General features: G+C 34.1%; 6 protein-coding genes, 1 non-coding gene and 4 pseudogenes across 15 annotated transcripts; 5 read left to right on the forward strand and 6 right to left on the reverse strand.

Moving 5' to 3' along the window:
- Positions 1-15729: 15729 nt before the first annotated feature.
- LOC131607551 (kinesin-like protein KIN-14D) lies at positions 15730-21151 on the forward strand. Of its 3 annotated transcripts, none has more exons than XM_058879544.1 (17): positions 15730-15869; positions 16052-16106; positions 16199-16393; positions 16497-16620; positions 17012-17121; positions 17211-17387; positions 17724-17933; positions 18040-18114; positions 18287-18433; positions 18531-18666; positions 18769-18881; positions 19400-19561; positions 19639-19856; positions 20109-20190; positions 20269-20373; positions 20468-20572; positions 20703-21151. In XM_058879544.1, exons 2-17 carry the CDS (start codon positions 16062-16064, stop codon positions 20850-20852), a joined length of 2154 nt encoding a protein of 717 aa, XP_058735527.1. In that variant the 5' UTR covers positions 15730-15869; positions 16052-16061; the 3' UTR covers positions 20853-21151. The 3 variants fall into 3 exon arrangements, with proteins under 3 accessions (XP_058735527.1, XP_058735529.1, XP_058735528.1); XM_058879546.1 differs by having other exon boundaries at positions 18772-18881; XM_058879545.1 differs by having other exon boundaries at positions 15746-15869; positions 16062-16106.
- Positions 21152-23058: 1907 nt separating this feature from the next.
- Positions 23059-28787, reverse strand: LOC131602779 (F-box/LRR-repeat protein At4g14103-like). 4 transcript variants are annotated; one of them, XM_058874965.1, is made up of 5 exons: positions 28599-28787; positions 27574-28416; positions 27086-27324; positions 24132-24213; positions 23059-23849 (listed from the first exon to the last, which is right to left on the reverse strand). In XM_058874965.1, exons 2-5 carry the CDS (start codon positions 28396-28398, stop codon positions 23649-23651), a joined length of 1347 nt encoding a protein of 448 aa, XP_058730948.1. In that variant the 5' UTR covers positions 28399-28416; positions 28599-28787; the 3' UTR covers positions 23059-23648. The 4 variants fall into 4 exon arrangements, with proteins under 4 accessions (XP_058730948.1, XP_058730946.1, XP_058730950.1 ...); XM_058874963.1 differs by having other exon boundaries at positions 23064-23849; positions 27457-28416; XM_058874967.1 differs by having other exon boundaries at positions 23696-23880; positions 27457-28416.
- Positions 28788-34505: 5718 nt separating this feature from the next.
- Positions 34506-34576, reverse strand: TRNAG-GCC (transfer RNA glycine (anticodon GCC)). Its single transcript has one exon. It is a non-coding gene; the product is annotated as a tRNA-Gly (tRNA).
- Positions 34577-35367: 791 nt separating this feature from the next.
- LOC131605598 (F-box/LRR-repeat protein 13-like) lies at positions 35368-36926 on the forward strand. Its single transcript, XM_058877936.1, has 3 exons — positions 35368-36306; positions 36422-36724; positions 36843-36926. Exons 1-3 carry the CDS (start codon positions 35368-35370, stop codon positions 36924-36926), a joined length of 1326 nt encoding a protein of 441 aa, XP_058733919.1.
- Positions 36927-43530: 6604 nt separating this feature from the next.
- Positions 43531-47315, forward strand: LOC131607552 (uncharacterized; annotated as a pseudogene).
- Positions 47316-48081: 766 nt separating this feature from the next.
- LOC131602781 (uncharacterized) lies at positions 48082-50998 on the forward strand (annotated as a pseudogene).
- An 8678-nt stretch (positions 50999-59676) lies between these two features.
- Positions 59677-72009, reverse strand: LOC131605599 (F-box/LRR-repeat protein 13-like). The gene is made up of 4 exons (XM_058877937.1): positions 70996-72009; positions 60911-61210; positions 60656-60793; positions 59677-60034 (listed from the first exon to the last, which is right to left on the reverse strand). The coding sequence occupies exons 1-4, from the start codon at positions 72007-72009 to the stop codon at positions 59891-59893; spliced, it is 1596 nt and encodes a 531-aa protein (XP_058733920.1). The 3' UTR covers positions 59677-59890.
- Positions 72010-102173: 30164 nt separating this feature from the next.
- LOC131605600 (uncharacterized) lies at positions 102174-106791 on the reverse strand (annotated as a pseudogene).
- An 8938-nt stretch (positions 106792-115729) lies between these two features.
- On the reverse strand, positions 115730-121380 carry LOC131602780 (uncharacterized). 4 transcript variants are annotated; one of them, XM_058874968.1, is made up of 7 exons: positions 120131-121379; positions 119695-120000; positions 119440-119568; positions 117990-118049; positions 117583-117870; positions 116554-116877; positions 115731-116457 (listed from the first exon to the last, which is right to left on the reverse strand). In XM_058874968.1, the coding sequence occupies exons 1-7, from the start codon at positions 121112-121114 to the stop codon at positions 115951-115953; spliced, it is 2598 nt and encodes an 865-aa protein (XP_058730951.1). In that variant the 5' UTR covers positions 121115-121379; the 3' UTR covers positions 115731-115950. The 4 variants fall into 4 exon arrangements, with proteins under 4 accessions (XP_058730954.1, XP_058730951.1, XP_058730953.1 ...); XM_058874971.1 differs by lacking the exon at positions 116554-116877 and having other exon boundaries at positions 115730-116457; positions 120131-121380; XM_058874969.1 differs by lacking the exon at positions 117990-118049 and having other exon boundaries at positions 115732-116457.
- On the forward strand, positions 121170-129100 carry LOC131605601 (protein FAR1-RELATED SEQUENCE 11-like; annotated as a pseudogene).
- A 7106-nt stretch (positions 129101-136206) lies between these two features.
- On the reverse strand, positions 136207-138888 carry LOC131602782 (F-box/LRR-repeat protein At4g14103-like). The gene is made up of 5 exons (XM_058874972.1): positions 138707-138888; positions 137560-138576; positions 137136-137435; positions 136840-137016; positions 136207-136580 (listed from the first exon to the last, which is right to left on the reverse strand). Exons 2-5 carry the CDS (start codon positions 138559-138561, stop codon positions 136494-136496), a joined length of 1566 nt encoding a protein of 521 aa, XP_058730955.1. The 5' UTR covers positions 138562-138576; positions 138707-138888; the 3' UTR covers positions 136207-136493.
- Between the last annotated feature and the right edge of the window lie 5291 nt (positions 138889-144179).

Consider the following 144179-nt stretch of genomic DNA (forward strand, 5'->3'; position numbering starts at 1 on the left):
AACCCTGATTTTATCATGGTCACTAATCACTGTTGTTGGTAGGTATTATCCACTAACCATATTTTAGCCTTACAAACCCTGTAGGTCACAATAAGTTTTCTTTTTAGGGTTTGTAGATCTTTAATCAATTAAGGATTGTAGATCATTTATACACTAAAAACCTCTTCTTGGCGCAAATTTTCAGGGTTATTTCAAGTTCTTCATCCACGCGCTTCGCCCGACCAAAAGCTAAGTTTTTTCTAGTTTTTTTTATATATATTTACTTTTTATTTTTAATTACATAATCCCTCTTTTATTTATTATCAATGCCTTGTATTGGCCACAAAAAGTTTTCTACCTTTCTCTTCTTCATTTTTCAGGGTTAGCCAAAATCCTCCGACTACGCACCATCAGAGCTAAGTTTCCAATCCTTATTTTATATAAATATTATTTTACTTTTGTCTTTTGCCCAAAATAGGGTTTGCCTCGAATAGTCGATACACTCACCCTTGTTTATTTTCCTTTTAATTTTCAGAGTCGATTGAGAGTTTGAGGAAGATCAAGGCATTCAAGGGTTTATCTTAATTACTGTTCCCTCTTATTTTTTGTCCTTTAGTTCCCCTTCCCCGCAGGTGTTTATTGTAAAAGGACATTGTGTTTTTCTGCCTTTATTTATTTTTTAACTGCGTGGTTAGTAATCCTAGGGAGTGTAACCCTTGTTTAAAACAAATTAGCTCGCTAATTATAAGATAAATAACTGAATTGAACCACGTGATTGGTGCACACACTCACCTTTAGGGTAACCTCTTCTGTTGCCTTGTTGCCTTGTTGCCTGTTGCCTCTAATTGTACTAAATAGTCAAAGTCCCTCGATTCCGAGGATACTCAAAGCAAAGGTTGCCTTAATCATTGAAATCATCTATTTTGTCCCTCGAAGTTGCCTCGGTAAAACATGATGATTGTCCCAATTGCTAAGGTATCCTCGCATGATGCCTAAAAAGATTAATGACTATTATATCCTTCCCTTAGACTACCTGCCCCTCTATGGCTAGAGACAGTCTTATGGCGAACGATTACTCGATGACCCTTTCAACATCCAATTGAAGGACTTCCTGCCCTCTCATGGTATGGATAGACCCTTTCACCCTGAAAAGCTAAAAGAATGATTTTTCAAACTTAGGGTAGTTGCTATTAATTGCTTGCTCTAAAAATTCAAATTATTTTTCACACCTCTTTTCAAAATCAAATTCGAAAAGACTACGCTTATTTACAAGCTAAAGTTCTTATTCAAAATTTCTATTCACACTCTACTTTTCAAACAATTCAAACATTTTCAAAGTGAGCTAAGCAATTAAGAGCTCATGGATAACCATGGATGCAAAGGGTGCCTTACACCTTCCCTTTGTATAACTTACCCCCCGAACTCAAAATCTTTTCAAAAGGTCTTTCCTGTTCTTTTAGCCTTTCCTAATTGGATAAAATAAAAGTCGGTGGCGACTCATGCTTGACCGCACATTTCGATTATAAAAGTCAGTTCACCGTATTACAGAACTGGCGACTCTGCTGGGGATGCTTTCGATTAAAAGAGGGGTTACCTTAGAGTTTAGGATTCACTTGAATTGTTTGATTTGTTTGCTTTATATTTCAAAGGCTGTTTTGGGTATTTACTTGTGTGAAAGATCCTAACCCGGATCTGAGAACCTTAGGTAAATGGCATGAGACCAAGGAGACTGCACAACGTATACTGATGTGGTTGATCTGGTGGCCATCGTTAGTGTGACACATTTGTTTGTCCTGGTGTTCCTTGGGATCCGACTCGAGGAAACACTTGGCTGCTGCGTGGTGTCATTAAGCACTAATTTGCCCTTAGAACCCTAGTTGAACTTGACTTTGGCCTATTAGAAAGTAGCGAGGTGGCTGGCTTTGGTTCCGACTGAAGTTGGTTGATACTCGAAGCTACACTCATATGGACTGGACTTTCAGGACCTTCTTGGTTGGTTATTCGATTGCCGAACTGAGATAAGCGCCTTCGAGAAAGGTCAATGGTATGAGCTCCCTAGAACCCGATCTTTATATAGGACAGGTTGAACCAACTAAACTTCAGTGGGGAGGGTACTTACCTACGAACTTCACGCAAGCCTTTAAACCTAAGGACACTTGTGTGACTTGCTTGTTACTTGCATATACTACTAACCCATCTATTTCCTTGCAGGAATGGTTTGTAGGACTCATTCGTCCTTACAATCTTACGCTTTGCCTGATGCATTGCATTCGCATAACATCATGACATCATAAGCATAACATGATTTAACTAACCCTTTCAAGGATCTTAGAGATTTAGGGCGCACTATTTCAGGTGCTCTTATCAAAGACTGAATTCCTAATCAAGGGGCAAGAGGATTTATTTTCCTCTGGCCACACACCTTCCAATTCGAAGACTCAGTACCTAGCAAGGGGCAAGAGGATTTACTTTCCTCTGGCCATGCATCTTCAAATTCAGAAGTATCCCAAATCAGAGGCGATGACCCACTCGATATGGTGAGCTTGATTCTCAAAGAAGGATGTTCAAAGACGAGAGTCAGAATTCTTCAGACAAAGACGCGACCAAATCATTTTCTAATGTTGCTAACTAAATTCCTTAAAGATCCTTGAAAACATCTCATTTGCATTCATGACATTGCATATTTCTAACTTTGTTTTCAGGTTCCGCCTCGACAATCATTCCTCTCAGATATAATCGAGCTGGAGATTCATTCTGACAAGCCTTTTTACATTCCAAAACTTCGTCAAATAACTCATCGACTCTAACGAGCAAGCATTCTCTAGCAGATATGGTCTAATGTACGACTCGTTCTGCTATTCCTCTTCAGATATGGCCTAATGTATGGCTCGTTCTGATATCCTTCCTCAGATATAGTTCAATGTATGACTCGTTCTGACACCTTCCAACAGATATGGTCTAATGTACGACTCGTTCTGCTATTCCTCAACAGATATGGTCTAATGTACGACTCGTTCTGCTATGGCCTAATGTATGGCTCGTTCTGATATTCCTCCTCAGATATGGTCCAATGTATGACTCGTTCTGACATCCTTCAAAGGTCTAAATGTACGACTCGTTCTGATATCCCTCAATATATATGGTCTATTTGCTATGACCTCCTCTATCACATATGTTCTAAATGTATGACCCGTTTCTCTCATCACGAACAATGCTGTGCATAATCTGAAAGGTCACAATGGACACAGCCAATCTGTGGGGACAATTCTGATCTCTACACCAGTTCCACAACAAAGACGCAAGTCAGATGTACTTAAGCGTCAATTCACAAAGATCAATATGTCATTGGCTCAAGCATTACAACACCTACTGAAGTCGGAGTTGATCACTTTAAAGGATTCCGTTAAGAATCCTAGTACTTCTACTCGTAGCTATAATCCTAATTTGAGGTGTGCATATCACTCTGATAGTCTTGGTCATGATACAAATAGTTGCTGGTCATTGAAAAACAAGATTCAAGACATGATCGATGCTGGAGAAATTGAATTCAACCATCCGAGAACTCCTGTGGTGATCACCGATCCTATGCCTAGTCACGACAAGACTGATTAATGTCTAAGTGGACGAACTTTTAATCATTAGATTTACTTTCATGCGCAAATTTTATTCTGTTTGTTTAAACATTCGAATCATGATAGACATTATCTGTTTTAATAATTATCATCAGTGCATTGCATATGTTTGTCTTGAATACATTATTTCGTTATCACTCATTTTAAATTGTGTATTTACTTTGCATATGTTTTGTGTTTATTCAACTCCTGCTAAGCTGTAATCCTTTTGAGGGAGGATGACGAAAACGACACCGCAATCTTATACAGTATGATTTTGAACGGACTATGTTGACGATGTACAGGCATTGTTTCAATTCCTAAACAGTGGAGATATAAGGATGTTAATCCCTTGTTAGCCCCTTTGAGCCTAAGAAGTAGAAGTTTCTTTCTTGTACTAATCAAAATCCTTTGATCATAACCTGGGGCAGGGTAGTGCTCAGTTAATTTGGTTGTGCATTCTATTTTAAGAGAATCATTCAGTACACCTTTCAACAAAGGTTTCAATCACAAGCGTTCATCCGCACACATCAAATAAGCGTTGGAGATAACAGTCAAAAGACAATGATGGTTCATCAAGCAAGGCAGTCAATATCTTTCAAAAAGAAAAAAAAATGAAAAAACATATATACAAAGAAAAGCCTGCTAAGTCAAAAATCAAAAAGATGACTTGGGCAAAAATCAAGGCATCCCGCTGACTGTAAGCTCAAAATAGACAGTTCAGGCAAAAGTTAGGGATATCAAAAAGATGAAAGAAGAGAAGTCAATAAAATCCTGAACAACACAATGTTGTGACTACCAAAAGGAAGAAGTGACTGCCATCTCAAAAGTTCTCTTTGCTTGTGAACCATCATCATTATCAAAGGTGCAAATCCAAAAAAATCTCTTGGAACCCGAATGCATAAGTTGAGTAACTGAGTTTAGGACTGAAGATCATCACGAAGAAGGGTGGGTATAAATAAACTTTGAGCCTTTATCCTTTGTTTCTTAAACCGTGAACCAAGCCACGTTACAGCCCTTAAAAGTCCTAACTGAAGCATGGTTAGTTCGAAAGCATACTGTCACCAAAAAGGTATCCTGACTCCTTAAGGTTTACCAAAAATGTTGAGTTGATATTTCATGTTTTTACAAACATCACGTTGTTACAAATATCATGTTTTACAAATATCGCGCTTTTGCATCTCCTGCTTTAACGTTTTTCAAAAACTCAAGACAAACGTATGCATTGCATCTCATGAATTCATTATTAAACAAATTCTGCTACATAATTTCAAATGTTGGCAACAGAAAGAATTTGCACAGGGTACAACTAATGACTGAAAGTTATCCCGACAGACAATATTACTCCAAGAAGCAATGTCTCTTATGTATACAAGGGGCACAACACATTTTTCCCAATCAATCTGGGGCAATCAAGTCAAGAGCCCAAGAATCTCTCAAAAGCCAAACAATCAAAGTCACATCCCAAGTGAGTTTCAAACTATGTCCCGATCAATCTGGGGCAACCAAGTTAAGATTCCGAGAATCTCTCAAAGATGCCAAAAACAATCAGGGGCATGCATCCAAGTAAATCTGAATCTATTTCCAATCAACATGGGGCATTGTCCTGGGCTTACAATTACTAGGGGCATGTCGCCTACAATATACACTTCATAAAGTCCTCGCGAGGTGAATCTCTTCAAGTTTCTACTAGCAGGGGCAAATCTATGAAAGTCCAGTTTGACATCTTGATCAATACTCAGTGGTATGTCCTAATCAAATCCAGGAGTGGTAGTTACTATAGTACTAGGGGCAACTTTCAAGACACCCATGTCACCCCACAGAGCCGGGTTCACAAGATCATATCCCCACAGAGTAATCATTAAGAAGATATCTTCAAACGCTCTCGACAAAGACATGGCTCCCCAACAAAGTTTACATCTTCAACGCTGCTGGTTCTCCAACACTTTGCTCTTCTCCAACATGGATTACTAATACTTTTTGTCCCCAATCAGGGTACATCAAGTTACTGATCATCCCCAAGCAAAAATCATAAATCCCCAGCTGTACTTCTTCAAGACAAGATTAAACGACAAAATCACAATGATACAGAGATTTATTTTCTCAAGATACTCCAGACAACATAAATCATGTACACATATCATATGTCATAAACATATTCATACATTGCATAGATTACCTCATAATGAACTCATCCATAACATACAAAGTTTCTCATTTATTTTGAGGGATTCATTACATAATACATGCATCATGACATTGCATAAAGACTAACTATACCTATTGCAGGATACAGGTACAGACAAATGAACGAAATCTCCAACTTTTCAAGATCTAATTCAGCTACTACGAATGGTACTGACACGGTCAACGCTCGAAGATCTAATTCATTTACCACGAACGGCAATGACACGATCACTTTCAAAGATCTAATTCAGTTACTACGAACGGTACTGACACGGTCAACACTCGGAGATCTAATTCTATCATCACGAACGGTGTAGACACGATCAATGACCAACTAAGTCTAATTCAGCTACTACGAACGGTACTGACACGATAAAAGATCTAATTCGGTTACTACGAACGGTACTGACACGGTCAACTCCCAGAGATCTAATTCTATCATCACGAACGGTGTAGACACGATCACTGACTTTCCCAGTCTAATTCAGTTACTACGAACAGTGCTGACACGACAAGAGAATCTAATTCTATCATCACGAACGATATAGACACGATTATCTCCCCAAGATCTAATTCGGTTACTACGAACGGTGCTGACACGATCAAATCTCAGAGATATAATTCCATCATCACGAACGGTGTGGACACGATCGACTGCTTCTAAAGTCTAATTCAGTTACTACAAACGGTGCTGACACGACAAGAGAGCTAATTCTATCATCACGAACGATGTAGACACGATTAACTATCAAAGATCTAATTCATTTACTACGAACAGTAATGACCCGATCAACACTCAAACAACTACCTCTCAAAACACTCCAAACATGATCGAATGCATGATTTACTGGATGGCATCTTCAAGCCCATCCCCGTCATACACCTGGATGGAATCTTCAAGCCCATCCCTGACAAAGGTCCCTACTTCAGCTAGGGCAAATTTCTTGGTATTCTAGTGTTCAATCATCTTCCACCTTCAGATACCGACTGGCATGCAAACCACTCTACACCTTCAGGTTTAAGATAATTGAACAGGGGCAGCTGTCATACCCCAAAATTTGCCCATACAATTTCTCTTACACAAATACAAATCAAAGTACAAAGCTTCAAGACACACTCTCCTAAGCAAAGATCAGAGAATTAGGGTTTGGCTTATTCAAAGGAAAATCAATGAATCAATGGCTCCAAAGCATCTCATATGGCTCAATACATTTCACATTATCTCTATGACAAGTATCAAGGCTCAATTCAAAGGAATGGTCACTCAACTGTTCAGAAAATCAATAGTCGACTATCTTGACCTAAAAGTCAACTGTGGTCAAAACAAAGTCAAAACTCCTGATTTTTTGTCAAGATCCCCATATTGAAGTATCATTCACCATTTGATCAAGAATTGATCATGGTTCATCAAGGAAAGACCAGAAATCAACAAATCAAAAAGTTTCTAAATTAGGGTTTTGTACAGGAAAAGTCAACTAAACTTTGACCAGCCATAGCTTCCACATGGAACATCCAAAAATTTCCATCCAAAGCTCAATTTGAAGGAAATTGAATTCTCTACAACTTTGTCTCTCACATGCCAAGGCTAGAAATGCACCATTTGGGAGATATGAGCCAATACATTACAGGTCCTCCAAAAAGGTCAACGAAAACACCTTTTGGGTCAAAGCTCATAACTTGAGCATGGAATATTTAATTGAGATGAAACCAAAAGCATCATTTAGAGGACATCTTGAGCTTTCTAAAATGGCAAAGAACACCTTCATATGATAAAAATTGAAAGAGATACGAGGCTCAGAAGTTGGTCAACTTTCAAGGAAAATGCAAAACCCTAATTGTACAATGTGGTATTCTTGGACTAATGGGCTTAACATATGGATCCTAAAACGTGTCCATGGACTCTTTTGGTACTCCTAGACTAATTATTTTATTTTTATACTATTTATTTTATTTAATTGAATTTTAATTCATTTAAATATTATTAAATCATATAAATATGGAATAATTAAGTTTAATCAAAGATTTTATTTTTTCATCAAATCTAAGCATCCAAAACATCCTATTTTTTACTCAAATTCGTGGCAAGAGATTGGAAAAAGAAAGATGGAATTTAAATCAAAAATAAGAAAGATTTTGTGCAAATTTTAAGTAAAATCTTTTCCAATCAAAGCTTGATTCTTTCTCCAACGTTTTAACCTAAATCCGAGCCCTATATATACATGATACATTCAGCAAATAAGGGGAGGAAAAAAACACGTTCTTGCAGCCAAGAAAGGAGGGTTTGTAACAAAAAGAAAAGTTCAAGAATTAGGGCACAATCGTGAATCTTCCTCAGCGAGTTTCAGTCCCTTCCAGCCATCCCAATTCATTCCTGGGGTATTGAAAGGTAAGATTAGATCGAGAACCATGCTTGATAACCCCTGAAACGCATGTCTCATGTTCATCATTCATATTCACGTTTTGATTTTCAAACTTATCATGTTATTACGTTTTAATGAAAACTAACGTTCTATTTCAGTTACTGGGACTGTTTAAGGAAGGTTTGAATCATCATAGAGGAAATTTAACGTGTGGAACGAAATCCACCATTAACAAGACGTGGAAGGTTGCGTTTCTCGTGTTGGTCCTTGCAGCGCTTTTTAGCTAATATAAATGCCACCATTGCAATCGTGGGCATCAAATTAGTGGGAATAGGTCCTTTGGATGCATTCACGTGTGATTTTTTGCAGGTTTAAATTCTGGAATTACAGCTACCAAAAACGTTGTAGCAATTTTGTAGCAATTTCGTGGCTGGCAGTTTGTAGGTTTAATGAAGAAGATGATGACTTTTTGGGAATACGCGCGCGCATGTGATTGGGTAGTCAACAAGTTTGGAATCTCTCTCTACCTCTCATTCGTTCGCGCTTAGAACCAGGGGGCCCACTCTGACTGCCTTTGACTTTTCCTCCATTAGACATTGTTTTTTTATATATATTTTATTTCGTGTGTTTTGTTTACAGATTGCATAATCAGTACAGTTGGCTAGAGCAAGGAACTGATGTTTTAAGGGGAGCAGGTTCGAACCCCTTGCGTGACAATTTTGTTTTTACAAAGAATTCCCACAGGATCCAGCGCTCCTCACGCAAAGGCACACATGGTGCTCCCTCAGCGCTCCACCATCAGATCTTCGTCTGGACAGATCTAACAGCCAGGAAGCGTGACGTCCACCATAGATCATCAATGGACCACCACACCAGATCAGCGCCCCAGCCAGCTAAGTTTTCTAAACCTTATTTTCCTTTTTATTATTATTATTATTATTATTATTATTATTATTATTATTATTATTATATAACTACTATTATAATTCTTTTTTGTTCACTTATCTTTATTTATACAATAATTGAGTTTTTATAATACTTTTATATGTATTTATTTTAATCGAAAAAACGATTTTTTTTTTTTATAATATAAAAAAAATAATAATTATTATTTTTTAAGCTAATGATTATTTTAGGCTAATTAAACCCTACGCCTTAAAACCCTGATTTTATCATGGTCACTAATCACTGTTGTTGGTAGGTATTATCCACTAACCATATTTTAGCCTTACAAACCCTGTAGGTCACAATAAGTTTTCTTTTTAGGGTTTGTAGATCTTTAATCAATTAAGGATTGTAGATCATTTATACACTAAAAACCTCTTCTTGGCGCAAATTTTCAGGGTTATTTCAAGTTCTTCATCCACGCGCTTCGCCCGACCAAAAGCTAAGTTTTTTCTAGTTTTTTTTATATATATTTACTTTTTATTTTTAATTACATAATCCCTCTTTTATTTATTATCAATGCCTTGTATTGGCCACAAAAAGTTTTCTACCTTTCTCTTCTTCATTTTTCAGGGTTAGCCAAAATCCTCCGACTACGCACCATCAGAGCTAAGTTTCCAATCCTTATTTTATATAAATATTATTTTACTTTTGTCTTTTGCCCAAAATAGGGTTTGCCTCGAATAGTCGATACACTCACCCTTGTTTATTTTCCTTTTAATTTTCAGAGTCGATTGAGAGTTTGAGGAAGATCAAGGCATTCAAGGGTTTATCTTAATTACTGTTCCCTCTTATTTTTTGTCTTTTAGTTCCCCTTCCCCGCAGGTGTTTATTGTAAAAGGACATTGTGTTTTTCTGCCTTTATTTATTTTTTAACTGCGTGGTTAGTAATCCTAGGGAGTGTAACCCTTGTTTAAAACAAATTAGCTCGCTAATTATAAGATAAATAACTGAATTGAACCACGTGATTGGTGCACACACTCACCTTTAGGGTAACCTCTTCTGTTGCCTTGTTGCCTGTTGCCTCTAATTGTACTAAATAGTCAAAGTCCCTCGATTCCGAGGATACTCAAAGCAAAGGTTGCCTTAATCATTGAAATCATCTATTTTGTCCCTCGAAGTTGCCTCGGTAAAACATGATGATTGTCCCAATTGCTAAGGTATCCTCGCATGATGCCTAAAAAGATTAATGACTATTATATCCTTCCCTTAGACTACCTGCCCCTCTATGGCTAGAGACAGTCTTATGGCGAACGATTACTCGATGACCCTTTCAACATCCAATTGAAGGACTTCCTGCCCTCTCATGGTATGGATAGACCCTTTCACCCTGAAAAGCTAAAAGAATGATTTTTCAAACTTAGGGTAGTTGCTATTAATTGCTTGCTCTAAAAATTCAAATTATTTTTCACACCTCTTTTCAAAATCAAATTCGAAAAGACTACGCTTATTTACAAGCTAAAGTTCTTATTCAAAATTTCTATTCACACTCTACTTTTCAAACAATTCAAACATTTTCAAAGTGAGCTAAGCAATTAAGAGCTCATGGATAACCATGGATGCAAAGGGTGCCTTACACCTTCCCTTTGTATAACTTACCCCCCGAACTCAAAATCTTTTCAAAAGGTCTTTCCTGTTCTTTTAGCCTTTCCTAATTGGATAAAATAAAAGTCGGTGGCGACTCATGCTTGACCGCACATTTCGATTATAAAAGTCAGTTCACCGTATTACACCTCCTACTACCATTGCCGCTTTTGTGAATCAATCAATGCACTTTTAGAAGGTTTCCTTTTTTCTATGTGTGATCCCACTAAGTACAATCATGTCTTTCCCTTCATTGGGAATGGTATGTTGGTGAACGATGAGGACGATGAACCCATGGTGAGTATGACTACCACTCATTCTTTCATAATCGGGCGAATGAATCGTATGTCCTCGATATCGATTGCGAGCTGGTGATCTCAGGGCCTCTTCCTGTGGCGCATCAGTGCCATCAGAGAATGACTTTGGTGTGGTGGCATGGTTGCCCCGGGTGGGTGTGCCCCATAGAGTGTTGTTGTCCCTCGGTGGAGCGTATTATAGATTCTCTTCATTCCTTAGCATCATATCAGCAAAGAATCCTGAATTTTGTTAGTGTTCTAGGTTGAAAATGTTGTTTAGAAAGTCGGTGGCTCTCTATATTCTAAAATTTGCTCGTAGAATCTAAAGATTTAAGAACATTTTCTATCTGGATACAACTTGTGAAGTATGTCGAATTGTCATCCCTAAATATATTAAACTAAATTGAAACAAAAAAAATCAAAAATAAATAAAGATAACATATTAGTTTTAAGGGTCTTGCTAACCAATGCCCTCAAGGCCGAGGGCACTTTTTAAGCATATAAAGAAAAAAAAAATTATAAAAGTCAACATTTTAATTTCCAATAGATTTTTAATGTATTAAATACACGTAGTTTAATAAAAACTTACCACTTTAATTACTTAAAGAGTGGCTCAAGGACACTTTTTTCTAGTTTAAAAAATAATATTTAAAATTTCTGTCAAAAAAAAATATTTAAAATATTAATCACTTGTCTTGAACTCAGATGGTAAAAAAGATATAATAATATTTTAGTATAATTTTCCTAAGTTTAATTAATAATACAATTATTTGTCAAAAAAATTAATAATACAATAGAGTTAAAAGGTAGTGCACTGACAATGTAAAATAATTTTACACTGTCATCCAATAGAAAATGATAAATGTACCATGTCAATATGTCATTAAGTTTTTTTTAATAAAAGAATAGTTTAATTGGATACATGGGTGGTGATTGGTTGACAGTGTAAAAATATTTTACACTGTCAGTGCATCACCCCTTTTCTCTAATACAATTATTTGAAAGAAAGAAAAAAGCAAAAATAATAATAATAATAATAATAATAATATTAATAATAATAATAATAATAATAATAATACAACTATTTAGCGTCATTTTCATAAATAATGAAATTTTAAAACTTTTAATATAAAAAAAGACCGTTGGATTCAAAATCCCATTTTGAAAAACACTGCAGCATTATTGACGTCACAATCCCCAAATTCACACTCCCCGTCTCTTCTGATTCCACCTCCATTAACCCTAAGTGCTCGTCATCCTTAGTTCTTCAACGGCGGCCCCGTCGTTCCCCTCGCTCCGATAGAAGGTACGATACCGTTATTGCATCTCTTCATTCCTCATTTCGCTATGATTCTTCTGTAATTCTTTAAACTTAAACTTAAACTTATTGACCGAATATACTCAACTTGTAACCTATCAATATTATCACATGTCAACAACACAACCCACAATATTATCTAAGTGACGATCTCTCAGACACCTAAATAACACATGAGAAATCTGAGCTTCCCGTAAATGTCGATCTCTCAGACAAACACGACCACTCAGACGCATTAAGCACTGACACTAAGTGATTATCAACCTAATTCATCTCTGCAATTAAGTTAATAGAAAATCATCCTAGATAAGCATTAGAGCCCTACATCTCTATAGCAACTCAAACACATAGCAACAAAGCAACAATCTAAGACAATAATCCATAAAAATATGAAAGCAAGCTTTATATAACATAATAGTCAACAAATATACATGAGATCAAAGTATATACATAACAAAACTCACAAAAGAAACTACAAAGAGAAGAAATGGAGAAAAACCCAAAAATCTCCCGGTTTGTCGGCTCCGATTGATGAAGAATTCAACCCCGGATCATCCATTTGACAACTCCAATGTGTTTTCTAGCACCATTCCACTCAAAAAATGCTATTGGATGGATTGGAGCTCTAAAATATCCAACCATACTTGAAAAAATGATTTCCAACAGCTTCATTGCGTTTTTTGCCGACACTGATTCGCCCAGCGACTAAAATGGTTTGCCCGGCGACTCCAGGCAGTAGCAAATCACATTTTTGGGCCATCCGGGCTCGCCCGGCGAGCCTAATCCTTCGCCCGGCGAGTGACACCAGTAGCAGAAAAATTATGCACTGTTTCGGCCATAACTTGAGAACCGTAACTCCGATTTGCGCCCGGTTCGAAGCGTTAGAAAGCTTATCCAATGATCTATCTAATAATGAATGAATGGAGACCAAATTGATGATTTTTATCATCCTTATTTTGAGCCTTAACCGCCGAATGAATTGATTCCGCCGCTCAAAATTGCGCGTTTGAAGCCGTGTCTTCGACACTTTATTGCTCATGGCCCAAATACGCAAGAATACCTACAAAAAGAGTAGAAAACTATCAAAAAGTATAAAAGTGTATGAAAATATATCTATTCACAAAGTATACGTATTTATGCACAAAACGGGGAATTATTCAACGGTATTAACAAAAAGTATCGATAAGTGCCACTATTTACACACACAAAATAACGACTTTCTGGCACTCAACAAAACCTCGGGAGGAGTATGACTGCCACTCGTTCCTTCATAATCGGGCGAAAGAGTCATATGTCCTTGATATCGGTTGCGAGCTAGTGATCTCAGGGCCTCTCCCTGTGGCGCATCAGTGCCATCAGAGAATGACTTTGGTGTGGTGGTTTGGTTGCCCCGGGTGGGTGTGTCCCATAGAGTGCTGTCCCTCGGTGGAGCGTATTATGGATTCTCTTCATTTCTTAGCATCATATCAACCAAGAACTCTAAATTTTGCTGGTGTACTAGGTTAAAATCGTTGTTCAGAAAGTCGGTGACTCCCTATATTCTAAAATTTGCTTGTAGCATCTAAAGATTTGAGAATATTTTTTATCCAGAAACAACAAATTGTGAAGTAGGTCAAATCGTCATCCCTAAATGCAATGTTTTAAAAATCGGAACGAACCGGGCGATCAGACCGGTCAGACAAGGAACCGGAAGGGTCACCGGTCTGGTCTGATTGCTAGACCAGATATGTTATTGAACCGGTGAGAACCGCCCAAAACCGGAAAAATCCGGTGAACCTGCGGTTTTGAAAAACCGGTGGTTCAAATGCATACTTTTTTTTCCACACAAAACGACACCGTTTTCATGATTTTTTTATAAAAAGATATAATTAAAGTATAATTAGAATTTATTCAAACCTTATTTGGAACAACTTTTCTCTGTTTGCAATTAATCTTAGTTTAAAAATTATTTAAATTTATATTTTGTATTATTTTGTTGTGAGTGATGATTATAGGATTTAATGGAAATTCACTGACAATGTAAAAGAGTTTTACACTGTCAGTGAAATCCAAACCGTTAAATTTTATTAAATTTTGACTTTTTCTTTAAATTAAATATAAAGTATTTATTTTTAAGGGTTGTGATGCACTGACCGTGTAAAAAAATTTACAATGACAGTGCACTTCCTTTAATTATATTTAGAATTTGAATGTAAAAAATAAACATGTGAAATTATGATATTTTAAAATTGTAAAATTTTATAGGTGTTGTGATATTTTTTAGAGACTAAGTCATTCGGTTCGACCGATTTAATAAATATATAGTATTGCAATAGAGACCGGTTTATTCAACCAAGTTATCCGGTTTAATTCAATTTAATAATGTGGTTCGACTAATGACCCAATGGTTCAACCAATGAACCAGTGACCCAGTACCTTCACTGGTTTGATGATCGATCCGGTTTTTAAAACACTGCCTAAATGTATTAAACTAAATTGAAACAAAAATTCAAAAATAAATAAAGATAAAATATTAGTATCAAAGATAGTATTTAAATTTTTTTTATCAAGAGTAGGAATCTCTGTACCAGTATTAAATATAACTAGACGTTCACCCGTGCGATCCACGAATAAATTTAATTTAATTATTATTAATAAATATTTTAAAATATATTGGTATTAACTTTTTAGATTGAAAAATTAATTGTTAATATTTAATAAAATTGAAAACTGAAAATCAAAGATAAGACATATATTATTAAAGAAATAATGTATGAGGAAATAAACTCTAAAATCACATTAGTAAAATATAAAAATAAAAACAAAGGAAAGGATTAAGAAAAAAAAACTATAATACAAAAGGTAAAGTATAGAAAAATTTATTTTGAAAATGAGAAAAAAGGCAAGTATACTGAGAAAGAAGAGTGCAAGTCATGATAACCATGGAAATCAAAAAAAATGAAGAGCTAAACTAAATTGAAACAAAAATTAAAAAATAAATAAAGATAAAATATTAGTATTAAAGATAGTATTTAAATTTTTGGCAAAATATCATTTTTTGTCCTTAACTTTACTTCGGGGTCCATTTTGGTCCCTTAATTTTTAAAATGTTCGAATAGACTCCTTATCTATTAAAAAGGTGGCACATTAGTCATTTGCGTGAATTTGATGAAAATGAACGTTAAATAGTGTGTGTGGCGTCTGATGTGGCCATGTTTTACACGCATGGCAGGTTACGTGGCATATTTAATCACCAAAATCTATAAAATTATAAAACTCAAGACACGAAAAAAAAGGGTATTTTGATGAATAGTATCTATACCAATATTAAGTTTAATTAATAATACAATCATTTGAAAGAAAAAAAAAAAAAATTGATAATACAACTATTTAGCGTCATTTTCGTAAATAATGAAATTTTAAAACTTTTAATATAAAAAAAGACCGTTGGATTCAAAATCCCATTTCGAAAAACACTGCAGCATTATTGAAGTCACAATCCCCAAATTCACACTCCCGTCTCTTCTGATTCCACCTCTATTAACCCTAAGTGCTCGTCATCCTCAGTTCTCCAACGGCGGCCCCGTCGTTCCCCTCGCTCCGATAGAAGGTACGATACCGTTACTGCATCTCTTGATTCCTCATTTCGTTATGATTCTTCTGTAATTCTTTATGTAGATTATATAATTGATGAATCATATTCAATTTAAAGAATAATTGAACTTCTAAGAAATTCTCCCCAATTACAAATCCATAAGCTTAATTTTGATTTTTGAATATATACGCTTAAAGAATTTTACAGATGGCTCCTCGGAACCAGAATAGGCCTCCGCGGAATCACCCCGATGTAAGCCATTTCTCAATTTTTTATTTTCAACTCAAGCGCTGAATTATTCGGTTTGCGGATTGAAGAGTGTTTTTAACTGTTTCTGGTTTTAGAAAAAGGATAGTGCTGAAGAAATTGAAGGTGAAAAGATGGGAAGAGCCAGGGCGCCTTTAACTGCGGTGGTGAACAATGCCAGTACCAGTAACACAGAGGGAATGGAATCTAACACGATTGAGTTCACAAAAGAGGATGTAGAGGCATTGCTCAATGAGAAGATGAAAAAGGGGATGACTCCCCTTGATTACAAGGTTTTGTGATTTTACTTAACTTTTCTTATCTGATCTTTAATTTAAGAAAATTGTTTTTGTTTATGGAGCTTATTTGGGTTTTGAATGTTTTTTTTTTGTGCAGAAAAAAATGGATCAAATGGTGGATCTTATTAAGCGGCTTAAGCTTTGTGTTCGATGGTGCTTCAATGAAAATGAAAAACTTCATTCTGAAGTAGAGTCTGCTGTTAAAAAGTGCTGTGATACCGGTATTTCCTTGCTTCTGTCTTTTGCGGTTGATGAAATTGTGTTGAGATGTTTTCTTTCAAAATACCTAAATTATGATTGACGACTAGGTTGCTGCATTTTCTGTCTCTCCCTACTTATGTGGGTTAGGGGAAAAAAGGCTGATATTCATTATTGTATAATGTGTTACTAGAAATTGTGAATGGATTAAGATTGTGAATGAATTAAGATGAAGAGAGTTACTGATTAAAGTTATGTAGGGATTGTGTAAATAGTAAAGATTTGTAAATGATTAAGAAACCTTGTTTTATCTTGTTCATCATCCCTAAAAGTATTTATTATCTTTGGATTCAAACAAAAGAATTGAAGACAGGATAATGATTATCTAATCATTACACATTGCTATATTCTCAGAGATTGAGATGGAGAATAAGACTGAGGAGCTGAGTGATACTATATCCAATATGAGAAACATGATTTCTTCCTTAGAAGAGATAAATGCAAAGGAAAAGTCGGAAAAGTTGGTAAGTTTCTATGCTAGCATAGTGATATATCTCTCAAGTGATGTTTATATGTTACCTGATGGTGTGATTTTTGGTGGGTTGACAACTAGGTAGCAATTGATGATAAAATGAAACTACAACAGTGCAATAGTAATCTTCAATTAGATCTTAAATCAGCTAATGAGGCTTATAGACGACTTGACACGGAGAAAACAATCATTGTTGAGAGCCTTAATGCTACAAAAGATCTTAATAAGGAATTGCAGGATCGATTGAAATCTCTTAAAGTAAGTCGTTTCAAACTTCCAATTTGTTCTATGGCATCAACATTTTAAAACCCTCCAAATCAAGAAAATGTAGGTGGTAAACCTTTCGCTGCTTTGTTAAAGAATGAATAGACGGGAATAGCTGGAAAATGCTAGGCATTGCTAGTTTGTATATTCATTGCTAGTTCTCCTTTTCAAGCCCTGAATTCGATTTGTTTAATAATTCGCACAAGTAATATTATTACGGAGAGGAGATGACCAATATTGCTATCATTTTGTATTCAATCCCCTTTACCCATTTTTGTTGCAAGCCTCTTATTTTTATGTGTTGCATTGCTCCGTTTTTTTCTCTTTCAGGATTCACACAGTGAAGCTATAAAGAAGAAAGAAATGTTAGCAAACGAAGTTATATGTCTCCGTGAAGAACTTAAAAAAATAATGGATGATCGTGATCGCCTACAAGGACAACTAAATGCTATAATGTTAGAACGAGAAAAATACATAAAATTTAAATATGAAACATTTTCAAAATTGGATAAATTGGCAAGTAAAACAGAGGCACTAGAGGTTGGTTGTTTTATTTTGTCATCGTATTTGATAATATCATTTTTTTTTAATTATTTGTGCACTCTCGTGTTCATTAGATTTATACAATAATGTGTTTTCTTTACAGAATACTTGTTCCTCTCAAAAGGAGAAAATTACTTTACTGGAGAAAAAGTTATGCGATGAAAGGGAGAAACTAGAGGTAATCCAATTATGTTTTATTTTTAATACGGAATGCTTATTAACCATTATTAAAAATTTCTTGAAAATAAATGATTAAATGGTTTGTGATGATTTTTGCTTTTAAAGATTAGTGCATCTATGATAACTAGAAGTCCAAAACTGACACTAACTTATATTTTCTTTCTGGCTAGATGGCTGATTTATCTGCTTTGAAAACAAAAGAAATGTTTGAAGAGAAACAAAGTATCATTCGTGAACTACAAGATCAGTTGGCAGATAAAGAATTTCAAATAGTTGAAGGGGAAAAGTTAAGAAAAAAACTGCACAACACTATATTGGTAGTGTTCCTTTCTTTTTACTTTTTAGATTATCTAAATCTTCTTTTTAACGGTAAGACATTATTGAGCTAAGACATCAAGTTATTTCTATTTCTAGGAGCTGAAAGGAAATATTCGTGTGTTTTGTCGTGTGCGTCCTTTACTACGGGAGGATCGTTCCGAAACAGACATGGTTGTTTCTTATCCAACGTCAATAGAAATGCTTGGCCGGGGCATTGAGTTAGGTCAAAATGGTACAACACATATTTACCCCTACTCCAGTCCTATTGTTTTCTACATGTTTAATGTAATTTTATGCTTAGTCAAATATCACAATTTAGTCCTTCAACAATTAGCAGGACAGAAACACCTTTTTACATTTGACAAGGTGTTTAATCATGATGCCTCTCAGCATGATGTTTTCACTGAAATATCACAACTGGTGCAAAGTGCGCTTGATGGTTACAAGGTATTTCAATATTGCCTCCTTTTGATTCATAATGTCACGCATATTATATTTGAGATCCTACAAAAAACAGTTTGAGTGCTCTTGTCAGTTGTCACTTGTAGCACGTCTAAATTATATGATTATTGAATATGTAGTAGTAATTTATTGATTTAATGTATAACATGATTGTTGATATGATCATCAATTACTTTAATTTTATTATGTTAATGTGGCCTGCATTTCTATCTTCAAAAGCCTTACATTTATAAAAAGCTCTACCATCAACATTTAAAGTACACAGTCTTTAGATTTGTTTATATTTCCGATTTCCTATGAACCTTGGCATGATATTTTGTTTAAATAGTAGACTTTATTTGAATACCTCCAACTTTCTTGTGTTTGATATCTTAGACATGGCTTTGGACAGCAAGGAATTCAGTTTATTTCTTGAAAAAACATTTATCTGTCATTACGTTTTCCTGTTGTTTTGTGTTGGGTATAAATTATGATCTAAGAGAGATCACTGTTTGTTATTCTAGGTATGCATTTTTGCTTATGGACAGACGGGTTCAGGAAAAACCTACACAATGGTGGGTAGACCTGACGCTCCAGATCTGAAAGGAATGATTCCACTTTCTTTAGAACAAATATTCCAGACAAGTCAGTCTCTTAAAGACCAGGGCTGGAATTACAAAATGCAGGTTGGTATACTACATTCAGATTTTCATATTGTCACATAAATGTTAGCTTAACCCGGTTTCTGTATTCATATTTCTAGGTATCAGTATTGGAAATATATAACGAGACCATCAAAGATTTGTTATCAAATCGGTCAAGTGGGTTTGACCAAACACGAGCAGAAAATAGCGTTCACGGAAAACAATATTCTATTAGACATGACAAAAATGGAAACACGCATGTTTTGGACCTCACAATTGTCGATGTTTGTAGTCCTGCTGAAATTTCCTCCCTTTTGCAAAAGGCTGCCCAAATCAGGTATTATTGTGTTTGGTCTATATTAGGACCCTTCAACATTGTAGATGAATGAATGCATCTTTTCATCCTAAGGAATCAACATTTTCATGAATATTATTTCCTTTTAACAGATCACTTTTTGAAGTTATCGAGTTTATTTTTCTTATAAAACACAATATGCTCTTGTACTTGGTCACTACTAGAATATAAATATAGCTTGAGTTTATTTATGAAATATGAAAAGATGAAATTGTTACCCTCTTTGGTCATTAGGTCAATGGGAAGAACGCAAATGAATGAACAATCATCTAGAAGCCACTTTGTCGTTACTCTGCGAATATGTGGTATAAATGAGGTACATTTTTTCACAAATTTTTTGTAACAACTTAAGCCTAATTATTTATTTCATAATCCACTTATTTCAATTTTGAAGAACACTGAACAACAAGTACAAGGTGTCTTAAACCTTATTGATTTGGCGGGAAGTGAAAGACTTTCAAGGAGTGGAGCTACTGGGGACCGTTTGAAGGAAGCTCAGGTTTCTATTTGACTTGCATCATTATGATCTTTGAGCTCTTGGGGAGTGATTCAACCTTTAATAAACTAGTTAATTTCATTGTTATCATATTCAGGCTATTAACCAAAGTCTCTCCTCTTTGAGCAATGTTATATTTGCTTTGGCAAAGAAAGAAGATCATGTACCTTTTAGGGATTCAAAACTCACACACCTACTCCAGGTATAGCAGAACTCGTATAATTTTGCAGTATTAATGAATTGATCTGTCTACTCTTATTAATTTTATCACTTTTCAATATGGTTTTACTTGTTATTTAATGCTCACATAATCAATATTATATGGATGACAGCCATCTCTTGAAGGGGATTCCAAAACTTTGATGTTCGTCAACATCTCACCTGATCAATCTTCAATTGACGAGTCACTTTGCTCTCTTCGGTTTGCTGCTAGAGTGAATGCTGTGAAATTGGGGTCTCAAAGCTTAAGACCTAAGCATTAAACATACTCATGGTGTTTAGAATCTTGGTTGAGTTTAAGAATATTTATTGTGTAATGACAACAAAACAAGGGATGATAATGCTAGCAATATTGGCTAAAATCTTTTAAACAATGCTAGCAATACAATTTTTTTTAACATGGTTATAGATTTGTTTTAAACCATACGTATACAGAGTTTTGTATGGTGTGGAGGTATCAAACCACTTTCTATATTGAAAGAGAAAATTTGTAATTTGTAATTTTCGTTTACATCCCTTTAGAATTGTAATCTAATTAAGATATATTAAAGGTGTGAAAAAAATTTCGTAAGTATCATTCAAATGATAAAGAAAAATCTGCAAAGTTATTTGGATTAGCATGCACCTACAATTCTCCAGTTTTCATAGTTTAGAGCATGAGTTTTGCAGCTAAACTTTTTTATTAAAAAAAAAAGTGAAAATAGTCATTGAAGATCTTATAATATGAGCCAAATAAATTTTACACAAAGTTGGTCTGTCAAGGTCTCAATGGAATTTATTTAAAAGTTCTTATAATATTAGATATTATTTTACAACTGAGCCGATATTATTTAAACTAGTTAATTGGTTGACGAAATAATTATGACAATAACCAGTAAAAATGATTGAAGAATTTTTATATCTTTTTTGTTCCACGATTAATTTGTATTTAAGTTACCTGATCAACATTAAGAATAAAATATTATTAAAAAATAGCTAAATACCACCTATTTTTATACATTATTTTATATATTTATTGTGAATAAAAATTGTTGTATCAAATTGATTAATCATTTCTTATAAATATTTCTTTGGTTTATATTTTTTAAGAAGAAATTAAAATAATATATATGGAAATCATCAATAAAAATTCTAAAAAATATTTTCATATTCATGCTCTAAAAAAATTCTAAAATAGAGAAAGATAGTGTACATTTTGTAATAAAAAAATATAAATTCTTTCTCATAGTAAAACTTTGAAAATTCGGCGTAGCTGCCTTTATGGCAGTAAAGGCGTGGTAACTTTAGGGGTCTGTTTGGTTCAAATGAGGGGGAGGGGATGGGATTTAATGGAGGGAAGGGGAGGAGAGAGATTTTTTGTAATTATATATATGTTTGGTTCAAACGAGGGGAGGGGAGAGATTTTAAGAATAATTTACAATTTTATCCTTGTAATTTTATATAAGTGATATAATATTCAATTGTAAAAATTTCATAAATATTTTCTTGGAAATAATATTTGTATAACTGAGTGATTAAAAAGTCATAACTTATCGCATAATATTAAAAAAATTGAGTACACTTGATTCGTATTATAACTCTCAACACAAAATAAACAATGCATTGATAACAACTTTTGAATACATAAAATAAATTAAAATAAAAAACAAAAAATTATAATAGTTATAATTTTTATTAAATAAAAAAATAAAAAATAATTTGAAGGTGAAGAATAATTATAATAAGTTGATGAAAGCAATAAAGAAAAATCATAAAAAGAAAAGTAAAAACATGAAAGAAAATAACATTTTTAAAATAATAAAATAAAATTGAGGGTATTTTAGTAAATATATTAATTTAATTAATATTAAAACTCAGATCCCCTCCCGTTCCCTCCGAATCCCTCCGATTCGGGGGACCGCAAAAAATGTTATTTGGAGGGATTTTGCTCCTCTCCCCTCCTCTCCCCTCCTAAAAATTGAACCAAACACATTTCATTTTAAATATTTCCTCCCCTCCCCTCGCTCTACCTCGAACCAAACACACCCTTAGTTGATTTTAACCATTTTGTTGAAAGAGAAATTGCATAAAATATGAAAAATGGGATGAGAGAAAATGTTATGTAGAGATAGAAAGACTCAAAGGCAGCCAATCCTTACCCCCCAACAAATATGTTTCAATAAAATACCCCTTCCTATCAAGGACCACACTCTGCCCCTGCACTTGTCCCTATTTTGGGGGATAATATAATACATTAGGCGCCATATTTATTTAGTCTTAAAGAGGAAAAGGATGTAAAATATCAAATCACAATAAATTACATTTTTATTTTTAAAATACTAAAATAACATCACAAATATAAAAAAAATTAAAATACTAAAATAACGTAACAAATATAAATATTTTGATTGATTGTATGAATAAAATTGTTTTACAATAGTAACTTTAAACTCTACTATTAAGTTGTAAATCTTGTATGTGTGTGATGAGGACTCCTCAAGCAACTCGGTATAGATTTGCATTTGCCCATCTAAAAATGGTCTTGTTCCGACCACCTAACTCTTTTCACTTCTTTCGGGTTTGGAGGGGTTAGGATCCTTTCTTTTGATATATATGGAAATAACTCCAAAAACTGTGCAGAAATCAATAAACAAGATAATGATTCTTACTAGAATAAAGATTGATGCACAGAATTGAGAAAAGAATAATTCTTTGAATATCTTTTTGATTTGATGAAATGATTTGGGTGATTCTGAAACAGTGGTGGGTATATAATCTCCCGCCTTGCTTATGAAGAAGATGAGCATAAATCCAGTTAACCAAAAAAACATTTTAGTGGGTGATTTTTGTGTTACACATCTTTTGCAACGTCAACTACTAACTAACACTTGAATGGAAATGGAAAGGACTAATGTGATATTTTTTAAAATCAAAAATAGCCTCTATAAAGCAAATATTTAATAAAATTTATGCAAAAACTAACTTGATGGGTCATAATTTTATGTATACATTTTGGTGTCAAAGAACCTAGTAGAAAAACTCATTTCTGGTAGAAAAACTCATTTCTGGTGGTCTTGACATTATTGCCACAGTCCCATAGTCTGCATCTGCCGCTTCAGGGCGGCAAGGGTCTTTGACAGCATTGTCATATGCCCTTGGATGGCAGACATTTCGTCCCTTTCCCGAGATATCTCTTCATGGGCCAGTTGAATATACAGCTGCACTTGCAATACCGCTTGCTCTAACTGTTGTATCCGCTGGCGCAGGTCATCCACAACAGACTGGAATATGCAACATGTTTTGTTCAATTATCTGGAGTATGCATAAAACCTATAATAATAATAATAATAATAATAATAATAATAATAATAATAATAATAATAATAATAATAATAATAATAATAATAATAATAATACTGATAATAAAACAAACAATCATATCCAATACAGATTTGAACATATATTCTATGGAGCATTCATCACAAAACCAAAAAAAAAAATTATATATTAACAACGGTAATATCAACTATACATTAATAAGAATTTAAGCAAAAAGAGTATACCTCGCGGGAAGATGGCTGAAGAAATTGAGGAAAAATGGAAGACCCGGGAAATGGAGGCAGATGGTCAATGGAGCTGCCAAACCTAGATACAAACAACATATATACAAATCCCTAGTTAGTATAAAGTATTGCCGTTGACATCTATCCATTATATTACCTCATAAAATTGGAGCCGGACTTAACTCAACCTTACAAAACCGGTTTGTAAGGTGAGGGTTGCCCCCACTTATAAACATATGTTCAGCCCATATATCATTTGATGTGGCACTCTTAACACACCCTCAAACACTCAAAACTATTAGACGTGTGTGGATATAAATGGATTGATGGATGGTCTAATAGTAAATTGATAAATGTGGCCCAACGAATCTTGAACCAGGCTTTGATATCATCTTAAAATTGTGATTGGGCCTAGACAAACCTTACAAAATTGACATGTAAGGTGAGGATTGTTTCTACTTATAAGCACATATTCAGGTCATATATCATTCGATGTGTGTCTCCTAACATTAACAAACTTGAAAAACTCCCCAACATTACCAAACTTGAAAAAACCCCTAGAATATGAAAAGATTGTTCAGAAAGTAACATCCACAACTTCACATCAGCTCAACTTCATTATTTTGCAACTAAAAGAAAATGTATATTAATATCTACCTCTAAGGTTCTGCCTAAATGTTAAAAAAAGAGAAGTGCATTTTGACTTCATATATAATTGCATTTTGTGTTCCGATACCTACATTCCCAAACCCATCCATTAAACAAAATTATAATAGATACAAGCTGTCAACTTCACTCCTTCAATTACACCAAATTTTCTTGAACTGGTGGAGGATGTCATGCAATGATGATGGTGGTGGAGGAAAAGCTTTTTAGTTTATAATATTAAATTATTTGTTAATCATCACATTATCATAAGATAGATAAGCAAAAGATACTCCAAATTATTTTCACATATGCTAGCAAACATTGATAATGTTCCTATCAATTATCAAGTTCACAACTAATTGAAACATCTATGCTTTTCATAATCAGTCCCCATTTTGCCTATCTAGCTTTTGATGAACACACAATTTTGGGCTCCTTATTTTGTTAGAAACAAAACCATAAGAAAAAGTATGAACATGCAAGCAAAGCAACGCGCAACTCCCAACTTGGAAGAGGGCATGGTCAACTTAACAAAGGTAGGTTCAGAGGCAGTAAGCAATAATCAGGGAGAAGTTCAGGCTTTACAATGCCAAACTTGGACTGTGCTTACTGCTTGCACATGATGATTGATGAGTAGGCAGGGGAGAAGACAAAGTAAGTAGGACAAGAAACAGGGCAGTTGGGATCAGTGGTACTCAAGGCAATAGAAGGTAAAGAACAGAATGTGAGGGCTGTAGAGTAGATGCAGAGACAGATTGAGAAGAAGAGGAAGTAGAGGTTTTGATGCATGCTGCAAGAAAACCAAGGTCCGAGAGGAACGTGAGAAGGACTGCACATCTAACACGGGAGTACATGCTGTGGGAATGACACCCATAGGTATTGATTTGAACAGAGAGAACTGACTTGATGGAGACTTTTTTTTTTGGGGAAACAGATGTGGACTTGGCCCAAAAAAAGTACACAATGGACCAATATTGCAGTTTATTAGAGTTGTAACTTATAATGTCTAAACTCTTAACAAAGGGAAACAAGCCTGGCCAAAGACCTTAAGAAATATACAATTTGGAGTTTTGCAGAACAGTGTTTGTAAGGGAATTTGGGGCACTTCAGGGGATAAAAAGGTAGCTTATTATTGAGATAAATGGCAGTGTGAAAGGCACGGTTCCAAGTGAGTTTTCAAGGCTTTGATTTTCTTATTTGGTTGCAGCGCAATAAAAGTTCTATGTAGCTTGGAAACCGACAAAGTTTCAGACCTTTTTTGAAGAAATAAATTCACGTGAAGTTACTAGATACTATATCAATAAATTACACATAACAAGTATGGCTCATTGAGAACTGCACAGGGCATGGTCCCTAAAACCACATAAAAGTAATTCAAGAGGCCAAGAATAAGTTGAGGGAGATGAATGTGAAGGTAGCTTTTGAGATTCTCCCATACAACATGAAACACAAAACACCCCGCAATTATCATTGGATACTGAAATAATATGAAGTTAGAGTACATAAAATAAAACATTAGAATTTGGGTGTAAAGCCTACTGTGCCGAAATGAAAGTAAGGTAGAAGACTGTGGATACAATGTAATTCAAAGAAGCTGAGTTTATCAAAGAAACTTGAGAGCATGATTTGTAGGAGATGAAAGTAAGTTGAGTTTATTAATGTGATTAACTTAGGCAGTTGTAAATCCGCAAGTGGGCCCGCTTTCAGCAGTAAGCGGGATGAATATACCTCTGCCAGCGGTGGTAGAGAATGTGGCAGGAAAACATAGATCTCCATGAATCAGGCATTGCAAGATCTTGGTACCATTTTAGCGGTGGATATATACATCTATATGTAAATATGTGTATATGAACATACATACACACACAAACACACATACAGAGCGAGAAAGAATTTAGTGTCCAGAGATTGCTGATTCTTATTTATTAAGCTTAGGAGAGCACTGAGCTCTTATTCATACAAGGTTCTTAGAGAATCTAACTTTCTAACCAAAACTAACAACTTCACAGTATGTACCTGAACTAACTAACTTCTAACAAATACAACAGATAAAATGTGTTATATCCGGTTCATACGAATATTAGATTGAATGAATGGTATGCTATATCTCTATCAAGTTATGCTAGATACAATCTTCTTAGTATGTACATGCAACTTATTTCTCTACAGTCTACCCAAGGACTCATAATTCATCCACAGATTATTAGTTATAACCAGAGACTCATAGGGAAATAGAAACAAAGAAGGAAGCAAAAACCAAACCAGTTATAAGAATCTCTGTTTAAAGAGTTGAATGCACAACTCACCTTGAGCAATCTATGATGTCAACTTCTGCCGAAGGTGAGTTTTGAATCAAAAAGTCCACTATTCCATCAGGTATAGATGAAGATGGTTCGGATCCTGCTTTAGATTCTTTCTGTAATTTGGCAGTTCTCAGTGTCATGGATAATCCATATGAAAGTGGTTTCATTTGTACTTTAAGTGACTTCAAGTTACACAAGGAAGTGAGCTTATCCTTCAATAAATCAGGAATTAGCGAGAGAACCTGAGGAATAAGGGATGAGGGTGAGTTCGTACTAGTTTGAGGCAAGACAATTGACAAAAGTTAGAAACAAAACAAAAAAAAAATCATGTGAAGAAAGTACAAATAAAGCCACAACATTCCCAGTTAAGATACCTGAAGAGTACTTGCAGAGACCGTCAATGATTTGATATTAGCAAGCTCTAGCAGCCAGCTAAGTAAAACCAAAGGAGGCTCTGTGTAGTTTGACAACATTTCTGCATCAATATTTACCTCTTTAACAGAAGAAAGGTTGCTTCCGCAAAGTTTCTGATAAGGAGTGCCGCTAAAAGCAAACATGCAAAGACTTGGAGCAGCCAGTTCAATTTTATAAACGTCCGAAGAATGATTACGCATAGTCAAATTGACAAGTGTCTCACTTAATATGCAAAGAATTTGCGCATCTTTCACCGTACAGTTATCAATTACCAAACTATTCAACTTCTTAAAACCCGAAAAGGGCTCTGTTCGGCCTTTCTCACTAGCGCAAAATGCAAAATTCCCAAGATGCAAGCTTGTTAAAGCTGGCAAATCCAAAGATTTCGGAAACAACGTTCTCCCATAATTATGTCTCCCTTTAGGTGAAACCGAAAGCTTAAGAGACGTCAAAGTCCGACACGAAGAAATACAAGGCAGAATATGACAAATATCACCTTTCACAGACATTCCAAATCGCTGAACATTCCTAGCAAAAGCATAGTTCACAATCCTCTTAAGTAGGTGAGGCTCAATACTACCTACACGTTCAAAATCAAGAGTTTGCAGCGCAATAGAACCGTCGCGAAGCGACAAAATCTTAGAAACGAATTTGGTAAAACTCTTGAAAGTAGAAAAATCAGTAGAATGCAATACAAGAGTAGGAACACGTTTCCAAAGATTCTTCAATCTCGTGGACAAAATGCAAGTTCGAACTACTTCTTTTGCGTTCAAAAACGATAATATGTGGAGAATAACGCAATCTGGTAAATCACTAAGCTTATCTTCGGCTTCATTTTCATGCTTTAATCTCTTCGATTTGGGAAGAATCGTTGTTTCATCTTCTGGTGCTGAATTCGACATCGTTATTCAGGTAGTTACCTAGTTGAGCATAAAAACAAGCAGAGAAATGAATGATTGTGATGGAAGAAAGAGAAATTGAGAAATTATATGACGAGATTTGCGAATCCAAGCAAAGGCGAGTTGGATTGCGATGGGAGAGAAACGGTTGAGAAGAGAAAACCTAGATGAAGAAAAAGAGGAATGAAATTGATTTAGAATACCTGGTTTGAGGAGTAAGTTGCAAGTTGTGATGTGATGATTTGCATATTGAAATGAAAAGAGGAGTTGGGGGTTTGTTTGTGTTGGTGGGAGTGGAAATGGAATACCTGAGGACGAAGAATCGGTAGCATAGAAGAAGGTGTTCTTTCTACGTTTAAAAAAGGAATCGTCCTTGTGTATTGTTTATTGATTGTTTATTGATATACAATCATTTTTTATTGTCTAAAACCATCTCATTATTATATGATTTTCTTTTAAATGTATCAACTTTGACTTGTAACTTTTTGGACTTTTTTTAAGTTTGATGTCTTAAATTTTTAATCTTAGTCTATTTATTTAAAAAAATAAATAATAATATTACATATTATCACTGGCTCTCGGAGTTAAGATGCAATCTGATATCAATTCACTCTTAATAATACAAAGTATAAAAGTTAACACAGAAGATGTTCCGATTTCATTCTACTGCATGAAATCATCATCATTAAAATTTACCACATCATCAAGTTCAACGGTGATATGTCGTTAGAACGCCTCCTTTGTATGACAGGTCGACATTGAGTCAACAGTTAAGGAATGAAGATCAAAATATGCAACGACATTCGAGAACGCTAGAGATTTTGATAGTCTCCACCATTGGTGAGAACGCTTAGTGGATACCACGCAGATGGATTCCCTGCGATAGCTTCTGATCTAGCACAACCAAGTAATTGAATCTTCAACGATTGGATCTAAACACCCATGGTGGTGGAGACCCTATGACCTTCAGTGGTTCAACAACTCACTTGCATATGATAACAAAGAATGCAACCCCCCCCCCCCACTATGAAATAATAGGAGAGAAGAAATGTAGTGTGCTTCTGATAACCTTGAAAGGAAATGACATTTAAGACGCCTTCGCCCGACCCCTTTCATCTAACTGGATTCTCGGTTTTGCCAATTCGCATGGAGATAATATCGCAGTGAAGGAAATCAAACACGATCAACACTGACATGTAGGGGTTGGAATAAGCTGAGTCGAGCTAGACTTTGCCAAGCATGAACTTGGCTTTCTAAAATACTTTAAGCCTAAGTCTGGCATGTAGCCTATCATAGGCTTACTTTTAGGTCTGAGCCTGGCCTTTTTGAAAGCCTAGTTGGCCTGCAAGCCTATGCCATTTGAACATTTGTAAATAAATAATTTAATTAATTTTAAATAGACTAACAAATTAAAATATCAATGAGACTAAATATTTGTTTGCTTTGACTTATTCGAGTATACCTAGTATGCTAGCATACGTTTTGTGATACTATTTGTTTGAGAGAACTTATGAAAACAACATATCACATTGTTCATAAGATTTTTTCAGCTTACTCCCATAATTGCTTGAAGATAGCTAAGCTTTATTTTTATGTTTTAACTAAAAGTACACAATAAAATATAATAAATATTTTGTTTTCATATTTATCTAAATAGGTCGGCCTGATAGGCTTAAAAAGCTTTTTATATGGCTTGTGGCCTAGCCTTTTTAGCTAAATAGGCTTATAAAAAAGCATGTGCCTTTTCTATTTAAAAAAAAATCTAGCATGGTCTTGGCCTATGTATGCTAGACTGTATGTCCCTGTTAGTCAGTATGACATATTCCCACCTCTACTGACATGAGAAGGACATGCGTCCGCTGCGAGCACCGTCGACGTAATTCTGGGGGGGGGGGGGGGTTACAGAAGAATATGTCTACCTCCAAATTAAAGGATAAAAGAGATACTACTTGGTCGGCCATTCATAAGGCACAGTCCCGAGCGACCATCCAGAGATGGTCGGGTATCTACAATCATTAACAAACGATATTTACAGACACCGACTGCCCCGTATTGTTCTCCTGTTAGAGGCACACAAATAAAATTTGTAACGGAAGTCCAAGATACAATTATTTCCTCAATGGGAGGCAAGGATCTTCACCAAGAAGTCTAACATATAAATATGGCCACAATGGGCATAAGTGATCTTTGCTATGAAGTTCGGCGTACAATTATTGCCACAAGGATCTTCACCAGGAAGTCTAGCACATAAATATTGCCACAAGGATCTTTGCTATGAAGTTCAACATACAAATATTGCCACAATGGGCAGCAAGGATATTCACTATGAAGTCCAACATACAAATATTTAGAAGAAATGTTTCTATTGGTCATAAACACTATAAAATTGTTCACAGGTACATAATCACAATATCTTATTAGGGGGTTATAGACAATGTTACAATAATAATATTTAAGATGGACAACATTTCAAGTTCTAGGAAAGAGCAATCCTACCAGCTCTTGCAACTTGTACGACCCACGAGGGAGCTTCTAGAATAAGTGATATGGTCTCTTCCAATTAGGTTATAGTTTCCCTATTGTGCGAGTAAAACCACTTTCTTTAATACTAGGTCACCCTCTTGCATCTCTCTCGGGTTAAATTTGGAATTATACCTTTTGGCAGCTCTATGCTTGGCTGCAAATTCTAGGACATAGGCGACTTCCCTCAATTCATCTATTAGGTCTGTTGCAAACTTTAATCCAACCTTATTAGCTTGTTTGTTAAACTGGGATCGTCACAATGAAGGTATGTTGATCTTGATCGGTTGCATGGTGTCTGCTCCATACACCATGGCAAACAAAGTTTCCTTGATGATGGATATAGGGTAATGTGGTGTGACAATAATATCTCATGGAGTAACTCTGCCCACAAGCCCTTGGCATCGTCAATCTTCTTCTTAAGTCCCTAGAAAATTACTTTATCTGTTGATTATGCATGCCTATTGGCTTGCAGGTGTACGATATATACAAACTTTGTAAGCTAAATCCCTGTAAAAGTCAATGACCATAACACAAGAGAATTGAGTTCCATTGTCTTAGACAATAGTTCTTAGGAGTCTATAACTGCATATAATTTCATGCCAATAGAAACAGACAACTCTCTCAACTATGATTTTAGAAACATCTTTCGCCTCTATCTATTTGGTGAAATAATCAACCCCTACTATCAAGAATGTTAGTTGGCCTAGTGCTAGGGGGAACATTCTCTCGCATTGGTCGCACTTTTTGAAAATGGTGATGTTATCCCTCATTATAGTAACAACACTAGGGCGATCTCATGCTCGCCTAAATACCGCAAGTACGTAACATGGGCGAATCCCTTCCTATTTTATAGTTTTCCATAAATGAGGGTGTATTTGGCAGCTTGTTTTTTGGATTTTCCTCGTTTCTCCCCCGTCCAATGGAAGTTCGTCTGCGTGTAAGTAACATAATATGGGCAACATCCAGTTGGACTCGGGGACAACTTCCAAGGAGTAAATCTTGCCTGATTCAAAGTTGAGAGAGGAAAGAGTTTCCTGATATACCATTTTGTTGAACCCTGTTTCCTTTGAGGTAGAAAGCTTGGATAAAAGATATGCTCTGAAGTTTTGCTCACATGAATCATGCTCTATTTCAAAAGAAGTAAAACTAGAGGATAAACTTTGTACCTTTTGTAAATATTTCATCAACTAGGGATCTTTCTCCTGATACTGTCTAGAGACTTGATTGGCAACTAATTGGGAACCGCTCTTGGCCTTTTTAAAAGTCTATTTAATTACATATGCCAGACTCAGACTATTAAAAAGGCCTATGAAGCCTTATAGACCGGCCTATTTTTTCATATATATATTAAAAATAGTCTAAATATGCTGGCAATGTCTTAGTGATCGTATCTGTAATACCCCATTTTTGTCGCTTATTGTTTTCATCTAATGTATAGAAAAAGACAGTAAAAAAATCATTTCAACATATTTTCATTAATATTTCATCATTTCATTTTCTATCTCAATATATATATATATATATATATATATATATATATATATATATATATATATATATATATATATATATATATATATATATATATATATATATATATATATATATATGCATTTTTTTTAATTAATAGTATTTCATTCATTTAACTAAATTTTTTATTTAAATATTAACTTGAATTTAATTTAGTTTAGTTTTTAGATTGAGTTTTATTAATTTTTAAATCAAATGTTTTTGGTTATATTTTGTTTTTGGTATTGTTTTTATCTTTATTTTGTAGGGTGCAATTTTAAAAAAGAGAGGAGTTATTTGATCCAAGTTTCATTCAAGATTAAGGGGCCATTATTATTTTGTTGATCCATTTGGTCTAAAGTCAAGCCAAGTCAAAGTTGAGTCATATTTGGTATTGAAGCCATAAAAAATTGAGTTGGGACCTACAACATACCATAAAAAGTTGATATTCCACTATTAAGGTTTAAGTATTTATACTTGTTAGATATTCCACTATTAGGGTTTAAGAATTAGTACTTGTTATTGATTATGTCTCAAGTGTTGATATTGTGTCATTGGGGTTAACTCTTTTAAGCTTCAAGTGTTGATACTTATTATCAATTGATCGTAGTGATAGTATCGATAATCATACTACGATATGTTAGGGTTTGGGTTTGTGTCGCCAGGATTCAAGTGATGATATTAAAATGCTTAAGAAATTTGAAATGAACAAGATGGAGAATTAAAATCATCTCTTGACATTCAAGTTGGTTAATATTTTGATAAAATTTATATACATCAAAATATTTATAGTAAAGAGCTCTTGAGTAAATTTGATCTTGAAAACTACAAATTCACTCTATCGCATAAGGGTTATACATGTAATCTTAGAAAAGATTAGACAAATTAAAAGGTAAATCAAAGGTATACATAAATATATGTATGATAAGAATAATTCTTTATCTCAATTATTTTAAACCAAATATTATATTAAGTGTTTACTTGTATGTTCAATTTTAATCGAATTTTAGAGGATCTCACTTAAAATCTTTTAAGAGAATTTTTAAGCTTGACTTTGTTGTATAAGAAATTAATTGATTATAAGTTAGTAAGTTTTTGTAATTCTAACTAAGATAAAAATGAAGTAAAAAACACATTTCTGGATGTTTGAAGTAAAAACACATTTCTGGATGAAAATCTAATCCTTTGCTCAAGCAAACGAAAATTAAGCATTGTCTTGTCAATAGCAAAGCAGAATCTATATGGGTAACTAATTTTAGCACTCAATGTTTCTTAGATGTTCCATCCACCACTAGAGAATTACCAAATAATTTGAATATTCAAAAAGAATAATTAATAAACTTGAATTTGATCTATAAAGTGATTAGAAAAAGAGTTTTTTCAAAAAAAATAAATAAATAACACTCCGGTACCCTTGAGTTTAGATGAGTACCGGTATCCTCAACCAATCAAATCAAATGCTATAATTTTATGTCATGTCACTTATTTATTTTTATTTATTTTAAAATAAATTAACATTTAATAATAGTTTACATCAAAGATATGGATACCCATCTTGAATTCATGGGTACCAACGAATTTAAAATAAATAAATAAAAACAAAACACAACTTAGAAAAAAACATAAGATGATATTTTTGTTATGAAAAGAAAAGACATATTAGTAAGATGTTTGGTACAACACCAATTATGAATAAATGTGATTCATTAAAATACCATTGAATTTAATATTTCTAAATAGTTATTGTCATTTTTTGTGGTACTTTGATTTATATTTTATATTTTATATAAGTATAACTGATTGAGACTTTTTTTTTATCAAGTTTAAAACTTCAGTTTTAAAATATTTATTTTTTATATTTTTGAAACCTTGTAAAATTTATACTAGCTCTTCCAATGGTTGGCAATATTTATTTGAATGTATGTGTAAGAAAATATAGTTAAATTCAAATATGATATGATACTTTATATTATTCAAAAACGTTTATGTCAGTTTATATAATTTAAGCACTTTCCTTTCGTGAAATTTCAAAATGCAATACGAGAAATAAGACAGAAAAAACATGCCAAAAATAATATTGCACCAGCCGGGAATCGAACCCGGGTCTGTACTGTGGCAGGGTACTATTCTACCACTAGACCACTGGTGCTTGATGGTCTACAGTTGTAGAATTAATAATATTAAAAATAAATTTCTAATCCAATAAACTACTTTATTTAAATCTTAAAATATTTGTTATTTAAATTTTTTATTCAGAAAATTTTGTTTTTAAATTGTATTAGCTAATAATATTATACGTTCACTTATTATTCTCCATTTTTTGTTAATGATATACACAATACTTAATAAGTAATTGAAAAAAAATATAATTCTATTTCTTAACCAAATTTTGTTAACAAATGATTAGGTTTGCTTTTTAACAGTTTGGTTCAGTTGAATTTGGATGCCCTTTTATATGGTCTGGTTCAATTAGATTTTTTGATTGGATTGTAATCCTAGTGGTGTGATAATATTCTTGGGACCAATAATTACCGTGTTTGTGGACCAGCATGGGAGCATTGTGAATTGCTTTGTGACAAGATACATGAAAATCAAATAATTATTTGATTTAATTTATTTAATTTTTGTTTTGTATATTAACACGTGACTTTCAAATTGAATGCTATTTTTGAGGGCTCCTCACTAGATCCGCCCCAATAGATAAGTTACTATATTTTTGGCTCTTTAGTAAAATTTAAAATATAACACAACAAACATCTAGTAAAATAAGGAATATGGTTATACATCTTCCTCTATAAATAGGTTTTCACTCTAAATTTCAAATAAACACAACACAAACTCTATCCATACTCCACTATATTTCATTCTCTGATTTGAAACCCCTCCAAAGAATTTCTTGCTGGATATTGTTTTGTTTAGGGATTTGTCATGTTGATCCTAATGTCTAATTTAGTTCCTAAAATAATGATTCCGTTTAACAACGGAAGAGGAATGCATGATAGTGAAGAAAATCGGGATAGATTGAGTGACTTACCTGATTGTCTTCTACTTCACATTTTATCATATTTGAATTCCATACACGCTGTTCAAACTTGTATTTTGTCTACGCGATGGAGGCATCTTTGGAAACATATTCCTACGGTTAAATTGAAACATTCCACTGTGAAGTGTTTTGACAAATTCCTTTCTAAAATGTTAACTCTTCGTGATAACTCAACTGCACTGCGAGCTCTGGATCTTGATCGTCGCGGCCTTATTGAGGCTCGCCTCCTCGAAAAGATTTTAAACTATGTTTATTCTCATAATGCCCACATCCAGCAATTAGAAATAAGCGTTGTTGCTCAGAGTTATCCCATTCTGAATTGTATTTCATCGTGTAAAGCTCTTACATCTCTTAAGCTTTCACTTTACAATATAGGTAGTAAGAGTACTTACGCAGAAACATTATTTCCAAAATCTTTGAATTTGCCTTTATTGACTACCTTATATCTAGAAAATTTTACCTTTTGCGGTGGTGAAAACGGTTGCGCCGAGCCCTTTTCTATCTTTACCAAGTTGAATAGTTTGGTCATTCGTCATTCTAAAGTAAAGAAGGCTCAAATCCTCAGCATATCAAATGAGACACTTGTCGATTTAGCTATGCATTATAATTCATTCAACTTTGTAGAAATTGAGCTATCTACTCCAAGTCTATGTACATTCACTTTTCCTGATAATCTTGATCAGAAAATATGTGGAAGTGGTCTTTCGTGTGTTAAACATGTAAGTATCTATGCACCACAGAGATCATTTTCGATGAAGTATCCTTCGGTTCTATTAGGCTGGCTGCGGGAGCTTGCCAATGTAGAATCATTGAAAGTAACTTCAATTACTCTTCAGGTACCATGTCTTATTTTTCAGATTTATTTTTATTTTATTATATTAAAATTTTGTTAAAATTTATTTGATTTGCTTAAAAACTTATATTGATTCACTTTCATTTTTCATTGCCTAGATTCTCTTCTTAGTCCCTGATTTATTGGATGTTAAGCTCCATTCGTTGTGTAATTTGAAGTCATTGGATGTAGAACTAATACCTCTTCGTAGTGAACTTTTAATATTATTGATGAAAGATAATATGTTAAAGAAATTTATTACAAAGTCACATAAAGAAGTTGTTAAATTAAGAGAGGCATTTAAATTGGGCATGGAACTACCTCCTATACCTGATGGAATAGTTGATTTCTTGCTACAAAACTCGCCATCGGCACAAGTTAACATCACAACAAAGTATGAAGATCGTTTTAACCTTAAGCAGGTAGTTATTTAAAAACCATAAGGAGGCTGAGTGTTGTAAATTTTAAGAGAATATTAACTTAGATAATTTCGAATGAAACAACCATAACAAGAGTTTGTGATTGGTTGTTGCTAAACAGGTTGAAGAATCTGTAAGAGGGGAGAGGAACACCAGCTATCTTAAGCAATTTTGTGACTGCCTCATCAACTTCTGTTTTGAGTAAGCTACATGATATAGCATCTCAGTTTCAAAAGAAAGGGTGCAGGTGCTGCCATTATAAGTTGTTGGATATAATGTTCAACAAAAATAATGAAATTGAAATACAGAAAATGAATGTGTTTCTATGTGACGTTTTGAATTTTATAGTGATGTTATTATTCCTTTTATTTCACCTTTATTGAATATCTTATTTGTAAAATTTGTTACTAGATTATGATAGGTTATAACTAGAAATAATATTAATAAAAGTGGTGATTTTAGTTATTTGAGTCATACTTACTTATCCATATTTTTGTTCTGTAATTGATGATACACATAACAATAGTGTATAAGTTTCACATAGAAACCAATTTCTTTTCGATATAAAGATAACAATCATATGGAATCCGTATCGGGTATGTTTGGTTAAGAAAAATTGATGCAAAACCAGATGCAAAATTTCATTGGCCATCTAGAAGTAAATTAGTAATATCATGATAAAATTATTTTTTATTGATAATATTAACAAGTAAAGCTATTTAAAAAAAAGTAGAGCCAACATGTTTTAATTCATGGAGATTGACCATTCCACACTTTACCTCTAATACACTTTGAGAACGAACTAGCCTCCTCCATTTGAGCTAACCCGAGTAATTTAATGCCTCTTTACCAAATTGAGTCTTTCACCTTAGTTAAATTAGGAAAATGTTTACTAAATTGAGTTTAATATCTCCATACTCAAAGACTAATAAACCATACCAAATAGTTTGCTTCTCGTTGAAGATCCTCCACTTCCATTTAGACAAAAGAACAAAATAAAAAAACTCAATGTTTGACGCCTAAATCATCTTTCGTCTTATCCGAAAAATCTATTGTCAACTAATTCAATTGATTCTCCTCCATCCCATTCCTCCTAGATTTTCTTCTAGGACTAGCTCCAATGAGAATACCCAAAAACAAGAAGGGGAGCTTACCTATACTACAATTTAGAAAAGAAGAAGTTACATCTAAAAAAGAACCATGCAAGTTAATCCCAAAAACCTTGCATTTATGAAAATTGATGCTCAAACTAAAAACCAATTCGAAGTCTCTTAAAAACCCTTAGATACTCTATAAATTAGACCAAGAGACTTCTCCGAAAATCAAAATATCATCTGCAAATTGAAGTAAATCAAATTGAATTTCATCGTTGAATTTGAACGAATGAAAATCATAATGGCATTCTTGACCAATCTAGTCAAACCCTGTACTGTCAAAATCTATTATTGATCTAAATATTTTTATATACGATAAATAAATAGTATTTATTGTATATAAAAATATTTAGATCAATATTAAATTTTTTCCCTGTATACAAACTTCATTTTTGTTTAGGTATCATTTACAAAAATATTTGGATCAATAGTAAATTTCGTATATAAAAATATTTAGATCAATAGTAAATTTTTTCCCGTATTTCATTTTTGAATAAAAATATTTGGATCATAAATACCATTTTTCGTAAATAATATATTTTTTTCCGTATACAAATATTATTTTTGTTTAGGTATCATTTACAAAAATATTTGGATCATGATCAATATTAAATTTTCGTATATAAAAATATTTAGATCAATAATAGATTTTTTGGCCTATGCCATTTTTGAATAAAAAAATATTTGGATCATTAATAACATTTTTCTTATAAAAAATATTTAGATCAATAATAGATTTTTTTCCCGTATACAAACTTCATTTTTGTTTAGGTATCATTTAAACAAATATTTTGATCAATAGTAAATTTCGTATATTAAAATATTTAGATCAATAGTAGATTTTTCCCGTATACAATTTTTGAATAAAAAATATTTGAATCATAAATACCATTTTTCGTAAATTATAGATTTTTTCCGTAAACAAATATTATTTTTATTTAGGTATTCATTTACAAAAATATTTGGATCAATATTAAATTTTCGTATATAAAAATATTTAGATCAATAATAAATTTTTTGAATAAATTTTTCTCGTATACCATTTTTGACTAAAAAATATTTCGGTCATAAATATCATTTTTCGTATATATATATATATATATATATATATATATATATATATATATATATATATATATATATATATATATATAATAATTTATTTTTTTTTGGAAGAAAGAAGTGAGAAAGCGATGAAAGAGAAAGAAAATAGAGAATGTAGAGAGATTTGATAAGTTTGATAAAATATTATGATTGTATTATTTTAATAATAAAATTAAGAAGTTTATAGTACAAAGACCAAATAACCAAAATTTTAATGTGGATGCAAGAAAGCAAATAAGGATATTTTTGACTTTTCTAGAACCATTAATTTTCTTATATTATAGATTACTTGTGTGAGAGCAATGTTGGAAATTTGACTTCTCACATAAGATGGGGATGAATTGTGTGTTACTGAAAAACTTAAGTTTGAAAATTATTTTTCTATCAATTTCAGAGTTTAAAAATATTTTTAGAACTAGTAACAAACCCGTGCATACGCACGGGTTCTGGTTTGTTACGTGCATTTGTTTACATAATATATATATTTTAAATTAAAAACAAAATTTGAATCAAAATTTTTAAATTATAAATACCATTTTTTGTATATAAAAATATTTAGATCAATAATATATTTTTTCCCATATACAAGTATTATTTATGTTTATGTATCATTTAGAAAAATATCTGGATCAATAGTAAATTCTCGTATATAAAAACATTTACATTAATAATAATTTTTTTTCCCGTATACTATTTTTGAATCAAAATTTTTTGGATCACAAATACCATTTTTCATTATAAAAATATTTAGACCATTAATAGATTTTTCCTATATACAAATATTATTTATGTTTAGGTATCGTTTACTAAATTAAATTTTCGTATATAAAAATATTTAGATCAATAATAGTTTTTTTCCTGTATACCTTTTTTGAATAAAATTTTTTTAGATCATAAATATCATTTTTCATATATAAAAATATTTAGATCATTAATAGATTTTTCCCATATAAAAATATTATTTATATTTAGGTATCGTTTACATAAAAATATTTAGATCTATAATAATTTTTCCCGTATAATTTTTTTGAATAAAAATTTTTTGGATCATAAATACCATTTTTCGTATATAAATATATTTAGAACAATAATAGAATTTTTCCAGTATAAATAATAGTAATATATTACAATTGAATAAGTAATACATTTTTTTCCCGTGGATATATATATTTCTCCTATTTACATTAATAACATATATTAGTGAAATGACATCAATAAAAAATAATTTTTCTAATATTTAATTGTGTAAACATTATTTTAATTGTATAAACTTCATTAATGAAATATATTAATGTAATAATATTTTGAATCATATAAATTAAAGTTAATGATAAGTGACACACATTTTTGTATTTTATCCAACAAAACACCTTTTCAAGTATGTTTTTAAGTTCATTTTAATTGAAATATATTTTTTTAAATTAAAATTATTATTATTTTCCTAAAAAATATTTTATTTTAAAATAAAAATTATTTTAAATTATATTTCTTCGTTATTAATATTAAATTACTAAAGTTAATTTTTAAAAATTAAATACTATTTTAAATGTAAATTAACAATTATTTAAAATGATCATAATAATATTTTTATTAAAAAATAATTTATTCGGATATTTTAATTAATAATTTATTATAAATAATAATAATAAAGTAATAAAAAGTGAAAAATGAAAAAAATAAAAGTGAAATGTGAAAAGGTGAAAAGTGAAAAAGTAAAAAGTGAAACGTGAAAAGGTGAAAAGGGAAAAGGTGAAAAGTAAAAAAATGAAATGTAAAAAGTGAGTTGGAAAAAATTAGTAAAAGACATTTTTTGCCCTCAAATTATTAATTTATACTAAGATAACACAAGGGTATTTTTGTGATTTTCATAACAACAACTTTTCTTATATTATTATAGATTTTTTTGAAAGTAAGAAGCTGAAAATAAAATTTAGAAAATAAAGTGCGAAAATTAAAAGTTAAGGGAAGAGAAAAGACACCAGGAATTCTACAAGTTCGGTAAAAAACTACTTAGCCTTGTCCTCAAGATTTGATCTTGAGAGCATCCAATATAATTAAGATATTTTAGTTTGTTGAACTCTCGAAACTCCTTATACAAGAAAAATGAAGTTTTTGGCTAACTTCCAACCAAACAACAAACAAGGAGAGAGTCGACAATTCTTCCTTCTAAACGATGGATCAAAGCGTTTAGTCTTCTTTCCATAAGAAACTTAGATTGGTTAGTCTTCAAGTTTCAAACTAAGATTTCACACGGTCTGATATTGAACCTGAGAGAGCTTTTAACAGGCTGAACTCGCAAACTGAATCATAGTTTTATACCAGGCTAGTCAAAAAGCTATCAGATTTTATACCAGGATGATCTCCAACCTTAACAAGATTTTAACGTCGGGCTGAGCTTGAACCGAATGAAGACATTTTACACAAGCTGGACTTAATACCTAAATCCCCGAAATCAAGCTTTTAATGTGTTTATCTTAGAACCCAAATAAAATAATCCCTAAATGGATGAATTATTAAACCAAGTTAAAAACAAACTCCATTGGTTAATTTTAAAGATCCACCCTTCTAGAATTACAACTTCCTCACTTTTAAAACGACTTTCAAGAAAGTGCTATGACTAAACTTTTAGTGAGAGAATGAGGATAATTTTGCCCCATATATATAATATTATATATATATATATATATATATATATATATATATATATATATATATATATATATATATATATATATATATATATATATATATATATATTATATTGTAGAAAGTTGTAGAAAAAATGTATTTTATGTGGTTTGTTGCGGGTTCGGATTTGAGTGAAAAAATCCAAACCCAACAGATGTGGGCGTGAGTGTTATTTTATCATCTGAATAGTCTTTGGGTTCGAGTTCGGGTAGTGTGAAACTCACACCCGACTCGTTGACATCCCTAAACGGCTAAACCAAATAAAACATGGTAAATTATTTGATATCCATGAGTTTAAGTTGGGTACCAGTATTTTGTATTTTAATTTTAATTTTTTTAAAAATAAAATAAAAAAAATAAGTGATGTGACATTAAATTCTACTATTTGATTGGACGAGAATACCGGTATCCAATTAAACTCAAAGGTACCTATGTGTTCGCCGTAAAACATAAAAAACATTCGGCCTAAACTATTTGGTACCATCTAGGGTGAACCATCATTTAAGTGGTTCATCATGGACCATGACTATAAACCCTTAGATTTTATATTTTATCATGTACCTCTCCACACACAAGTTTTTTTTCCTTTTTCCTTTTTCCTTTCTATTCTCTTCCATCTTCTTCCTCCTCTATCTTCTTTCACTTTTTGAAAGAAACCGTTTGAATTAAGATTCTTTAGAAAAAATATATATCAAAATTTGGGGTTTAAATATTTTGATTAGGTATAAGGTTTGAACGAATTGAATTGAGTTTAAGAAAATTTTGGTGAAAATACTTCTTCTCCCATTGATATTAATTTGTAAGATACGTTTTACTTTTTTTTTTTTATCTAATCCAGTAAAACAAAAAAAGCTACAGAGTAATAAACCTTCCAATTTTTCAGAAAAACGTTATAATTTGGACGATGATGAAGATTTAAAAGAGAGAGTTGATGAATTGTTATGTCTCATGAATTTAGAAAGTCATTTTAATAAAAAAAACTACCAATTCAATTCAACTTAATATTTTAGTGGAGAACAACATATTCAAAAGATACATTCAATCATGACAGTTTTTTACTATTTTAGTTCTTAAAATCTGAATTTGTGATGTCAATAGCATTTTTTTTTAAACAAGTGAGATGCTTCTAAAACAGAAAATGGTGAGAGATGGGGAAAAAAATAACTACATGGTAAGACACTGGAAGAATCAGGATCCGGTGGTGACAGGGGGTGTCCCCGTCCAGCCGATTTGGAACTCTGACACTTGAGCAACAATATTTAGGTATAGAGAAAAAGAAGGGAAGTTATTGAGTGTGACACTCTATGATACAATTATTTAATCCAACCGTATATGATAATGGTACATGGGTGAGGGATTTAGTTGGACCCTCACCCTAGAAGCCACCAAACTATTTTAATTAACTTTTCTTTAATTTTTTTTTTAAAGAACTAAATTATTTCTCCACTCTAGTAAGAAAACCAATATTTAAAATTGCGGGAAAACGGCGACTCTCTTCCTTCCTCCATACGGCACCACATTTTCCCAAGCAACACATTGAAAAGAACAAACCCTAGAAAGAATGGGATAGACATATTCTTGCAGTCCACTTCCAGAATTCCAACGATAGCATTCCAATCCACCTCTCTGCAGACAACTTTCAATTCAATCGCCAGGTATATCGTTCTCATATTTCCCCCTTAAACTTAAATACACTTACTGAATCGTTTTCCCAAATCATAAATCAATTTCTCATAAATCGCTATGTTTATCTTCTCCAATCGTTTTCCGTTGCATGAACACTAGTTTTCTTGGACTTGAAATCACAGAATATAGTTACATACTGATTTTATTCGCTTGCTTGCGCAGGAACTTACCTAAATAATGTCTAAATCAATGCATGATGTAATGATTCCATCCAAGAAGAAGAGACAAGGCACGCTAATCAAGACAGGCTCGGTGACTTACCTGAGTGTCTTCTCATTCACATTTTGTCATTTTTGGACTCCAGATATTCCGTTAGAACTTGTGTTTTATCCAAGAGATGGAACCATCTTTGGAAACGTGTTCCTACTCTTATATTGCATTCCCCTAAATTACCCGCACTCAAGATTTGGCATTATATGTCTAAGATTTTGACTCTTCGTGATAGGTCTATTGCACTGCACTCTCTAGATTTTGTGCGTATGGGTGTCGTTGACACTCGACTCCTCAAAATGATTTTAAACTATGTTTATTTCTATAATACCCACATCCAACAATTACGAATTGATGTCACTGATGACAGTATTCCCATTCTCAAATGCGTTTCTTCTTGTCAGTCTCTTACATCTCTTAAGCTTTCAGTTAAATGTAAGTATATAGATTATGGTAATTATACAGAATCATTATTTCCAAATTCTTTGAATTTGCCTTTATTGACCCGCTTAGATCTAGCATACTTTGTCTTTTCCGGCGGTGAAAACGGTTGTGCTGAGCCCTTTTCCGCCTTTACCAAGTTGAATAGTTTGGTCATTAGTAGCTCTAGGGTAAAGGATGCTCAAATTCTCAGCATATCGAGTAAGACACTTGTCAATTTAACTTTAAGTAATAATTATGATTTAAAATCTACCAAACATGAGCTATCTGCCCCAAGTCTTTGTACATTTAATTATATCGGCCATCTTGATTTGAATATATGTGGGATCAGTCTATCTACTGTTAAACACGTAAATATCGATGGACCAGCTTTTTCTCGTTCATCTGAGTATGCGTTGGTTCTATTGCGAGAACTTGCTAGTGTAGAATCATTGAGGTTCACTTCAACTACTCTTCAGGTACCACATCATGTTATCCTCCTTTATTTTTACTTTCTTCTCAAAATGTTTTCAATTGATGTGCATAAAACTGATCTTATTTCAACATCATTGTTTAGATTATCTCCTTACTTCCTGATTTACTGGAAGTTAAGCTCCCTTCTCTGCTTAAGTTGAAGTCACTGGAAATAGAACTGGTACCAACTTATTGTAGATCACTATTATATGCAAGGGAACAGGCCATGTTAAAGAAAGTGGCTGCCAAGTCATGTAAAGAAGCTGCAAAGTTAAGAAAGGAATTTGAAGCAGGTTTGAAACTACCTCCCATACCTGATGGAATAGTTGATTTCTTGCGTCAAAACTCACCATTGGCAGAAGTTAACATCACAACAAAGTCCAGTTGTATTCACCTTAAGCAGGTAGTTATTTAAAAACCATAAGGAAGCTAAGTATGGTAAATTTTATGAGAATCTTAACTTAGATAATTTTAAATAAACAACCATAACAAGAGTTTGTGATTGATTGTTACTAAACAGTTTGCAGAATCTGTAAAGGGGACGAAGAACGTCTGCTACCGTTCAGAATTTGCACTGCCTGCCACCCCCAATTCTGCTTCTTCCGTCGCTCTTGTTTCTGCCGCTGCACCTGCCTCTGCTGCACCACCCAGTCTTTATCTCTGTCATGCTGAAAATGTAACATTCCTCTCATGTATTTTGATTGATCCCTATTAAGTTTCATATAAACAGAAATTTTGGGTGCCATTTACTATTTTCAGTGGAGATTTCCATTTTTGAGATATTTGAGATTGAGATAGCATGTTAGATTATTGTAGGAACCCTTGTCTGCACTTTACTCCAGTAGAAATTGTTCAAGAATGATGATGTAGGTATCTATGATAATATCTTCATCTGTCCTTCAATTTCTTGCTGCCACCATTTTTCTACTTGTTTTCTTTTGTAATGTCTTAGCTGGATGTTAATAATTAAAGGACTTGAAGTTAATAATCAAAGAACTGGAAGTAAAAAATTGAAATAATAATTGCTTAAGCATATTGCTGAAGAACTAGGAGAGTGTACGCTTGTACTGGTACTTTGTGCTGATATTGATAGAAACTATTATTAGTTTTTGTTGTTTAAATAAACATTACATCGTCATTCATCTTGTTGATTAACAACACTTTTTATGAAGTGAACTAAATTGATATAGGATAAGATTTGCTCGCTGATATTGTTATAATGAACTACATTGTTGATGTCTCAATCATAAATAGAACTAAATTGATATAGAATATGATTTACTCTATTATTGTGGCTGCTAACCGATTGTGTCTACATTTGTTGCACCGAACTAATTGTAACGTTTGTTTTTATGATAGATGGCAACTAAGGTTGACAACAGTGAATCAATGCTTTGGTCTGACTTGGTAACTAAAGCTTTCATCGAAATTATGGTTGATGAAGTAACAAAAGGAAATATGCCATGTGGAGTGTTTCATCCTAGAACATGGACTTTGATGACTACTAGGTTGAATTCCATAACTAATTGCTCCTATAAAGAAGAACAACTAAAGGAAAAAATGCATAGCCTACAAGCAATGTTCCACGAATTCAATTTACTTATGCAAAACACTGAATTTAGGTGGAATGCAGAAACCAACACTGATACAGCTAGTGAAGAGGTCTGGCAAGAATATCTTAAGGTATGGTTTAATTTTATAGATTTTGTTAGTATATTTACATTAACTTTATTTGTCCATATGTTTATGTATTGAGGATTTATTTATATTATTTTAGACACATGATAAAGCATCTCAGTTTCAAAATAAAGGGTGCGACCATTATAAGTTATTGGAAATCATATTCAGCAAAAATAATGAAACTCAAGTACTTCATCGTTCATCTATACCACAAAGTGATAAAGAAAATGAGCTCAATAATCAAAACTTGAACATTGAGAGCACAAATCATGTACGTGTGGATAATGATAGTTCAACCAATGATATTCAAGAAGTGGGGTGCCTCGAACGCAGTGGAAAGCAAAAAGTTCAAGTCAAAGGTCATACATCTAGGAAAGAGTCTACATCACGTCAGATAGGAGATACACTTGCAGCATGCGCTCAAGCATGTGTTAAGACTGTGGAGGCTACTTCTTTACATGTAACACCAGATAGTTGTTCGCATACCAAGTGTGTGGTTGCTCTTGAAGAGATAAAAGACGTTTCAGATGAGCCTTGAAAATGTTTAAGAATCCTGATTGGAGAGAAATGTTTATGGCTATGTCTAATGATAGAAGACTTGGGTGGCTATGCAGACTTAAGTATAAACTTTTATTTGCATATGTTGGGATAGTGATGAAACACTTAACATTTTGTTTATGGTATTTATGATTTTTCTTCTTTAAGCTATTTGGTGAAGAATGGTATGTAAGTTTTTGATTGGCTGTTGTGTTTTCAAGGCCAGTTTTTATAATTTTAGTGTTGAAAGCATTAAATTAGTTTACATTATGTGTATTGGTTGCTTTCATTTATGCAACTCATAACATATTAAAAACTTCCAGGATAATCAGATAAGACATTAACCAGCTACTGCTTCTGGTTGGAATGGGATGTGGATCAACTCCTCCTAACCATTTGATGGCTATTAAGAAGAGCTTATTACTTTTGCTTCTCAGCCACTAACAAAGATATGAACTTGAAGTTTATTTATTAGTCACTAGTTGGAAAGTGGAAACATTTGTGTATTTTTGCTTAGTCTTAGAGTGTCAATCAACTAGCAAGTGGCTATAGATAATTATGCGGGTCTAATGGATACCCACAGTCTATATGGGTTAGCCCTAATTGGTGGCTTTTTAAGATTGAGTTAAAAAAAATCCTGAAAAATATAAGTTCTAATTTTAAAGTCCAAACCCTATGATTTTTCCGACTTGGCGGAGTGATTCACATGGGCTAGCCATTTTGATAGTTCTAGACTAAACTATTTTAATTAACTTTTTTTTAAGATTAAAAAATATTTTTATTTTTCAAATATTTTGGTGTAGTTTATTTTTCTACCATTTAAACTACTATTATTAACTTCTTCATAATTCTCTATTATTAATTTTCATATAATGTATTTTTTTTAAAATTAAACTTTTTTTAAAAGTTAAAATAAAAAATGTTGTTTATATTTTTTTCGGCCGTATTGAAAAAGCGGAGATAAAAAGTATTGGAAGTATTGAAAAAGCGGACAGAGGACAACGCAAGTAATATAATAATAATTTGAAATGAAAACCAATACTTAAAATTGCGGGAAAAAGGTGACTCTCTTCCCTCCTCCATTCCGCACCACATTTTCCCGGGAAACACAGTTAAAAAAGAGGACGAACCCTAAAAAGAATGGGATATATATGTTTTTGCACTCCATTTCCAGAATTCCAACGGTAGCATTCCAATCCACCTCTCTGCAAACAACTTCCAACTCAATCGGCAGGTATCTCATTCTCTATTCCCCCTGAAACTTACTGAATCGTTTTCCCAAATCATAAATCGCTGTGTTTATCTTCTCCAATCGTTTTCCATTGCAATGAACACTGCTTTGCTTGTTCTTTATATCACAGAATATAGTTACATATTATTTTTATTTGCATGCTTGCTCAGGTACTTGCCTGAATAATGTCTAAATCAATGGATGATGTAATGATTCCACTAAAGAAGAAACCAAGGCAAGGTAATGAAGACAATCAATACAGGCTCAGTGACTTACCTGATTGTCTTCTAATTCACATTTTGTCATTTTTGGATTCCAGATATTCTGTTCGAACTTGCGTTTTATCCACAAGATGGAACCATCTTTGGAAACGTGTTCCTACTCTTATATTGCATTCCGCTAAATTTTCCACTGTCAAGAGTTTTGCCTTATTTGTGTCTCTGATTTTGACTCTTCGTCATAGGTCAATTGCGCTGCACTCTCTAGATTTTGTGCGTCTGGGTGTTGTTGAGACTCAACTCCTCAAAATGATTTTAAGCTATGTTTATTCCCATAATACCCACATCCACCAATTAGGAATTGATGTCACTGCCGACAGTATTCCCATTCTCAAATGTGTTTCTTCTTCTCAGTCTCTTACATCTCTAAAGCTTTCAGTTAAATATAAGAATATTGGTAATGGTAATTATACAGAATCATTATTTCCAAATTCTTGGAATTTGCCTTTATTGACCAGCTTAGATCTAACTTACTTTGTCTTTTCCGGGGGTGAAAACGGTTGTGCTGAGCCCTTTTCTGCCTTTACCAAGTTGAATAGTTTGGTCATTAATAGCTGTAGGGTTAAGGATGCTCAAATCCTCAGCATATCAAGTGAGACACTTGTCAATTTAACTTTAAGTAATAATTATGATTTAAAATCTCCCAAAATCGAGCTATCTGCCCCAAGTCTTTGTACATTTACTTATATCGGCCGTCTTGATTAGAAAATATGTGGGAGCAGTCTATCTACTGTTAAACACGTAAATATCGATGCACCGGTTTTTCCTCGTTCATCTGAGTATGCGTTGGTTCTATTGCGAGAACTTGCCAGTGTAGAATCATTGAGGTTCACTTCAATTTCCCTTCAGGTACCATGGCATGTTATCGTCCTTTATTTTTACATTCTTCTCAACATGTTTTCAATTGATGTGCATAAAACTGATTTTATTTCAACGTCATTGCTTAGATTATCTCCTTACTTCCTGATTTACTGGAAGTTAAGCTCCCTTCTCTGCTTAAGTTGAAGTCATTGGAAGTAGAACTGGTACCAACTTATTCTGGATCACTAGTACATGCAAGGGAACAGGCCATGTTAAAGAAAGTGGCTGCCAAGTCACATAAAGAAGCCGCAAAGTTAAGAAAGGAATTTGAAGCAGGTTTGGAGCTACCTCCCATACCTGATGGAATAGTTGATTTCTTGCGACAAAACTCACCATTGGCAGAAGTTAACATCACAACAAAGTCCAGTTGCTTTAACCTTAAGCAGGTAGTTATTTAAAAACCATAAGGAAAGCTGAGTGTGGAAATTTTATGAGAATCTTAACTTAGATAATTTCAAATGAAATAACCATAACAAGAGTTTGTGATCGGTTGTTACTAAACAGGTTGCAGAATCTGTAAAGGGCACGGAGAACGTCTGCTATCGTTCACAATTTGCCATGCCTGCCACCCCCACTTCTGCTTCTTCCGCTGCTCCTGTTTATGCCGCTACTCCTGCCTCTGCTGCACCAGCCTGTCTTTTTCTTTGTCACGCTGAAAATGTAACATTCCTCACATTTTGGTGGATCCCCTTTAACTTTCATATAAACAAAATTTTTGGGTGTCATTTGCTATTTTCGCTGATATTGTTATAATGAACTACATTGTTGATGCCTCAATGATAAATAGAACTAAATTGATATAGAATATGATTTGCTCTATTATTGTGGCTGCTACCAGATTGTGTCTACATTTGTTGCACCGAACTAATTGTAACGTTTGATTTTATGATAGATGGCAACTAAGGTTGACAACAGTGAATCAATGCTTTGGTCTGACTTGGTAACTAAAGCTTTCATCGAAATTATGGTTGATGAAGTTACGAAAGGAAATATGCCATGTGGAGTGTTTCATCCTAGAACATGGACTTTGATGACTACTAGGTTGAATTCCATAACTAATTGCTCCTATAAAGAAGAACAACTAAAGGAAAAAATGCATAGCCTACAAGCAATGTTTCACGAGTTCTATTTACTTTTGCAAAACACCGAATTTAGGTGGAATGCAGAAACCAACACTGTTACCGCTAGTGAAGAGGTCTGGCAAAAATATCTTAAGGTATGGTTTAGTTTTTATAGATTTTGTTAGTATATTTACATTAACTTTATTTGTACATATTGTTAATGTATTGAAAATTTACTCGTATTATCTTAGGCACATGGTAAAGCATCTCAGTTTCAAACTAAAGGGTGCGACCATTTTAAGTTACTGGAAATCATATTCAACAAAGATAATGAAACTCAAGTACTTCATCATTCATCTACACCTCAAACTGATAAAGAAAATGAGCTCAATAATCAAAACTTTAACATTGGGAGTGAGAATTATGTACATGTGGATAATGATAGTTCAACCAATGATATACAAGAAGTGGGGTGCCCCAAAAGCAGTGGAAAGCAAAAAATTCAAGTCATAGATCATACATCTAGGAAAGAGTCTACATCACGTCAGATAGGAGATACACTTGCAGCATGCGCTCAAGCATGTGTTAAGATTGTGGAGGCTACTTCTTTACATGTAACACCAGATAGTTGTTCTCTTACCAAGTGTGTGGTTGCTCTTGAAGAGATAACAGACATTTCAGATGACACCTTTGGGAAAGCCTTGAAAATGTTTAAGGATCCTGATTGGAGGGAAATGTTTATGGCTATGTCTAATGATAGGAGACGTGGGTGGCTATGCAGACTTTAAGTATAAACTTTTATTTGCATATGTTGGGATAGTGATGAAACACTTAACATTTTGGTATTTATGGTTTTTCTTCTTTAAGCTATTTGGTGAAGAATTGTATGTAAGTTTTTGATAGGCTGTTGTGTTTTCAAGGCCAGTTTTTATGATTTTAGTGTAGAAAGCATTAAATTAGTTTACATTATGTGTATTGGTTGCTTTCATTTATGCAACTCATAAAATATTAAAAACTTCCTTGATAATCAGGTAAGACATTAACCAGCAACTGCTTCTGGTTGGAATGGGATGTGGATCCACTCCTCCTAACCATTTGATGGCTATTAAGAAGAGATTATTACTTTTGCTTCTCAGCCACTAACAAAGATATGAATTTGAAGTTTATTTATTAGTCACTCGTTGGAAAGTGGAAACATTTGTGTATTTTTGCTAAGTCTTAGAGTGTCAATCAACTAGCAAATAGCTATTTATTTAGTAAACTCGCCTATTCCAAAATTGTTGAAGTTTCAATTTTAATCTTCAGACTATGTTTGAATTGATGGTAGTTGATACTATAGTTTGAATTGATGGTAGTTGATACTTCATCAGTTTTTGTCATCAGAAGTCGATTTAAGAAAAAAAAGTTGTATCAACTTATAAATCGTTCTAAAATACCGTTGATAATTAATGTTAATTTTTCTACTATATTCTTAAGTTTTTTTTTTTTTTTTTCCCAATTCTTTAAATTTATCTGTCTTACTAATAATAAAAGACAATAATGTAAAATCATTTTGATATTTTTTTTATACAATAATTGTAATATTTCTTAATATTTGCAAAATTTATAAAACAACTTATAATAGAAAAGAGGTGGGAAGTAATTAAATTTTAGAGTGAAGGTCCATTTTAGGAGATAGGATCTTCTTCATTTGCTCTCTCCATTTTTTCTCTCCATTATTATAGTTTTGGAGAAATATGTATTGTATAAAAAATAAATGCATGTATTAAATGTCACATTATAACATTAATATTTCTAATACTTTAGTAATGTACCAAATGGAGAAGGGAGAAAATGGAGAAGATATTGACTCCCATTTTAGTCTCTCACAAAAACTGTAGAAGTCTGATTAGTTTCTGAGAAAAAAAGTCCTTATTAAATCTCTTATAAAATTTAACCAAGTCATGTTAGTCCCTCTACTAATATTTTTTTTAAACCATTTTTTTCTTACTTTTGAACCATGACTAGACTGCCAGTGAAAGTCCATTTTAGTCCCTCACAAAAACTGTAGAAGTCATATTAGTTTTTGAGAAAAAAAGTCCATATTAAATCCCTTATAAAATTTAACCAAGCCATGCTAGTTCATCTACTAATATTTTTTTAAACTGTTTTTTTCTTCTTCTTACTTTTGAACCATGGTTAGACTGCCATTGAAGGTCCATTTTAGTTAGGGGTGGCAAAACGGGTCAGGCCCGCCGGGTCGGCTCGTTTGACCCGCCATTTTAGGCGGGCTGGGCTGAGGTTTTCGGCTCGGTACCTTAAGTTGGCCCGCCCCGCCTAACCCGCTTAAAAAAACGGGCCGAGGCGGGGCGGGGCGGATTTTGCCCGCGGGCTTTTTGTTAAAAAAAATTATTTTTTATTTAGAATTAAAACAACTTTAACTATAAAAATAACACTCTTCTCTTAGATTGGAAAAGTTTGAAATAAAAGAACAGTTGTATAACATGCATAATTATTAAGTTGTTAATACATTAGCTCACATGTTTTCTTTAGAATTTTAAGTAAATGAGGGATTTGATGAGTCTATAAGTGTGACAAATTTTGGATTCAACTATTAAGGAATCGATTAATATAAAAGTTTATATGAAGTAATTCGTGAGAAAATTAGGTGTTGATATTTTATGCACCGAGATGTATTATGCGGTGTAATTGTTATCATTGTCTGTCTTATGTAAATTCTTAATTGGGTTTTCTAGTAGCTAGTTTTTAAATATAATTAGAGTGATATGTATTATTTATTTATTTATTTATTTTGATACGCTTTTTTATTGTGGTCGAGTTTATTTTGTTATAATTGATCTTTATTTGTCTTATTTTTTGAATTGTTTGGACTTAAGACATGTTGAAGTTCTATTGTGCGTTGTTAAAAAAATATTTTATCGACCTTTTTGGTAATAATTAATTTTTTTTGTTAATTATGTAGTAAATCAAACTGTAAAATAAAAAAATTAATAAAAATTGGCGGGCCGGCCCGCCAACCCGCCAACTCGTTAGTAAACGGGGCGGGCATGACTTTTGAGCTCGGACACCTAAGTAGGCCCGCCCCGCCCCACCCCGCTTTTGGACGGGCTTAAATGGGGCGGGCCTAAACGGGGCGGGCCGCCCGCTTTGCCACCCCTAATTTTAGTCCCTCATAAAAACTGTAGAAGTCAGATTAGTTTATGATAAAAAAAGTCCCTATTAAATCCCTTTTAAAATTTAACCAAATCATGTTAGTCTCTCTACTAATATTTTTTAAACCGTTTTTTTTACTTACTTTTGAATCATGACTGAACTGCCAGTGAAGCCCATTTTAGTCCCTCACAAAAAAGAGAGAATCCAAATTAGTCCCTGAGAAAAAAAGTCTATTTTTTTTACCGAAAAAAAATTATTGCGATACATCATAAGAAAATATTAAAAGAATGACTAACATGACTCAGTTAAATTTTGTAAGGGATTAAATAAGAATTTTTTTTTCAAGAACTAATTTGGACTCTTTTTTTTATAAGGGACTAAAATGGATCTTCACTGACACTGACAGTCCAGTCACGGTTCAAAAGTATGAAAAAATTAATTTGAAAAAAATATTAGTAGAGGGACTAATATTTTGTAAAGAATTTAGGGTTAAATAAGTTTTTGGTCCCTATAAAATTACCAAATTTCGTTTTAAGTCCCTTCAAATTTTTCCTTCAAATTTCAGTCCCTACAAAATTTTCCGTCTAAAAAAATGGTCCCTGACGTTAAAAGCCACTAACGGCTGCTGACGTGTCAAGACAGGTGGAAATTTTTTAAACCATTTGTTAATTGTTTTAATCCAGCGTGTTATTAAAGGGACCACTCATCATTCCTTTGCCCTAATTCCTCTTCTTCATCTTCTGCCTCCATCGTGACCTATATTCCTCATCTTCTTCTTTTGCCCTAATTCCTCATTCAGTGTCACTTTGTGCTTCTTCTTCGTTCTTTCGTTTTAGTTCTTCTTCGTTCATCGTGACCTATGTCGTCTGTTTCAGTGAAATCGCGATTTGGTGGTAGGTTTTGTGGGTGTCAAGCTCGGATGGTGATGTATCAATGTAACAATGGACCAAATAAGGGGAGGTTGTTTTGGAGATGTCCTTACTGGAAGAATGCTGATACTTGTAATCTATTCATATGGGCTGAAGATGTTGGTGAAAATTCTGGAAATGAAGATCTTACCATTAGGAATTCAGAGTTTGAAGTCATGGAATCTGTGGGATATATGAAGTCATTGTATGAGGATGCAAGGAAGAAGAACAAGAACTTAAAGGCCAAGTTGAAAATATTGGAATTTCATGGAAAAATAAAGATGTTGGTTCTTGTTGTGTCCTTTATGATTAATTTGTATTTTGTGTTCAAGTGTAATTACTGAGTTGTTTAGGCTTGTGAACACTTGTTAATGTAGTTTGGTTATGTTCATTGTTTGATGTATTTGTTTGATGTTCTTGTTTGATGTTCTTGTTTAATGAAATACAATGTAGTTCTTGTTTCAATTTTGTTTTTTATGATACACATAAATGAAAAACCAAAGCAACTGATAACATAAGAGTGGTTCATAATACATCTTAGATTCAGTACAAAACAAAAGAGATACATCCAAAAGTGGTTCATAATACATCACACAAATGTTTCAAAGTAAATAACAAAACAGTAGGACAATTTTGGATCACTGAGTCAAGCTCTTTTGGATGTCAGCCCATGGCTTTCTCCCACTAGCACTGCTCACAGTAGAGTCTTCCTCAGGAATTACAAATGGATCATTTTGATCCCTTCCAGGCCCCTGTATATTTTTTGTCTTCAAAGTCCTTAGTCTATCACTCTTTCTAATTGGAGATGCAGCAAGATTGGACTTTTTCCTTGGTGATATCATTACCTTCACCTGTTAAGACAAAAAACAGTTAACAATGGTTTATAAACATAGCATGCCAAGGTATATCACCACTTGTTACAAACTTACAGGGTCACTCCTAGTTGACATAGTTGACTTGTTGGCAGCTTTGGACACCTTTGGAGCAATGGATGGTTTGACAGGTTTTGGAACCTTAGGGCATTTCCCAATAAAGGTCTTGGGACCAGATCTTTTACTCTTGACAGGACTAGTATCAATTCTCAATGGTGCAATGTCAAGTATTTCCTCATCATCTAACAAGGCCTCCAATTCATCAGGATCAATTCCACAATACATTTTCATTGCCTCAGCTGAACTGACAGTGTTTTGTGAATGAGGCACATCTTCATTGCTATGAGGCACATCTTCAGGTTGAACATCATTAGCTTGCACATCATTAGCTTGCACATCATTAGCTTGATTCTCATTGCTATGAGGCACATCTTCAGCTTGCACATCATTAGCTTGATTCTCATTGCTATGAGGCACATCTTCAGCTTGCACATCACAAAATTGATTCTCACTTACAGCTTCATGTTGTGGCACATCATTAGCTTGCACAGAAGTTGGTGCATTTGCAGTAGACTTTGAATTCTTTGATTTCCCTCCTACATTTGCAGTAGACTTTGACTTCTTTGATTTCCCTCCTACATTTGCAGTAGACTTTGACTTCTTTGATTTCCCACCTACTTGCACAGAAGCCTACAACCAATTTAATTGTAAGAAAATCAACCAAAATAACTGTAACCAATTTAGTTGTATTACTTACCATTTTTTTGACTCCAGAAGTTTCCACATTAGGTGTTTGGCTTCCTTGGGTGGGTGTAACACCTGTTGGTACATCTGTTGGTACATCTGTTGGTACATCTCTTGGTACTTCACCAACAACAACTGCTAGCTGTTTGTTTTTCTTACAAGTCCTTTTGTTATGTCCATATTCAAAGCAAATCTTGCACCTATGACTTGTGTTAGTCCTTTGCCACCTTGTTTGACTTTCTTCATCATGCTCTATTCTTCTCAATTTCTTTGGTCTGCCAGGACCTCTCTTCTAAGTGGTTTAGACATAATCTCTCCTTTGTAATTCTCTACCTTCTCCCTAAGAGTGGCAAACCTACCCATTAGATAGTTTCTAATCCATTCAAACATGGTAAGTATAGGTTTATCCCTTTGCATCAAAATAGTAGCATTAAAAGATTCACTTAGGTTGTTCATAAGAACATCACACTTAGAGTATAAGGGAAAGGCATGCTTACACCACTTATTCTTGGGAATAGCATTCATCCATTCATAGGCATCTGGATTTACCTCTTTAATTTGATTCATCTTAGCCTCATGATCTTCAAAATAGGTTGCCTTTGCTGCAGCCATTATTAGATATCTATAGAGTGTACCACCCCCAAACTTCTTCTTGAAGTTAGCATACAAATGTCTTAAGCAAAATCTGTGCTCAAATTCAGGATAGTCTTCCTCAAATACATTCATCAATCCCTGCATATAAAGACCTAAGTTAATACCTAAAATCACATATAATCACATATAAGGAAAGAAAGATTAACAAATAACACCTTTTGCTGATCAGAAATGAAGCAACACCTATTATCAGAACCTATGTCTTTAAGAAGCAACCTCATAAACCAGCTCCAAGAGTCCCTACACTCAGTCTCCACAACACCAAAGGCAAGTGGAAGATACTGATCATTAGCTTCCCTACTGACAGCTATCAACAATATTCCACCATATTTGTTCTTTAAGTGACAACCATCCAATCCTATGAAAGGTCTACAACCATTCTTGAATGCTCTCTTTGTACCATCAAAGCACATGTAGCACCTTTCAAACTTAGGTGGCAAACCAGAAATGTTCAACTTAAATGTATTACCTATACATGCCCTTCTCAATTCAGCTCCATATGACCATAACATACTATACAGCTTGGTTGAGTCACCTTCAACAACCCTTCTAGCTATTTGCCTTGCTTTGAAAGCCCTACATCCAGTTATTTCTGTGGCAAACCTCAATCTAACATCAGAAACAATCTCATTCAATTTCATACCTGAATTGTTCTTCAACTTGTCCACAATTATTCTAGACACCCAATCAGCATTAGCATTCTTGTTGAAGAACTTTCTTCCACATTTGTGCTTCTGAATTAAAGTCTTAATCCTGAAAGATTCAGTTCTCAAAACTCTACTGCATAAAACAGTGTAACCACATTGTTGTTTATCCTACAAATAACCCTGCACCTTTCCCCATCATTTTTGGCAAACTTAACTTCCCTACCATTCAACACATTGTGTTCCAGTACAGCCTTTTTAAATTGCTTCAGAGATGAAAATTCCATTCCAACCTTGAACTTAAATTCCTTTCTAAGTTTTTCATCATCCCTAAGAGTGTGTTTGGATGGAGCATTTTAACGAGGGAAAGTAATGTTTTGAGGGAATTTAAAATGATTTGACCAAAATCCATTGTTTGGATACAAAAATGAAGAATTGTTAAAATGATGGAAATTTATGGAGTATTTCATCTAAGTTAAATTTAATCATTTTGAAATGACACTAAAATCTAAAGAATTTGAAATTCCTCTCATGTTCCATAGAATGTATTTGTTATTATTATTTCTTCAAATTTTACAAATTGGTCCTCATATTTTCCAAAATTATAAAATTGACCCCAAAATGTTTTAAAAAATTGCAAATTGGTCCTTGATAATTTTTAAAATTTACAATTTGGTCCTTCAAATTTTAAAAATTGCAATTTGGTCCTTACTTTTCAATTTTTTAATTTGGTCCAAAAAAATTATATTTTATAAAAAATGACCCAAAAAATCTAACAATGAATTACCTTAATACTTCATCCAAACAAAATAATTTAAAATGAATGGATTTCAATTGAATCATTTGAATTGCTTTGAATTTTAAATTCCCTTAAAATTTTTAATTACCTCATCCAAACACACTCTAAACCTTATCACTGAAGGCCTACCATCATCACTATCATCATCTGCCCCACTATCAAGCTCATCTGTTAAGTATTCATCATCAATTAAATGTTCCCTTTCCATCTCTTCTGTCATCATTCCTGTATGTATCCCACCTGCACCATTTTCTACTCCACCTGCACCATTTTCTACTCCACCTGCACCATCTTCTACTCCACCTGCACCAGAATTGTTGATCTCTTCACCTACATCTTCATCAATATCATTCATCCTCTCCTCTTCACTATCTTCAAAATGTATGCCATCCAAAGAGTCTTCACTTGATTCACCATCTTCACTTTCCTCCACATTAACATTTTCTTTTTCTTTTGGCTCAGTATATATCTCAATATCAGACTTTGTCTCCTCAGCACACATAGCTAACAATGTTGCATCCTCATCATTAACAAGTGGTTTTAGATCATTTTCAAGTGAGCCATGTTCGGACTTCCACCACATTTTCACATCTTCCTTTATAAATGAAGCATCCAAAGCCTTAAGTAAATCACATGCTTCAAAATATGACCAGAAATCTGGGTCCTGACCAGCTATAGCAAAAACATTGCCCCCTTCATATGTTACCCCTTCATCTCTTACAAATTTTCCTTTGGTAAAAAAGACAACCTTAAATAACCTCATTCCCTACACATTTCAAGTTAACCAATGGTATATCAGACAGTGAGTTGACAACAAAATAAAACCCTAAACAATGGTATATGGCATGCAAGGAACAACCAACCCTAAACAAGATTCAAGACAGAAATCTCGCAATTATTAAACAATAGAATGAGAAAGTGGGACTTACCTTGTCGTTTTTTGGACCGGAGCACTCAAAACCAGGAGTTGTCGTTGTTGGGACCACTTGAATGAAAAGGCAAAGAAAGGATGAGAGAAGAGGGACCACGATGAAGTCTTGAGAGAGAAGAGAGACCAGAAGAAGAAGAAGAGGAGAAGATAAGGGTGGATTGTCCCTGTACACGCTGGATTAAAACAATTAACAAATGGTTTAAAAAATTTCCACCTGTCTTGACACGTCAGCAGCCGTTAGTGGCTTTTAACGTCAGGGACCATTTTTTTAGACGGAAAATTTTGTAGGGACTGAGATTTGAAGGAAAAATTTGAAGGGACTTAAAACGAAATTTGGTAATTTTATAAGGACCAAAAACTTATTTAACCCAAGAATTTAATAGGGTTTTTTTGTCTCAGGGACTAATCTGACCTCTGCAGTTTTTGTGAGGGACTAAATAGATCTTCCCTTTAAATTTTAATGGATGAAATGAAGAAACATAATAAATTTGTTCTATTTCATTTCCAAATTCTCTAATGTCCATTTCAACCAATTATTTTATACCGCAAATGAGATTTTATAAATAAAATATTACTTTTTATCTCTTGGTTTTCAAACTATGAATCAGTTTTGGTTTTCAATTCCGTTCTTCCTAAAAACCTTTCAACCTCAAAAGTAAACCAATATTGAATTATAATAAAGTTGAAATCTAAAGCATCAATAGCAAACTGGCCTAGTCGCCTAGAGGTACTTCTTGTTGTCCAACAACTAGGAATATAACCACAACGTGACAATTAACTAGCAGTTTTGCATTAGTTAAAGACAAATGTGAAATACACATAACTGCTTGCATTATTCTTCTGAGTAATCTTCCATTCAACCCAGTGTTACATTACTTATCCTTCTAAACTTTAAGGAAACTTGTTTAACAGGAATATTACAGGTCCAGCCAGCATCTTACAACATCTCTCATTTTTATTTCTGTTTTATTTTTTCTTAAACATCTTCACAATGGTGTATCAAATAATCATTATCCTAAATTGAAAAAGCTAGCTGGAAACACCAATATGTCAGGTACGCTCAAAATTGAGACCATGATTCTAAACTGCAGTATTGTAGCGGTTAGGATGAAAAATTTGATAGCGTATGAGGCTTGCGTGAAAGTATAATGATAAATACAGTACAAGAAAACTGTATGTGTCAGGCCAAAGAGTTGATTCACTGCTGTCAACCTTAGTTGCCATCTGTCATATAAACAAACGTTAATTAGTTTGGTGCAACAAATGTAATGTGACACATCCCGGAGGCTGCCATGATAGTAGAGCAAATCATATTCTATATCAACTTAATGTAATGTTCATGATAACAATACCAGCCAGCAAATATTATCCTATATCAATATAGTTCACTTCATAAGAAATTAAAAAGTGCTATTACAATTAATAATAGTTTCTATCAATATCAGCATAATGTACCAGTACAAGCATACACCGACCTAGTTCTTCAGCAATATGTTATATTTAACAACAAATACAATGTCTCTATTGATTAAGCAATTACTGTTTCAATGCCATGTATCTTTACTTCCAGTTCTTTGATCATTAACTTCCAGCTAAGACATTACAAAAGAAAGCAAGTAGAAAACAGGGGGGCAGCATGCAATTGATGGACAGATGAAGATCATAGATGCCTAAGTCATCATTCTTGAACAATTTCTACTGGAGTAAACCGCAGACAGGGGTTCCTAAAATAATCTAATATCTCAAAAATGGAAATCTCCGCATGAAAATAGAAAATGGCATCCAAAAATTCTGTTTACATGAAACTTAAAGGGGATTCATTAAAATGCATGTGAGGAATGTTACATTTTCAGCGTGACAGAGATAAAGACCGGGTGGTGCAGCAGAGGCTGGTGCAGCGGCAGAAGCAGAAGTGGGGGTGGCAGGCACGGCAAATTGTGAACGATAGCAAGTGTTCTCCGTGCCCTTTACAGATTCTGCAACCTGTTTAGTAACAGCGAATCCAAACTCTTGTTATGGTTGTTTTATTTGAAATTATCTAAGTCCAGAGTCTCATGAAATTCAGCACACTCAATTTCCTTATGGTTTTCAAATAACTACCTGCTTAAGATTAAAACAATCGTCATACTTTGTTGTGATGTTAACTTGTGCCGATGGAGAGTTTTGTAGCAAGAAATCAACCATTCCATCATGTATGGGAGGTGGTTTCAAACCTTTAAATTCCTTTCTTAACTTTGCAGCTTCTTTAAGTGACTTGGCAGTAGCTTTCTTTAACATGGCCTTTTCCATTAAATATTCTAGTGATCCAAAATGAATTGGTATCAGTTCTACTTCCAATGACTTCAGGTTAAACAAAGAAGGGAGCTTAACTTCCAATAAATTAGGAAGTAAGGAGAGAATCTAAGCAATGAGAGTGAATTAAGATCAGTTTTATACACATAAACTGATTATTAATAAAATTAAAAAATAAAATAAAAAAAATCTTGAACTATTAATGACTAAACTTTCAACTTGGAGAAGGTGGAAAAGGGCTCAGCAGAACCGTTTTCACCACCGGAAAAGATAAAACCTGCTAACTCTAAGTTGGTCAATAAAGGCAAATTCCAAGAATTTGAAAATAATGATTCTGTATAATTACCATTACCTAAATTCTTAGAGCTAATTGAAAGCTTAAGAGATCTAAGAGCCTGACAAGAAGAAATGCATCTGAGAATGGGAATAGTGTCAGCAGTGACATCAATTCGTAATTGGTGGATGTGGGTATTATGGGAATAAACATAGTTTAAAATCATTTTGAGGAGTTTAGTCTCAATAACGCCCAAACGAACGAAATCTAGAGAGTACAGTGCAATTGAGGTATCACCAAGAGTCAAAATCTGAGACACAAATAAGGCAAAACTCTTGACAGTGGAAAATTTAGCGTAATGCAATATAAGGGTAGGAACGCGTTTCCAAACATGGATCCATCTTGTGGATAAAACGCAAGTTTGAACGGAATATTTGGAATTAAAAAAATGACAAAATGTGAATTAGAAGACAATCAGGTAAGTTAGTGAGCCTGTCTTGATTAGAGTCATAGGAATTGTATCATAGTGTTCCTGCTTTCTCAATTTTCTTGAAAATCGACCTTAAATTGAAATTTTATCGTGCCATTTCTTAAAAACAAAATAGAGAGCAACAAAATAAGTGGCACCACCCTAAAATTCTAATTCCTTATTTTTTTTATTTTATTTAATTTATTTTCTGTTTCCATAATTTTTGAAAAAAATCCAAAAAAGATTGTAGACACTTAATTTGATTTTTAAATGTATTTTTATATTTTATAATTTAATTTTAATTATTTTTCTAATTATTAATTGTTTTTCTCAATAGAAAAATGGTTCGTATTTGCCTATTTGTTGCATTGTCGATGCATGACTACTATATGTGTTTATCCTGATACATTCGATACTAAATTAAAAAATATGCGTGACTACTATATGCCTTTATCCAGGTGCATTCGATACAAAATTAAAAAAAATATAAAGAATTTTCGAATATGCAAATTCAAAAACATATACATAAAATTTAACTGGATATGCACCTCCAAAATCAAGTATAATAAAAATTTTGTAAAAAATAAATACATTCGAAAATATATTTTCAAAAGTAGAAAGCATTTTTGACATTTGCCCAAAGATTTATATCATTTGTACACCAAAGAACTAACTATACCAAGATATTATAATTCAAGCCAAAAATAAAACAACATTTCAGGAAAGTGTAAAAAAGGAAAAATTTAATTGAGCTCTAAAATTTTTGTTTGTCTTGTTTGTCTTCTAATTCAAAGAGAGTAACATTTGTAATTTGAAATTCAATTAGGAGAAACATAAAAGCTTGACTAATAAGCATGTCTGGATTGGCTTTTGAAAGACCCACAATCAATTCTAGAGAAGTAGAATTGATTATGGATGATTTTGAGGTGTTTGTTTTATCAAAAGTAGAATTGATTCTGCCTCCAGAATTGATTCTACTTGAAGCTAGAATTTGTAGCTTCTATCTCCAGAATTGATTCTGGGTTATTTTTACACTGAAATTTATTGTTCAACTCACTTTTCCATAAATGTATCCAAACATAAATCAATTATGCTAAATTCAATTCTGTTAAAATCAATTCTACCAAACTCAATTCTGGTAGAATCAATTCTGTTCACCACCAATTCAAACACACCCTAAGTATAGATTGAACTCAATACTCCCAATTGATTCAACATTAACTAAAATTCAATTATCACTTGAGTTTAATCAGAGCTCCTCTGCTACAAATCCACTTCAAGCAGGTGCTACGCTAGGTTGGCACTTCTCCACCTTATCTCCATTTGATGATTTATCACCCTAAATGCAGAAAACGAAACTAGCAATTGTCACTGTGAAATCATTCGTATTAAAAAAGTTTGCAACAGGTATAAAAAAAGAAAACAAAGAATAAATGAACATGAAAGATTCAAAAACTAATAGTTGTAGATGACAATCAATCATATTGTAATAAAAATATCTTGCTCTCATGAGCACATGATCAATATTTAATTTGATGAGAAAGAATGACAATCATAAGGCATGAGTTGTATTGTATAATGAAAATGCAACAAACAGTACTAAATTTGAAAGGAAAACTGTTGGTGCACAATGAATTAAGATGGTGACAAAGAGAATAACGGCGCAAAAGAGATGAGAGAATAAATGTTGTATTCTACTTGCGTTATCAATAAATGACAGCTACTACAAGGCTATTTATAAGAAAAGAAAATCTTGCCACATAAGCCCTAAAACAGTAAACTTAGTGAACAAGTCTAAAGTACAAACAGTACTACAAAATACTAAAGTACCCTTACTACTAAACAGCTAAGCTAATGGGACCCAGACAGCATCTTCTGGTCAATACTATCTTCTGAGTAACCATCAGAAGATCAGTCCATCTTCTGAATATTGAATTACTCTTCAATACCATCCCTTAATTCATATTCTTCAATCAAAACTGACAACGCCAATTCCATTCCTCAAGAGCAGAAATTGATCCGTCTTGATTGCCTTCGTCAGAACATCTGCCACTTGCTTCTGAGTGCTACAGTGCACAACTTCTAATGTTCCATTCTGGACTTGGCTTCTCAAGAAATGATACTTAGTCTCAATATGCTTGCTTCTTCCATGTAACACCGGATTCTTGGCAAGATTGATTGCAGACTTGTTATCAATCATCAGCTTCAAAGGCTTCTTCACTCTAATCTTCAGATCTTCTAATAGATTCAGAAGCCACACAGCTTGACATGCAGCTACAGCGCCTGCGATGTACTCAGCTTCACAGGTTGATAGAGCAACAACAGGTTGCTTCTTGGAACTCCAAGAGATAGGGCCTCCCAGAAACATGAACAAATATCCAGAAGTACTCCTTCTATCAACTCTGTCTCCACACCAATCAGAATCAGAATAACTCAATAATTCTGATTCTTCCTTTCTCCCAGAAGGAAACAATATGCCAAACTTCAGAGTTCCCTTGACATATCTCAAGACTCTGACAGCAGCTTGGTAATGGGACCACTTAGGTTTACTCATGAACCTACTAACCAATCCAACTGCATAGCATATATCAGGCCTGGTATTACACAAATACCTTAGAGAACCAACCAGCTGTTTGAATACCGTAGCATCAACATCTTCACCTTCAGAATCAGAGTCCAACTTCTGATTCACTTCTGACGGTGTAACAGCAGCTTTGCAATTCTCCAACTTGAATTTCTTCAGAAGTTCTAACTCATACTTCAACTGATGCAGAATGATACCATCTTCTGAGTACAGAATCTCCATCCCTAGAAAATATGACATTTTCCCAAGGTCTGTAATCTCAAACTCATTCATCAGCACCTTCTTGAACTTCATCAGATCTTCTGGACAACTCCCCGTAAGCAATATGTCATCAACATAAAGACACAACAGAATCATATTGCTTCCAGAATGTTGCACATAAACTCCATATTCCATCTCACACTTCTGAAACCCTTGCTTCTTGAAAAATGAATCAATCTTCAAATTCCAAGCTCTGGGTGCTTGCTTCAATCCATACAGAGCTTTGTGTAATTTGTACACCATCCCTTCCTTATTCTTTTTCACAAAGCCAGGGGGTTGTGACACATATACCTCCTCTTGTAATGGACCGTTCGGAAATGCAGACTTTACATCCAGATGCATCAAGGACCAACCTCTGTTCGCAGCTAACGCAATCACCAGTCTGATTGTTTCATGTCTAGCTACAGGAGCAAACACCTCAAAGTAATCTAGTCCAGGTTTCTGAAGAAAACCTCTAGCCACTAGCCTTGCTTTGTGTTTACCAACTGATCCATCTGGCTTCAGCTTTACTTTGAAAACCCATCTGACGCTGATGGCTTTCTTATTCTTTGGAAGTTCTGTCAGCTTCCAAGTCTTGTTTCTTTCTATAGCCTCAAGTTCTTCTTTCATGGCATTCAGCCAGACCTTCTTCTTGAGCGCTTCTTCTATACTCACTGGTTCAGAATCTACTAACATAGCACACTGAATGACCTCTCCTTCTGAGTCAACTTCTGTGTCTTGCAACATGTCAAAATCTGCAAACCTTCTTGGTATAGTTCTGACTCTTTGTGGTCGCTGAGCTACTTCAGAGTCAGCTACTCCTGAGTCACCACCTCCATGATCATCTCCAGAAGCTTGTCCTCCAGACCCTATGTCTTCAGAGTTTTCCCTTCCAGAATCATGACTACCACCAGAATCTGGATCATCATCAGAATCTGGATCAGAATCAGATTCTCCTTCTGACTCATCTTCAGAAGATGCTTCATCTTCTGACTCGTCTTCAGAAGATTCATCTTCTGACTCTAACTTTTCTTCAAAAGTTATCTCTACATCAGAAGTTGGTTGAGACTCTTTCCAATCCCAAACTTCTGATTCCTTCACAATGACGTCTCTGCTGACTTCAACTTTGTTAGTCTCTGGACAATAGAGCTTGTATGCACCTGTACTGTGATACCCCACCAATAACATCACCTTGCTTCTATCATCCAGCTTCTTCCTTCTTGCTTCTGGAACGTGTTTGTAACACACAGAACCAAAAACCTTCAGATGACTAACACTTTGCTTCTCTTTAGTCCACTTCTCTAAAGGAACAATTTCCTTCAGCCTCTTCGTTGGACACCTGTTGAGCACATATGCTGCAGTAGCAACAGCTTCTCCCCATAGATTATGAGGAAGCTTCTTCTCTTTAAGCATACTTCTCGTCATATCAAGCAAAGTACGGTTTCTACGTTCAGCAAGACCATTGTGTTGAGGAGTATAAGGAGCAGTAACTTCATGCTCAATTCCATTATCATCACAGAACTTCTGGAATTCTGTAGAGTTATACTCGCCTCCACCATCCGTTCTGAGAATCTTTATCTTCTGACCACTCTGCTTCTCAGCCTTCACCTTGAACTTCTGGAATTCTGTAAACACCTCATTCTTAAACTTAATGAGAGTTACCCACGTCATTCTTGTGAACTCATCCACAAAAGACACAAAATACCTATTTCCTCCAAGTGAAGGTTCTGGAAATGGTCCACACACATCAGAGTGCACTACTCCCAGAGCATGCTTTTCTCTTGGAGCAACTTCTGATACGAATGGCAATCTGGGTTGTTTGCCTTTCATGCATACCTCACATGACTTCTCAGGCTTCACAATCTTTGGAATGCCATGTACAAGCTTCTTGGAACTTAGATGCCCCAGGCTTCTATAGTTCAAGTGCCCCAACCTCTTGTGCCACAGCTTACTATCACCTTCTGAGCCTTCAGCACTCAGACACTCTATTTCAGCTGTTTCTACATTCACCTTGAATGTTCTGTTGCTTCCCTGTTCAGATTGCATAATCAACTTCTGATTGGAATCATACAACTTCAAGAGGTTATTCTTCATAACAACTGAGAAACCTTTCTCAATGAGCTGACCCACACTCATCAGATTGCTTCTGATTCCAGGAACATACCAAACATCCTTGATCAGAACAGTCTTTCCATTCTTCACTTTGACTTTGACATTTCCCATACCTTCTGCATATAGGTACTTATCATCAGCACATCTGATCTTTGTCCTCCTTTCAGAGTCAAAGTCTATCAGCCATTGTTTGTTTCCAGTCAAGTGATTTGAACATCCAGTGTCCATATACCACCATTCTGACGAACATCTTTTGTCCGACTCTGAAGCCATCAATAGCACAGGTTCATCATCTGATCCTCCTCTGGCTATATTTGCTTCTTCTGATCTCCTTCCTTTGTTTGCCAAACAGTCTCTAGCAAAATGGCCAAACTGTTTGCAACAGTAACATTGAACTTTCTTCTTATCCTTTCCCTTCTGATATCTCTTATCATCAGAAGTTGAGGCTTCCTTCTGGAATCTATCACCACGTCTATGCTTCTGGTCCTTCTTGACAAAAGAAGCCTTCAGAGCTTGCTCAACTTCTCTCTCAGAAGTTCTCTCAGTCAGACGCAACTCTTGTGCTTCTAAACTGCTTTGCAACTCTTCTATTCTCATGGTTTCCAGATCTTTAGAATGTTCAATGGATACAACAATATAATCAAATTGAGGAGTAAGTGACCTCAATATCTTCTCTATGATTACTTGTTCAGAAAGAGTTTCTCCACAAGCCTTCATCTCATTAGTGATCACAATCACTCTAGAGATATACTCAGAGACTTTCTCATTGTTCTTCATGTTGAGATTCTCATATTGCTTTCTCAGGGATTGAAGCTTCACCTTCTTCACTGATACGTCACCACCGTAACACCTGACCAGTATATCCCACGCCTCCTTTGACGTCATAGAATCAGCAATCTTCTCAAACACGTTCACATCCACACACTGATGGATGAAGAACAACGCCTTTTGGTCTCTCTTCTTCGTCTCTCTCTGCGCTTCTCTTTGTTCTTCCGTTGCATCCGCTGCAACCGGAATATATCCTCCAGTGACAAGATCTAGAACATCTTGAGCACCAAATAATACACGCATTTGAATCATCCATCTATTCCAATTTTTACCATCAAGAACTGGAAGTTTGGTATTCAAGTTGCTTCCACTCATCTTTAAACTTGTGCAGACAAAAACAGATTTCACTCACACTCACACAGTGTTTCCCAACCCACAAACAATCAAGAAAAATGTGATTCAACACAACTTTGTTTCCCAGAAACAAAATCAATCACACAGTCACACAAACTCACGTTCACTCGTGTTTCCCTGTGTTTGGAACCGGAGCTCTAGATACCAATTGTTGGTGCACAATGAATTAAGATGGTGACAAAGAGAATAACGGCGCAAAAGAGATGAGAGAATAAATGTTGTATTCTACTTGCGTTATCAATAAATGACAGCTACTACAAGGCTATTTATAAGAAAAGAAAATCTTGCCACATAAGCCCTAAAACAGTAAACTTAGTGAACAAGTCTAAAGTACAAACAGTACTACAAAATACTAAAGTACCCTTACTACTAAACAGCTAAGCTAATGGGACCCAGACAGCATCTTCTGGTCAATACTATCTTCTGAGTAACCATCAGAAGATCAGTCCATCTTCTGAATATTGAATTACTCTTCAATAAAAACTCCTATATTTCCTTTGCTAAATATAGCAAGTTATGGTCTGATTTATCTTATCACAAACAACCAAATACTGAGTACAAGCATATCTATCTATATTTGTACAGAAATTCATCTACCACGCATATTGTGAAAGGCTTTTATGGATCTCAATCTAATAAAAGTTTTCCAAATAGTTTTCTGGCAGCCGACATCTTTCAGAAGTACCATTCAAGTAAACCAAAAAAAACTCAAAACTAACATGCCTATATTATGATTTTATTTTAAAATTAGATTCGCACGACTTGCAAGCAAAATAACATGCAGCCATCTTACTCCCAATATGAGAATAATATAGCAAATCTATGACCAACTATAAAGAATAATGTATGTAAGATTGGATAAACTCTTCAGCAAGACCTTATAATTTTTTCAAAGAAATAATTACAATAACAAATATTTTTTAATAGCTACCTGATTAAGTTTAAAAGTACCTGGCCACTTTGGTTTTATGTCAACTTTTGCGGACGGAGAATTTTGAAGCAAGAAGTCAAGCATTCCATCGGGTATGGGAGGTGGTTCCAAACCTGCTTTAAATGCATTTCGTAACATGGCAGCTTCTTTCTGTGACTTGGCAGCAGTTTTCTTTAACATGGCATCTTTCAGTGCGGAGACTAATCCCATTTGAACTCGAAGTGGTTTCACTTTTATTTCCATAGACTTTAAGTTATACAAAGAAGGGAGCTTAACCTCCAATACATCGGGAACTAAGGAAAGAAACTACACAATGAGAAATGAGGTTGAATTAAGATCGGTTATGCAAGTGAATTGAATTTTAACAAAATTTAGAAATAAAATAAGGAATCTTAAAAAGTGTTGGGTTTTGAGCTAGTAGTGATAGTTTAGAATGTAGTTGGATAGTGTAAACATTACTGATTGATAGTTGAAAGATAGTAGCAAGTAGTGTGTGAGCTAGTATCGGAGCATTACAACACATAAGTAATCAATTTGTTGTAGGAGGAGAGTAATAGTAGAATGAAGCCTCCAATGTTATTGATTATTGGACTTTAAAGGCTTAAAGGCTTGAAGATAATTACACATATGTTTGCCTATTTATAGGAGCTTAAGGATGTTTCTAGAATAGAACTATCTAGGCTCTTGTGGTCTTTTCTACATTACATTTACATAGAACTTTCTAGACTATAAGTAAATCTAAGAATCATTGGAACACTCTAGAAACATGTAGCAACTTTAGACTATTCTAGTTTTCTCTAAACATTGTCATGTATTTATGCTAGAATATTCTAGAAATGTGCATCAATTTTAACACTCCTCCTTGATGCATATTTCCGTAACTCCAAGTGTAGTCCATAATTGTTCAAATGTGAATTTGTGAAACTATCTCCTCCTCCATTGATACTCTTGTGTAATATATTCTATTTTGAAAAGCATTACCTCCATCGTGATTCCACTTTGTCACACTACTTGTCTCAATGAATGTTAGTAAACTCTTTCTCAACACTATTGAAGGCTTTTTTATGAGAATCATTTTCACTCCTTAGTTGTGTTTCTGATCTTCCTTGTTTGTCTTGTTAAAGACTTCTAGCAAAGACCACTTTTTTTGTCTAGTTGCATGTGAATCTCCTTGTCATCACTCTTGCTTCTTAGTTACTTATGAGTCTCCTTGTCTTTCTTGTAGAAGAATTTTGACAGGGACTCATTCTTGCTCTAGTAGTTGCATTTGTCTTCTTAGGCTTGTACTCAAGTTGAGCCTCAGAGGCCACAGGTCTCAATTTTTTTATCGCCTGGACTTGTGCTCTATCTGAACTCGAGCCTTATTTGCCATTGGTTTACTACATTAGTTGAACTTGAAATTAAGAGGGTCAAACTGTTAGGCTACTTGAACTCCTCTCTTTCATTTTTAGTTTTGGGTTTTAACTCAAACAGAGTCGGGCCGTGTAGCTACCTGTACTCCTTTGTGTTTGAGTCGGAGACCTCATTTTCTAGTTTTAATAAAATTGTTGGTGACAAGAAGAAATAGTTTGCTACGCCCCGTGAATGACCGAACGTAGCTCTGATACCACTGTTGGGTATTTGAGGGTAGTAGTGATAGTTTAGAATGTAGTTGGATAGTGTGAAGAGCTTGGGTTGATAGTTGAAAGATAGTACCAAGTAGTGTGTGAGCTAGTATTGGAGCATGGTAACACATAAGTAATCAATTTGTTGTAGGAGGAGAGTAGTAGTATGATGAAGCCTTCAATATTATTAGACTTTAAAGGCTTAAAGGCTTGAAGATAATTACACATATGTTTGCCTATTTATAGGAGCTTAAGGATGTTTCTAGAATAGAACTATCTAGGCTCTTGTGGTCTTTTCTACATTACATTTACATAGAACTTTCTAGACTATAAGTAAATCTAAGAATCATTGGAACACTCTAGAAACATGTAGCAACTTTAGACTATTCTAGTTTTCTCTAAACATTGTCATGTATTTATGCTAGAATATTCTAGAAATGTGCATCAATTTTAACAAAAAGAAAGTAAAATGAAAACCTAAATACATGAAAAAGCACCTGAAGAGTACTTGAAGTAACTGTCAATGATTTTACATTGACAAAGTCTAGGAGCCAGTTGAAAAGATGAAGAGGATACTTCACCCAATTTGAAAGCACGCATGGTTCAATAATCACTTGTTTAACTGAAGAAAGACCGCTCCCATATATTTTAGGAACACGGCTGCTAGTAAAAGTAAAGCTACAAAGGCTCGGAGTAGATAAGTGGATTTTGGCAATGTCAAATGCATTATTATGCATAACCAAATCGACAAGTGACTCACTTGATATGTTGAGGATTGGTACAATGGCAAGTTGACTATGACGTATAGCCAAATTGACAAGTGAGTCATTTGATATGTTGAGGATTTGTACATCCTTTACAAAACAACTAAGAATGACCAAACTATTCAACTTGGTAAAGCCCAAAAAAGGGTCACCACCAGAAAAGACAAAATTTGTTAGGTTTAAGGTGGTCAATGATGGCATATTCAAAGATTTTGGAAATAATGGTCTTGTATTACTACCATCATTATCATTAGAGTAAAGTGAAAGCCAAAGAGATGTAAGAGCGTGACATGAAGAAACACAGCGGAGAACGAAAGGAATATCACCACAAACACCGATTCGTAATTGTTGGAGATGGGTGTTATGGGAAAAAACATAGTTTAAAATCCTTTTAACGAGTTGAGGCTCGATATCAGCCGGACATATAAGGTCAAGAACATGAAGCGCAGTTGAGTTATGACGGATAGACAAAATGTTAGACACAAATGCGACAAAATGGTTGTTAGTGGTAAATCTTAAAGGGTGCAGTATAATAGATGGAATGTGTTTCCAGAGATGTTTCCATCTGGTGGACAAAACGCAAGTTTGAACAACATGTTTGGTATTCAAAAATGACAAAATGTGAAGGACAATACAATCGGGCAAGTCACTGAGCCTGTCTTCACCTTCTTGTTTATTTCCATCCTCATAATGTCTTCTTCTTTTCGTTTTATCTCGAATCATGTCCTCTTGGATAAAATCAGACATATGCCTTGTTTCCTTTTTGTGAAACATTGAAAAGGAACAACCAAATAAGTAATTCAACAGCAAAATTTCAAGCCAGGGAAACGTTTTGTTCGATTGAAACAACGGGAGAAAAAAAAACAGAAAATATTTGGTGATAATGATTTAGGGAAAATACTACCTTGTTATTGAGTTGTGACTTGCGCGCTGGATTGGAACGCTGCAGCTAGAAGTCACAAAATGGATGGAAACATGCAAACACGTGCTTTCTAGGGCTCATTTTGTTTGATTCTGAGACACTGGAAGTCAGTCTAATTTGTTCGTAGATGTAACTTGGTACTAGGTTACACTTACTAGATGGGAGGTAAAAACCAAAAGTTCTAATTTGGATTTGGAGGCGCGACTCCCGATTCACTTGAAGCTAGAAAATATAAGTCAAACTAATAGTATCTTACTATCTTTAACGAGTGAACTATAAAATATAAAAAAATTGGAATTCAAATAAATATATATGAGAATTGCTTTTATAGGAGGAGAATTGATTTTGAAAAAGCTAACATGCACTTAATCAAGTAAAAGCCAATTCAAACATGCACTTAATCAATTAAGAAATAAATTATATCATAAGATTGAAATTACATAACACAAATAAATAGTCAATTAATAGTTAAAATATTTAATCAATTTAAATTAAACCGTTAATTAATTTTTAAAATTATTTAGTTAATTAGTGATCAATTAGTTTAATAGTAATTCAATAAAATATTAATTTAATTTATTTTTATTTGATTAATTATATTTAAGATTTTTATTTTATTTTTTTTTAATTTTTGTATTATTTAAAATTAATAAATATTTATTTATTTGTTATTTAAAATAAATAAATGTTTGTTTTAAATGATTGATTAAGTATTCATTATTAAGAATATTAACAATAGAAATTGATTTGTCAATTGTAAAAATGACTATCATTTAATTTGAACAGACTTGGGTTTAAGATCTCATTCGTAGTTGATACAAATTTTAACTTTTTTGTTTTAAATTCAAAATCATTTAATATTACTAAAAATCATAGGAATTACTCCCTCCGTTTTTTATTATAAGTCGTTTTGGAAAAAAATTGTATTTAATTACAATTCCAATGAATAATTAATGCTACTTTTCCTATTATATCCTTAAATATTTATTATTCTCTCTCCTTTCAATTATATAAATTTATCTTCCATATGTCATTAATGAAGGATAATTTTGTAAAAACCTTCATAATTTCTCATTTTCACACAATAATTATTTTTTTTTAATCTGTGTGAAAAGTCTAAAACGACTTATAGTAAAAAACGGATAGAGTATTTGTTAAGAATGTACATTGAACTAGTGGTAAAGACTTAAGATAATAGTTAAAGGTTATCGGTTCGATTCCATATAAAAAACAATTTTGACTTTTTTGATATTATTAATTCAGAAATGTTTAAAAATGAAATTATAATTAAAAAATAATTTAGTATTTAAAAAATGAAAAATAAAAAATAAAAGTCAACATGGCAGTTCAGTCACGGTTTAAAAGTATGAAAAAAAATCGGTTTGAAAAAAATATTAAGATAAGGACTAATATGGTCCGGTTAAATTTTTTAAGAGATTAAATCGAGTCTTTTTTTAGGGACTCATTCGGATTGTGTAATTTCTGTGAGGGGCCAAAATGGATTTTCACTCTAAAACAAAATTATATTTATTTCCTTACAATTTAACTAATTTTTTTTCAATGTAATATTTTATCCCACCCTTGTTAAACATGGAGGATTTTAACGGAGGACAAAACTATTTGGAGGGATTTCTTGGAGTTTAAATATAAGGATTTGAAGCTTAAGGTGCAAGCGACGGTAGGAGAAGTGTACAAGAAGAATGATTCTAGTTGGTGGAGGGATGTGTTGTCAAATGACATAAAGGTGGATTTTAGTGAGGATGGTTTCTCGGCTTGTGTTGTGACTGAGTTAAAGGAGGGAAACCACATTTTATTTTGGTTTAGTTTATGGTTGGGTGATCAAACTCTTAGGAATAAATTCCCGGATCTGTTTGATATGTCAACCAATAAATTGGCCACTGTGAAGGTTGCGTTTCAGTGGGTGGACGGGGCTGTTCAGTGGCAGCTGCAGCGACTGTTCGGAACAGGCTTGGAGGAGGCTCTGCAGGCTGCTAGCGGTGCTGTCCTGCTGCAGTGGCAGCAGCTGCGCCTCTTGCTGGCAGCGGTTTCGCCGGCTATTTCCGGGCCGGATGTGTTTAGGTGGAGACTGAATGCAACAGGAGATTTTTCGGTAGCTTCCGTGTCAGCTTTGACAGCAGAATACAAGGAGCTAGCTTGGCCTGTTAATACCGTGGAGTCTTTGAAAGTTTTGTGGATAGTGTCGGTTCCTCTAAAATTCAAGATCTTTGCATGGAGACTTTTGGTTTCTAGACTCCCCTCAAAAGAGTTGTTGATTAGAAGAGGAGTAGTTTTCAATGCTACTAATATCTCTTGTGAATTTTGCAGGAATTTACCGGAAGGTTTGAATCACTTATTCTTCTCTTGCAATGTTTCTATGGAGATTTGGTGCTGGGTTTTCGTGTGGACGGGGATGAAATTGCCTTTCACCATTAATGACTTAATGGATTTTGAGAGTATCCAATCAAAGGTGAAAAGTGTGAACTCTAGATTGAAGATTAATGCCATTTGGATCGCGACTACATGGAGCTTATGGCATATGAGAAACGGTATGATTTTTGATAAGGTGCCTTATAGTTTCGATGCGGTGTTCTCCAAAGTTTTGTATTTATCTTGGAGTTGGTTAGCTAGTTGTAATCCTTTGAATTTTTCTAGCTTTTATGAGTGGTTCAAATCACCTATGGATTGTTTCATATCTTAGGTGTTTCTTTGTTGTAAGGGTTGCACCCCTAGTGCGATATCTTATATCAATTGTTTATTTAAAAAAAATGATGCATCTCTGTAAATTCGAAAATGTCCAGGATAAATTTGGAAATGCATCTTAGAAAATACCAAATACTATTTTTTGGTAAATTTTAGTTCGGAGAAGCATCCCTGAATAAATCAAAGGATAAATTTAGAGATGTCTCTCCAAAATCACCTTTTGTTCTTAAAAAATCAAACAACCTCACATTTCTTAAGGAAAAAAGTTTGGAGATCCATTTCCAAATTTTTGTCTGTTTAATTGTTGAGAGTCTCATACCAGACAATATATATCCTGAACATGTACTTATAAGTGAGGACAATTCTCACCCTACAAGCCGGTTTTGTAAAGATGAGTTAAACTCAGCCACATTTTTTAACATGGTATCAGAGCCTAAGTGAGGGCAATCCTCACCCTACAACGGTTTTGAAGGGATGAGTTAGAATCAACCCCATTTCTATCAGAACCTTTATATACTGATTCAAGGTTATCTATTTTTCTGAATGGATTTTTCAGTTCTTGCTTCTATTTGAATGAAGCTAAGGCAATGTGTATAACCATAAGGTCTATAATTGAACGTTTTTTCTAAATGTAGAATAGCAGAATTTGAAGGAAGGCCGAATAACAGAATTTGTAGCTTCTTTTTTAACAGAATTTTTAGTTCTTGTATTATGTGACGTGGAAGAATTGTTTCGTAAGATGAACAAAATTCTCTCTTGAAATTAATATCGTTAGAATATTTATTTATTAAAACAATTTGATGCTGCTGGAGTTTACATATCAAAATTCTGCTAATATTATGCCAAAATCAAAAACATTTCATTTCATTAAAAACAAAGAGATTACATCACATTACACAAACCAATTTATCATTTCATTACATGTGTTGCAACTAAGACACACAACTAACAGTAAAAACAACAATGACAAAATCACAAAATAACCCATGAATTTAATTTTCATCTTAACATTTCTTCAAGATCACACCAACATCTATTCCCTCTTTTTCTAAGACCGGATACATTTGTTTGTTGAGGTAAATGAGAATTTTGAGTCGGTCATTAGTGAAGAAGAAGAAAATTAACAAGAATGGGGTAAAAAGATGAAGAAGAAATTAGAAGGAATAGAAAAACAATGGAGAGAAGTCGTTGAATTGCAAAGGATAGAAGATAGCTGCTGGGTTTCACATCTGTTTTAGGGTTCCAATCTATTTATTTATGTTTTTTACTAATATTATATTGTTTTAATTTTAAAAAACATTAAAAATGTATCTGAAATAAATAAAATAATTGGGATTATTAAATAAAATGAGTTGGCGTGAGACACGTCAAGAGATTATGCTCCATGTCATCAAAAAGTATTCTTAGATTTGCAGAGGGTCAGGGACTAAAATCCTCAGAAAATCATCGTTAAGGGACCAAAATTCCGAATTTTAAAATAAGGGGACCAAAACTGAAAAAAGTGAATAATAAGGGGACCAAAACTGCAATTAAGCCTAAAAAAATATCTTAAACGAAAACGACAGAAATAAAGAACATATATTGTCAGAACCAGCTGTACAAAGTGTTAATTAGTTGTATATTTTATATTTAAATAGGATTAAACACTCATAAATAGGATTTGATTAGCTGAATAATGTGTATGTATTTATAGAAATTACTGGCCCTTAGTTATAGAATTGAAACAGGGCAGTGATGAGTATTTATTAGGAATTTCCTTTTCTAAATACATTGTATTATATTTAAGAGCACAGGCTGCTCCATCATAATAACAGAAAATTATCTCTGTCATGGCATCAGAGCTCCAAAATCCATAGGAGCCTGTTAAAAAATTGTGGCCTGCATTGCCATTGTTTCCGCTGTGCGGCCTGCATTGTCGATTTTATTTTACAGTCTATATTGCTGTTTTCCCAACAAAATTCAGAATGTCTGAACCAGTTAATACCCCTGCTGTCATACCCCAAAATTTGCCCGATCAGATCTATATCTTTTAATTCATCAAGGGTCAAAATTAAGAGTCATGGGGTTTGACATTCCTATTGTCGAACCCGCCCTCTTATAAAATATCCTGAGAAATAAATGGAGTGCGATTAACAGGTGTTTCAGGGGTTTCATCATTTGTTAATATTATTTTTCTTTTACTAACATTTGCATTTTTTTTTGGATTATTATTAGTATTTTTTTATTATTTCTAACTATTAGTATTTAATATTATTAATTTTATTATTAATATTAATATTAATATTAAGGGATATTATTACTAATATTATCTAGGATTAATATTATAGAATTTGTATATATTATTACTAACTATTATTATTCTTACTAATTTTAATTATTAGGAGTTTTTTCATTATTATTGTGTTATTTGGGCAATAGGCCCATTAAGAATAAAAAGAAAACCTAATTGGTGCAATATAAAAGAGGTGCATAATCCTATTTACCGGGGGGACCGAAAAAAAAAAAGAAGAAGAAGAAGAAAAGAAAAGTCTCCTCCAAAAAAAAGAACGATGCGTTGAAGTTTGCCGCACCGGATATGCGAAGCATCGTCTCCTTCAGATTTCATCACCAATGGATCCGTGATTCTTCATCATCAGCATCTCGTCTTCAAACCACCTGCAGAACAACCGTACCGGGCAACGACGATAGTGACACAGGCTTTGATTCCACACATTTATACAATTAAAATCGTATTTGAACATATATTCTGCATCAGGAAGAGGTTTAGAGTCTCTGTACACATTTAATTGAATTTTGGGTGCCATTTGAAGGATTTACCATTTTTATGGTTTATAAGCTTTGAATTAGGGAACCTTAATTAGAAGCAAAATTAGGAAAAACTAAGGGTGCCATCAGATTCGTAAGGCTGTTTGCAATCAATCTGGAATATTTTTATGCATTTTTTGTGAAGGATTTACAGGTTGGATGAAGGCATAGCTATGGCCATAGAGTGGAAAAAGCGTGGCTGAAACTTCTGAAAAAATAAAAAAAACTCACGAAGAAGACGCACTGTCTGTGCGCTTCCTCTTTTTAAATTTCAATTCATTCATCTGTTTTTATATATTATGAATTCAGGTCATTAGGCTGACACTAAACTGATTGCAGCGCGTGTGGTAATGGGGCAAAGCACGGAATCAAAGGGACCTGGGTTCGATCCCAACATCCCACATATATTTTTCTCATTTTCTTTGATAAAGCATGTTTCCAGATCCTGCGCGTAGCCTCTATGAACGCCCACTGTACGTCCTCACGTATCAGCCACAAGATCTCTTCTATTATTCAAATACTAAGGCACATGCTATGGACTCTCAGCTTGCCCACACATAACAAAAACCAGGTTTCTCTATATGTTTATTTATTATTATATATTATAATGTTTAAATATTTAGATTAATTAATAATTGATTATATTTGATTTATTCAGTTTATTTAAATTAGGATTAGATATTATAATTAAATTAGGATTAGGGTTATAATTAGGGGTTTAGGATTATTTATTCGATTATTTCGATTACTCGATTTAATTATTTTAATTACTTTTAACTATAAAAATCACAAAAACCCTAGAAAGGTTTATTCTCCATCAGGGTTTGCCCAATCCCATTGCCATTTGGTAAAGAACATTATTTCTTGAGTAATTCTCTCCTCTACCCGACTAAAGATATTAGTCGCATTAGACGAGAGATAAAAACAATAAATACATCAATCCCAATCCCCTTTAACAGATAAATGGCGGATGAATATCTATTTCATCCCGCCTTCGAATTGGTCGACTCTCTATGTCGTACTGATCAAATATCTGAATAAAGCAATAAAAAATACATAAAATTAAAATACATTTTAATTTGCTGCCCGCGACGATCAATCTATCGATCTGAGTAGCCAGCAATGCCCCTTAATCCGTTAGCTATACTGACCAAATCTATTGGTCACCGCATCTAACGGTGCCATATCAAATCAGGGTTGTACGCCCAAACACTTAAAACACCTCCAACCACAAACTAGAGATTTTCATCTCTTCGATACTGTGAAACTACGAAGGTAATTCAAAATACCTTTTCAAAACTGTGAAACGGTAATTCAGAATACCGTCAACACATTCATATCAAATTCAAAAGGCGTACAATCCTGTGCCTGAACTACGTTGACTCTGATCCTCCATAAGGAGGTACGTAGGCACTTGGTAACAAGGCGAGTCCCCCTCCCTAAAATCTCAATTCACTTCAAATCTCAATTTTGCCCTTTTCACTTCATTAGCTATTAACCTCTATAATTTTAGCCATAAACCTTTATTTTAAGATCAAACCTTAGGAAAGGGTTGAGGGTGCCTAACACCTTCCCTCGACCTGATTATAATAACTTACCCAGATTTCTAAACTGCGTAGGGTTTCCTATTCGCCCTTCAGAATAGGTGGCGACTCTAAAAGCTAAATTTTTAGGGCAGGTTGCCACAGCTGGCGACTCTGCTGGGGATTAGTGATAACAAAACTGTAAATTATTATGCTCCTAGGTTTTGGCAGGGTTTAGGTTTTGGCGAATCATTTTGGTTTTTGGCGAATTTTTAGGGTTTGGCTAATTTGCCAGGATTAGGGTTTATGGTTTTTTATAAATATTTAAATTGTATTTATTTATTTATTTATCTTCAATTTTATTTATTCACTACGATTTATTTATTTACTGCAATTCAGTTAAATATTTATTTATTTGAATGTGTTGTTTTATCGCTTTCTGGGATATATAAATTGCGTTAAACCTAAGCGTGGGGATTATAATAATGACCAGAGGGGAAATACATCGCCTACGAGTCTTATTATAATTCCACTCAGAGTGGGTTGAATATCCGGAAAGGTCTGATACGAGGCTCGACCTTGTTGAGGGCTGGACTTGGTATTTGGCTGATCTCTCTGGGAACCTACCCCTAAAACTCGAACCTCATGGATAATGAGTTGTTCTAAAATCCAAAGAGACAAAAAGTCTCGGCGGCTACGAACGACCCCATGAGACCTTCTAGAACATACCAATGGGAAGGGTAGGCACCCTAAGCCGTTACGTCGAACCTATGAACCTAGGGCTTATGTGCTTACATGCTTATTATATATGTGCAATTTATATACTGCGAATGCCTTGCATTCTAATTTTTGCAGGTATTCCTACGCGTTCCCTGGCCTACAGGGACTCTATTTCTAAGACCATGTGCTTCCCACGAAGGACACCTTCATTTATGCACGTTAATTGGCCTCTCGATGGCCATGAGACTAAGTGACTGTCATGAACAGTCACCCCGCGCCTGCATCTACGCACTCCCTAACCTGTAGGGAGTTTCCTTTTATATCTTTGTATTTTACAACTACGTGTCCTTCCCACGAAGGACATCTTCGTTTACACACGTCGATTGGCCTCTCGATGGCCATGAGACCGAATGAACGTCTTGAACGGTCACCCCGTACTTACATCTATGCAGTCCCTAGCCTGTAAGGATTCTATTTCTGAAATCGCATCCTTCTTACGAAGGACATCTTTGTTAGCATACGTTGATTGGCCTCTCGATGGCCATGAGATATAGTGACTGTCTCGAACGGTCACTCTATGCTTGCTCATGCGAACTCCCTAGCCTGTAGGGATTTTCTTTTATGTCTATGTGTTTTTACAATGACTTCGTCTTTCCCCTGAAGGACGTCCACATTAACGCACGTTGATTGGCCTCTCGATGGCCATGAGATCTAGTGACTGTCCTGAACGGTCACTCTGTGCTTGCTTCCGCGCACCTCCTAACTTGTAGGGTTTTGGATTTCCATCTATACATATTTCCATCTATACATATTCCATCCCTAGCCTGTAGGGATTTCTCTTCATCCAATATCGTCCTTATATAGGTTGTGTTCTGCATAGAGAACCTTCCCACGAGGGACAACTTCGTTGGTACACGTTGAACGGCCTCTCGATGGCCATGAGACTTGGTGACTGTCTTGAACGGTCACCAGTCGCTACCTTCTGCATACTCTCGAATCTAAGAGATTTCCCTTAGCGTGTCATAACATTTATCCTGCAAAGATTCCACGAGGGTCTAATGTCGCCTCTAAGGCTGTCCCTAGGATCATATGTCACACGTCTGCATTGCATACACGAAGATATAATACAAGGAGTCTCTCGCATACGCATGCATTTGCATTTTCATGCATTCATACATTTACATTTGCATTTCTATCTTCGCCCGCATCCACGCTTTCCGTGCTAGCCGATTTCCCGAGACTCATGGAGAAAAATCAAAGGATCATAAACTACGGAGAAAGGAGGATAAAACATCAAGAATTATCTTGGTCGTACTAAGAAAAAAGGGATGTCTTTCATCATGCCAGCCGCATGTCCATGCCTCGTCGTAACAGGATTGTAAATGCAACCAAGGTTATAGTCAAGCAAGGATTAGTTCAACAAAGAAGTTCCCTTATAGATACACTCAAGGGGTATCTAGTCATTAAGGGATATTATTACTAATATTATCTAGGATTAATATTATAGAATTTGTATATATTATTACTAACTATTATTATTCTTACTAATTTTAATTATTAGGAGTTTTTTCATTATTATTGTGTTATTTGGGCAATAGGCCCATTAAGAATAAAAAGAAAACCTAATTGGTGCAATATAAAAGAGGTGCATAATCCTATTTACCGGGGGGACCGAAAAAAAAAAGAAGAAGAAAAGAAAAGTCTCCTCCAAAAAAAAGAACGATGCGTTGAAGTTTGCCGCACCGGATATGCGAAGCATCGTCTCCTTCAGATTTCATCACCAATGGATCCGTGATTCTTCATCATCAGCATCTCGTCTTCAAACCACCTGCAGAACAACCGTACCGGGCAACGACGATAGTGACACAGGCTTTGATTCCACACATTTATACAATTAAAATCGTATTTGAACATATATTCTGCATCAGGAAGAGGTTTAGAGTCTCTGTACACATTTAATTGAATTTTGGGTGCCATTTGAAGGATTTACCATTTTTATGGTTTATAAGCTTTGAATTAGGGAACCTTAATTAGAAGCAAAATTAGGAAAAACTAAGGGTGCCATCAGATTCGTAAGGCTGTTTGCAATCAATCTGGAATATTTTTATGCATTTTTTGTGAAGGATTTGCAGGTTGGATGAAGGCATAGCTATGGCCATAGAGTGGAAAAAGCGTGGCTGAAACTTCTGAAAAAATAAAAAAAACTCACGAAGAAGACGCACTGTCTGTGCGCTTCCTCTTTTTAAATTTCAATTCATTCATCTGTTTTTATATATTATGAATTCAGGTCATTAGGCTGACACTAAACTGATTGCAGCGCGTGTGGTATTGGGGCAAAGCTCGGAATCAAAGGGACCTGGGTTCGATCCCAGCATCCCACATATATTTTTCTGATTTTCGTTGATAAAGCATGTTTCCAGATCCTGCGCGTAGCCTCTATGAACGCCCACTGTACGTCCTCACGTATCAGCCACAAGATCTCTTCTATTATTCAAATCTAACGTACCAGGACTAAGGCACATGCTATGGACTCTCAGCTTGCCCACACATAACAAAAACCAGGTTTCTCTATATGTTTATTTATTATTATATATTATAATGTTTAAATATTTAGATTAATTAATAATTGATTATATTTGATTTATTCAGTTTATTTAAATTAGGATTAGATATTATAATTAAATTAGGATTAGGGTTATAATTAGGGGTTTAGGATTATTTATTCGATTATTTCGATTACTCGATTTAATTATTTTAATTACTTTTAACTATAAAAATCACAAAAACCCTAGAAAGGTTTATTCTCCATCAGGGTTTGCCCAATCCCATTGCCATTTGGTAAAGAACATTATTTCTTGAGTAATTCTCTCCTCTACCCGACTAAAGCTATTAGTCGCATTAGACGAGAGATAAAAACAATAAATACATCAATCCCAATCCCCTTTAACAGATAAATGGCGGATGAATATCTATTTCATCCCGCCTTCGAATTGGTCGACTCTCTATGTCGTACTGATCAAATATCTGAATAAAGCAATAAAAAATACATAAAATTAAAATACATTTTAATTTGCTGCCCGCGACGATCAATCTATCGATCTGAGTAGCCAGCAATGCCCCTTAATCCGTTAGCTATACTGACCAAATCTATTGGTCACCGCATCTAACGGTGCCATATCAAATCAGGGTTGTACGCCCAAACACTTAAAACACCTCCAACCACAAACTAGAGATTTTCATCTCTTCGATACTGCGAAACTACGAAGGTAATTCAAAATACCTTTTCAAAACTGCGAAACGGTAATTCAGAATACCGTCAACACATTCATATCAAATTCAAAAGGCGTACAATCCTGTGCCTGAACTACGTTGACTCTGATCCTCCATAAGGAAGTACGTAGGCACTTGGTAACAAGGCGAGTCCCCCTCCCTAAAATCTCAATTCACTTCAAATCTCAATTTTGCCCTTTTCACTTCATTAGCTATTAACCTCTATAATTTTAGCCATAAACCTTTATTTTAAGATCAAACCTTAGGAAAGGGTTGAGGGTGCCTAACACCTTCCCTCGACCTGATTATAATAACTTACCCAGATTTCTAAACTGCGTAGGGTTTCCTATTCGCCCTTCAGAATAGGTGGCGACTCTAAAAGCTAAATTTTTAGGGCAGGTTGCCACAGCTGGCGACTCTGCTGGGGATTAGTGATAACAAAACTGTAAATTATTATGCTCCTAGGTTTTGGCAGGGTTTAGGTTTTGGCGAATCATTTTGGTTTTTGGCGAATTTTTAGGGTTTGGCTAATTTGCCAGGATTAGGGTTTATGGTTTTTTATAAATATTTAAATTGTATTTATTTATTTATTTATCTTCAATTTTATTTATTCACTACGATTTATTTATTTACTGCAATTCAGTTAAATATTTATTTATTTGAATGTGTTGTTTTATCGCTTTCTGGGATATATAAATTGCGTTAAACCTAAGCGTGGGGATTATAATAATGACCAGAGGGGAAATACATCGCCTACGAGTCTTATTATAATTCCACTCAGAGTGGGTTGAATATCCGGAAAGGTCTGATACGAGGCTCGACCTTGTTGAGGGCTGGACTTGGTATTTGGCTGATCTCTCTGGGAACCTACCCCTAAAACTCGAACCTCATGGATAAATGAGTTGTTCTAAAATCCAAAGAGACAAAAAGTCTCGGCGGCTACGAACGACCCCATGAGACCTTCTAGAACATACCAATGGGAAGGGTAGGCACCCTAAGCCGTTACGTCGAACCTATGAACCTAGGGCTTATGTGCTTACATGCTTATTATATATGTGCAATTTATATACTGCGAATGCCTTGCATTCTAATTTTTGCAGGTATTCCTACGCGTTCCCTGGCCTACAGGGACTCTATTTCTAAGACCATGTGCTTCCAACGAAGGACACCTTCATTTATGCACGTTAATTGGCCTCTCGATGGCCATGAGACTAAGTGACTGTCATGAACAGTCACCCCGCGCCTGCATCTACGCACTCCCTAACCTGTAGGGAGTTTCCTTTTATATCTTTGTATTTTACAACTACGTGTCCTTCCCACGAAGGACATCTTCGTTTACACACGTCGATTGGCCTCTCGATGGCCATGAGACCGAATGAACGTCTTGAACGGTCACCCCGTACTTACATCTATGCAGTCCCTAGCCTGTAAGGATTATATTTCTGAAATCGCATCCTTCATACGAAGGACATCTTTGTTAGCATACGTTGATTAGCCTCTCGATGGCCATGAGATATAGTGACTGTCTCGAACGGTCACTCTATGCTTGCTCATGCGAACTCCCTAGCCTGTAGGGATTTTCTTTTATGTCTATGTGTTTTTACAATGACTTCGTCTTTCCCCTGAAGGACGTCCACATTAACGCACGTTGATTGGCCTCTCGATGGCCATGAGATCTAGTGACTGTCCTGAACGGTCACTCTGTGCTTGCTTCCGCGCACCTCCTAACTTGTAGGGTTTTGGATTTCCATCTATACATATTTCCATCTATACATATTCCATCCCTAGCCTGTAGGGATTTCTCTTCATCCAATATCGTCCTTATATAGGTTGTGTTCTGCATAGAGAACCTTCCCACGAGGGACAACTTCGTTGGTACACGTTGAACGGCCTCTCGATGGCCATGAGACTTGGTGACTGTCTTGAACGGTCACCAGTCGCTACCTTCTGCATACTCTCGAATCTAAGAGATTTCCCTTAGCGTGTCATAACATTTATCCTGCAAAGATTCCACGAGGGTCTAATGTCGCCTCTAAGGCTGTCCCTAGGATCATATGTCACACGTCTGCATTGCATACACGAAGATATAATACAAGGAGTCTCTCGCATACGCATGAATTTGCATTTTCATGCATTCATACATTTACATTTGCATTTCTATCTTCGCCCGCATCCACGCTTTCCGTGCTAACCGATTTCCCGAGACTCATGGAGAAAAATCAAAGGATCATAAACTACGGAGAAAGGAGGATAAAACATCAAGAATTATCTTGGTCGTACTAAGAAAAAAGGGATGTCTTTCATCATGCCAGCCGCATGTCCATGCCTCGTCGTAACAGGATTGTAAATGCAACCAAGGTTATAGTCAAGCAAGGATTAGTTCAACAAAGAAGTTCTCTTATAGATACACTCAAGGGGTATCTAGTCATTAAGGGATATTATTACTAATATTATCTAGGATTAATATTATAGAATTTGTATATATTATTACTAACTATTATTATTCTTACTAATTTTAATTATTAGGAGTTTTTTCATTATTATTGTGTTATTTGGGCAATAGGCCCATTAAGAATAAAAAGAAAACCTAATTGGTGCAATATAAAAGAGGTGCATAATCCTATTTACCGGGGGGGACCGAAAAAAAAAAAAAGAAGAAGAAGAAAAGAAAAGTCTCCTCCAAAAAAAAGAACGATGCGTTGAAGTTTGCCGCACCGGATATGCGAAGCATCGTCTCCTTCAGATTTCATCACCAATGGATCCGTGATTCTTCATCATCAGCATCTCGTCTTCAAACCACCTGCAGAACAACCGTACCGGGCAACGACGATAGTGACACAGGCTTTGATTCCACACATTTATACAATTAAAATCGTATTTGAACATATATTCTGCATCAGGAAGAGGTTTAGAGTCTCTGTACACATTTAATTGAATTTTGGGTGCCATTTGAAGGATTTACCATTTTTATGGTTTATAAGCTTTGAATTAGGGAACCTTAGTTAGAAGCAAAATTAGGAAAAACTAAGGGTGCCATCAGATTCGTAAGGCTGTTTGCAATCAATCTGGAATATTTTTATGCATTTTTTGTGAAGGATTTGCAGGTTGGATGAAGGCATAGCTATGGCCATAGAGTGGAAAAAGCGTGGCTGAAACTTCTGAAAAAATAAAAAAAACTCACGAAGAAGACGCACTGTCTGTGCGCTTCCTCTTTTTAAATTTCAATTCATTCATCTGTTTTTATATATTATGAATTCAGGTCATTAGGCTGACACTAAACTGATTGCAGCGCGTGTGGTATTGGGGCAAAGCTCGGAATCAAAGGGACCTGGGTTCGATCCCAACATCCCACATATATTTTTCTGATTTTCTTTGATAAAGCATGTTTCCAGATCCTGCGCGTAGCCTCTATGAACGCCCACTGTACGTCCTCACGTATCAGCCACAAGATCTCTTCTATTATTCAAATCTAACGTACCAGGACTAAGGCACATGCTATGGACTCTCAGCTTGCCCACACATAACAAAAACCAGGTTTCTCTATATGTTTATTTATTATTATATATTATAATGTTTAAATATTTAGATTAATTAATAATTGATTATATTTGATTTATTCAGTTTATTTAAATTAGGATTAGATATTATAATTAAATTAGGATTAGGGTTATAATTAGGGGTTTAGGATTATTTATTCGATTATTTCGATTACTCGATTTAATTATTTTAATTACTTTTAACTATAAAAATCACAAAAACCCTAGAAAGGTTTATTCTCCATTAGGGTTTGCCCAATCCCATTGCCATTTGGTAAAGAACATTATTTCTTGAGTAATTCTCTCCTCTACCCGACTAAAGCTATTAGTCGCATTAGACGAGAGATAAAAACAATAAATACATCAATCCCAATCCCCTTTAACAGATAAATGGCGGATGAATATCTATTTCATCCCGCCTTCGAATTGGTCGACTCTCTATGTCGTACTGATCAAATATCTGAATAAAGCAATAAAAAATACATAAAATTAAAATACATTTTAATTTGCTGCCCGCGACGATCAATCTATCGATCTGAGTAGCCAGCAATGCCCCTTAATCCGTTAGCTATACTGACCAAATCTATTGGTCACCGCATCTAACGGTGCCATATCAAATCAGGGTTGTACGCCCAAACACTTAAAACACCTCCAACCACAAACTAGAGATTTTCATCTCTTCGATACTGCGAAACTACGAAGGTAATTCAAAATACCTTTTCAAAACTGCGAAACGGTAATTCAGAATACCGTCAACACATTCATATCAAATTCAAAAGGCGTACAATCCTGTGCCCGAACTACGTTGACTCTGATCCTCCATAAGGAGGTACGTAGGCACTTGGTAACAAGGCGAGTCCCCCTCCCTAAAATCTCAATTCACTTCAAATCTCAATTTTGCCCTTTTCACTTCATTAGCTATTAACCTCTATAATTTTAGCCATAAACCTTTATTTTAAGATCAAACCTTAGGAAAGGGTTGAGGGTGCCTAACACCTTCCCTCGACCTGATTATAATAACTTACCCAGATTTCTAAACTGCGTAGGGTTTCCTATTCGCCCTTCAGAATAGGTGGCGACTCTAAAAGCTAAATTTTTAGGGCAGGTTGCCACAGCTGGCGACTCTGCTGGGGATTAGTAATAACAAAACTGTAAATTATTATGCTCCTAGGTTTTGGCAGGGTTTAGGTTTTGGCGAATCATTTTGGTTTTTGGCGAATTTTTAGGGTTTGGCTAATTTGCCAGGATTAGGGTTTATGGTTTTTTATAAATATTTAAATTGTATTTATTTATTTATTTATCTTCAATTTTATTTATTCACTACGATTTATTTATTTACTGCAATTCAGTTAAATATTTATTTATTTGAATGTGTTGTTTTATCGCTTTCTGGGATATATAAATTGCGTTAAACCTAAGCGTGGGGATTATAATAATGACCAGAGGGGAAATACATCGCCTACGAGTCTTATTATAATTCCACTCAGAGTGGGTTGAATATCCGGAAAGGTCTGATACGAGGCTCGACCTTGTTGAGGGCTGGACTTGGTATTTGGCTGATCTCTCTGGGAACCTACCCCTAAAACTCGAACCTCATGGATAAATGAGTTGTTCTAAAATCCAAAGAGACAAAAAGTCTCAGCGGCTACGAACGACCCCATGAGACCTTCTAGAACATACCAATGGGAAGGGTAGGCACCCTAAGCCGTTACGTCGAACCTATGAACCTAGGGCTTATGTGCTTACATGCTTATTATATATGTGCAATTTATATACTGCGAATGCCTTGCATTCTAATTTTTGCAGGTATTCCTACGCGTTCCCTGGCCTACAGGGACTCTATTTCTAAGACCATGTGCTTCCCACGAAGGACACCTTCATTTATGCACGTTAATTGGCCTCTCGATGGCCATGAGACTAAGTGACTGTCATGAACAGTCACCCCGCGCCTGCATCTACGCACTCCCTAACCTGTAGGGAGTTTCCTTTTATATCTTCGTATTTTACAACTACGTGTCCTTCCCACGAAGGACATCTTCGTTTACACACATCGATTGGCCTCTCGATGGCCATGAGACCGAATGAACGTCTTGAACGGTCACCCCGTACTTACATCTATGCAGTCCCTAGCCTGTAAGGATTCTATTTCTGAAATCGCATCCTTCTTACGAAGGACATCTTTGTTAGCATACGTTGATTGGCCTCTCGATGGCCATGAGATATAGTGACTGTCTCGAACGGTCACTCTATGCTTGCTCATGCGAACTCCCTAGCCTGTAGGGATTTTCTTTTATGTCTATGTGTTTTTACAATGACTTCGTCTTTCCCCTGAAGGACGTCCACATTAACGCACGTTGATTGGCCTCTCGATGGCCATGAGATCTAGTGACTGTCCTGAACGGTCACTCTGTGCTTGCTTCCGCGCACCTCCTAACTTGTAGGGTTTTGGATTTCCATCTATACATATTTCCATCTATACATATTCTATCCCTAGCCTGTAGGGATTTCTCTTCATCCAATATCGTCCTTATATAGGTTGTGTTCTGCATAGAGAACCTTCCCACGAGGGACAACTTCGTTGGTACACGTTGAACGGCCTCTCGATGGCCATGAGACTTGGTGACTGTCTTGAACGGTCACCAGTCGCTACCTTCTGCATACTCTCGAATCTAAGGGATTTCCCTTAGCGTGTCATAACATTTATCCTGCAAAGATTCCACGAGGGTCTAATGTCGCCTCTAAGGCTGTCCCTAGGATCATATGTCACACGTCTGCATTGCATACACGAAGATATAATACAAGGAGTCTCTCGCATACGCATGCATTTGCATTTTCATGCATTCATACATTTACATTTGCATTTCTATCTTCGCCCGCATCCACGCTTTCCGTGCTAGCCGATTTCCCGAGACTCATGGAGAAAAATCAAAGGATCATAAACGACGGAGAAAGGAGGATAAAACATCAAGAATTATCTTGGTCGTACTAAGAAAAAAGGGATGTCTTTCATCATGCCAGCCGCATGTCCATGCCTCGTCGTAACAGGATTGTAAATGCAACCAAGGTTATAGTCAAGCAAGGATTAGTTCAACAAAGAAGTTCCCTTATAGATACACTCAAGGGGTATCTAGTCATAAAGGGGTTCATCTACGAACATAGTGAAACTTACAAGGACGCTCTACGATAACCTGGGGGCAAGGATTAGTCCAACTGGGGCAATATCCTGAACGAAGATGCATAACTACGATGAAAAAAGGCGACGTGTGTTAACTCCACACCAAGGGGCAAAAGGGTCATAAATTTTCCATATCAATCTACAAACGCCAAAGATTGTAAATGGTGTGACACTATCCTTAGGAAAAGCAAAAGAGGTTTAGTCAAAGGAAACTCATGAAGTTCCGATACGACGAAAACCCACCGCTGACAATTTATTCCCAACAGGTTTGACGTACCCAAGGAAAATTCGAGGTTGCCCTTACTTCTACCAGTCTAAAGAGCTAAGGAGTAAAATAAGATCAATGGATCTACAAAGGAGATTATCCCCAGGATCAATAGGTGTTTACCATGCTCATAATTTCAACCCTTACGACCGCTAAGTGTTACTCAAGGATAAAAGTTGTGCCTTCAGATTAGTAATTCTAATGGGACAACCATGCAGGTTTTGGAGTCAATTCATTCACTCACTACTACGAGTTTACACTCGCACACTTCTATTCTATTCTATTTCAAAGTTATGGTTATTAACAAACTTGAGGGAGAATGAAGAACACAAATAACTAAGTCCAGCTAAACATATGCTTTCAAGGTAAGACCAAGCCGAGGATGTACAGGCATTGTTTCAATTCTCAAACAGTGGAGATATAAGGATGTTAATCCCTCGTTACCCCCCTCGAGCCAGGAGTTGGAGTTTGTTTATACTTTTCAAAAAAAAAAACTTGATTTTAACCAGGGGCAGGGTAGATTTCAATTAGTTCAATGGTGTATTTTGGTTGTTGAGAGAATTAGTCACTTCAAGCGTAAAGACCAAGCAAAGGTTCAAGCACATCTTCTTCCTCGCATTCATCTAAGAATGAGGAAGTAAAGGAGATAACATTTGCAACAATCTTCTTTCTCATTACATCATTCAAGATCGAGGAAGTATCAAAGGCGAAGCTTGCAAATCAAAATCAACATAGCAGTCACAACATTCAATATCCAAGGATCAATCTCAAAAGGAGTATTCAAAAGAAAAAGGAGAAAAGCGCCCGCTAAGTCAAAACGGAAAAATTTCATAAAAGAAAACAAAAATGACTTAGGCAAAATTTAGGGCATCCCGATGGATCAAACTCAAAAGAATTGGTTCATGCAAAAAAAGGGGGGAAAACAAAGGAGAAATACAAAGGATAATCTTGTGACTGCTAAATCATCGAAGCTTCTCATAAACGCTTGGATCTTTACAACATTTTTCATCAGTGCTTGGATCTCTAATAAGGCTTCTGCTCAACATCAAAACCAAAGTGATTCTCTTACAAATAAAGCACATCCATTGGACTAAGCGAATTTTTAGGATTCGGAGAACATCAAGGAGAAAGGGGTGGGGTAAATAAACTTTGAGCCTTATATCCATTGTTTTTTAAAACTGTGAACCAGGCCAAGTTACAACATTCAAAAGTCCTAATTGAGGCAAGGTTAACTATGAAAGCATATTAAGCAGGATTTTGTTATACTGACTCCTATGTTTGTTAAAACTATTTCTAAACCACTGCGCTTCTTCAAGCATTCATTTCTAAATCATCCCGTCCTAATTCACAACGGACTTCGATTTCAAAACATGCATACGCATCGCGTTGGAGTTGCTTCTCAAAGGATACAATGTCATCTACAAGTATACACTTAGCATCGAGGAGACCTCGAAATTGGTTTTAATCAAAGGCGACCTTTCTAATAAAGACTCTGGAATGGGGGGAATCACATCTAGAGGGTTCCCCTTAACAGGGGCAAAAAACTCGAGGATCGCAGGGGCATACGAGCAAAAATCCTATTAACTGGGGGCATTCTTCCTAAGGTTCAATCGACCTGGGGAACATCTCGAAGCAACAGCAATCAGGGGCATGTCAAATATGGAAGAATTCAAATTCAAAAGGATAGAAAACTATGGATAGCCCTCCATATCCTGGAGATCAAGGGCATACCCTTCAATTCAAACATCGAAGCATACGACAAGGTTCTTTCTCGGGGCACTTCCTTCATGGCTTGGAGATCATAGGCGTCTTTTTCCACTAAACACTGGGGCATTGGATGTCAAATCCATAAAGAAAACCTCAAAGGTGTGAGGAACTTCAAAAGGTTAAAGGTGTGGAGAACCTTCAAAGGTTAAAGGCGTGGAGAACCTCCAAAGGTTAAAGGCGTGGAGTATTTCGAAAAACCAAACTGGGGCAAGACGCACAACAAAAGAAAAAGGTGTTCCCACACTTTACAGATCTTTCTCCTAACTACGATCTTCAAAAACAGGTATCGGGGAATCGCACTAGCATCACACCCCATCTTATCAAACAAACCTGCAACTCCAGCGAACTATATACGCTTTGGTTATTAATAACCTACCATTGGAGCATCATACAAATACATACAAATCATGCATTACACACATTGGTTGATACATCACACCGTAACTTTTTATGTGGTCTTCTTTAAGGAAAATCTCACGATCCTTTCTAGGAGTTTCCTCAAGCAGTCTTATTCAAGACGAATTGTCATCCTTCTCAGGAATCTCTTCAGGTAGTCTTTTTCAAGACATTCTTTTCTAAAAAAACCTTTCTAGGTAGTCTTCTCTAAGACAATCATCGTCATTTCCAAAAACCTTTTTAGGTAGTCTTCTTCAAGACATTCCTTTTCTAAGAACCTGTTCAGGTAGTCTTCTCCAAGACATTCCTTTTCTAAGTACCTTTTCAGGTAGTCTTCTTCGAGACATTCCTTTTCTAAATACCTGTTCAGGTAGTCCTCTTTAAGACATTCTACGAACCTTTCTGGGTGGTCTTTTCTAAGACATTAATCGTCCTTTCTAAGAACCTTTTTAGGTAGTCCTTCTTAAAGACATCTTTCAGCCTTTTCAGGTAGTCGTCTTTAAAGATATTCTTCATCCGTTGCAAAAAAAAATCTTTTTGGACAGTCTTATTTAAGACAAACGTTCATTATCATCCCAAAAACCTTTTCAGGTAGTCCTTTTAAGACATCTCTCAGCTTTTACAGGTGGTCTTCTATAAGACAAATTGCTATCATTTCTAAAAAATCATTTCAGATAGTCTTCTTTAAGACAAACATTCACATCCATCCAAAAAGACCTTTTCAGGTAGTCTTACAGAAGACATTACTTCGTTCCACTCATTAAATCAACCAAACATATGCATGAGCATAAGCATTACCCGCATACATAAACATTACCAAGCCGACATAAGCATAGCCTTGGTATAGGTGCAAATATGGTTTAAACAAGTTCAATAAGGAGATAAAATCTTGAGATTGACATCAGCATCAGCATACATACATACACATTAGCATATGCATATCATCTAGTGCATTCAAATACTACAAAAACCCAGTTTCCAACCCTCGTGTTGTGACAGGTGTATTTTCCGACCCACGTGTCGTGAGTTTCCAACCCTCGTGTTATGACAGGTGTATTTTCTCCGACCCTCGAGTCGTGAGTCTCCAAACAGGTGAATCATTTTCATACAGGTAAGTTTGCTAGAACTATAGCAAATGATCTCTTCTCATACAGGTACGCTTGTCAGAACCATGGTAGGCAATTCTTTTCATACAGGTAAGTTTGCTAGAACTATAGCAAATAATCCTAATGGTGCAGGTGATTTTGCGATAACCCTCGCAAATGACCCTATTGGTGCAGGTGAGTTTGCGATAACCCTCGCAAATGATCCTATTAGTGCAGGCGAGTTTGCGATAACCCTCGCAAATGACCCTATTGGTGCAGGTGAGTTTGCGATAACCCTCGCAAATGATCCTATTGGTGCAGGTGAGTTTGCTATAACCCTAGCAAAGGATCCTATTGGTGCAGGTGAGTTTGCGATAACCCTCGCAAATGACCCTATTGGTGCAGGTGAGTTTGCGATAACCCTCGCAAATAATCCTAATGGTGCAGGTGATTTTGCGATAACCCTCGCAAATGACCCTATTGGTGCAGGTGAGTTTGCGATAACCCTCGCAAATGATCCTATTGGTGCAGGCGAGTTTGCGATAACCCTCGCAAATGACCCTATTGGTGCAGGTGAGTTTGCGATAACCCTCGCAAATGATCCTATTGGTGCAGGTGAGTTTGCTATAACCCTAGCAAAGGATCCTATTGGTGCAGGTGAGTTTGCGATAACCCTCGCAAATGACCCTATTGGTGCAGGTGAGTTTGCGATAACCCTCGCAAATGATCCTAATGGTGCAGGTGAGTTTGCGATAACCCTCGCAAATGACCCTATTGGTGCAGGTGAGTTTGTGATAACCCTCGCAAATGATCCTATTGGTGCAGGTGAGTTTGCTATAACCCTAGCAAATTATCCTAATGGTGCAGGTGAGCTTGTTAGAATCATAACAAGTGATCCCTCTTACAAGTCCTCGCTATGTAAGACTCAGGCTTTAGCAGGACGATTCTTTTCTCTCACGCTCGAGCAACAATATTTTCAAAAGGTTTCTCAAACGGGTTTATCACGTTAGTCCCTCGGCAGTGATCTTCTCTGAAACATCATCAATAACAATCAAAGGTGTTATCTTTCTTTTCAGAATCACTAACATACTTTAACTAACAATCATGCATCATTCAACTTACATACTCATTCACGCATAATGCATATACATACATCGCTCTCATTTATTCCGAGAAGCTCACTGCATTATACATCGCATGCATCATGACATTGCATAAAACTCAGGTTGCCTTTTTAGGCTATGCTACAATCAAAACACCCGGTTACTCCTGAAAAGCATTGGCTGCACATTCTGAAAAATGGTATCTACCTTAGGTGGCATCTTCAAGCCCATCTCCCACAAAACTTCTTCCCGACAAAGGCAAATTTCAGGGCATTCTCAGTGTTCAATCGTCTTCTACCTTTAGATCACGATAGGCAGACGTGCCTATCTGACTCTTCAGGTTTAAGAAGATTGAACAGGGGCAGCTGTCATACCCCAAAATTTGTCCGATCAGATCTATATCTTTTAATTCAACAAGGGTCAAAATTAAGAGTCATGGGGTTTGACATTCCTATTGTCGAACCCGCCCTCTTATAAAATATCCTGAGAAATAAATGGGGTGCGATTAACAGGTGTTTCAGGGGTTTCATCATTTGTTAATATTATTTTTCTTTTACTAACATTTGCATTTTTTTTGGATTATTATTAGTATTTTTTTATTATTTCTAACTATTAGTATTTAATATTATTAATTTTATTATTAATATTAATATTAATATTAAGGGATATTATTACTAATATTATCTAGGATTAATATTATAGAATTTGTATATATTATTACTAACTATTATTATTCTTACTAATTTTAATTATTAGGAGTTTTTTCATTATTATTGTGTTATTTGGGCAATAGGCCCATTAAGAATAAAAAGAAAACCTAATTGGTGCAATATAAAAGAGGTGCATAATCCTATTTACCGGGGGGACCGAAAAAAAAAAAAAAAAAGAAGAAGAAGAAAAGAAAAGTCTCCTCCAAAAAAAAAGAACGATGCGTTGAAGTTTGCCGCACCGGATATGCGAAGCATCGTCTCCTTCAGATTTCATCACCAATGGATCTGTGATTCTTCATCATCAGCATCTCGTCTTCAAACCACCTGCAGAACAACCGTACCGGGCAACGACGATAGTGACACAGGCTTTGATTCCACACATTTATACAATTAAAATCGTATTTGAACATATATTCTGCATCAGGAAGAGGTTTAGAGTCTCTGTACACATTTAATTGAATTTTGGGTGCCATTTGAAGGATTTACCATTTTTATGGTTTATAAGCTTTGAATTAGGGAACCTTAATTAGAAGCAAAATTAGGAAAAACTAAGGGTGCCATCAGATTCGTAAGGCTGTTTGCAATCAATCTGGAATATTTTTATGCATTTTTTGTGAAGGATTTGCAGGTTGGATGAAGGCATAGCTATGGCCATAGAGTGGAAAAAGCGTGGCTGAAACTTCTGAAAAAATAAAAAAAACTCACGAAGAAGACGCACTGTCTGTGCGCTTCCTCTTTTTAAATTTCAATTCATTCATCTGTTTTTATATATTATGAATTCAGGTCATTAGGCTGACACTAAACTGATTGCAGCGCGTGTGGTATTGGGGCAAAGCTCGGAATCAAAGGGACCTGGGTTCGATCCCAGCATCCCACATATATTTTTCTGATTTTCTTTGATAAAGCATGTTTCCAGATCCTGCGCGTAGCCTCTATGAACGCCCACTGTACGTCCTCACGTATCAGCCACAAGATCTCTTCTATTATTCAAATCTAACATACCAGGACTAAGGCACATGCTATGGACTCTCAGCTTGCCCACACATAACAAAAACCAGGTTTCTCTATATGTTTATTTATTATTATATATTATAATGTTTAAATATTTAGATTAATTAATAATTGATTATATTTGATTTATTCAGTTTATTTAAATTAGGATTAGATATTATAATTAAATTAGGATTAGGGTTATAATTAGGGGTTTAGGATTATTTATTCGATTATTTCGATTACTCGATTTAATTATTTTAATTACTTTTAACTATAAAAATCACAAAAACCCTAGAAAGGTTTATTCTCCATTAGGGTTTGCCCAATCCCATTGCCATTTGGTAAAGAACATTATTTCTTGAGTAATTCTCTCCTCTACCCGACTAAAGCTATTAGTCGCATTAGACGAGAGATAAAAACAATAAATACATCAATCCCAATCCCCTTTAACAGATAAATGGCGGATGAATATCTATTTCATCCCGCCTTCGAATTGGTCGACTCTCTATGTCGTACTGATCAAATATCTGAATAAAGCAATAAAAAATACATAAAATTAAAATACATTTTAATTTGCTGCCCGCGACGATCAATCTATCGATCTGAGTAGCCAGCAATGCCCCTTAATCCGTTAGCTATACTGACCAAATCTATTGGTCACCGCATCTAACGGTGCCATATCAAATCAGGGTTGTACGCCCAAACACTTAAAACACCTCCAACCACAAACTAGAGATTTTCATCTCTTCGATACTGCGAAACTACGAAGGTAATTCAAAATACCTTTTCAAAACTGCGAAACGGTAATTCAGAATACCGTCAACACATTCATATCAAATTCAAAAGGCGTACAATCCTGTGCCCGAACTACGTTGACTCTGATCCTCCATAAGGAGGTACGTAGGCACTTGGTAACAAGGCGAGTCCCCCTCCCTAAAATCTCAATTCACTTCAAATCTCAATTTTGCCCTTTTCACTTCATTAGCTATTAACCTCTATAATTTTAGCCATAAACCTTTATTTTAAGATCAAACCTTAGGAAAGGGTTGAGGGTGCCTAACACCTTCCCTCGACCTGATTATAATAACTTACCCAGATTTCTAAACTGCGTAGGGTTTCCTATTCGCCCTTCAGAATAGGTGGCGACTCTAAAAGCTAAATTTTTAGGGCAGGTTGCCACACCTGCCCCAAACACTGGCTCTGTTGAACTGTAGAATGTTCAACCTAGCCTTCGTCTCAAAGGTAAAAACTACCTCAAATGGTCTCATTTTGTCCAAACCTTTTTAAAGGGAAAGGGCAAATTGAATCATCTTACTGGAAAGGATACTCCAGTAGCTACAGACAAAAAGTTTGCTGCATGGGATGAAGAAGATGCTGTTGTAATGTCATGGCTATGGAATTCCATGGTACCCGAGATTAGTGATGCGTGCATATTCATGAAGACTGCCAAAGAGGTGTGGGACAGTTGTAAAGAAAATTATTCCAAGGTTGGTGATGCTGCACAAATTTACGAAATTAAGATGAAGATTGCGACTACCAAACAAGGAGATCGGTCCATTAGTGAGTATGCACAAACTCTACAAAACCTATGGTTGGAGTTTGATCACTATGAACATTTTGAAGCAAAATGCACAGCAGATGCTACCTTACTAAAAAATTATAAGGAGAAGGATAGAATCTATAAGTTCTTAACAGGTCTGAACAACGAGTTTGATCCAATAAGGATTCAAGTACTCGGAAAAGAGTTACCCTCACTAAATGAAACCATGGCTGCCTTTCGAATAGAAGAATCGCGAAGAGGAGTGATGATGGAGCCTGAATCAACTCAAAGTTCAGCCTTAGTAGCAGAAAGTCGAGAGAAGAACATCGACCAATGGAAGAACGGTCAAATCGGAGGAGCCCCCAAAATGGAGATTGAAAGAGGGGATAGCGAGGATTCTCTATGGTGTACATTCTGCAAGAAGCCAAGACACACTGAAGACAGATGCTGGAAACGTCATGGAAAACCTCCAAATCAGAATCGAAATTGGAACACCAAAGGCATTCAACGAGGAGGACCAGCACATGCTCACTTGGTCCAATCAAGTGTTGTTGAGGGAAGTCATTCCAAACCTACTGCAGACTTCAATCCAGAAGAAATTACAAAACTAAGGGAATTACTAGACTCTTTAGGCAAACCCATAAATACAGGTAGTTCTTCCATGGCATTATCAGGTAGTTCTCATCCTTATGCTCTTAGTGTTATACAATCTACAGAAAAAAAGACATGGATTGTTGATTCTGGGGCTACGAATCACATGACCCATTCCTCTACTGAGTTTATCTCTTACACACCGTGTCCAAGTAATAAAAAGATTGTCACTGCAGATGGCACTTTTATTACTGTTGTTGGGAAGGGAGATATTCCACTAAGTCAAAATTTAATTTTGAGAGATGTCTTGCATGTGCCCAAATTATCTGCCAAATTGTTATCTATTCACAAACTTACAACAGATTTACAATGCTTAGTAACATTCACTCCTACACTTTGCAAATTTCAGGATCAAGAAACGGGGAAGATGATTGGACTTGCTAGAGAGGACAATGAGCTCTACCTTCTTATGGAAGCGCGTGGGACAAGTAGCATTAAGAGTCAACTTCCATTGTCTTTGTTGTCAGAATCTGTTCCTTCCCTTAATAAAGAAACCTGGTTGCGTCACTTCCGGTTTGGTCATCCTTCATTTAGCACTCTCAAAAATATGTTTCCCACCTTGTTTCAAGGTATAAACTTAGAAAGTTTTCATTGTGATGATTGTGAACTTGCTAAACACAAACGTGTTAGCTTTCCTAATAATAATAAAAGAATGTCTACTCCTTTTTCCTTAATCCATAGTGATGTTTGGGGGCCATCCAATATCCCAAATATATCTGGGGCCCGTTGGTTTGTCATTTTTATTGATGATTGTACTAGAGTGTCATGGATGTATCTCTTAAAACAAAAAAGTGAAGTCACTCAAATATTTAAATTGTTTTTTCAAATGATAAGAACCCAATTTGAGACTACCATCAAACGGTTTCGTTCTGATAATGCCAAAGATTATTTTAATCAAACATTGTCTTCCTTTTTCACTGAAAATGGTATTATTCATGAATCATCATGTGTCCACACCCCACAACAAAATGGGGTGGCTGAAAGAAAAATTGGGCATATTCTCAATGTTACCCGAGCATCTTTAATACACACAAATGTTCCAAAACAATATTGGGGGGAGGCTGCTCTTACTGCAGCCTACTTGATTAACCGCTTACCCTCTCAAATTCTTCAGAATAACAGCCCCATTCAGCTCCTCTCCAAATTCTATCCAAATTTCAAAACTTCAAACAACCTAGCTCCTAGGATCTTTGGGTGTGTGTCATTTGTCCATGTTCATTCTCCACATCGAGGAAAACTTGATCCTCGAGCTATTAAATGCATATTTCTTGGTTACTCCCCTACCCAAAAGGGTTACAAGTGTTATCAACCTACAACAAAAAAGAATTTTGTGTCTATTGATGTCACTTTTGTCGAAACCGAATCCTTTTTTTCCAAACCTTATCTTCAGGGGGAGAAGGAATATATTGAAGATAATGATGATTTGTTCCAAGACCTTTCTTTTATGCCCACTTCATTACAGACTCCTAATGCTACTCGTCCACTACAAGTTTACACAAGAAGGGCAGCACCTATTATCCAACCTGTGCAAGTTCCAGAATCTGACCCAAATCCTGAAACTGTAATTGATGAGACTGTTTTAGAGGAGCAAATTGTGCCCCCTGAAACTGAAGTTGATGGGACTGTTTTAGAGGAGCAGAATATGTCCATGGATGCTAGAGATCTTCCAATTGCAATAAGGAAGGATGTTAGAGAATGCACAAAAAGGCCAAGGTATCCATTGTCTCACTTTATATCCTATGATAATTTGTCCAACAATCATAGAAGTTTTCTTGCTCATTTAAACAGTACCACTATCCCAAAAAATGTTACTGAAGCACTAGATATCAAAGAGTGGAGAGAAGCTATGAAAGTCGAAATGGATGCACTAGAGAAAAATGGAACTTGGAAGTTAGTAGAGCTTCCTAATGACAAAAAACTTGTTGGTTGTAAATGGGTATTCACCCTTAAATACAAGTCTGATGGAACACTTGAAAGGTATAAAGCAAGACTAGTAGCTAAGGGGTACACACAAACGTATGGGATTGACTATCATGATACTTTCTCTCCCGTCGCAAAAATGAGCACTGTCAGAATTTTGTTATCTCTAGCAGCTAATTATGGATGGAATTTGCAGCAATTCGATGTCAAGAATGCTTTCCTACATGGGAACCTTGAAGAAGAAATTTACATGGAGGTCCCACCTGGGTTCAGCTTTGAGAAAGGCAAAGTTTGTAAGCTAAAGAAGGCCCTTTATGGACTGAAACAGTCCCCTAGGGCCTGGTTTGGCAGGTTTACTACTGTGATGAAAGATATGGGATTCAAACAAAGTCAGGGAGATCACACTTTGTTTACTAAGCATTCAGCCTTAGGGGGAGTTACTGCACTAATTGTTTATGTGGATGATATAATTGTAACAGGAAATCATCAAGCAGAAATGGATAGCCTAAAAGTGTGTTTGCTGAAAGAGTTCGAAGTAAAAGAGTTGGGCAGATTAAAATATTTTTTGGGCCTTGAAGTGGCACACTCTCGTCATGGTATTTTCATCTCTCAACAGAAATATGTGCTGGATTTATTATCTGAAACTGGTAAATTGGGATGCAAACCAGTAGAAACTCCAATTGAACAAAATCACAGACTTAGTGAATTTGTTGAAGATGCAAGTGTGGATAGAGAATCCTATCAAAAGTTGGTTGGAAAGTTAATATATTTATCTCACACTAGGCCAGACATAGCTTATGCAGTGGGAGTGGTGAGTCAATTCATGCATAATCCCAAAGAAAATCATCTTAGAGCTGTTTATCGAATTTTGCAATACTTGAAGGGCACTCCTGGAAAAAGAATTCTATTTACAAAGGGTGAAGGAATTACTTTGGAAGCTTATACAGATGCTGATTATGCTGGATCAGTAGATGACAGAAGATCCACATCCGGATATTGTACTTTTCTTGGAGGAAACTTGGTGACTTGGAGGAGCAAAAAACAAAACGTTGTTGCGAGGTCAAGTGCAGAAGCAGAATTTCGGGCTATGGCTTTAGGTATTTGTGAACTCCTATGGCTGAAAATAATTCTACATGACCTAAAGATTGAATGGAATGGACCCATGAAACTATATTGTGACAACAAGTCAGCAATAAACATTGCACATAATCCGGTGCAACATGATAGAACGAAGCATGTCGAAGTAGACAGACATTTCATCAAGGAAAAATTGGATAGTGGGACAATATGTATACCATTTGTATCAACTGGAAATCAACTGGCAGATGTTCTTACAAAAGGATTAAGTGGCTCTACATTTCAATCTATTATCAGCAAGTTGGGAATGGGTAATATCCACTCTCCAACTTGAGGGGGAGTGTCAGAACCAGCTGTACAAAGTGTTAATTAGTTGTATATTTTATATTTAAATAGGATTAAACTCTCATAAATAGGATTTGATTAGCTGAATAATGTGTATGTATTTATAGAAATTACTGGCCCTTAGTTATAGAATTGAAACAGGGCAGTGATGAGTATTTATTAGGAATTTCCTTTTCTAAATACATTGTATTCTATTTAAGAGCATAGGCTGCTCTATCATAATAACAGAAAATTATCTCTGTCATATATCAAATTGAAAATTTGAGAAGATATGACTTCATGTAATACAATTTCAGAAATAGAAACAAATAGAATAACTGAAAACATAATAGAATAACACGTGTTAGAAAAATCAGAATTTAAGAAAATGGTTTAGTAAACATGCATTAAATAAGTAGATTCACCACTTCTATGAATATCTATTCTAGTTATATCCAGTACTACTAGTACAATTTCATGACAACTTTAAAATCCAATCCAAAAATGCAAAAAATTACTCATACAATTGTTCATCAAATACCTTCAAGAGGATTATAAGTTATAACCATAAACATTGACAAATATGCAAGTAAGATTTTATGCTTAGAGTCTAAATAGCCATCCACGTTTCCTATCATTAGACATGGCCATAAACATTTCCCTCCAGTCAGGATCCTTAAATTTTTCCAAGGCTTTCCCATAAATGTCATCTGAAATGTCTTTTAACTCTTCAAGAGCAACCACACACTTGGTAAGAGAACAATCTATTGTTATATGTGAAGAAGCAATTTCCATATTCTTACCACATGCAAGTGCATTTTCTTTCTGACCGGATGCAGACTCTTTTCTAGGTGTATGAATTGTCATTTGCACTCCCTGTGTTAATTTTTTGATTATCGAACTCACTTTCTTTATCGGTATTTGGCTGGTCTTGGGTAGATGCATGATGAAGTACTTTAGCTTTATTATTTTTGTTGAATATCATTTCCAACAACTTATAATGGTCGCACCCTTTTATTTAGAAACTGAGATGCTCTATCATGTGTCTAAAATAATATAAGTAAATTGTCAATACAATACCAGTGTGGACAAATAAAGTTAATGTAAATCTACTAACAAAATCTATAAAAATTAAACTATACCTTGAGATAATTCTGCCAAACGTCTTCACTAGCAATGACAGTGTTGGTTTCTACATTCCACTTAAATCCAGCGTTTTGCAAAAGTGAATAGAACTCATGAAACATTGTTCGAAGGCTATGCATTTTTTCCTTTAGTTGTTCCGTTTTATAAGAGCAATTAGTTATGGAATTCAACAAAGTAGTTATTGAGGTCCATGTTCTAGTATGAAACATGCCATTTGACATATTTCCTTTTGTAACTTCATCAACCATAATTTCGATGAAAGCTTTAGTTACAGAGTCAGGCCAAAGCGTTGAGTCACTATTGTCAATATTAGTTACCATCTATCATAGAAACAAAACATTACAATTAGAGAAGTGCAACAAATGTGATGAGACAACCTGGAGGATGCCAGGATAATAGAGCAAATCATATCCTTAATCAATTTTGTTCAATTAATCATTAAGACATCAACAATGTAATGTTTATTATAGCAGCACCTACAAGCAAATCATGACCTCTATCGATTTAGTTTACTTTATAAAAAGTGCTATTAATAAACCAGATTAATAACAATGTGATTTTATTATAACAACAATTAGCAATAGATTCCGATCAATAACATAACTATACACTGGCACAAGCATACACTCACCTCGTTCCTCGGTAATATGCAATATTTAACAACAAATACAATTTCTAGACAGTTGCTTTGGTAATTATTGTTTCTATGTCATGTATCTTAATTCCCCATCCCTTGAGTCTTAACTTCCAGTCCTTTCATTCTTAACTTCAAGCTAAGAGTAAAAGTTTACAATAGAAACCAGATTAATAACAATGTGATGATTTTATTATAACAACAATTAGCAATAGATTCCGATCAATAACATAACTATACACTGGCACAAGCATACACTCACCTCGTTCCTCGGTAATATGCAATATTTAACAACAAATACAATTTCTAGACACTTGCTTTGGTAATTATTGTTTCTATGTCATGTATCTTAATTCCCCATCCCTTGAGTCTTAACTTCCAGTCCTTTCATTCTTAACTTCAAGCTAAGAGTAAAAGTTTACAATAGAAAGCAAGTGGAAATAAAGGGGTGACACACAGTTCAAGGTCACATGAAGATTTTATTATAGTTGGCTTTGTCGTCATTTTTGAACAATTTAGTAAATTATAGACAAAGGTTCCTACAATAAACTAATATGCTGCCTCATTCTCAAATATCATAAAAATGGAAATCTCCACATGAAAACAGAAAATGGCACCAAAAATTCGGTAAAAGAAACTCAAAAGGGATCAATCAAAACACATGTAAGGAATGTTACCTGTTTAGCACGACAAAGATGAAGATTGGGAGGTGCGGCAGAGGCAGATGGAGGTGCAGCAGCAACGGCACAAGCAGACTCAGCAGCAGAAGCAGGTAAGGTAGAGGCAGAGGGAGGTGCGGCAGCAAGGGCACGAGCAGAGTCAACAGCAGAAGCAGGTGAGGCAGAGGAGGAGGCAGGTGCAGCAAATTTTGAATGATATTTGATAATCTTTGTGCCCTTTATAGATTCTTCAATCTGTTTAGGAACGACCAATCACAAACTCTTCATAAGGTTGTTTCATTTAAAATTATCTAACCTCAGATGTTCTATAAAAATTACCACACTCGGTTCACTTATGGGTTAAAAATAACTACCTGCTTCAGATTAAAAGAGCTCGGGTAATCTGTTGAGATGTTAACTTCAGACGACGGCGAGTTTTGCCGCAAGAAGTCAACTATTTTATCAGGTATAGAAGGTGGTTTCAAACCTGCTTTAAATGCCTTTCTTAATTTAGCGGCTTCTTTATTTGAATTGGCAGCCGGTTTCTTTAACATATCATTTTTCATTAACCGATATAAAGTCCCAACATGAAGGGGTATCAGATTTATCTCCAACGACTTCAACTTACACAAAGAAAGGAGCTTAACCTCCAATAAATCAGGGACTAAGGAGAGAATCTAAGCAAAGAGGAATGAGGGTGAATTAGTATCGGTTTTATGCAAATCAATTAATGTTAACAAAACTTAAAACTAATAAAGCATCTTAAGAAAGTAAAAAGAAAACCTAAAAATATGACATGGTACCTGAAGAGTAATTGAAGTTACTTTCAATTATTCTACGTTGGCGAGGTCTTGCAGCCAGCTTAATAGAACCAAAGCATGCTCCACAAAGATGTGGTTCACCGATATTTACTTGTTTAACACAAGAAAGACCGCTTCCACATATTTTCGAATCAAGGCTATAGGGAAAAGTAAATGTACAAAGACTTGGAGTATATAGCCCGATCTCGGCAAATTTGAATGAAGCATCACACATATCTAAATTGACAAGTGTCTTATTTGATATGCTGAGGATTTGAGCATCCTTTAAATCACAATAACGAATGACCAAACTATTCAACTTGGTAAAGGAAGAAAACGGCTCAGCACAGCCGTTTTCACCACCGCAGAAGACAAAATTTTGTAGATATAAGCTGGTCAATAAAGGTAAATTCAAAGAATTTGGAAATAATGATTTTGTATAGTTATCATTATCAATAATCATAGAGCCATCTGAAAGCTTAAGAGATGTAAGAGCCTGACAAGAAGAAACACATCTGAGAATGGGAATACTGTTGGCAGGGACATGAATTCGTAATTGGTGGACGTGGGTATTATCTTAATCTTAATCTTAATATATATAAATGGAAGGTTGTCATGATGGCAACCCTAGCCACGTGTCATCATGACCATATATTAAAAATAAATAAATAATAATAAATATATAATAATAATAATAATATATTTTGATATTACTATTAATAATATTATAATATAATATTCAAATTGACACTTTATTAATTATAAATAATTAATAATAACATCAACAATAATAATAAATAAATAATAACAACAATAATAATAGTAATAATAACAATAATAATAATAATAATAATAATAATATTAAAACTAAAAATAATATAATTTTATATCTATATTTTATATAATATAATATTTTATACAATTCAATATGTACATAAAAAATTCCTAAAAAAAATGCCTCTCAAGTAACATTTTACTACCTTTATAACTCCTATTATCATTGAATGTTACTATTTTTTATTTTAAAAATTAATAATAATAGTAATAATATAACATTTAGACATCACTATTAAAAATAAATATAATATAGATAATCAATAATAATAATAAATATATAATAATAATATAATATTTTGACACTACTATTAATAATAATAATATAAATATTATATATATAATATAATATTTAATACAATTCAATATATAATTATTAATAATAATTATCAAATTGGCACTATATTAATAATAATAATAATAATAATAATAATAATAATAATAAAAATAATAAAATTTAATATTTACATTTTATATAATATAATATTTAATACAATTAAATATGTAAGTAAGAAATTCCTAATAAAAAATGTCAGAGAAATCTTTTATATAATAACTTACTAAGATTATAAAAACAATCTATATTAAAATATTATTTCATGAAGAAACAATTCATTACAACAACATATCTTCTTTGAAATTAATTTAAATAATTTGTTTATATTATATAAAGAGAGACTCCAAAAAAATATTATTATCATGTCATAAATAGTTTTTAACATGATTTTGCCATTTCAATTAAACCTTTTCTACATAGTATATACACACAATTTCTTTACCGTAGATATCTATAACGTAATTAATTAATTGAATATTAAATTTTTTTTACTCTACATATTTATAACTATAACGGATCTATTTAATTGAATATTATATCTTTTTACTCTACATTTATCAGACGTTACGTTTGCAATTTTACATGTTTCCACTTTCACTGTTTTTTCTTTATATAAAGTATTCCATTCACTTCCCATTTATTATTATATATGAAATATGAAATATGAAATGTCACTATCAGTGAGCTATAAGGTGAATCCCAATATTCATAGTAAATTCAACCAAAAAATAAGACATAATTTGGTTTATTTATATAATTTTTATTTTGATAGATGAGAAGACATCAAGACCCACTAGGATCATGTGGTATAAGGTAAATATATTTACTTTTTTATTCAACCACTACACATATAATTTGTATGTGGATGAAGATCACGTTGAAACCACGAGGCATACATTCTAGGTCAAGTTTGTTATTCTTTTCTTTTTATAATTTGTATGTGGATGAAGATCATAATTTATATGTGGATGAAGATCACGTTAAACCACGAGGCAATGTTGTTGCGGAAGTTGTTATAAATATGTTAGACCATCTATAAAATTGTGATCCTATAGTGTTAGACATATTTCAAAGTATAAATGAAATATGTATGTGGATGAAGATCATAATTTGTATGTGGATGAAGATCAAGTTGAAACCACAAGGCAATATTGTTGCGCAAGTTGTTATAAATATGTTAGACCATCTATAAAATTGTGATCCTATAGTGTTAGACATATTTCAAAGTATAAATGAGTTAAATTACTTTGTAAGTCATTTTTTATATGTTGTATGATTATTTTTTATTTTTCTATTTTTTAATAATTATTTTATTTATTTTATAATGATAAAGTGTAGCCCTTTTTCTTTCCATATTCTTGAGCTAAAAACAGATAAAGATAGAATAATTCTTAGATTTTAAATATTAATTAATTTTATTAAGTATTAATTTAATGAGTAATGTTTTTTTTATATACAAAAATTTCACTCCTCCCTTGATAACCAGTCAACAAGTTTATACACATGTCTTAGATAAAACTTATAACTTTATTTTTTGTTGGACAATTCATTAAGTTTTTAAATATGCATTCAAACCAACTTCTTTATTGCTAATTCATTTACTTAGTAATTAAACCTATTATTAATTGTAGTATAATATTAAAATTTGAACGAAGCGTGAATTTAGTTATATTCTAATTCATCATTAGTTTGTTTCACATTCTTCTTCTATGTCTAGAATTCCAATCCATTTGTTAATGATCTATTTGTTAATGATCTATTTACATGTATGGTAAACTCTTACCTACACTCAAAATTATTTAATTTCATTGTTAACACAAATTTTAATGTATTTTTAAATTTTTAATTTTTAATTTTACATATTATTTTCATTATTCTGAAGATTAAAAGAACTCCAAGATGTCATCTTATATTTTATGTGTCGTAAATCATAATTGAATTTCTGCTAAATCATAAAAATATTTAATAATTTGACAATATACATAAAAAAAATAATGATAAATATTTAAGACAAATTGAAAATAATATGAAATAATAGTGTTCAAGTATATTTCTAAATTTAATAATCTTATTATGCACATAAAAACTAAATGCATATAATATTTTACAAAATATAATGTCACATTATTTTATATCAACATATTCCAAATAAATTTATATATTTATCATAATTATTTTCATTACTCCAAAAAGTTGAAAAAATCCCGCGCATCGCGCGGGCCAAAATCTAGTTGGAATAAACATAGTTTAAAATCAGTTTGAGTAGTTGAGTCTCAATAACGCCCAAACGCACAAAATCTAGAGAGTGCAGTGCAATTGAGGTATCACGAAGAGTCAAAATCTAAGACACAAATATGGCAAAACGCTTCACTGGGGAAAAGTTTGAAGAATGCAATATAAGAGTAGGAACACGTTTCAAAAGATGGACCCATCTTTTGGATAAAACGCAAGTTTGAACAGAATATTTGGAATTCAAAAATGACATAATGCGAATTAGAACACAATCAGTTAAGTCACTCAGCCGGTCTCTATTCTCTTCATTATCTTGTCTTTTTCTCTTGTTGTTAGATGGAATCATTATATGATGCGCAGAATTAGACATTACTATCAAGATAACAGTTACCTAATCAAACATATAAAATATTGCTTTAAAAATATGTTTAGAGCTTATCCATTTTCAACAAAAATAATTGGTGATTCTACCATGGTCTACATTATATTTAGTATTTAAAAGTTTAATAAAACTTGACAATACTCTTTAAAAATAATAATTTATGATTATTTTTTTTTGTGTGTGTTGAGTTTCGGGTGGACATATTATGCCAACTACTGGAGTGCAAAAAGGAAATTCATTAGGATCAACTCCTTTTTGCTCTTATGTTACACTCACTAATTCATCGTGTTAGAGATAATTGTAAACTTCTTCTTCATGTTTAGTATTTTGATGATGAGACCATTATAGAGGGTTCATAGGAGGTGGCTAAAGTCACTGACATCATTCGGGAGACAGACCCAAGTTTAGGTCTCAAATTTAATTCATAACTTTTGAGCTTCTCTGATACTGTCCAGAAAATCATTATTAATCTTCAACATACCGAACATAACACTCTACGATGTCACGTCACACACCAAACTTATGTCTCTGAATTGCTCAATTAACTCCAACTCCTTGACCATCATTGCCGACATATGTAAAGTCTTTCAGCTTAAAGCATCAGCCACAACATTAGCTTTACCTGGATGATAATTCAAATCGAAATCATAATCTTTTAACAATTCTAACCATCTTCGTTGTCTCATATTTAGCTTCTTCTGATCAAATAAATACTTTAAACTCTTATGGTCACTAAATATTTCAAATCTAGAACCATAAAGATAATGCCTCCAAATGGGATGTGTTTATGTGCATAAGGTATATCCTTATGCACAATGCATACATACTCAAATATTGTTTATATTACTCAAAGTATTATATTTATTACTCAAAATAATATATAGATTACTCAAAATAGTATAAATATTACTCAGAACAATGAATATATTACTCAAAATAGTTAAAATTCGATATTACTCCGAATGGTGTAAATATTACTCAGAATAGTGTACTCATTACTCACAATTAATAATTACTCATAATTAATAGATGTGTACAAATAATGCATATATTATTCATGGATTATAATATTATTACTCGTTTCTAACTAAAATGTTACTCAGAATAATTTAAATATTACTCGTACGAGACTTATGCACCGTGCATAAGGATATATCTTATGCACATCAACCTGACCCCCTCCAAATCTTCAGTACAAAAACAACTGCAGCAAGCTCTAAATCATGCGTAGGATAATTCTTTTCATGAGTTCTTAACTGCCTTGACGCATAAGCAACTACCTTATCATTCTGCATAAGCACACCACCTAAACCTATTTTAGAAGCATCACAATACACCACAAAAGATTCTCTCGGATTAAGTAACGTCAAAATCGGAGTCGACATTAACCTTTTCTTCAATTCGGTAAAACTTTCTTCACATTGAATGTCCCACACAAAATTTTTACCCTTACAAAATTTTTACCCTTACGTTGACTGGTAGCTGATAAGCTAATTTAAGTGTTTGGTAAATTAATTGTTACACTAGCTAATAAATACAAAAATGACACAAAAGGACGTTCTTATTAAAAAATTTGTGATTTATTTATCTTATCATATTATATTATAAAATTAATTTTTATTTGATAAAAATAACTATATTAATACAAACTTACGAAACAATTTTAATATATGTGAAAAATTTAAGAAACATTAAAATATTTTAAATTTGTATATGAATTATATAAATAAATTTAACGAAATACATGAAATTTGAATTCAGTTAAATTTGATAAAAATAAGTTTATTATTTAATATCATACCATAAAAATACAACAAAATTTTTAATTTTCTTCGTCTCAATTAATCTCATTGATTCTTCGATTACGTTTCACTGACTTGAGAAATATCAACATTATTTCAAAATTTATTGTATAATTTAGATGTTATTAAAAAAATTAAACATTGAATCATAATAAATATCGTAGGGTAAAAGCTAATACTACATTGAAGAGTAAAAATTGATTTTTGTTAAAATAATAAGGGCATAAATGGAAGAAAATGTCACAAGCTAAAAACTACAAGCTCAAAAGCTACTTCAAATAACTTTTCAAAAAAAAAAAAGCTAGTAAAAAAGTTAAAAACAATTATCAAACAGAGATTTTTTATTTATGAGCTGAAAAGCTAAAAGCTCTCTTTTGTGGCCTTACCAAACAGACTCTAAACAGGAGGCTTACTCCCTCCCCTCCGTCTCATAATGCATAATTTATTTAAAATAAATTGATGTCTCAAAATAAATGATCTATTTTAATTTTTAATACATTTTTTTAACTTTATCCTCTAATTAATGTAAATTTCATAATTTTTAATACATGATAAGGGTATTATAATAAAAATAATATTCTCTCTTACTTTTATACATTTTCTAAATTTACGTGATGAATCACTCATCGTAGAATGGAGGTATATTAAATAAGACTTTTTTGTTCTTGGTGGCCGACTGGCATTTTGCATTAGAAAAGCTTTTGAACCAAGTGCACCCGACCATCCATTCGATTGGCGTCTTACTACTTCAGCATGAAATTTTATGAAAATTTCTTTATCCACCTCCCTATCTTCTTGGTCACCTATGGCGAAAAACTCAAAATGCCCCTAACTTCGGAAATGCATTTCCGAAGTCCCTTATTTTATGAGAAAAAAGGTGGTTTCGGAAATGTACTTCCGAAAACATGTTTTTTTTTATGAAAAAACTGATTTCGGAAATGTACATCCGAAATAATATTTTTTCCAGAAAATAGGTGAATTCGGAAGTGCATCTCCGAATTCACCCCCTTAGAAGAACTCGGAAATGTACTTCCGAAATAAGGTCTGATACAGAAGAAAAATAACAAACAACAACGATTCGATTTATTTAAAGGATGAAGATTACAAAGATCACATTACATAAAATTAAAATTACATATTGTTAAACACGGGTAGGTGAGGATGAGTCAACATTTTGATAACGTCGGCCCCCGATCTTTGAAGTTTCGCATCCAACTCGATCGGACCCTTCGAAGAAAATCGGTCGAACGTTGTCCACAAAACCGCTAAATCTTCGTCGTTCTTAACCTTCCCTCGTCGTTTAGCGATGGCGAGCGGTACTCAAGCTTGACAATCTTTCGATTTTCCGGATATTGCAATAGCGTGTTGAGCGACGTTATCAATTCTGCAAACGGCGTGTCGCGCGAGAAGCGGAATTGGAACGGCATCGGGTAGCCATTGGTGAAGTAGACGAATGCTAGGTGGGGGTAGGTTTGTGTCATTTGTGTTTTGTGGTGTGAAGAGGATGAAATAGAGTGTGTTGTATTTATAGACTTATTGGAGTAATAATGGCCCAACAAACCTTATCTTATATTCAATGGATGTTTCGGAAATGAACTTCCGAAATTAGTCTAAAAACATGTATATTTCGGAAATGAACTTCCGAATTATGCAGAAACAGAGGTGAAAAATCACATTTTGTGCATTGCATTCTGTTTTGAGATAACAATAAGAAATGCATACAAAATAGGCATGTAAACAATGAAAATATTAAACATACTTATATTATATATGTATTGAATCAGTTCGATTTTACATGGTAAACGACAATACATACAAAAATGACACGCACCGGTCATTACAAAAAAAAAACGGTCCGGTTAAAACTAAAATTCGCCGAACCAATCGGTGGCACTTAAATCTAAAATCGGTATGTTCTTTGACCGCTCTATATTTTCCTCACGCTCTTGCTTCATCATTTCTTCAAACTACGTCATTCTTTCAACAAAAGGATCCGGCCAAGTCTCCGCCTCATTTGTATGATGTGTCGTCCACTGACAAGAAGTAGTCGGTATAGCTATGAAGTGGAAAGAATGTCTCACATAGTCCAAATCTCGTCAAATCGACACACCCGATCGTACGCACTTGCTATTAGATGGCCCATATCGGGGAACGACATCCACTTCGAAACTGGGGCGATACCGCTTAGTGATGGAACAAGTGAATCATGAAGTTTCTCAAAGTTTTCTTGATTTTCATAGAATCGGGCGTAGATGTCCGGATGTGAAGTCAACTCCGAAATAAGCTCCCGTCGAATTAAAGTGTGATTTTCTTCTCCTTTTCCGAGCAAACCCGCAACGGCCTGATATCTACAATTGTCGTTGCCTCCAACATCAACTATGTTATCAATATATTTATGCATAAAAAGATGCATCTCATCAATGTAGATCATGGGAAATTTTTTGATCGGAGGTGTGCGAGGCGGCTTTGAAATACGCGCTCCTTTGTTACCACTACACTTGGACTTTGATGTTGGTGAATCCGGGATCAATGCATCAACATGTTCAAAGTAGGAAGGAGATCTTTTGGTTGATATGTCTTCTTGGGTATTTTTCGGCTTTTTCGGAGCATCTTTCGTTTTAACCGGTTGAGATGGCAGTTTCAAATCGATGGTCTCCGGAAATGTAATTTTTCGCAATTGTTCTTTTATGTGCATTTTCATTGTGTCATTCGCTTTAGCAAACTTATCCATTATCACTTCCAACTCCTCGGAGATGGTGATTTTGGAATCATTTTCTTTCGGCGGCTCGAAATCATCAAAACGGAGCTTCTTCCAATGCTCGATTACTTCATCCATGCGTATCGGTGAATTCAACTTCATCTTTTTAGAAAGTAAACAAACACATGGAAGCCCGTATGTTTTTCTAATTGTGCACCCGCATTTATAACTATTTAGAACTATCCGGACCCGTTGTCTCCGCCCGCTTAGCTTCATGAAACATAAAATTCGATCCCGAACGGAATATGTTGTAAATCAATTGCGAGAATAGATTTTGGCCCGTAAACCGGTGTTCCATAACCGTCTTTCTCCGACCGAAAGATGTTTGAATTTCATTGTGTTGATTTTCGAGCATTTGGTTCATGGTGTCCCATCCCCGACACAAATCTTCATTGCTATCACCCAACCATCTCTTCAACACCGCATGTGCGGATTCAACTCGGTTAGTCGTAGTGCAACTAAGATGTCTTACTCGATCCGTCCAAGCACAAACAACTTTTTCCTTTACTTTGTCAAGGATAGTGGATTCGACATAATGACAAAAAGTCTTAATAGACACGCACAAAGACCTAAAGTGTACCAATTTCTCCGTATACAACTCTTCGGAGTGTGCATCTAAAATCTCCCTCCATGTGGCCATAATCCTATCCACCACAACACCGGCTTTGATGACTTTACCGTTTTCATCCGGCCTATCTTTCGTGCCAACTGCGGGTTTGAGCTTACTTCTCACGTTGTACGTTATGTGATACCGGCAAAGTAATGCGGTCGATGTCGGGAAGACGGTATCGACCGCATTCATCAAAGCATTGTCTCGGTCGGTAACAATGAAACTTGGCATAACCTTTTGATCAACCAACAAAGACTTGCATATTCCCAAAGCCCACGTAAAGTTATCCTCTTTTTCACATTCCAAACAAGCAAATCCGACTGAAAATATCTTATCCGTCGAGGTCACACCGACAATCTCTAGAAGCGAAAGCCTATACTTGTTGGTCTTGTACATTGATTCCATCACAAGAACGGTTGGAAATGTGTTGAACAATTTGATACTTTCGGGATGAGTCCAAAAAATGTCACGCACCGTAACTTTGTCCTCGCACGTTCGAAGCTTGACACGTATTGGTTATCGCCTAATAGTTTCAAAAGTTGTTGCATTTCCGACCGAGGGCCCATTTTCAAGACTTTAAGATTGTGTCGTTCATTGTATACTTGCTTGATATTTGAAACGCTATCCGATTTTTTTCGCTTCAAATTCGCAAGTATGTTTCTCGGCGCCACTTTGACTATCGATAAATCTGAAATAACATTCTTCTCTTCGCGGGACAACCGACACGTCATTGGATGCCCATGTAGCTTGGCATCCAAGGCATGATTATGAATTCCACAAATGACGCTTAAACGCCACAAATCATCAACCCTCCGAGCCACGCGCAACTTAAACGGACACCCACCCCTCTCGCAATTCAAAACGAAAAAAACTTTCCGTCTACTATTTCCATTATCGGACCTTAAAATAACAATGTCAAATCCAAGTTTACTAGCTTCGCTACGAACCCAATCAAGCAATTGTTCACGACAAGCGAAGCTCCGATCATTTGTAAATTGTTGTCGTACATCTACCGCATCGATCATGGATTTAACATCGTTAACCGGATCGTTATTAACGTTGACATCTTCCGGAACTACTACATCATCGTCGACAATGTTGTCCGGATGCACCATACCTAACATATGCAAAAATTAGCAAAATTGGCCAAAACTGTTTTTTTTTACTGCCAGACATAATTTCGGAAGAACATTTCCGAAATTTGTTAGGTAACTTATTTCAGAAATGAACTTCCGAACCATCGCAGTTTTCTTCACAGAATTCACAATCAATGTAGTGAAATAGGGGATGAAATGAGAGATGTTTACCTCAAATTGTAGCTTTCTATGCTCCCTTTAACGTGATCAACGGTTTGAAACTTGATTTTGAGACGAAAAATGGATTGATATTGATGAAAGTTTTGGAGAGGGTTTGGGTTTGTTTTGGAGAAAATGATGAAATAGTGAAGGAGGGAAAATGGTACATGAAAACTTTATTTCGGAAATGCACTTCCGAAATAATACCTGACTGTTAAAACCAACGTATCTTTTGAATTTTCATGCATTTGAGAGATGCATTTCCGAAGTCTGAAAAAATCTATAAAAAAATTACTTTGGAGATACATCTCCGAAGCAGAGGCAAATTGGGGCTTTCGTTGGGGGTCAACCCCATAGGGAAGTGGATAAAGAAATTTTCAATTTTATTTCTATGTATAAACTTCTGCCCTTACACATCATCAATTGCCTCTACAAAACCTTATAATGTATAACACATGTTAAAAGAATCGGAAAAAAAAATGATTTAGTAAACATGACTCAAATAAGTAGAATTACCACTTCTATGAATATCAATTCTAATTATGACCACTGTTAGTAGTACAATTTCATGACAACTTTAAAATCCAATCCAAAAATGCAAAAAATTACTCATAAAATTATTCACCAAATAGCTTCAAGAAGAATATAACCATAAATACCATATACAAAACATAGTGTCTCATCACCATTGCCAAATATGCAAGTAAGATTTTATGCTTAAAGTCTAAATAGCCATCCACGTTTCCTATCATTAGACATAGCCATAAACATTTCCCTCCAGTCAGGATCCTTAAATTTTTCCAAGGTTTTCCCAAAGGTTTCATCTGAAATGTCTTTTATCTCTTCAAGAGCAACCACACACTTAGTAAGAGAACAATCTATTGTTACATGTGAAGAAGTAATCTCCACATTCTTACCACATGCAAGTGCATTTTCTTTCTGATTGGATGCTGACTCTTTTCTAGATGTATGCTCTTGAACTTGACTTCTTTGCTTCCCCCTACATTTGATGCACTCCACCTCTTCTATATCATTGTATGAATTGTCATTTGCACTCCCTGTGTTAAAGTTTTGATTATCGAACTCATTTTCTTTATCGGCATTTGGCCGGTCTTGGGTAGATGCATGAAGTACTTCAGCTTCATTATTTTTGTTGAATATCATTTCCAACAACTTATAATGGTCGCACCCTTTATTTAGAAACTGAGATGCTCTATCATGTGTCTAAAATAATATAAGTAAATTGTCAATACAATACCAGCGTGGACAAATAAAGTTAATGTAAATCTACTAACAAAATCTATAAAAATTAAACCATACCTTGAGATAATTCTGCCAATCGTTATCACTAGCAATGACAGTGTTAGTTTCTACATTCCACTTAAATTCAGTGTTTTGCAAAAGTGAATAGAACTCATGAAACATTGCTCGAAGGCTATGCATTTTTTCCTTTAGTTGTTCCATTTTATAAGAGCAATTAGTTATGGAATTCAACAAAGTAGTCATTGAGGTCCATGTTCTAGTATGAAACATGCCATTTGACATATTTCCTTTTGTAACTTCATCAACCATAATTTTGATGAAAGCTTTAGTTACAGAGTCAGGCCAAAGCGTTGAGTCACTATTGTCAATATTAGTTACCATCTATCATAGAAACAAAACATTACAATTAGAGAAGTGCAACAAATGTGATGAGACAACCTGGAGGATGCAAGGATAATAGAGCAAATCATATCCTTAATCAATTTTGTTCAATTAATCATTAAGACATCAATAATGTAATGTTTATTATAGCAGCACCTACAAGCAAATCATGACCTCTATCGATTTAGTTTACTTTATAAAAAGTGCTATTAATTGACCAGATTAATAACAATGTGATTTTTTTTATAACGACAATTAGCAATAGATTCCGATCAATATCATAACAATACACTGGCACAAGTATACACTCACCTCGATCCTCTGTAATATGCAATATTTAACAACAAATAAAATTTCTAGACACTTGCTTTGGTAATTATTGTTTCTATGTCATGTATCTTAATTCCCCATCCTTTCATTCTTAACTTCAAGGTAAGAGTAAAAGTTTGCAATAGAAAGAAAGTGGAAATAAAGGGGTGACACACAGTTCAATGTCACATGAAGATTTTATTATAGATGGCTTTGTCATCATTTTTGAACAACTTAGTAAATTGTAGACAAAGGTTCCTACAATAATCTAATATGCTGCCTCATTCTCAAATATCATAAAAATGGAAATCTACGCATGAAAACAGAAAATGGCACCAAAAATTCGGTAAAAGAAACTCAAAAGGGATCAATCAAAACACATGTAAGGAATGTTACCTGTTTAGCACGACAAGGATGAAGATTGGGAGATGTGGCAGAGGCAGAGGAAGGTGCGGCAGCAAGGGCACAAGCAGACTCAGTAACAGAAGCAGGTAAGGCAGAGGGAGGTGCGGCAGCAAGGGCACAAGCAGACTCAGCAGCAGAAGCAGGTAAGGCAGAGGGAGGTGCGGTAGCAAGGGCACAAGCAGACTCAGCAGCAGAAGCAGGTGAGGCAAAGGAGAAGGCAGGTCCAGCAAATTTTGAATGGTATTTGATAATCTTCACGCCCTTTATAGATTCTTCAACCTGTTTAGTAACGACCAATCACAAACTCTTCATATGGTTGTTTCATTTAAAATTATCTAACCTAAGATTTTCTATAAAAATTACAACACTCGGTTTATTTATGGTTTAAAAATAACTACCTGCTTCCAATTAAAACCGGACTGAATTGGGAACCGGAACTCTAACCGGTTTATTAGGACCTGAAAACCGGCATGCAGATGAATCGGAATTTAAACAAAAAAAACTGGTCAAAATCGATTAATAACCGGAAAACTGACGATTTAGGCGATTTTTAGGATTGGACGGACTTTGCATTTGATTTATAAAAATACGAAGAAAAAAATTCGTTTTGAATCAAAATAATGCATGATTTAATTTTGTTTTTCCTTCTCCAATCACTCTAGTACACGTTATCGTAGAAAAATCAAAGTAATTTTTTTGTTTGTTATATTAGATAAATATGATAAGATACATTTCACTGCATAAAATATGACCAGGCAATGTCGAACAAATAATTAATAAAGTTATTAAATTATTAATTATTTTTATTATTAATATTAAAATAAAATTTTGAAGTTACCTACCTAACCTATTAAAAATATAAAAGACTATTAAATTATTTAAAAAATTGTTAAGTGTTAATTATTAAAAAAATATCAATAAGTTATTTTACTATTTAAAAAATATAATTATTTTTGTACATTATTATTCTTATATATAATAAAAAATATTTATTTATATATAACTGATTCAACCCATATTTAATCCTGGTCAAACCTTAAAACTCTGAACCCATAAGTACACTCTTTTGATGTCGATCCGGTTTTTATTACTTAGACAAAAACACAATAACAACCAACACACAATGCATATAAAATTCTCAACTTGCAAAGGTTTTTGAGGGGCAATAAAAAATATATGACAACAAATTTAAAAATTGAAAGCAAATAAAAAACGTTGAAATCTTTAACATGGAAAACCCTCAAAATAAAAATTAAAGTTTTAGATCATCCAAACTTAAGAAATAACTCCACCGTGATCAAATTAATCTAATAGCTTATTGGTATAACACAACTTTAAAAAATAAAAAAACGAAAATTAACATTAACGTACTATTGGTTTGGTATAAAACAATTTTTTTTTTAAATGAGGAAAATTAACTTTAACGTACTGATACTAGTCAATGGGATGGAAAATTCTCCAAATTTTTTTATTGAAATAATAAAAATAATTTAATTGAATTTAGGGTCAATATACAAATAACCAAAAAATATATAAAATCTATAAAATGAAATTGAACTATTGAAACACACGTGGATCACTTTAATTGGTCACATGGGTAAATTACCCACATTTTTTCAAAGGTACTTTAGAAAAAACCTTGGACTGATTTCAAATATAGATGCTCTGCCATCATTCTTGAACAATTTCGACTTGAGTAAATTACAGAATGCAGACAAGCGTTTTTAATTACCTGATGCTATCTCATTCTAAAATATAACAGAAATGGAAATCTCCATAAGAAAACAACAAATGGCATATCCAAGAGTTTAGTAATAGAAAAGTCAAAATGCATGAGAGGAATGTTACCTTTTCAGTGCCATAAAGATGAAGATTGGGAGGTGCAGCAATGGCAGAAGCGGGAGAAGCATTAGATGCAGACGCAGCGAGTCGCGATGGGTATTTGATAATCTTTACGCCCTTAATAGATTCTTCAATCTGTTCAGCAACAACAGATTACAAACTCTTCTAATGGTTTATAAATTTAAAATTATCTAAGCTCAGATTCTCAAATAAAATTACCATTTACCACACTAGGCTCCCTTATGGTTTTTAGATAACTACCTGCTTAATATTAAAATGACTCCAGCTATATTCTGTTGTGATTTTAACTTCAGCCGACGGAGAGTTTTGTCGCAAGAAGTCAACTATTCCATCAGGTATGGCAGGTGGTTTCAAACCTGCTTTAAATTCCTTTCTTAACTTCGCAACTTCTTTACGTGATTTGGCAGCAGCTTTCTTTATCATTGCATCTTCCAATTTTAGAAATAATAATCCATAAAGAAGTGGTACCAGTTTTACCTCCAATGACTTTAAGTAACACAAAGAAGGGAGCTTAACCTCCAATAAATCAGGGAGTAAGGAGAGAATCTAAGAAATGAGGGAAAATTAAGATCAGTTTTATGCAAGTCAATTAAATTTTAACAAAATTTAAAAAAATATAAAATATCATCTTCAAAAGAAAGTAAAAATAAATAAAGCCTAAAAACATGATAGGGACCTGAAGAACCGTTGAAGTGACTGTCAATGATTCTACATTGGCAAAGTTTTGCAGCCAGCTGCGTAAAACCAAAGCATGCTCCACCGAAGCTGAAAAATCTTGTGAATAGATATTTACTTGTTTAACAGAAGAAAATCCACTCTCACATATTTTCTGAACACGACCACGGGTGGTAAACTTAAAGGTACAAAGATTTGGAGTAGATAACTCGACTATCGCAACGTCGGGTAGATTATGTTGTACAAATAAACTTACTTTTTCCAAAGGACTGTCTATAGCTAAATTGACAAGTGTCTCACTTGATATGCGGAGGATTGAAGCATCCTTTACCTTACAACTACAAATGACCAAACTATTCAACTTGGTAAAGGCCAAAAAGGGGTCAGCACAACCGCTTTCACCACCGTCAAAGGCAAAATTTGTTAGATCTAAGGTGGTGAGTAAAGGCAAATTCAAAGATTTTGGAAATAATGTTTCTGTATTATTACTACCTCTGGAATAAAGTGAAAGCTTAAGAGATGTAAGAGCTTGACAAGAAGAAACACAGTTGAGAATGCGAGAGCTATCACCAGAGACAAGGATTCCTAATTCTCGAAGATGGGTGTTATGGGAGTAAACATAGTTTAAAATCTTTTTGAGGAGCTGAGGCTCAATACTTCTACGGACAAGATCGAGGGCGTGCAGTGCAGTTGAGGTATCACGAAGAGTCAAAATGTTAGACACAAATGAGGCAAATTTCTTTACAGTGGTAAATCTTGAAGAATGCAAGATAAGAGTTGGAATACGTTTCCAGAGATGTTTCCATTTTGTGGACAAAACACAAGTTCTAACGGCATGTTCTGTGTTCAATAATGACAAAATGTGAAGGATAACACAGTCAGGTAAGTCACTTAGCCTGTCTTCATTTTGATTCTCGCATAGCCTTCTTTTCTTCATTCTTACTTGAATCCCGCTTTCTTCGAGATCTTCATACACGCCCATCATTTTGTAACCTAGAAAGTATATTGAAGTCTGATGCAGGATAGTAATTTAGGGGAAAATGAAATACCTCGCCGCCGCCGTCGTTGTCGAGGTGAGAGTTCTCCGATGGACTGGAACGCTTCAATACAGAGTCACAAAAAATGGATTGAAGCTTGTAAATCCATTTTTTAGGGTTCGTAATTTTTTATTTTGCGCAAGGAACAAAAATTTGACGAGGGGAAATTTGGTGCGAACTGCTTTTGCAAATTTGCAATGTCGAGGGAAGCACGATTTATTTCGTTATTATTGATTTGGATTAAATATGTTTTTGTCCTATAAAATTATTAAATTTTATTTTTGTTTCCTATAAAAAAAATGATATGTTTTGTTCTTACAAAATTATTAGCATGTTATAATCTATGTTTTTAAATGATTATTTTGGAGACATATGTTTTATTATATGTAGCATGTTGTTATATTTGATTTAAGAGCTTATGCATCCAAGTGTATCAATATGTATATTTTTTAGTACTAACTGATTAATATTTGATTGCAAGTTTGTACCTTAAGAAGATCAAAAATTAATTTTCAAATAATGTAATTTTTGAAATCTCTTTCCTTGTGTATAGATGAGCTTTTGAACACTTGATTAGGTAGAATTAGCTTTAGCTTTTTTTCATACTTTTTTCCAATTATCATTTGCTAATATTTTTGTCTTCATCAAAACACAATAGATGGAGAGTCTTGACTTCACACCTGTTAGACCTCCTAAGTTAAATTTGAGATGATTTTGGAGCTTCACCAAGATTCATCATGTGACATATCATTCTCCCTTTCATCATCATTAGTTGGAATATTCACATCATCTCCAAGTTTTTGATCATCAACATAATCATTTGACTTACCATTTTAATCATCACTGCCAATAATATCCAAATTATGAATAGGTAACCGAACTAAATCAATATTAGACAAATTGATATCTATTTTGGGTGTAGTATTCTCTAACTTATCAATGTCTTCAATAGTTTGGTCTTTCATGAACACCATATCGAGGCTTATGATAAGCTTATTCTCTATAGGATAATACAACCTATAACCAAACTCATTTTTCCCTTAGCAGATGAATATACATTATTTTGACTTTGCATCCAACATGAATCTTTCACCCTTTGGAATATGCACAAAAACCTTACAACCAAAGACTCTAAAATAATCATACTTGACATTTTTACCAAACCAAAATTTGTCTGGAACTTCACTGTTCAAAGAAACAACAGGAGTGAGATTAATAACATGCATCGTTGTGTAAAGTGCCTCACCCCAATAATAAATAGGCAACTTAGCTTCAGAGAGAATACACCTAGCTCTCTTAGTTAGTGTTTGATTCGTCCTCTATGTCATAACCACAATCATCAAGCATATGCACAAATATAAAAATCAAAGTGGACATATGGATCATGTTTGACACCTCTAAGAAACATTTACATTCCCATGTTGGTTTGCAAGCAAACATCGCCAACACTAATTACCTTAGATACGCCATCATTGCCCATCTTCAACATTCTAAAGTCATCGGAAGTATAATATGTGAAGATATTCTTCCTTATTGTAACATTCAATGTAACACCAGTGTCAACTATACGCATGCTCCTGTCTGATACAATATTAACAAACTTGTGATCACGGAGAATAACAAGATCATCAATAGTAGAAGTAATAATATGATCATCATCGTGATCTTCATGATCTCTTTACTTAGACTAGCCATTTTTTCCTTTGTTATCCCTTTTCTAGTGATAATAGTACTTCTATATGTATCCTATTTTATAACAATAATGACACTCCAAAATTTTGTACCACCATTTGGTTTCTTTTTCTGACTTCTCCCCCTATTTTCAATGACAAGCACCTCAAATTGAGATGAAGAATCATATGCCTTCCTTTTCATCTCCTTATTGAGAATGTCACCCTTATCCATTTCCAAAGAAACAACACCTCTAGGAGCAGAACTTGTGATAGAAACTCGAAATGTCTTTCAAGACTCTAGTAATGATAGCAATAAAAATAGTCCCAAAAATTCATGATCAAATTTAATACCAATTCCTGACATCTGATCAAGGTACCCTTGAAATTCACTCAAGTGATCTGAAATAAAATTCCTCTACTTATACTTCAAACTTATGAAGGTATTCAACAAGAACAATTTATTCTTCTATGATTTAGAGGCATACAAGGACTCTATATTCTCCCACAATTTTTTTTCATATGCCTCATTAGAAATATGGTTATAAACATTATCTTCTAAATATTGCTGAATAAAACCCCATTCTTTTAGATGTTCAAACTTTCATTCTTCATCAGACACAAAATCCAAATTTGCGGAACTAAACACCAATAAATGCAATTTCTTCACAAATAATAAGTCTTTCATCTTTTCCTTCCACAAATGGTAATTAGAACCATTCAACAATATCATCTTCATATTTATATTTGACTCCATTATTCAAACAAGTAAAATAGCTTTTAACCAAGAGCTCGGATGTCATTCTAAAGAGAAATAAATACATAATAATTGATTAATACACACCGAGTATAAATATTTTCAAACTTGTAAGAACCTTGAGGATCAACAACAGGTATATAACGACAAATTGAACAAATAAAAGACACGAGAGAACACTAATATTTTAACGTGGAAAACCCCTCAATATGAGAGTAAAAACCACGAATCGTCCAGACCAAAGAAATAGCTCCACCATAATCAAACAAGTGTACAAGAGAGTCTTAAAGTGATTCACAAACTAATCTAACAACCGCAAATTCACAAAGCAAAAAATAGCTTACAAATAAGAATCAATAAGCTAAAAAATTACGCAAATCTGCAGCTTTAATATGAGGTAAACTATATGATTTTACGCTTCGATTTTACCTAGGCAAAACGAATTAAGGTAAAAACTCGATTTTGAAAACCTTGCATAAGTTTATACATGTGCATTTCATCTCATTCAATTTCATCCTATTGCATTCTATCAATCCAAACATAATCTAAATTGTTAGAATCAAAAAACAATTTTATAGGAAAAAATAATAAATTAAAAATGTTTGAGTCAAACTCTCTAACACTTTAATAAATTAATACTCATATCACTTGTTCAATTCGAACTAGAAATGATTGATTAAATAATGGAGTAGTACTTTGTTGCGGTGAATTTGAGCTTTTTGTGTAGTGGTGAACTGCAAAATTAGGACTCATACGTCCAAGTCAATGAGAGAATGAGAATGTGACATGTAATGCTGACAACTGTCTAATTGATCTGGATGATACCTTAGATAACATCGTTGTTCGCTTTGAGTGAGAATGAAAAAACACATTGTTGGTCTCTTGTCTTGGGACCAATGTTTTAAAAATTGGATCGGACCGGTTGAACCGAGAACCGGCCAGGTAACCGGTCTGATTCGATTGTTGGATCGGATATGTCATTTAACCGGTGTGAACCGGTTAAAACCGGTAAAACCGGCGGTTTTCCATAACCGGTGGTTTAAATGCATTTTTAATTTTTTTTATTTTAAAAACTTAAAACAACATCATTTTAATTATTTTAATAAAAATTAAAATAAAAAAAATAAAAAAATAAAAAAAGAAAATAAAAATAAAAATAAAGATTTTTCGGATGCGGTTAATTTTGTTGCAGATGATTTTGATATTGAAGAAGGAGATACCAACATTTGAAATAAATTTTTCTTCTTTGAAATTAAATTTAATAGACAATGAAGTTACTTTATTATAATTTATTCAATTAGATTATTTTGTGATTAAAATTTGTTTATAAATATATACTTTGTAATTTTGTACTATTTTATTATGTGTGATACTTATGTTTAATATTTGAATTTAAATTATGAACTTGTGAATTTATTTAGGATATGATATTTTTAAAAAATTTAAGGGCCAGTTATATTTTGTAGAGATTGAATCATCATGTTCGACATGTTTTATACCTATATAATTTTGTTATAATAACCGGTTTGTTCAACCGAGTTATCCGATTTAATCTGGTTTGGTCATGCGGTTCGACCAGTGACCCAGTGGTTCGACCAATAAACCAGTGACCCAATACCCTCACCGGTTTGATGTCCGGTCCGATTTTAAAACACTGGTTGGGACTATCCATAACGTCACTCACTCTCTAACTTCTTATAAGTTTGCTCTTAAATGATGGTAATTATTATTATTATTATTATTATTATTATTATTATTGTTTGGACCTTAATTTTTCAAAGAAAAATTTTCATTTTCTTGTGTACTACCTTAATCGGTTAAATTGGAAATCGAATGTGACTCCGGTCCGGTTTGTCTTGTAAAACCGTAGGTGGGTCAAAACCGGAGTAAAATCAAAAAATCAATTTGAACTACCCAAAATTGTTTAAACAAATGAATCGGAGCCAGTTTTGTAAAATCGTCGGTATGGATGGCAATTTGGCCTATCCCCAGTGAGTATCCACAAAAATACCCACATCGGATAGGGTAAATACTCGCAAAAATAAGTATGGGCACGGGTAATTACCCATTAACATATACGGATATGGGTGCGGGCACGGGTACCTTACTACCCACCCCGCCCATACCCGCACTACATTTATATTATTATATTAAAAATGCATGATTTTAAATTTTTTTAAAATATATCGCTATTAAATCATTACACATTTTAATAAAAGTGTTTATTTGTTTTTTAACTCAACAATAACATACATATTTTTTTAATATTGTTAAAAAGACTTAAATTATATGATATTTTGTAATTAAATGATTTAATTTTACTATAAATGCGGGTAAACGGATACGGGTATGGGCATTGAGATACCCACAGGGTACGGGCATGGGCATGAATATTGATACCCACGCGGATTTGGGTTCGGGTACGGGGATTTTTCTAAACAGCGGTATGGGGACGGGTACTATAGTATCCTACCCAAACCCTGCTCATTGCCATCCCTAATCGTCGGGGTCAAAGAAATGCTTGTCATCAGCCAATTTTAATATTTTTTAATAAAAATTAAAAATTATTAATATTGTAGCATCAATATTTAAAACATTTTTCCATAAAAAACCTTTTCTTTAATATAAAATAGTAACACAAGTTTATAGGTTATAGGGAAAAGCTAACCTGTGCCCTTATGGCACATGTTAAGGTGCATTAAATTGGCTATGGATCCACTTGTTTTATTTTGAAAGAAGTAATAGTCAAAGTTAATAATGAAAGCATTAATTTGTATGTATAATGAAATATTACAACTTCCTAGAGCTAGATTCCTGCAACATCATATTAGTTATTTTTGTACTAACTTAAATTTTTTAATTTATTTTTTTACAAGAACGTACTTACTCATTTCTATTTCCCTTTAAATTGATTTTTTTTATAAAGTAGTAAAACATAAATAAAAAAAATAAGACAAAACGTTTTAACTCTCTCTAATTCTTTTCAAGACCATGGCTACATAAAAGCCAGAATTTTAATAAAGTTTTCTTTATTCCTCTTTCTAAAGTATCATATCGTATAGAATGTTAAAACAAAATGGAGATGTAAAGCTCATTCAAAGGACCCAAAGAAAATATGGTATACCTTCTCTTACGTAACAGGTACACATTCTCAAACTTCAAATTAGTGTTTTTGTTTAGTACTTGTATTATAGTGTTTTTGATTAACAAGAACATGTATTCTTTTTCTTATATTATTTACTAGTTGCAATAAAGTTTTATAACACACTTTTATTTATTATTTCTATTTGTAGATTATAAATAGCATAATGGATAGTGTTAATGTGATAGATATGAATTTTGATTTGAATGAATGTGCAATAGAAAATATTTCTCATGAGAACGGTTACTCAGAAATAATTATTGAGCAATTTGATCATGCTATTGTGGCAAATGATGTGTTAGAAGTTGATGAAATTAGAAGTCAAAATATTGAGGGAAATGAGTTTTTAGAGGAAGTTGATAAAGATGGAACTTTAAGTGACACAAATATTTTTGAACCTTTTGTTGATCAAATTTTTCTTAGTGAAGAAGAAGCATTTGTCTTTTATAAGAGATATGCATATCAAAATGGGTTCTCAATTCGAAAAGGTAGATTCATCAAACAGAATGGAATTATTAGCCGACGTGATTTTTTTTGCCATCGTGAAGGTTGTGCTTCCTTGAAAATCATAGACCCATCAAAAGAACAAAGAAAAAGAGAATCGTCAAGGTGTGAGTGTAAAGCTCATTTACGAATTTCATTACAAAAATCTCATGACATATTTCCAAGTGAGTGGCGAGTTACAAAGTTTGTTTCTGAACATAACCATGGTTTGCTAAGTCAATCAGAGGTGCGTTTTTTACCGGCTTATCGAACTATCTTAGAAGAAGACTATGAACGCATTTTCTTATTAAAAGAAGGAGGACTTTCAGTTAGACAAATAATGCGTGTCATAGAGCTTGAGAAAAATGTGAAACATGGTTATCTTTCATTTATTGAGAAGGACATTCGCAATCTTTTTTTGAAAGCCAATAAACAAGTTGAAAAAAGTGATGTTATGGATCTTCTAAAGTATTGCGAGGATGCAAAAAAGAGTTGTTCTAATTTTCAGTATACTTATATAGTTGATAAAGAAAGAAGGTTAGAGCATATTTTTTGGTCTTCTGCTTCTTGTTTTGATTGGTATCAGAAATACAGTGATGTCGTTGTTTTTGATACTACATACAAGGTCAATTCTTATGAAATGCCGTTTGGGATTTTGTCGGTATGAATGGACATGGAAAGACCATACTTTTTGGATGTGCACTCTTACGAAATGAAACAATGGCTACATTTCGTTGGTTAATGAAGGTAATTTGTATGCTACATTATTTATTAATTTTGACTTTATATAATTTGATAATTTATTCTTTTTATAAAAAATTCTGAAAGCTTCTAAATTTTTTTTGTAGACTTTTATATCTTTCATGAAGAAGCCACCAAAAACTATCTTAACTGATCAAGATCCTTGGATGAAAGAAGCAATCTCAAAAGAATTGTCATCAACAAAGCATAGTTTTTGCATATGGCACATCACTTTCAAGTTTAGTTGTTGGTTTAATGCTATACTTCGAGACAAATATGCACAATGGTGTTCTGATTTTTATGCATTGTATAAGTTGGAGACACATGAAGAGTTTGAGCATCAATGGCCAGAAGTTGTGGCCAAGTATAATTTGCAGTCAAATAAACATGTGAAAGGGTTGTATGAAATCAGAAATTATTGGGCACTTGCTTATCTTCGTGACTATTTTTTTGGTGGGATGACAACTACCGGAAGATCAGAGAGTATTAATGCATTTATCAAAAGATTCATCAATTCTCATACAAGTCTAACTGACTTTGCAAAACAAGTATGGTGTATTAATATTTTTCAGTATGTTATTATTCGTCATTCTAAACTAATTATATATTAATTATTTTAAAATAATTTCAGGTTGATATAGCAATTGATGACATTAAGCAAAAAGAAGAGCATGATGTAATGTTAGAAAAATGCAAAGGATTAAATATGAAGATGATGTCACCCTTACAAGAGCAAGCTCATAGTGTTCTCACACGTTTTGCTTTTCAAAAGTTTCAAGAGGAATTCCTTCATAAAGATTGTCATGAAATTCCTTCTCGCTACTTATCACCGCGGTGGCGGCTTCAAGCATCACACAGCGATGATGAAGTAGAGTCCCAAGTTAATGTTGTCATTGAAGAACAAGTAAATGATTGCAACAATAAAGTTCGTTGTCCTCCACAATCCAAACCAAAAGGTCGTCCAAAACGACGACGTCTTAAAGGTGGAAAAGAGCTATCACATAAGTTGAATGTTTGTGGATTATGCAAAGGTGAAGGACATAACATTGTTACATGTCCTCTAAAAGAAAAGAAGAAGGAAAAGAAGAAGAAAACTTGTGATGATGCAAATTTAAATCCAATTCTTTTGTCAAAAGTTTAGGTGCAATTCTTTCTATTCATTGTATTTATTAAATTCTTGAAATTTCTCATTTTGATATTCTTTTTATTCATTGTATTTATTAATTCGTGTTTCTATTTTTTTTACAGGAATATGCTTGTTAAAAAGCATGGAGTGGTGTTTCTTAGAGTTTAAAGAAGGAAAGTGATGCTAAGCATGAAGAAGATTTAATCTTGTTTTGTTTAATTTTTGTTGTTGGATTTTATATATTAATCTGGTTCCCTGTTTGGATATTATGTTCTTTTCCATGTTTGGATGTTTTTGTTTAATTTTTAATTTTAGAAATTTATATAATTTTTAGTTTAATTCTTGTTTCTATTAAAAAAAGTTTAAATCTAAATATGACAGCTTTACAATTATAAGCTAGAAAAGAATTAAATGAACAGTAACAAAAGCATGCGTGTGCAGAAATGAATACTATAGTAATTTATTGTTTTTTTTGTCTTCTACATTTATTAGTTATTTTAGTAATTAATAAAATTGACTATTGATTCTTTCAAAATAAAACAAGTGGGACCATAACTAATTTAATGCACCTTTAACATGTGCACTTATGGCACATGTTAGTAGGACCCTAAGTTATAACACTATGTTATAGTTATGTTTATTTAACCATATCATTATAGTGTGTAATTATGTCCTATCAATAATCTCATATTATTAAGTTTCTAATAAATTTTTAAAATATTTATTTTATTAATCTCTACGTTAGTATTTAAAACAACATAGGTAATAGTACATTCCATCGATTGAACAATGGAATCACGAAAAAAAGTATTCCATCAGAAACATCTTTCACATCATAAATTCAATCAAACTCATTAAATACTTCCTCTAAGATTGTGCTTCTTCTTGACATTTTAAAATCAAACCAAATTTTTTTTTGATAAGCAAGCAAATTGAATTAAAAACGGCACAAGGGGTGCACAACCCAACAATCAAGAGTCAAAAATACAAACTTAGCCTATTAAGGTAGGAGATACAAGCCACTCCGACCATAGAACATCACAATCTAACTTACAACTAAACAAAAACCATTCCCACGACATAAGTTTTATTAACCCCAAACCATCTATTCTTGAGATATCACCACCTTCGAAGATAATAGCATTCCGGCATTTCCAAATAGCACAACACACCGCTAAACCAAACAACCAACCCGGAAAAAGGCGAAAACTAGATTTGCATAACTTCTCAAAAAAGGAAAGTTTTTCCACCACCGAATTTGACGGAAAAAACGTATTCAAACGGAGTCAATCACACGTTTGATTCCACCACCTAACCGACACCAAACAAGAACTAAAAATATGATCCGAAGTTTCCTCTTCCAACAAGCAAAAGGGACACAATAAGGAATCATTTTCCCCCAAAATGCCACGGCGCAAAAGATTGGTTTTAGTCGGAAGACGATCTAGAAGAATTCTCCAACCAAAAATTAAAGACTTACTTGGAAGTTTCGAAGCCCAAAGAGATCGAAGCGAATCCAACACATGTGTTGACAAGGTCGTAGCGTGATTGATGGAAGCTATAAGCCCTTCATAACTTGCTTTTACCGAAAAACCATTTGCGTTTCTCCACCAGACAAAAGTGTCGGGGCTGCCCACCTTTGGTTGAACATGCCGAATAATAGTCATAAGCTCCAAAAATTCAGCCGCCACAGAATCTGAAAAAGACTCCACATTCACCAAAAAACTCGGATTCCAACACCAACAATTATCGAGCCAAAAACCATTTTCGCTAATAGTTTTAGAGTTTGGATCCGCATAATTGACTAACTCCGAGAAAAGAACCGAAAAAGGCTCACCTCCAAGCCAAGGGTCATGCCAAAAAGAGATAAGATTGCCATCACCCAACTTGACGGAAATAGATGAAGAGAACCAATTTTCCACAACTATCGAACCATGACATCCGAGCAAGCGGATATCTCTCCACCAAATAGAAGAATTCTTCTCCTCCCGGTTAGAAGGACTTTCAATCATCTTCCTTTTAATGTTTCCGTACCTGCAAGAAAGAATGTTAGTCCATAAAAAATCTCCCTCGGTCAAAATCCTCCACTTCCACTTACTAAGCAATGCCAAATTAAACATTCCACAGTGCTTCACACCTAAACCTCCCTTGATTTTTGGTAAACACACCACATCCCAACTGACCCAATTAACCTTCCTCTTTTCCTCCTTTCCTCCCCATAAAAAGATCCGCTGAAGCCTTATAATCTCATCAACAATTAACTTCGGAGCTTTGTAGAACGAAAACATATAAACCGGTATATTTGTGAGCACAGCATTTAAAAGAACCACACGACCTCCTATTGAAACATTCTTGTGATTCCAACTAGAAAGACGTTTTCTAATTTTACTCACAACCGGTTTCCACACCTCCCTCCTCCGCGGATTAATCCCCACCGGAATGCCAAGAAAGGAGAAAGAATTAGAGCCAATCTCACAAGTAAGAAATGTCGAGGCAGCTTGAAGAAAATTATCCGGAGAATGAATGCCCATGAGTCTGCTTTTTGATAAATTAATACGAAGGCCGGAGACTAATTCAAAACCCCGCAAGAGGGATTTAATACTCCATAGATTACCCCACGTGGCTTCTCCAATGAGCATAGTGTCGTCCGCAAATTGAAGGATCTCAACATGAGACTCATCATCCAAAAAAAACCTTTATAGTGGCCAGAACTCACCGCCATATTCATCATAGCCGCTAAACCTTCAGCAACCAACAGGAAAAGAAACGGAGACAGAGGATCCCCTTGCCGGAGACCTCTAGATACAGAAAAATCCTTAGTAGGGCTGCCATTCACAAGAACGGAAAACGAACTACTAAAAACTAAAGCTTCCATCCATCCTCTCCACCCATCTCCAAAACCCATACGAGTCAGCATGACTCTCAAAAAATTCCAGGAAACACAATCATACGCCTTCTCGAAATCCACCTTTAGTAACATACAATTTCTTTTCTTCCTTTTAGAAAAATCCAATATCTCATTTAAAACAAGCACCCCATCCTGAATATTACGGCCCGACACGAAAGCAGATTGACAAGGGGAAATAAGTTTGTCAATCACCTTACGAATCCTAAGAGATAAGACTTTTGACAAAATTCTGTAGAGACTACCAATAAGACAAATTGGCCTATATTCATCAAGAGAGATCGGATTCTCCACTTTGGGGATCAACGCCAAGAAAGAAGCTGTTATAGATTTTGAGGAGGAACCGACCCTATGAAATTCTTCCACAAACTTAATCACATCACTTTTCACCACATGCCAATACGTCTTGAAAAAATCCATATTGAAACCATCCGGTCCCGGACTTTTGTCGCCATCACCACTCCACACCGCTTCTCTAATATCATCCTCCGAAAAAGGCATTTCTAACAACACTTTATCCTCCTCCGATAAACACTTGAAAACAGCCCCCGATAACCTCGGTCTATGAAACTCAAACTCCTCAAAACGACTTTTAAAGTGATTCGCAATACCTTCTTTTACTACCTCCACATCATCTACCCATGTGTTTTGCAAATTGATGCCGGCAATGGAATTTCTTCTATAACGATGTTTCATATGACTATGAAAAAATTTTGAGTTAGAGTCACCCTCCTTCAACCATCTGCATCTTGCCTTTTGACGCAGAAAACTTTCCTTCTCCAACATGGAATTCCAAACCTTATTATTAGCCACTGATCTCTTTAACACTATGTCATTACTAATCACACCGTTGAAATTTGCTACTTCAAAATCAAGAGCATTGAGATCCCTAACCGCTTCATCCACCTCCAAATCCAAATGACCATACACTTCCTTATTCCATTTCCTTAAGTGATTCCGGAGCGATTTCAGTTTTTGCGTAATCACAAAAGAAGCCGAACCTTTAAATTGCATGTTGGTCCAACACGTTTCAACAAAATGCACAAACTCTCTATGATTAGTCCAACCATGAAAGAATTTAAAAGGTTTTGGCCCCCAATCTCTCTTCGAACTCTTCAACCAAATTGGGCAGTGATCAGAAAGATCTCTATCCCCCACCACCTGCCCAGAAATGTTCCAAGCATCCACCAACCCTTCCGACAAGAGAAACCTATCAATGCAGCTCATAGAACGACCATCCAGACTAAACCAAGTGAATTTCTTCCCAATTAAGGGCGGATCCACCAGCTCCATAGCATTAATAAAACCACAAAATTCATCCATCTCCACTCTATTTTGGAACACCGACACTCCTTTTCTTTCCTTCGCATTACAGATAGAATTAAAATCACCAGCTATACACCATTCTCCCTTCTCAAAATTAGATTTAAGTTTCACAAGATTATTCCATAAGATACGTTTCTTTCGCAAAAAACACGACGAATAGACATTAACCAAAAATAAATTGGTACCTTGCCAATCAGCATTAACACCGACAAGGCCTTCCCCCGAGAAACTAAACCACGGAACAAACAGACCATCGCGCCACATAATTAGAATCCCACCCGAACGCCCCATTGACGCCTTATAACTCCATTGAACGTCTGACCCTCCCCACAATTCCATAACAAACCTGACATCAACCTCCTGGACTTTGGTTTCCTGGATAAAACAGACATCAACATTTTCTTTCCTAATAAGAGAACTCAGCCGTTTTCTTTTAGACAAACAGCCGCTTCCACGAAGATTATAAGACAACACAATCATGATGACGGGATATGTCGACTATCCTTCGCCGTCTCCGGTATTTTCACGTCAGCATCCCTTCTTTCTAAAGCCTTGATTGCTTCAATCATTAATTCGTCAAATGAAGAATTAGACACGCCAAATGCTGTAACCCTGTTCCAGATTTTTTCTGCCACCTCTTCATTGTTTGATATCCAAAACCGACGATTTCCCATTGCAATTGCAGAGTCTGATGCCTCCCCACAGTACGTACCTCCTGTAGATACATCGCTACTATCCCCTTTAAATTTTGATGAAACAGCCTCAGTACTGGAATCAAGTGACTTGCGGTCCCGGCGAAGAAGGTGAAAGTAAGATTTCGACACTTCGATGGGATCCGATTGATCTTCACTTCCCCGCGTCGGCCTCTGCGAACCAGACAAATCCCTCTTATTAACCTGCTTATCTGCGGAAACATTCTCTGGGCAATGCGAAGAAGAACGAGAATTGGCTAACGACGTTTCAGAAACCATCTCCACGCGGTCCTTCTGATGATGCAAGAATGAGACCGCTTCACGTTTATCCAAGGAAATCCTCACCGAACTGGATCTGTCTCCCACATTCGCTACAGCTTGGGAATCCTTAGCATTCACCGGGTCAAAACCATAAGGCCCAAAACGAGAACAATTCTCGTCCCCAGAAGTTTGTGAAGGCCCATGTACATCCGGCCCACCAGAAATAGAGTTACACGGCTGTATCTCCACAACCACGTGTGATTTTTTATTTTTTCTATTTTCTTTACGTTTCTTCTTGAATACCCCTTCAGGTTCCACAGTGGGGTCCACCCTAGAGAAAGACAATAAGTTTTCTGGCTCGACTGCCAAGTTAACCGCAGGAGCAGGTTTGTCAATCGAGGAATTGGTATCTTCTACTACCAATCGTTCCTTGTTCACAGCCGTCTCATTCAATGCTGTATCATCATTGCTCCTAGTCCTAGCCGGCACCCCCTCTCCTGAAATCTCCGGCTGAAAAAACCCATTCCGATCATCTTCTTCATCAAATTCCGACTCCGCTATCAACTCCGCTTCCGCGTCAAAATCTGAAACAGAATCGGAACACAAACCTCCCCTTCTTTTCTTCTCCTGAGCACAGATAGGGCTATAGCCATCTTCCACTATTTTAATTGTGAAAATAGTACCACTGATATTCACAGTGATCTTCTCATCGATAGTAGAGAGATAACGTGTACGAATCAAGAAACGAGCAACATCCATCTTCTCTTGATTCCTTGTCTCTGCAGCCGCCATGATAAAAGAACCCCAAGGCTTGGAAATGAACTAAAAAAAACCAGAATCCCATACGTGACATGGAATCCCAAAAGCTCTGAGCCAAGTAACTCTCTCCTTATCCACTGCCTCAGGTTTCCACGGTTGAATTTTTCCAAACCATTTTCCTAGTATCGCGTCTTTATCATTTATTAAATCAAAGAACACTCCCTTATCATCTCTTGCTTCCATGAGACACAGATTCGCGCCTAAAGGAGTAATTTTTAAGCCAAACAAACCTTCCCCATCAAGAACCTCTTGAAGATTATAGGTTAAACCAGCATGCCGAACTTCTCCCACAAAAGCATCCCGGAAACGCTGCCACACTTCTTCTTCTCCCATATTGTATTCAAGCTGAGCCACCTTCTCTCGCGCATTGCCTCTTTTATTCGAAGCCACTGCCGCAAAAGACCGTCCATCGACAAATCTTGATTTTATCTCATCTTGTCTAGCACCTCTGCTTTGGATCGGGATCGCTTGTTTTACACCCCTAACTTCCTTCCTGCGATCAAAGCGTGGTAAGTTGACGAAAAGTTTGGAGCCTCCAATGAAAATGTTATCGAGTTTGGTAGCCATAACATCAGCATCTCGCACATCATAGAAACGGACAAAACCAAACTTTTTTCCTAACTTGTTCCTTCTCTTTGGAATGATGACTTCGTCTAACTCCCCAAACTCACTGAATACCACATACAGGTCTTTTGCCCTCATAGATTCTGGAAAGGCTGTGAAATAAAACGTTGTTGCTGGATGTTTGTGGTGTGCACTCCTAGTTCTAACATTATCCCATCGTTTAGAGAAAGTTTCCCTGCGTCTTTCTCTTGGGCGAATCCACTCCCCCTCCTCAACCTGACTCATATTGGACTTCGGGATCAAATATAAATCACAAATTCACTACCCATATTGACCTTCACTTTTTTTTCCAATTCAAATATAGTTTGAATTATTTTCAATTTCTCTCACTCTCTGTTGCTTCTTTATATTTGAACCCCCTTGAAGAGTTTCTATCTAGGTGCCCTTGTTTGTGCGAGCGAGGGTTTTGTAAAAGTTGAATCTTTATGGGTTCTTTGAAATCGACAATGACAACTAAAAATATTTCATAAAATAACCATAAAAGTTGGGGACAGGACATAGACAAAAGACACCTGAAGCATGACAAGAATATTGTTCATAATGGTTGCCAAAAACAAAAGACACATGTTCATACAGTGACAAGTACACATATAATCTGTACATCACAATATGGTTTTAAAATTGGAGACTATCAGCTAGATGAATATGGTGCGTGATAGACCAAAAGCTTGACCAAGAAGGCATAGTAACATGTAAGTCAATAAGAGAACTCTTTCACTACCCATGAATATGGTGCGTGATAGACCAAAAGCTTGACCAAGAAGGCATAGTAACATGTAAGTCAATAAGAGAACTCTTTCACTACCCAGTGTCGAGAAGTGGACAGTTGATGCTTCTCCACCTTATCTTCATTTGACGATTTATCATCCTAAAAGGCAGAAAAGTTAACACTACAAATTGTTATCGCAAAATAATTTAAATAAAGATGCTCTGCCATCATTCTTGAACAATTTTGACTCAAGTAAATTGCAGAATGCAGACAAGCGTTTTTAATTACCTGTTATGCTATCTCATTCTGAAATATAACAAAAATGGAAATCTCCACAAGAAAACAACAAATGGCACCCAAGAGTTTTAGTAATAGAAAGTCAAAGGGGTTCAACCAAAATGCATGAGAGGAATGTTACCTTTTCAGTGCGACAAAGATGAAGATTGGGAGGCGCAGCACTGGCAGGCTCAGTGGCAGAAGCGGGAGAAGCATTAGACGCGAATTCAGAAGAGGAAGCAGATGCAGCAGGGGAGGCAGGCGCAGCGAATCGCGGTCGATATTTGATAATCTTTGCACCCTTAATAGATTCTTCAATCTGTTTAGTAACAACAGATCACAAACTCTTCTAATGATTGATAAATTTAAAATTATCTAAGCTCAGATCATAAAATAAAATTACCACACTAGGCTCCCTTATGGATTTTAGATAACTACCTGCTTAAGATTAAAATTACTTGAGTAATCTGTTGTGATTTTAACTTCAGCTGACGGAGAGTTTTGTCGCAGGAAATCAACTATTCCATCAGGTATGGCAGGTGGTTCCAAACGTGCTTTAAATGCCTTTCTTAACATAGCAACTTCTTTACGTGACTTGGCAGCAGCTTTCTTTAACATGGCTTCTTTAATCAATAGTAATAAAGATATATCATAAATTGGTATCAGTTCTATTTCCATTGACTTCAAGTAACACAAAGAGAGCTTAACCTCCAATAAATCAGGAACTAAGGAGAGAATCTAAGAAATGAGGGTAAATTAAGATCAGTTTTATGCAAGTCAACTGAATTTTAACAAAATTTTAAAAATATATCATCTTCAGAAGAAAGTAAAAAGAAATAAAGCCTGAAAACATGATATAAACCTGAAGAACAGTTGAAGTGACTGTCAATGATTCAACATTGGCAAAGTCTAGCAGCCAGCTGCGTAGAACCAAAGCATGCTCCGCCAAAGCTGAAAAATCTCGTGAATAGATATTTACTTGTTTAACAGAAGAAAGTCCACTCCCACATATTTTCTGAACAAGGTCACCAGTAAATTTAAAAGTACAAAGATTTGGAGTAGATAGCTCAATCATGACAATGTTGAATAGATTATGTTGTACAACAAAACTTATTTTTTTCAAAGGACTGTCTATAGCTAAATTGACAAGTGTCTCACTTGATATACGGAGGGTTGAAGCATCCTTTACCTTACAACTACAAATGACCAAACTATTCAACTTGGTAAAGACCAAAAAGGGCTCAGCACAACCGGTTTCACCACCGTCAAAGGCAAAATTTGTTAGATCTAAGCTGGTTAGTAAAGGCAAATTCAAAGATTTTGGAAATAATGTTTCTGTAAAATCATTCCCTCTAGGGTAAATTGAAAGCTGAAGTGATGTAAGAGCCCGGCATGAAGAAACACAGCTCAAAATGAAAGAACTATCACCACGAACAGAGATTCCTAATTTGCTGAGGTGGTTATTATGGGAGCAAACATAGTTTAAAATCTTTTTAAGGAGTTGTGGCTCAATATTACCGCGACGGTCAAGATCAAGAGCATGTAGTGCACTTGAGGTATCACGAAGAGTCAAAATCTTATGCACAAATACTGTAAATTTCTTCAAAGTGGAAAATCTTGAAGAATGCAATATAAGAGTCGGAATACGTTTCCAGAGATGTTTCCATCTTGTGGACAAAACGCAAGTTCGAACAACATGTTTGGTATTCAAAAATGATAAAATGTGAAGGATAACACAGTCAGGTAAGTCGCTCAGCCTGTCTTCATTTTCATAAATTTCTTCATTCTGATTCTCAGAGAGTCTTCTTTTCTTCATCCTTTCTCGAATCATGATTTCTTCGAGATCATCAGACATGCCCCTCATTTTCTAATTGTTAAGCTTAAGAAGAAGAAAATGGACAATTATAAAGCGAAAGTTCAAAGCAAAGTTGTGTCGATTGCAAGGGGAAAGTATTTTGGAATGATTTAGGGAGAAAATGAAATTCACTCGAAGAATGTAAGTAAAATACCTCGCCGCCGTCGTTGTCGAGTTAGTGACTTCTCCGATGAATTGGAACCCTTCAATACGGAGTCACAAAAAATTGGACTGAAACGTTCAAATCCATGCTTTCTAGGGTTTAGGGTTCATTTTGTGCAAGTGAACACAGTTTTGAATGAGGGAAAATTTGGTGCGAACTGCTATTGTAAATTTGTAATCTAGCACGGTTTGTTTTTCTTCCGATTGTTTTTTAAATAATTTTCATTTTGTAAAAATTTATAATTTTTAATGTGGCTTTTGGGAATTTGTTTTTAAAAGGAAAACTAGTAGGAAACCCGTGCTGTCGCACGGGGTCTGGTCGGGATCATATTACATGAATCAGTCTATCACTTGTAATGTTCCTTTATATAAATTAACGACATATATTTAGCCAAAGTGTTTTCCAAGTTTTAGTAAATATTAATAAATGTTAAACGCATGATACACAACGGTAAAACAATGAAAAAGTTATTAATACATTCAATTTTTTATGTCATTAAATAAAAACAATAAACATATTTGCTGGTATAAATATCAATGCTATCTTCTTGTATGATTGCAACCAGTCAACAACATGCATCGTATACCTACATTATAAAATGTATAAAACAATATATGATTAAGAATAAACTTTAAGGCATATAAATATTGTGTGTTTCATATATTGTCGCACGGGTCTGGTCGAGGTTTCACATTACATGTATCTAAATATCACTTGTAAAGTTCTTTTATATAAATCAACCATATAGTTAATCCCAAAAACATAATAGTTAGCAATGAAAGAGCTAATAATACATCAATTTTTTTTAGCTCTTTAAGTAAAAACAATAAACACATGGATTCATATTACACGTATCAATGACTAAATTATTAAATATGACATCATATTTTTAGTTACATAACATTAATATATTTATAACTTATAATTATTTATCAAAATTTAATTGATGTGTTTGGAATATCAAACATAATATAAGTTATTTTGCAGTTCATAAATATTCACGTAATTTCAATCAATAACTGATATCTCATAGATATATTCACATCTACCCGTCAATTAATTTTATAACTTCAAATATATAAAACAGTAACAAAAGAAATAGTTAAAAGATAGACATTAAAATGATCCGTCAATCACTGGTATCTCATACATACGTTCACATCTACCCGTCAATTCAAATGAGTTAAGAAACCCAAGTTGAATCCAAATGAGTTAATTCTAAAAATTTATTAAATCTATTTGAGATATTAGCCAATTTATCACGTCAAATTCTTAAGAGTTTCTACATTTAATGTATATTATTATAATGTAATAAAATATAATTTTATAAGTTTAAAAAATATAATTTTAATTAAGAAATTAAACATAATTAGAAAATAAAATTTATTAAACCTATTTGAGATATTAGCTCATTTTTTCAAACCTAAAATGTATGACATCACCCGTCAAATATTAAAAGTTTCTATGTTTAATGTATACTTAAAATATTTAAAAATTAAACAAATAATAAAAATATGAGTATGTTAATAAAGTAATTAAATCTTGAATATGTACAATTATAAAAAATAGACAAACCGCATGCTATCAAATTACCATTTATAAAATTACCATTTATAAAGTTTGAATTCATTCTTCAATTTATTAACATTGACATAGTTACAAATATATGCTAATAATATTCACCAACTTTTAAAGCATTGATTTGTAGTTATAATAATATTTAAAACAACAGCAAGAGAAATATTTAAAAGATAGACATTAAAATGAACAGTATACAACTGATATCTCATAGATATGTTTACATCTATCCGTGAATCCAGATGAATTAACAAAACTCAGTTGAATCCAGATGACTTAATTGTAAAACTACATATTTGAATAAAATCATTTTTCTAATTCAAATAACATTATTTTTTAGATATTAGTTTATTTTTCCAAACCTAAAATTTATAACAACTTCCCGTCAAATATCAGTTTTAAATCCCTCTTATTATATCATATTTAAAATTACAAATATGACATTAATAATAATAATTTAAATTTATATAAAATTTAGTATGCTTGATAATAATATATAATGATAATATTTAAAAATTAAATTAGTTGTTTATAAAACTCCAATTTAAAAAAAAACTCAATTTTGATATTGTAATAAAAAAACAAATGATAATTATGATTAATAATAAAAGACAACATTGATTATTATGAATAATAAAAGAATAAAATTATTAAGTGTTGCACAATGCAAATTTCCTGAGTAAATTGGTATTAACAAAAATTAAATTAAATTTTGTTGCAAATAAAACTCCAAATTTTTTAAAAATAATCAATTTTGATATTTTTTTCTGCGCAATGAAAAAATATAACGTGCGAAATTTATTTTACACTATAATCAAAAGACATAAAGTGATTTAGTCTCCTAATAATAATTTAACGTTTCAATTTTCAAAATTAAAAAAAAAATTTTTGGAATTATAATTTATCAGATAACTATTGTTTATTTAAATTTGAAAATTAGAGTTGGTTTTAAATTATTGTTTATTTAAATTTGAAAGTTACAGTTGGTTTTAATTTATTTTATTATATAAATGCTAATAATGTTGGCATCAACTATAATTTATAAAATGATCCATTAATTGAGGCCAAAATATTAAAAATAGATGGTAATGTTTTTAATTTAAATGTGTTTTATATTCTTATTAATTTTCTCATAAAAATCTAAAACTTAAAAAAAATTCTTTTATTTCAAAATAGAATCTCAATTTTTTTTGTATAAATGATAAAAACAAAACTAATTTGTAGTATTAGACACCTAAGGATCCAAATATGTTATAAACAATCACACTAAAATAAAGAAGTAATAAATTGTAATTATAATCAAATAATAATTTGATAATTATTATTGTAGTTACTCCCTCCGTCCCACAATGAGTGACCCTGCCCACCATTTCACATAGATTAAGAAAAGTGGTTAAAAGTAAGAGAGAGAATAATATTTTTACTATAGTACCCTTATTATGTATTGGAAATGATGAAACTTTTAATAATTAGAGGGTAGAATTGGAAAAAGTTTATTGAAAATTGTAATGGGTCAATCATTTTGGGACATCATTTTATTCCAAATGGGTCACTCATTGTGGGACGGAGGGAGTATCATTTAATAGCGTTTAAGATATAAAAAAATTTAAAAACTAAAATTAAAACCTAAAAAAATGCACCGAAAAGAGTGAGAATTTGAATTTGAATTTGAATTTGAATTTGAATGCACTGAAAAGAGTGAGAATTTGAATTTGGATTGAAAATAAGCTAACTATTCATAAATATAGTAATTTATATTTATTATTGTTGCAAAAATGGTATAATATTAATAATTTTATAAAACTTTAATGATATACATTTTTTTCTATTTTAAAGTAAATAATCTTTAATATTCTTATACGTATTTAGAAATAGATAATGTAATATTACGAATTATATATCAGTTTTTGCATTTTCACAAAATAATTTTTTTTAAAGTTTAAGATAAATAAAAATTTATATTTAAAATAATAAAATTTTAAAATATATTTTTTGTAGAGATGTTTTAGGTATATCTAAAAAAACAAAATAAATTAATCAAAGACTCCTTTTATAAAACAATTATTTATAAGAGTTTCATTCTCACTTCATAGCATTTTAGATTTATTTATATTTTGTCACTTTCTAGAATTTTATTTAAATTTAGTTTTCATTTTAATATTTTACATAACTCTAGATTATTAAGATTTTTTTCACTTTTTAGGATTTGATTTTATTAATTTTAGATTTATATTTTAATAGTAGCATTATAAGCATTGTTAGAAAAACACTAAAAAAATATAAAATCAGACGCGTCATTATGCTTTTTATAAATTTGTTGGTCCCAACATCATTATCATTATTATCTTGCCATGGTATCATATAGAAAATAAACATTCTAAGTAATAAAATCATATCTCCATCAATCAAATTTCAAACCTTCCAAAAATCAAATTTCTCAATCACAAGCAATCTCTACATTCATGGTTGATTTAAGCTGAAATATTTCCTTTCCAAAAGCTACCAAATTTGATCCCCAAGAGTGAGTTGAATCAATTTCAAAAAGATCAGATCAAATCATCAAAAACTAAATCAAATCTCAAAACCAACTCTTTTTAATCATTTGCCAGTTATATTAAGGAATGAAATTACACAAAATAGTGGACCAAATACATCAAGCTGAGAGGCTGTTACGATTTTGATTCCAATCAAACAAAAATAGAAATTTAAAACAAATGTATGGTAAATAATATATATTTATTCTCATATATTTAAAATAATCACATTAAGTAGTCTCCATTGAATAGTGTAATAAATATAAAATCTCAAATTTAAAATGCTTTCTAACTTATTCTCGTTTATAAAAACAATCGTAGTTTATTCAATTTTTAAAATTGAATATATTAATAAATTTTTATCTTTTATCATTATTTTTTATGATACCATTTATCATTAAATTTTTATGACTACCCATTAACATATTTTTAACATGATTATAATTATGCAGTTAATTTGAAAAAATTCTGAAAATTTTTAGTTATTTCAGAAGTTTAAAAAAATTACAAAATCTCAATTAATTTTGTTTTGTTTTATTAACCTTTCTATAAAAGTCCCAATAATTTCAAAATAAATTTTATCTCAAATAAGAATCTAAATAATTACAAAATAATTTTTTATAATAGTTTTATTTATAGTTAATATATTACTAAAATTTTAAAAAGAAAAATAAATTTAATAACAACAACCACGTAAATTTTGAATACTAAAAATTATATTATATTTAAAAAATTATATGTTTGAACATTAAATTAAAATTTTGAATACTATTTTCATAATACAAAACATATAAATTTGTCACGTATAATGCATATCCTAATTTTGCTAATAGTATAATGACTTTATTCAAGAGAAAGAAAATAATAATGTGAATTTCATATTTTTTTATTTTAAAATAAGAAGTTTTTTATTAATGGTGGTAAATTAAAAACACAATATATTTTTATTATCAAATTACGATTAATTTAGTATAAAAAAATTAACAATTTTTTAAAGTGGTTTAGTGTTTCAGGGAGAAAAATAAGGAATGAGGATAAAAAATGGTATAGTTTCAAGAGAGAGAAAATAATAAAAGTTAATTTTATTTTTTTTCATTTTATAATAAGAATTTATTTTATGAGTGGGATCAATGGAAAGACACGTACATTTTTTTTATGGATGAAATAATTGCAGTTTAAATACTTCATTATCAAATCATAATGATTTATTTAAAAAAAAGAGATTTTAAATGTAACTTAAAAAGGCTAAAGCGACATATAATAAAAAAAATGGAGAGAATAATTATGAGAAATTATTTAATTTTTAATTTAGTAATAATAATTACATTTGATAATAAATTTTTTTAAAGTCT

This window comes from Vicia villosa, linkage group LG5 (genome assembly GCF_029867415.1).
Source record: "Vicia villosa cultivar HV-30 ecotype Madison, WI linkage group LG5, Vvil1.0, whole genome shotgun sequence".
Lineage (NCBI taxonomy): Eukaryota > Viridiplantae > Streptophyta > Magnoliopsida > Fabales > Fabaceae > Vicia > Vicia villosa.

Excerpts from the sequence above, each read along its gene's own strand:
- LOC131607551 (XM_058879544.1), top strand. The coding sequence starts at position 16,062 with ATGGCTCCTCGGAACCAGAATAGGCCTCCGCGGAATCACCCCGAT. Across the intron at positions 17,388-17,723 it reads ATCGATTGAAATCTCTTAAA|GATTCACACAGTGAAGCTAT; the intron begins GTAAGTCGTTTC and ends TTTCTCTTTCAG. Across the intron at positions 20,573-20,702 it reads AACTCACACACCTACTCCAG|CCATCTCTTGAAGGGGATTC; the intron begins GTATAGCAGAAC and ends TATGGATGACAG.
- LOC131602779 (XM_058874963.1), bottom strand. The coding sequence starts at position 28,398 with ATGTCGAATTCAGCACCAGAAGATGAAACAACGATTCTTCCCAAATCG. Across the intron at positions 24,214-27,085 it reads GACATCATAGATTGCTCAAG|GTTTGGCAGCTCCATTGACC; the intron begins GTGAGTTGTGCA and ends GTTTGTATCTAG. Across the intron at positions 23,850-24,131 it reads TTCAGCCATCTTCCCGCGAG|TCTGTTGTGGATGACCTGCG; the intron begins GTATACTCTTTT and ends TGCATATTCCAG.
- LOC131605598 (XM_058877936.1), top strand. The coding sequence starts at position 35,368 with ATGTCTAATTTAGTTCCTAAAATAATGATTCCGTTTAACAACGGAAGA. Across the intron at positions 36,307-36,421 it reads TAACTTCAATTACTCTTCAG|ATTCTCTTCTTAGTCCCTGA; the intron begins GTACCATGTCTT and ends TTCATTGCCTAG. Across the intron at positions 36,725-36,842 it reads ATCGTTTTAACCTTAAGCAG|GTTGAAGAATCTGTAAGAGG; the intron begins GTAGTTATTTAA and ends GTTGCTAAACAG.
- LOC131605599 (XM_058877937.1), bottom strand. The coding sequence starts at position 72,009 with ATGTCTGATTTTATCCAAGAGGACATGATTCGAGATAAAACGAAAAGA. Across the intron at positions 61,211-70,995 it reads TTACTTCAAGTACTCTTCAG|ATTCTCTCCTTACTTCCTAA; the intron begins GTGCTTTTTCAT and ends CTCATTGCTTAG. Across the intron at positions 60,794-60,910 it reads ATTGTTTTAATCTTAAGCAG|GTTGCAGAATCTGTAAAGGG; the intron begins GTAGTTATTTGA and ends GTTACTAAACAG.
- LOC131602780 (XM_058874968.1), bottom strand. The coding sequence starts at position 121,114 with ATGATGGGCGTGTATGAAGATCTCGAAGAAAGCGGGATTCAAGTAAGA. Across the intron at positions 120,001-120,130 it reads TCACTTCAACGGTTCTTCAG|ATTCTCTCCTTACTCCCTGA; the intron begins GTCCCTATCATG and ends CTCATTTCTTAG. Across the intron at positions 117,871-117,989 it reads CCGGTTTTAATTGGAAGCAG|GTTGAAGAATCTATAAAGGG; the intron begins GTAGTTATTTTT and ends GTTACTAAACAG.
- LOC131602782 (XM_058874972.1), bottom strand. The coding sequence starts at position 138,561 with ATGAGGGGCATGTCTGATGATCTCGAAGAAATCATGATTCGAGAAAGG. Across the intron at positions 137,017-137,135 it reads GTAATTTTAATCTTAAGCAG|ATTGAAGAATCTATTAAGGG; the intron begins GTAGTTATCTAA and ends GTTACTAAACAG. Across the intron at positions 136,581-136,839 it reads ATCTTTGTCGCACTGAAAAG|GATGATAAATCGTCAAATGA; the intron begins GTAACATTCCTC and ends TCTGCCTTTTAG.